Below are 144179 nucleotides of genomic sequence, written 5' to 3'. Positions count from 1 at the left end.
AGTATTTTGTATAGACAGTAAACTTTTGTAAATGGTTTTGTAATCGGGATCCCGAGTATTTTGTATAAATATTTTACAAGTTTAATTAAAAAGCAAAAATTTTAATTAATCACGTTTTCCATAAACCTCGTTGATTAGCAACGAGCTGCACAATATGTTTAAAAATCACGTAATACGCCTATGCTAGTTAGGGTGTTACATCAATTTAGTGAAGTAGGAAGAGACAGAGTTATCACCCTGTTGAAGATGAGTCAATTGAGTCTATAATTGGAAGACCCGAGGACCATTACCTTCATTAAAGCGTTCAGCTAAGTCGTTCCACATATCAGTAGCCAAGTCAAAGTATAATATACTTTGAGCAATCTCAGAAGACACAGAGTTAACTAACCAAGACATGACCATATTGTTACATCTTAACCAAGAATTGAGATAGATGTTACTAGGTTCCGGGCGAGGAAGGGAGCCATTGATGAATGCAATTTTGTTCTTGGCATTGAGCGCCATGGTGATGCCTCGCTTCCATGGCTGGTAATTGGTGCCGTTGAGGACGGTGGAGACAAGCACAAGACTGGGATGATCACCGGTGCTGAGGAAGAAGGGGCTGGAATGATCGTCAGCCACGGATCGAGAGGTGAGTGCCTGGTTCGAGTTGTCATCAACAATGGCGAGAGGATCTTGAGAAAGGGGATCTGTGTTCTGAGTTGAAACCCTAATTTGTGGATTACGGGGAGGAATCGCTGAAGGATTGGAAGCTGGAGTGGGATCGGAATTGATCTCTGCAGCTGGATTGTCGATCGATGATGGAGGATCACCATTCTGCGATCGAGTTGAAGGGTGCGCCATTGAAGCTGTGGGCGGAATTACTTCTGATACCATATGAGAAAGGAGAGAACAGAGCAAAAGCAGAGGAAAAACTTTTATTATTGCTCGATTAAACTTTGCAAAGAGATGGATTGAGCTTCATATAGCTCGGTTACAACAAGTCATAGACAGTTGGGAAATAACCGACTGTAACAAAAATGAGCTACTTGAATCAAGACTCTAACAACCAAAAATATATCCTAACTAACTAATTCAACTTATTCTAAAAGTAACCATTATAAATTTCAATCAGTTTTGATCTTTACTTCTTTTTCATTTATTTTTGTTACTATATGTTTCTCTTCATTTCATTTTATGTTACTATATACCTATTCTAGTTATACTTTGGAAGTATTTAGTGACTCCTACGTTCAAAATTTTAGTAAATAATCCATCAATTAGCAATTTTAAAGTATATTGTAATTTATTGTTATAATTTATTGGTATAATTTAGTAGCACAACCGAATTACTGGTAACTCATAATTACAAAAATATTGGTTACCAATTTGATAGTGTTGACTAGATTTTTAGTTAACCGACGCAGAGTCGTAATAAATAAGATTTAAACTAAAATCACAGTAATAAATGCAGTTAATAACACTAAAATTTGCAATAAATGTAAATAAAAGACACCAGAGTTTAAAGAGGTTTGGCCCCGAATATCGATAATAGCCTACTCCCCTTGAGTTTTATTGATCTGAGTTGCAAAAGTCAAGAACAGACTCTTGATTGCAAACAATGATAAAGTGTTTATTTTTTTAAGTGCTCAAAATTGCGGATGCCTTTCCCAGGTCATGGATGACCCTTTATATAAGGGAGAGAGTCGGTGCTTCTCGCTTCAGGAGACGCCACCAACACGAAGCTACTTCAACCGTCTCCTTGATTTTTGGAGGTAGTTGAAGTCTGATTTTTATGACAATATCCCACTATTTTCATGGATTGACAACTGTCTTTGAGCCTTTCATGGGATTTGAACATTTGAAAGAATTACTGACGACGAGGGTCTCTTATAGGTGTGACATGGTTGTCGACCACTTTCAGGGATGAAGCCCATACTTGGGGGCAACACCCTCGAGACCCAACTTGAGGAGGGCGACAATCGTCATCGTGGGGTGACCTCTCGAGATCCAACTTGAGGAGGGCGACAATTGTCATCGTGGGGTGACCCCCCGAGACCCAACTTGAGGGGGGTGACAATCATCATCTCGGGGTGACCCCCCGAGACTCCTTGTCCGTTGTCAGTAGTGATAGTGTAATGTGGATGTCCCCATATACCTTTCAGAATGTCATTGTGTCTATGGTAAAATGCATGACTTGTACCATGAAGGTGTAGGGGTATACCATAAGTGGTGTACCCCTAGACTAACCCCCTTGGGGTTAAGAGGGGTGTACCCCTAGACTAAACCCTATATAGATCATTGCAGTTTAGGTAGGGGTAGTAATATATACCCCCTAGACTGGTTTGACTCCCATAGGTGTGTGGTGATTGTTCATTCCGCTTACGAAGGCGTTAGTCCATCGTTTTGCCTTCTTAGAGATGCCCACCTTACTCAAGCTAGGGGTAAGGGCGACTGTCTGACTTCTATCCTAACGGTCATGACACACTTCATGGTTGACGACCATCCCAACGGTTATGATTTTACAGATTCTTCATTAATTTAATCCCAGTATTTTTGTGTCACGTGTTGCTATTCTTGATACGTCATCGTTGTTAAAATTTAGATAAATAGATAGCTAAACCAAACCAAACCATTAGTAATTAACTCATAGTCACAACATTGTTGGTGACTAATGAGGTACGTAACTTATAGTTACGCAAATTTGTTATTCTCATTGCTCTAAAAAAATTTATTTAAGCTATTTTTGTGATCTTGAGTGTAAAACTAAGAATAAATACAATTAAAAAGAGAATAAAGTATTACCGTTAAAATCTGAGCTAAACCTCTATAAAATTTAGTATCGTCATTGTTATTTTTGTCTTTGTTGTTATTTATTTTTTATTTTATCGTCGCTTTTGTGATTCCGTGCCAATTGACCATTTTTCGGGTCAACATTACGAAAAAAAAGACATTTATATAGATTTGTAAGGTTTTATTATTATAAAAAATAAAATATGTAAATACTACTTTACTCCTTCATATTTTTGTAATTCTTTTTTTTTTTTAAATTTCAAATTTTTAATATTTTTAATCTTCAAAAATTTGAGTATTTTTTATAATTTCCCTTTATTTTATTTATCTAATGGGCCAAAGGGGTCAAAAAGGTTTAGTATTTTCTTGAAAAACAACATTTTATAGATAGAAAAAGTTAGATCTTATGGTCATTACAAATGATAGTAGTCGGTATTGAAGAAAGATCTACCATACTGGAAATTAAGTTAGCATAAGCTCACCTAACCATATTATGAGTCAAAAAATAATAAATTCTGAAAATAAACGAAAAATTACAACTTAATAACGTTTACAATGACTTGTATAGTAATATGTTATAATCAAAATATTAATAGACTTATTCTAGAATAATAATGATAATTAACTAACCTATAATGATCCTTAGCCTAGTGAATCAATGATCATGCCTTATTTATGGATTATGAATATAATTTGAATATTAGAATATAGTTAGATCTTATATATTCAACGAAAATACAGTGATACAATACTATACCATAGACAGGGGTGGCCCAAGCAGTTTGGGGGGCGGCCACAAATTAAAATTAAGTATTTTATTAAAAAAATTATCAATTAATATTTTATAAATCCAATTTTTTTAAAAAAAAAATTAAGCAAAGTTATTTAGAATTATATTTATTGAGACCATAAAATTTTATCATTTTGTTTATAAGTGCTAAGGATATATTTACTCTTATAAATATTTGTTATATATACTATACATACATTATGCAAAAAAAAAAAAAAAATACTTATTATATTTTATATAGAAAAAGATAATAAAAAAAAGTCTTTTAAGGAATAAATTGAAGAATAACTCATGAAAAAACCTTGTATTATATTTCATTAAAATATAGTCACTTTGTGAGTAGGTTGTTCAATATAGTTTCACTCTCCACTTAACTCTAACACATAATTTACATTAACCTAAGTAGTATAATGATAACATTATCTATAAAAATGAGTATATCTTAAAGAATATGAAAATAAAAATAAAAATAAAAATAAAAATTAAAACAAGTAAAATAAAATAAATATACATTGTAATTTTCTCATCTTTTAATATAAGAAGTCTTGTACAATAACCCAAACTACCATATGTTAAGGTTGGACCATAGACTATATTGGACTAATTAACTAGATAATCAAAATATTGGACTAAATATAGTAAAAGCCTCTATAAATAGTAGAAGCTAGCCTATATATATTTATATATATTATAGGAGGTTGGATATATTTTTTTTCCTTTGTACAATTTTTATATCTCATTTTACCTGAATAAATGTAGGTTAGAAAGAAATTAATATTTTGCAATTGTATCTTGTAATTTATTTCTTTAGTAATGTTCTAAAAATTTATTTCAATAAAGTGTCTATTTGTATTTACAATATTTAGATGTATCGTTTTGTCAATTATATTCATTGATTTTGAAAATATAAAGATATTACCACATGTAATAGAATTGGAGAAAGAAAAGTTTTACGTTTGTAAATAATGTGGTACAATTGATGAATTGAATTTGAAATATTGTAAAAAAGTGTCAATCATTTTATGTCTTGCTGTCGTAGGATTTGGTGCCTCAGATCCTATCACAGGCTATGTCGTTGTAGGGGAAGGGACTCTCATGCTCGCAACCTCCTCTTTGGGGTGTTCACGGTCTTTTCCGCCTATCTTAAGCATGTCCTAAACACCTATTTATAACCTCCAAAGTTTCCTCAAAACACCCATGTTTGCACTTCCCAAAGCGCTCATGTTTTCACCCCTCTAGACACCTTCTCGCAAGTCTTGCAAAGCTTGCTGTAGGTCCTCTGGAACACTAATCTTATGTTCGCAAATAATTATTTAGGCTAATTAGGATTTTTGTCCCCTGAACTTTCACATGTACCAAATTATGCCTCCTGAACTTTTAAGGTCGTTAAAAATGCCCCTGAACTATTGAGATTGTTGGATTTAAGGACTTTTGTCTAATTTCATTCAATTTTACTATTTCAGTGTGAAAAACCGTGTTTTTGCAAATGTCAGTTATATATAAAAAAAAAAATATAAAACTGTATGCGTCTGCAGAAGCAGAAAGTAATTCTGCTACAACAAAAGAAAACAGGCAGAATATAAAATATTTGCAGAAAAATAAATAACTTGACACAAGAGATTTATACGTGGTATCAGTGTTCTCACGAACACTCCTAGTCAACGGGGCCACGCCCAGAGAATGAAATCAATTAATAAAGTATCAAAATTACAAAGACAATTGACTTAAACAAGTTTAGACTCCCTCTAAAGTATTGCCGCAATCCTTTGTAATCCACTTTATGAATCTGACTTCTTGAAACACCTTCAAGCCCGAACTCCCTTCGTCTTTGAAGTGTGAGTGCTTAGAGACACTCTTCTCTCAAAAAGATAAATGCAAAAAATGAATAATGGAAGAGCTGATTCGAATGGCTGCTCTCTAGGCTCTATTTATAGAACATAGAAACCTTAGAGACAGTCACAAGATCAAATCTACAGCTGTACAAAAACTTTCCTAATAAAACACGATCTGCAGCATCAGATTCGGATGCTGACGCAACAGATCAGACCAGAAACGGGAAACTTACTAAAAACAGGTCCGATCCTCTATCAATGCTTGATTCCTGCCAAAAACAGATTAGATCTTCTGATTGTATCAAGATACAATCGAAATTAATAAGGAAAAGGCAATAATCAAAGTTTCCCTAAAAAAGACAACTTTCCAAAAGAGAATTGCTTCTCTTTTAAGAAGTTTCCAAACAAAGGAAAGTTCAGCTGAAAAGTGTAACTTTCCTAACAACGAAAAGAGCAACTACAAACTGAATAAACAAGGTAAGAAATCGGTTATGAATGCACAAGAATCTTACCAAAAAAGTAAAAATTATTTTGTCAACTAACTTGCCAAAAAAGGACTTTACAATATCCCCCTTTGACACTTTAGATGAACAAAATAATTTTTACACAAAGTACCTGCAATTATAATATGAGCTTCTAAAGAAGTCCTTCTAAAGACTTTTGCCCAATCTCTTCTAAATTATAATATGAGCGTTTTCCTCTTACCATTGGACACTTGTAAAGATTTGGAACATCTCATGGCAAGGTTTTGGTGGCAATCTGCTTCTTCTCAACATAAAGGTGTACATTGGATGACTTGGTCGCACTTGAGTCGTCACTAACATGCTGGAGGGTTGGGCATTTGTAATCTACATGATTTTGATTTGGCTCTTTTAGGTAAACAAGGCTGGCGTTCATTGACTCAAGGTAATTCTCTAGCTGGTAATGTTTTTAAGGCTAGATATTATCCACATGGCTTGTTCCTTTCAGCTACACTTGGTGATAATCTGAGTCTCATTTGGAGGAGCATCTTTGAGTCACAACAACTTCTTCGAGCTGGTATTCGTAGATCCATTAGTAGGGGTCATGAAACTCTCATTTTGAATGAGCCTTGGTTACCAGATAATGAGCACCCATATGTGATTTCCAATCACCCAAGCTTGATAAACAAGGTTGTCTCAAGTTTATTTTAGATTAATGAGCGAGTTTGGGATACTGATATACTTCATGATTTGTTTGATGTCCGAGATTGTGAGCTGAGCTCTACTGTTGTACATGATGAGTGGTATTGGAAGAAGGAAATTTCAGGTATCTATTCAGTTAGGAGTGCCTACCATTTTATTTAGGAGTTAAAAGGGTCGTGGTCTTTAAAGAATAATTTAGGCTTTTGAAGCAAAATTTGGAATTTGAAAATTCTCCCAAAAGCTCGAAACTTTCTTTAGCATGCCATTTCTAATTGCCTTGAGCTCAACTGAGAATTAAGCATGTGGAGCTTGTTAATTTGTGTCCAATGTGTAATGCCTATGCTAAATCTATTTTTCATGTTCTTGTTGGACGCACTTTTGCAAGATCTTGCTGGCTTCGATCTTCAGTTTCTCTGGGTATTGTTACTTCAAGTTTTGGAGATTGGTGGGCCAATTTGATGTCTCATTCAAGTATTGGTGTGGTTGAAGAAGCTCTTGTGGTTGCTTTAGGAATTTGGAGTGCCCGCAATGAGAAGGTCTAGAATGACAAATCATCTAATGTAGCAACATTGGTGTTTTCTGCTAGAATTTCACTTGAACAATGGATGCTTGCTCAATCAGAAAGGCATGATGCCTTGCTTGTTGCACCTGCAACTATAAGAGATGAGCGTTGGAAAAACCAGCAACAAACCAGGTGAAAATCAATGTGGATGGGGCTCTCTTTGCTGCAGAGGGTCATTTTGGAGTGGGGTTGGTGGCTCGGGACAACAGTGGGAAGGTCGTAGAGGTGTTTTCTTGTGGCAAGGCTGGTAGAGACGATCCCTTAATTGCTGAAATCTTTGGAGTCAAGGAAGCATTAAGTTGGGTTGATAGGAATAAGTGGTCAAATGCTATTATTGAAATAAATAGTCTTGTGTGTGTTCAAGCTCTTTATTGTGATGTTTCTATGCCTTCTGAGTTTGGCCTTTTGGCTCAAGATAGTAGAGCTTTATTGCTCAATTGTCAAAACGTTGTCGTTTCTTTTGTTCAGCGATCTACAAACAAAGTTGTTAGGGGGTCTTGTTTCTCGCCAGGTCGAGTTATCCGGGAGTTAGATTTCACTCCTGAGTTTATTTCCATTGTATGGAGGATTGTGTTTGTTAATGAAAGTTTACCTTTTATTCAAAAAAAAAGGGCTTAAAAATAATTTTTTACTATAACCCACTAAATTTTAAGATCGACTCTTAATCCACCCCAGCCGTGCCCTGGCCTTTATTGAAGGCACCATCCACTAAAATATGAGTTGAGTCCTTTGATGCCTTGGATCTACATAGATAGGCCTGTCTTAAACTAAATGGGAGTCTTGGGCCAAAAAAATTAATTAGCTTTTTTATATGAAAAAAATAATATTTTTTTTAGATAATTACACAAAACAATAAGTTTTGTAAATTTTTTACATTTTTACATTCAAATTATTATTATTATTATTATTATTATTATTATTATTATTATTATTATTATTATTATTATTTTATATTTTTACGGTATTTTATAAAAACACAAGAAAATAACAATAAAACAACATAAAAAAAATAATATACAAATATAAAAAAATCAACAACAAAATAACAAGAATGCAACATAAAAATACATCAAAAGACCGTATTGTATGTAAATAAAATCTAACTATAAAATATAAGATCTTATTTCTTAATAAAATATCAAAATTATGTAGTATCTTAAAAATTAAATTAGGTATTTATTTTTAGAAATTAGTTATATTTTTTAATAAATAATAATAAAAATATAAAATATAGTATTTTAAAAAATAAATTTAAAATATTTTTCTTACGAATATTTTTGGCTTGAGTGGGGTCAAGGGTGTGGGCCCTTACTGCCCCACCCTTGAGTCAGTCTTAAATATTATAGTATATTATGTGCTAAATTGGGCACAAATTTTATTATGTGCCTAATTTCACATAATTTTTGGCACACCATTAGAGATTTTTCATAAAATAATTTATATTTCAGCAATGCCTTACTCATTCACATGTCAAACTAAGTAGTAAATACATTAACTATAGATATAAATAACTAGAGTCAATTTTATAACCTTATCTACATATGTTAATTTTTCTCAACAATATGTACTAAATACAGTATATATTTAAGAAAAAAATACAATATACATTTAATTGTGTAAAAAATATATGTATATATATGCTATAACTTGTTATCAAATATCATCATCATCATCATCAATATAATCATGAGTACTTACTCCATTTTTCTCTTTGCATTTTCTCTTTTTTTGTCATTTTATTCCCATTTCAACATTTGTGTTGCTTACACATCAGAAGAAGGTATATATATAAATATATATATAATATTTATATATAGTAAATAAATATTTAAATTTATCTATATTACAATTCATATTGTTATTTAAACCATATGAAAATACACTACTAATTCATAGAATTAATTCATATTGTCAAGACATATACATTCAATTTATATGCATATATACTAATTTATACTGTTATTACATACTTTCTTAATACTTAATTTATTGATGCAATAATAAATAATAATAATAATACTTAATTGAAAATACATTTTTTACGATGCATTTAACGAAATTCAATATGTAAAAATACGAATGTCCACCACACATATAAAGCTATAACTTTTTGTTTTTTTAAGTAATTTGTGGAGTAAATATTTACATTTAATTTTTTATAATAAATATATTTAAATTTTATTTGTCTCAAGTTAATATCTACGTGTCATTTTTTTTATTGATATTAAATAAATTTTTACATAAAAAATAAAAAAGTGTTGACCTGGCTAATCAAGGAGTGCCATGTGACCTTACTAATTAGGTACCTACTGAAGTTTTGGTAATATAACTTATATATTATTACTATTAAAAATTAAATTTATAAGTATTTTTTTTAATCGAAAGTTTAATTTAAATATTTATACCGTAAATTATTTTTTTTTAAAAAAAAATTAATAAAATTTCTCTTTAACACATCAACAATTTCCGAAATTATTCGATAATGCATTTAGTGACAAAAAAAAAAAAAACACACACACACAATCGATTCAAAATAAAATGAAATAATAAGTTTGGAGTTATGAAATAATATGATCATCAACTGCATTTAAATGAATTAATTCTATACATAAAATAGTTATATATATATATTATGATTTTGAAGGTATAATAATTAATTTGAGCAGATAATTATGATAGCATATATGCTTATGATGAAAGTAGTGGAAGAGGACCCTCTCAATGGGGTAATCTTAATGAGAGTTGGTACCTTTGTGGTAATGGAACAAGTCAATCTCCAATTAACATTTCAAGACTCCAATTTACCCCAAATTTAGGGGCTTTACAAACCCAATACAAACCTGCTCAAGCTACTTTGATCAATAGGGGTCATGACATTTCGGTAATAAATATATATTAATTTTTATATTTATTATTACGGTAAATACTATTTTGCATCATCTATTTTGTAAAAGTTATTAATTAGACCATCTATTTTGTTAAATGACAAAATAAACTCTGTATTTTTCAAAATTGTACAAATAGGACTATGAACTAATTTTTTGTCAAAATAAAACTTAATAATAACTTGATCCAGAGATGTTATGACAAAACTAGTTATATTTTTTGTATCTGTTCTTGTTAAAAATTATCTTAAAGTTGATTATATTAAAAAAAAATAAAATTATTGAAAATTAAGCTCATGGTCGTATTTTTATTATTTTGAAAAATATAGGGTTTATTTTGTCATTTAACAAAATATAGGGTCCAATTAATTTTGCAAAACACATGGTTCAAAATAGTATTTACCCTTAATTATTATATATGTTTTTTTTTTACATTTATTAGTAATTCACATGAGACTTTTACTTTTTTGAGTTAACAAAAAATGAAATTGTGTGTGACTAAAATTTTATATATATTCTTAGTTTCTTCTAGTTTGAGAAGGCCAAAGTGGTTTCACATTTTTTTTTAAATATGTGGAATTTAAAGTATTTAAAATAAAATTATTTTTTGATGAAAGAAATTTGTATTTTTTGTTAAAATGTGTGTGTATAGAAATTTTGAAAATAAACATATAGGAAAGATTTAATTTATTTTTATTTATTTGTAAGGTAGGAAAGATTTATTAGAAAGTGGTGTTGTGAGAAAAAACATAATAATTAAAATGATAATTAATTAGTACTTAAATAATTATTAGGTGAAATGGAATGGAGATGCAGGAGGGCTCAACATTAATGGAACTAACTATACATTGATGGATTGTCATTGGCATACACCATCTGAACACACAATCAATGGACGAAGGTACTTTATAATTATATATTTCTATTTTAGGGTTTTTTTTCTTACATTTTAAAGTATTTTTTTTATTACGAAATATATATTATAATTTACGAAACAACTTAAATCACAACTTAATTTATATTGCATGAAGCAACTTAGATTGCAACCAATAGAGTAACCCAAATCGTAAAAATTAAAACGAAAAGTTAAAAAATAGTATATGGGATAATTTGTCTTTTATTTATATATAAATTAATTAATTGTATATAATTATAATATATTTTAATATATATATATATATAAATAGAATACTTTTGATCGTGTGAATAACCTAATGATGGTTACTAAAAAATATTAGTATAAATATAAATTTTAGAAATATTTAACTATTAGATTTTGATCTCATCGATAATAAAAAGAAAATTTGAATTTCTATATTTAATTAAGAAAAAAAGCTTTAATTTTACATTATATCAAAATTATGTTTATGTAAAAAATATCGAACTCAAATTCAACTTTTATTTTTTATATATTTCTCACTCATTGTAGCAACCCCAACTCATATTATAATATAAAAATGATAGAATTTTTTATAATAATTAGATCGCAAAATTGAGTACGAAAACTAAAAAATTTCTTAATAATACTCATGACCTATTTAAGATATGGTCATAGCATCTTCAACACATATTTATGATTTGTTATAGCTTTAAATTAACTTTAAATACATCATTAACAAGTTAGTTTCGTGTTAATAATATCAATCCGAACATGATTCAAACTCATTTAAGAAAAACTGAATCCGTTAATTTCGTGCAATTTTCAAGTCGTTTTATCGTGTTTAATCTATTTTGTTGCTCGTAAAATTTTACCAAAAAATAAAAACAAAATAATAAGAACCACGAACTCGAACTATTATGGCAAAAATGAATCAGTTTTATCAACTTTGAATCAACACATGTACAACTTAAATTGAACCTTGTAAACTATACAATTATGGTGATTAACACTATTACATAATTCCAAAACACTCAAAAAACACTCAAGAACACTTAAAACTTGAGAGAGATGAACCCAAGAAACCCCTAATTTCTTCAAGGTACTAATTAATTTGAATGAGAGCGAAACTAACTTATTATTTATAGGCTTCCCAAGTTAGTTGGCCCGATCGAGTAAGAAGAAGTCTTAACCAATTTAACTACTTTCGTTGCCAAGTAGGATTAGTAGTGATGAATTGGACAATATAAAGTGGACTAAATCTTCAACACAAATAAACTACTATTTTATAAATATTGTATTACTATATAAAGGATTAAATTGAGATTTGTATGTATATATATATATATAAATATATATATATGGGTAGGTTCGATTTGGAGCTTCACATTGTTCATGAGAATTCTTTGAATGAGACTACTGTGGTTGGAATTCTCTACCGATATGGCTTGCCAAATCCCTTTCTTTCAACGGTACAAATATATATAAATATTGAAATATATATATAGACAAAGTAAGGATACACATGAAATAATATTTATTCAAACTTTATTCAAACTAATAATATATAGATATAAGATAATCTTAATTATATTAGGCTATGTAATTTGTGGTGTCCCTCTCAAATATGTATATATTTTAAATTGGAGAAAAGGATAAAAATATTGTGATGATGAACATATTTTTTTTTACTTTTAATAGTAAAATGGCTTAATTTAAATGTTTATAGTTTCAATTTATTTTTATGATCAATGTTATTTTATTTTTACTTTTAATTTAAAATGTGTATAATATACTAATTTTGTATATATATTTATATCTCTTCTAAAACAATGAAAAAAAGGTTTGGTCAAATCATATAAGTGCATGATTAATTTTGGTATAATTTATAAATTCGAAAGGGTAATTTGTATCCTTATAAATTAATTAAAAATATTTAGCTAAAACATAGAACATAAAATCTATTATATATATATATATATATTTTTTTTTTATTGAAATACATATTTTATTTATTTTATTAATTTGTATTCAAATTAATATTTTTATTATTGATCTATCTCGTATATCACTATAATAATAATAATATAAAAATATCCCTCAATAATTACTAATTAGACACGAAAAAAACTACTACCTGATTTTTTTTTCAAATAACTTTGTAGAAGAAGTCATCAAAAGTCAATTGCGTAATAAATATTGAAATAGGGCTTTGCACGTCTCTCCTTATAAGACATGGAAAGTTAGTCAGTACTTTCTTTGTGAGCAATATCTCCGAAAGAATTACACAAAAATATTGGTATTGAATTTAATATTTTATTATTTATTTACTCACACAGCTGTATGATCAAATAAGATCTCTCGACAATAATACAAATCGAGAAATACCTTTAGGAATTATCAATCCATACAGTATCGGGTTTGCAAACAATACCGGATATTACAGATATAATGGCTCTCTTACAACTCCTCCATGTTATGAGAATGTACTTTGGACTTTGCTCACACAGGTTTTCATTTTTCTTTATCATTTTAGAAACTTATTGAACTATTATATGAAAATATATATATGTATATATTATAATTAATTTCTCTATTTTTATGTTGTTTGATTTAACTTGTTAACATTAATATTAGTAAAAAAAAATATAAAAAAATTAAATTGTTTACACAATTAATGTGTCTTCATATTTTTACACAGATTCAAACTGTTTCTCTTAGGCAAGTTCAAGCATTAAAAGAAGCTGTAAATGATGTAAGTCTTCCATCTTTGTGATGAAATTCACATATATTTTCTAAGTAAATTTTGTTTGGCAAAAAAAAAAGGAAAGAAATATAATTATGTAGGAACAATTAAAAATACTCTATACAAGAATAACTTCTAATTTATTATAAAAAATTATATCTTAATTTGTACTGATTATAAATGAGAATAACTCTTTAAATTGTATAATTTGTTATATATTTTCTAAGTCCATCATTAAAGAAGTATATCTCTATATATAAGAATAATAATTACATCTTAATAGAAATTATATAAAGTTTATAAATTTATTTATATATGTAGAATTCATTATATGTTTTATTACATGTATAAATATTATATTTATTTAGAAATAATTTTATTATAATATAGTATTAAAGATTTTTTATTGTTATTATTTGCATTTTATACTTTTTTTTAGTGTACTTTTATTTAGTTATAATTTTCCAATTTAAATATAATTTGTTCGGTTCCAAATATATTCTTAAATAGAAATTTAACAGTATTATTAAAAATAATAAAATAATTTGTTATGAATTTTTAGGGTTATGAAGAAAACGCAAGGCCAATTCAACCAATAAATGGAAGAACAGTGTACTTGTATCCTCGAAGCCTTTTTTAATGAAGGTTAATCATGGTGTATATAACTATATATACACATATACATATACATATAAATATTATATATATTTATACGTATAATACTAGTAGTTTTTGGCCAAGGTCAATTACTCCTTTTGTGTTTTAATAAATAAATAGAAGTTCTTACAAAATATATAAATAAATAAATAAATGGAAGAACAGTGTATTCTCAAAGCCCTATGGCTTATAATAAAAAATAACTATCGTTTCTCAATAATTGTGTGAGACATATATTTGTGGTAATAATTATATTCAAATTTGTTTAATTATTGTGCTTTAATATTCAACTTTTCTTTTCTAACAAAAAAAAAAAAGTATTCAACTTTTTTTTAACTTAATAATGCACAATGTTAATATTTTGTTCAAATTAAGTACAAACAGTCAATTCTTTGTTGTTAAAATAATAGCATGGCTACATATATTTATTACTTTCTTAATTAAATTTATATTTCAAATATTTTGTTTGTATTGCATAAATGTTGCCACATTATTATTTAACAACAACAAATTAACGGGTTCTACTTAATTGCAATAAAAAATTAAATTTTGTCTTATTATTGCCCAAAAAAAAAAAAAAGATTTGGACATTAATAAAGTAGTGCAACAATTAATTGATAAGATTTGAGTATTATCACTGTAATTAAATAACTCTAATTGTATTATTATTCCCAAAAAAAAAAAAAAAGATTTGGACATTAATAAAGTAGTGCAACAATTAATTGATAAGATTTGAGTATTATCACTGTAATATTATGAAAATATGATATTATTTGTTTAAATAATAATATAATGAAGAAAAAGGGTTATATTGTAGATGAAGAAAAAAAAGAAAAAGTATAACTATGCTTAAAAACTATGATGAAAATAATATATACACAGAATTACTATTATTGTAAAGTATTTAATAATGCATGTAATATAAGTGAGAAAAATATTATAAAAACTAAAAAGATAATTATCTCGTAAGGTTATGAAAGAGATAGTAATACAAAATAAGTATTATTGTAAACTATTCTATAATAACACTCTCAATAAGTGTACATAAGTGTTAGGATTAAACTTACTTAAAGACTCAGTCCATCTATTTATTCGAGAGATGAACTTGAAAAAAACTGTTGTTAGTTATAACAGTTGGCTTTAATACCAACTTAAAGGAGACCTACCAACAATTATATATTTATAATTCAGAAAACTCTAATCTCTTTATTTCCCGATACCTCTCTTTCTCTGTCTGGATTCCCTCGTGCAGCGTTGGAACCAGACTAGAGTCACCATCTCTAGCACCCCTCTCACCTCAAGAGGACCTCGAGTCCCTTTTCCCGAAACCCTGAAAATCCCCAACCTCGAAGCCCAGCCTCCCTCTTACTCCCTTTCTCCTCTAAACCCTTTCATTATCACGAAGTTGCCACCACCATCAGCTCAGGCGAAGCCAAACCTGAGAACCCAAGGAAAACCCGAAGATCTTGCAAATCCTCTCTCTCCCTATTTTTCTCTCTATTTCCTAGCTTCTCTCTCATCGGAGCTAATGTTTTCCAGCCCCAATTGCGTCATCTCCAGTCCAGTTGAGTCAAACGAGCTATGGAAATGTGTTCACCTTGTCAAGGGCTTCGAGAATCTATGGCCCGATCCTCCATGCACCTCCTTTGAGCAAGAACTGCCACCACACACGATGGAGCTCCGGGGAGGGTCTAATGGTTTGAGATCTGATGGAGCCTAAAACCATCAAAAATTGTAATTTTTTTAAGTGATGTTTCATTTTTTTTTTTTTTTTTGGTGAAATTTTGTTGGTGGCAGTCATAATGGTAGTACGGTGATGATAATGGTGGTGGTAATGGTAGTGTAGTGGTGATAATGGGGGTGGTTGTGGTGTGATGGTGGTGGTGGTTGGTGGTTGGCAGTGGTAGTTTTGGTGGGGGTTGTTGTTTTTTTTTTTTTTTTTTGAAATAACAAGAGGCTGACGAGCAACAAATAGAGAAAAGCACAACACAGCCGAAAGGGGTTAAGAGAACCGCCTAGTCTTCATCTCTCAACCTGAGAGCTAGCTTTGCAAGGGAATGAGCCTTGTCATTGTGTTGACGTGGGACATGCAGCAAAGTTGCTTCAGGGAAACTGGAGAGGAAGGTTCTGATCCGTTGAACAAGAGAGGATAAAGAAGAATTATCATGCCAATTACCATTCACCTTAGAAATGAGGTTAAGACAATCTGAGAAGACAAACCGGGGCTGTAAATTAGAAGCAACACACCAATTCAGGCCTTCAAAAAGAGCTTGAGCTTCAGCAAAGAGTGGGGAAGAAGCTCCGGGTTTGAAAGTCCTTGCAGAATGCTGAGCATGAGAAAGTCCCTGCATAAAAACCATTCCAATGCCAGTAGTAGGGGCATTAGTGTTAAGTGCAGCATCAACAAAAAGTGCCGTAGTAGAGGGGGTCAAAATATGATCCAAAGCAACAGGGCAATGATTAGTAGTCTGATGAGAGCCTGGGGAATGAGCTTGGGCATCCTGGTAGTCTTGCAAAAAACTTGCCACTGAATCTTGAACATTAATCGGAGGGGAATGTTTTTGAAAGAGATGGGCGTTTCTAATGTTCCAAGTTTGCCAGATGAGACCAAGAAATAAGGGGAGGTGTTTAGGAATTAAAGAAAGGCTAAGCAGATAGAAATCTTTAATGTCCAGCCTATAATGGTCAACAAAAAACTGCTTAAAGATGGTATGATGCCAAATTGGTTTAACTCTGGTACAGTGAAGGAGAGCATGAGAAACCGATTCTGCATCACCCCCACAATAAGAGCAAGTGGGAGAAGGGATGGCATGCTTAAGAAACAGGTTTAGAGAACACGGGAGAAGATGGTTGAATGCCTTCCAAGTGAAATGCTTAATTTTGGGAGGGATTTTCAAGGTCCATAGAGTTTTCCACCAATCCTTATAAGGGTTAGGATTGGAAGTGGAAGGGGAGGGATTGAGGGCCTTGGACTGGGCTAAATGGTAGGCTGAGTTAACAGTAAAAAGGCCAGAGTGATGTAATCCCCAGATGAGAGAATCAGATGGTCCAATATCCAAAGGAATATTAAGGATAGCATCAGCTTGATAAGAAGGAAAATAATGGTAGAGCTTATCAATATTCCAGGTGCGATCAGGGTTAATAAAATAGGAGACAGTGGACAAGGAGGGATCAATGGGATGTAGGATAGTTGGGTGAGTGATGTTGGTGATCCAGTTTGGGGCAGAGATAGGTATATCATTTCCAGAGCAAACTTTCCAAACCAGGCCCTAATTGAAAAGTTGAGAACCCCAAAGAATGCTTTTCCAGGTGAAAGAAGGGTTATGACCTTTAGGGGCATGGAGAAGATCAGAATGCTTAAAATATCGAGCTTTAAGAAGAGAATGGAGCAGGGAGTCAGGGTTAGACCAAATCCGCCAAGCCTGCTTGGCCAGAAGAGCCTGATTGTGGGAAATAAGAGAACGAAATCCCAAACCACCAAAAAATTTGGAAGCAGAGAGAGCAGACCAATTTGGTGGGGGTTGTTGGATTTGTTAAAGAAATGGATTGAGGTGGTGGTGGTGGTTTTTCAAAGGTTTCAAAAAAAAAAAAGAGAAATGGGTTATAATTTTATTATTTATTTATTTTTTATATTATATGAAGTAATTTAATATTATTCAAATAATTAATATTATGTGAACCATTAAAAATTTATTGCCATGTGTATACTGTGTACACTTAGGATGTCCGCCTAAGCACTTAACATCATTTTAACATAAGCATAAAAATTAATACTGAAGTGCAATTCAAGTAATTTTTTCACAAAAAAAAATTAATTTATGTAATTCAGTGTCACAAATCATATAATTTAAATAGTTTTGCCACCAATATTCTTATATAAATAACATAAATTATTATTATACACTGTCGGTTTTTTTTAATTTTTCTCCCTTTTCGATTCTCTAGATCAACTTAATCAAATTCTCTTTTCAGCTTAGCAAGCATGCCATTTTCTCATTCAAATATTGCATTATATAGAGGGAAAATATCATTTTGAATCCCGTGTTCTGCAAAAATTATCAATTAGTTTGGAGCCTCTATTTTGTTAAATGACAAATTAAATCTTGAATTTTCCAAATAGGTACAAAAATAATATCATAAGCTCAATTTTTATTAAAATAAAACTTAATAACTTGCCCTGAAGGTGTCTATGACCATACTGATAATATTTTTTTTTGCATTTGGTCATGTTAAGAACTAACTTTAAGTTGATTATATAAAAAAAATGCAAATTGAGCTTAGGGTATCACTTTATACCATTTTGAAAAATACAATACAAAATCCAATTTATAATCTAACAAAACACATTGTTAACTTTTACAAAACAAAAAGTTCAAATTAATATTTATCCTTATATAAATAATGTTGATAATTGATCAATGGGGTCATTTCATAACTCTTCAATCTCATTCTTTAAATCATTTATCCTATTCAAAATGAGCATTTATGACATGGAAAAAAAGTCTTTCGTCATGCTTGAACCATCCGTCAAGAGCCACGTGGCTGGACGAAACTAGGTGAGCGCCTGTAAAGACGGTTGCTATCAAAAGATTCTTTTTCTTGAAAATTCACACTTTTTCAAACCTAGAACAATGATAGAATTCTAGCATTCAAAATTAAACTAAATACTTTCATGCATAATTCTTCTAATTATGCAACCACCTGACTCGTGATGGTCTGTTCAAGCGAAACAAAGAACATGGTGCCTAACACCCTCTTATGAGATGTAATATAACTATTAATACAATTTAATGTCAAATCTCACTTATTTTACTTTAATAAAAATTATAGAGAATCGTTAACTAATTATAAGACAACACCTAATTGTAATGTTAGGCACCTTAGTACCAGACTTCATTGCCCACTTTTGTTTCCATCAAAAGGTCTTTTTTTTTTCAGAATCAAATATTCATTCACTTTAACTTATAGTTTTTAGAAAGAATGGCCTTGTACAATTTTAGCCCTCTAATTGTTCCAATACATTCATCATTAATCAATTATTATTGCACAATTAACTTCTATGAAATATTTAATTGAAGGATTAGAAGGTAAAATACTAACAACTTAGGATACTGTATTATTTCATGTTCATTCAGTAACTTAATAACCTTAGTTACATACACCCACCAATAAATCAGTAATGGTACCCTGAGAAAGGGACTAACCAGAAGAAACAAGACATTAATTTTAATGGATGAAGACCAGGGAAAACTCTAGGGGTCAAGATCCTAAACACCTTCCTATAAGGTAACTTGAATCGAAACAGATGCAAAATTTGAGAGGACTAGCTTATTCTTGTACAAAATCAGGAACATGGAATGGAACCAAAATGTAGTGTTCTTATTCTTAGTGATATCTATAGCAAACACGAGACCGAGGCAACTGAAAATCCAGACCTAGTCTGCAGCACCCATACCAAATGCATATGACAGCCAAGATGAGATGCCTGTTACAAAAGGAGGCATTGCATTATCAGGAATTCTAGAATCAAAACTAGTTGGAATAACATGGTATGAAAAATTGTGTGCCAAAGATACATAAAACTCGAGGAAAATGATGCACATAACACTTGGCATGACGAATTATTAAGATCCATAGTAAAACTAGTTCGGAAAATTTGACAAGAGTCTAAATGGTTGACGATATAGGAAGTAAGCATGAGGATTGCCTTACTTGAGGCTTGATCAGGCTTTTGAGAATAAGACTTGGGGATGGATTGGGTAGTAAAAGCTTAATGCTAAGGCTTTATCAAGTGAGACATATGCTTAAAGACATAAGTACAATAATTGAGACCCTAAGCATTGCAGATTATCAAGATGTCAAACCGAGCCTTGAGGTTCGACCATGGCAAGATGGCATAAGCCTTGAGAATGAGGTTTGATGAGGCGAACTTGCTTGTCATTAGTACTAAAGACAAGCACAAAATGTATAAAAGTTCTAGATTTAACAAGCCTGTACAAACTAGCAATAGGAAGTATCCCGGGACACATCAACTGAAGATGAATAAAAGAGTAAATTAGAGTCTTTTTTTAATTAAAGAGTTTCATTTTATTAGTTAGTATTAACCTTTATTTGTAAACAGACCAACTTTTAACCCCTGAGGTTTTCACTTATCATAGCAATATAGCATGCTTGTCTGGTAAATAATGTAAAATTTTCACTAACAATAGTACCTTCTCTTCCACTCATTGATGATCTTTAATTACCTCAGACTAAAAGATATGGCTCGGTACAATAAAAACTCAATTCTAACCTCGTGATGTCCTTTCTATTACAATGCAGCACTAGGAGTTGCCGACGACTTTAACTTCTTCGGTGGTGGATTTCCTCCAGAGAGTAGCACATATGAATAGAAGCACAGCATTGCAGCACTGCAATGATCACAAAGAAATCAGTTAATTCGATCAATGACTTGATCATACAAAGATGAATAGCTAAAAAGTTCTCAAAAACAAAGGGTAGTAGCGATTTGATGTACCTAATAAAAGCATAAACACCTGTTGGAAAAACTTTCTTGGTCTGCATCAAGGGAAACATATATTAAGTTAGAAACACAAGAATCAGTTCATTATTTCAATCTTTTAATTCATTATCTTACTTACCAAAGAGAATGTTTGGAAGTTTTTCCAGAGAAGAGCTGCTGCTAGTGCTGTAAAACCACCAACATAAAACAGAACAAAAATGTTTAATTCAGACAATGATCTATAAAGGGTCCTAAAAGAAAACATTGAACAGAGAATGAAATTTAACCTCCTTGGCCTAGAATGTAAGGCAAACTTGATTTTCCTTCCCTCCATATCATCAAGCTAAAAGTGCTGAGAGCTAACAAAGCTCCTCCATAAAGCAAACCAGTGGTTAAAGTCGCAAGATTTCTTGAAAAGATAAAACCAAGAACACCTCCACTAAGAACAATTCCACCTGCCACCAATTAGACAATACAATTAGGGACCATTTGGTATACCGAATTACATCGTATTGTATTGTATAATATTAAATTTTTATATGTGCACATAAATATACAATAGTATAAATCAAAATTTAACATACTATCAAAATATGATATACAATACAATTTGATATAAACTAATTAGGATATTTGCCAACAAAACTTTTAACAAATACTAAATCGTGCCTTCTAAACTTTTCAGGCCGTTATAAATTCCCCTAAACTATTAAGATCGTTAGATACAAGAATTTCCGTCTAATTTTATTAAAAAACGCCTAATGAATGAAAGTTCAAGGAGCCCGATTTGCTACAAGTTAAAGTTAGAGGGCACAATTTGAAACGTAGACAATTGACGCATCAGTAAAAGTGAACGAAATCGGACCAAATTTCTTAAATCTAACAATCTCAATAGTTCTAGAGAAACTTTTAATAAACTGAAAATTTCGGGAGCACAATTTGATACAAGTAAAAAAAACAAAACACCATAGAAGAAGTCATATCAATCAATTTGGAGATCCAATTCTCAAATCCCTGAAAGAAAACACTCACCAAATGGAATTCCAAAACAAAAATCATGGATCTTTGCTGCTTTGGTCGGCTCAGTCGTCTTCAAATTCTCAACTTCTTGATCTTCCTCCACATCAGTATACGAAGACTTCTCTGCTCTTTCAACATGGGGCTTCCTCTCATTAGACACATAACTCAAACTGTTCTTGCTTATACTCCCACAACTTCGCTCAACGCTCGTCAAAATCCACGACTTTTTAACACAGTAAGCTCAAAATTCAGAAATTGCAATTGCCCACTTGATCATTCGAAATAAAAAAGTCAACTTTAGAGAAAAGGGGTACCTGGGGACGAAGAAAGGAGCGGGAATGGGAGTAAAGCTGGCGGTTGATGGCGGAGAAGCACGAGAGTTGGGAAGTAGTAGCAGTAGCAGCAGCCATTGGAGGATTTTTCAGAGATGTGGAGTGTGAAAGATCCAGCTTTCTTGGCCCTTTTTGAGAGAAAATCTTAGTTGTGAAATTGATGGTTTGACTTGGTCCCTATACAGATTGAGATTGAAGAAAAGGTACGTGTTCGCCACAATGGTGATGATTGAAATTGAATTGAATTTGGGGATTTTGTCGGAGAAGATGTACGGACGGACTAGGAAAGCCCAATATACAATTTTGTTACTTTTTGTTTTGCAAAATTATCACTTTTATAAAAGTTTTTTCAAAAATACCCAATTTTGTTGTATGAACATGAATATAAATTTAGGTTTGTTAGGAGAATTGAAAATATAGGAATAAGAATGAGAATAGGAATAGGAATGGAATGAAATAAAATTTAAAATGTATAAAAAAATTGAAAAAAAATTATTAAATTTTTTCTCATCATGTTTTGGAATAGTCTTTCTTTACATTTTAAAATGAAATAGTCATTCTAGCAAAATAGTGAAAAAGTCATTCTATTAGAATGACATTTCCATACTTTAATATGCAATCAAACAAAGGAATAGAATGAAAATTATTTTCTTTCTATTCTATTCCATTTCATTACTTCTAACCAAACACTAACTAAAGTAATAGAATGGAAAGGAATAAGTTTCATTGGTTCAATTTTAAAATAATGGAATGATCCTTACATAATATATAAATATATATTGGAATGAATTTTGGACCACCTTGAATAGTAGTTAGTAAATTTTACACCTGATTTTAATAACAATACTATGAAATTTCGAAGTAATATGAGAAAAAAAATTTAATAATAACCACTAAAATGAAAATATAAATTTTGATTTTGATTTATTTTTTTCAAAAGAAAAAAACATTTGTTTGGTAACTTTTTTTTTTATGTTTTTTATTTATTTAAGTGAGGAGAGAAAAAATAAAGTAAGAGATAGTAGTTAGAGAAGCTAAAGTAAATATTGATGAAAAATACAAAATAGATTATGATTAAAAATATCAGTTTAAATAAATTTTGAAAATAACTTATTTTTATTTTAATTTTTTTAATAATTTTGTTTCTTATTTTAAAAATAAAAATAATTTTACTAAACATATTTTTTGGGAATATTTTTTTATTTTTATAATTAAAAAGATGATTTTTTTTTAAAATAAGAAAAGCTATTTAAATTGTTACAGAACAATAATTTTAAAAATAAATTCAAGTATTTTGAAAAGATTGAGCATCAATTTTTACAGAGTTATATTTTATTTTAATTTTTTACCAAATTTAGTAGCCTATTTATAACGTATAGAAAAATATAATTTTTAAAAGTTGAAGATCTAATCTACCATAAAATTAAAAACATAAAATAATTTTTGAGATTATTTCACAAAAACATAAAAATAACAAAAAAAATTACAAAAATACTGTTTCACAGAATTTTAAATATTTTTACCATTTTTTTTATTTTATTTACAGAAAATACGGTCTTTTTATGTTGTAATCTTATTAATTTTTTGTTATTTGTATGTTATTTTTCGTTGTTATTTTCATGTTACTTTTATGTAATTTTTTTATTGATTTTATGTTGTTTTCGTGTTATTTTTTTGAAAACCGTAAAAATGTAAAAAAAAAATATTCTTTCAAACGTAAAAATATAAATATTTTACAAAATATTGTGCTTTATGTAATTATTCCATAATTTTTTTTCCTTACTCTTACAAATATATGGTATATTACTAAAAGAGCCAATTCCTTGTATTATCATAGATTTTTAACTCATAATTGTTTATTACATACACACCAACTTCTTTCATTATTACAACATATAATTATTGGATCATATAAAGAGCCAAATCTTTGAGTTGGCCATGCAATAATACACCTTAATTCAAAATAATATTGTATTTCAGCTGTTTGTTAGGTAAGAAAAGTCCCCAATTTTTCTCATATTCAGGGCTCTTCAGATTCTCATTGAACATAGCAAACACATAAGTCTCAATAGCCTTCCCTGGTCTCTTAGGAGTCCCTCCCTTCACATGTTGAATCAAATTAGCAATATAAGTCCCGGCGTTCGCAAACGACGTCCCTAATCCCCCATCCGAAGGCCAACCCGACTCCGAAACAACAATTTCCAAAGAACTTCCCCCAGCTTTCTCAAGAGCAGAATAAACAGCATCCAAAATAGCATCAAAAAGATTTTTGTATCCATTTTGACCATCTCTCACCACAACTGATTGGGATTTAAATAAAGCATAGTCAAGAGAAATGGTGTTGGAGTTTTCCTTGTAACTAAAGTATGGGTACACATTTACTAACAATGGAGATCTGTTGTTCACCAAGAATCGAATTACAGGATTGATTATAGGCCCATAATTTGACGTAAAAGAACCACTAGAAGGTGGGTACGACACACCGAGGATTCCAGTATCGACAGATGTTGAGACCTTGATCCGATTCGCAAGGCCGGCGGAGTTGATTGAGTTTTGAATCCTTTCCATGGCTGGAACAAGAAACTGTGCAGCTCTGTCATTGGTTTTAATTTCGTTTCCTACAGCAATGTACTTGAAATTTACATTGTTGTAGTTTCTAACATTGTTTTGGATCCACGTGTCAGCTGTAGATTGGCTGTTAGCGATACCTTCGAGAGCATCGTTTGGGATACCAAGCATAATCTCAATGTTGCTTCCACTTAGAGCTCGGGAAACGGCGTCGTTTGGACTGTATAATCTCATTCTTCGTATGTTGTATTGTTTGTAAAGATTGATAACTTCTTGTGGAGATGGCAAGTTGTTGCCCAATAGTCCATAGCAAACTCCAATTTGGGCAACTGCATGTGTATATTAAATGTTTTGATAAAGTTAGTAAAAAAAATAAAGTTAATTAATTTAATGTATACTACATTTCATAAATAATGAAAAATATTTAGGGATTGAAATTTAAAATTAAAAGATAAAATAATGTCAAATATTTATATTAAACAAGATTTGGTAAATAAGAGATGACGCAGCCTATCCACAATGTGCGTTCGTCCCTGAATACAATGGTAATCATGAACATAACAATTACTTAAAGAAAGAGAAGATAAAATGACCTGTTTTGTCTAAAGTTGACATTAGCAACCCTAGTAGGAGCATTGTGGAAATGGCCATGGGTAAATTATTATTATTATTGGCAGCTGCATGGGAGTATATTTTGGCCATGGTTTGAGAGATAGAGCAAGCTATAGCTATTGGTGTGTATTTTGAAAATTAAACTTATGAGAAGCTCCTTTTATAGAGAAAAATTTATAGAGAAGTGGTGGCTAAGCAAGTGTGAATGCACATGCATTAATTGTTTAGATCATTCCTAGACTTTTCATAATAATGCTTCCAAATATATATGTACCACTCCTTATAGTCTATATAAATTGACTCATTTGTAACCATAAAATATATATTGATCATTAGATTACACCCCCTACTACTACTACTATCTATTTATGGTTAAAGTGTTCAATTAATAATGTAGTTAAATTGTATAAAAAAAAATAAAAAATGTAGAATATATTACTAATATTGATTTTTTTTAAGAATAATTATATAAAGTAATATTTTTTGTAAAATTTTTATATTTTTATGTTTAAAAATTTCTTTTTATATTTTTACTGTGTTTCATAAAAATAACACGAAAATAACAAGAAAATTACATCAAAGTAATAGAAAAATAGCATTCAAACAACATCAAAACAATAATAAAAAATAACATACAAATAATAAAATTTAACAACAAATTAATAAGATCACAACATAAAAATACATCGAAAGACTGTATTTTATGTAAATAAAATCATAAAAAAATATTTAAAATTTCGGACATCCATATTTTGTAATTTTTTTTATTGTTTTTGTGAAATAATCTTTTTTATTATTATTATTTCTTACATTAATATCATTCTTTTGATATAATCAGTGTGTATGGAATTTTTAACAAGGCTGTTAAAGATGTACAAAAAATTATTTTGGAAAAGAATATTGAACTAATTAATTAACTATATTGAGCAAAGTATGGTCATTGGTCACCCTTGAATATTTTGATGATATATATTTTTTAGAAATTATATATGTCCACCACTTTAATTTTAATTTAATATCTTACCCTTTTATTCTCTACACAGTAGTACTAATTTGGCATATATATATATATATTGTTAAAATAGAAAATTCTTTAATTATAGGTTTGAAATTTATTGGTTCATAATTATTTGTTTTTATTAAAATAAGATAATATTATTTTCTTTATTATTATTGTATCACAAGATAAACTTAAATGTCCCCCAATTGATTGGCAACAAGCCAAAAACAAAGCTATAATATACTATATGAAGCCAAATAATAAGAGTGTCATTTTGTGGTTGCATAGCTTCTTTCCAATTTTAATTAGCAAATACTCCCATGCACCCCAAAAACATCATCACCATCAACACTTTAACATTTTGTTGGCTTGGGAGGAGACTCTCCAAATTTCAATAGCTAGTTAGGGTTGGAAAAGTCTTGAAATTGATATTTCTTCTTCTTCTCTTTTTGTCTTGAACTCTCACATCAACTTACATGACTTTTCCGAGCAATTACATTAGATGAGTTATAATGCTATTTTCTTCAAAATAGAGAAGAGAAATGTGAAAAAATAACAAAAAATCAGCTCCATCAGATGAGCTACGTAAATTTTAAAGAATGTTATGTACGGCTTCTCTTACTATAAAAAATCTTACTTTTAGTCACAATAAAACTTATAAATAAAAATAAAAAAAATGATGAGTAATTATAAATAATCATTCCTATAGATAGTCACTAAAAGATCCATGACTAAATGTAGTTTTAGTCACAACAAGTGACTAAAACTAAATTAGTCATAACTTGTATCCAAATATTATATTTTAGTCACAAGTAGCTTTTAGACACAAAAAAAAATATATTATAATTATAAGGTTGTTACTAAAAGTAACTTTTTTTTTTGTTGTGTCTGTTAGAATTGTTATTGTGGACTAATATAATCATGAACTTAATACCATAAACACAATCATTAACTATGTGCCCAATATTTGTTTTCTACCATAATGGGATGGTTAATAATTATATGTTAAGTTAGAGGCACATGAGAGCACCCTTAAAACTATAATTGGCCCATTAAATTATAGTATACCATTATTGAACTACTTAAGCCCAATTAGTGATCAATAACCCTTTAGGGTTATAAGGGTTTGAGATATATATATATATATATATATATATATATATATATGTCTTATGTGTGAAGAAGTGGTTTAGAGAGGTTAATGGTAATAGGTAGAGAAGAGGGAATAGCTCCACATTGTGCTCCTCTCTAGTCTTGAGATTGGATTGATTCTTGTTGGAGATTTTTGGACTTAGATGGCTCACATGGATGCATTAATGGGAGGTATGTATGCTTATTATCAGGTCCGGCCTTGGGCATAGGCAGGCTAGGTCTGTGCCTAGGACCCACCTAGCATAGGGGCCCAATTTTTTTTTTCCTTTTTAAAATTACATATTTTTTTTACTAATTTTCAAAAAATACTACAGTTTTTTTTTACATAAGGGCCCAATTTTTTTTTTCCTGTGGCCCACTTTGTTTCAGGGCCGGCCCTGCTTATTATATATTTTGGATGCTCTAAATAAATATTTAGATCTTGGTTTGATGATTATGAGTGATGATGATTAGTGTACAATCTTTTGTGTTTCAATGCTCATAATCTGTGTTTAATATCAACAGTGTCTACATGTAGAGAGGCACTATTTATTCTTCAAATAATATTTTATTCATACTTTATTATTATGCGTTATATGTACATTAAAAAAATATTTAAATGAATGTAATAAAATAAAAAAGTTAATGCATAATATAACGTAAAAGTTCGAGATAAATTTTAAAAAATAAAATTTTGGTAAGATAATTTAAATAATAAATCGACAATAGATAGCTTCATCTTTAGTTTGGAGCTAAGGCCCCTCGATTCAAGAGGCCTCACATTCTTTTCTTTTAATATTTTTTTTTAACATCAGTCTATTAAGATCTTTAATCTTTTATTTTCTTAGTAGAAAAAATGTTTAAAAAATTACTTAATTTTTTTTTATTTTTAAAATAAATGCTCTATTTTTTTAAAATTTTACCATGGTTTCAATAAAAACTGGTCAACAACTTACAAAAGCTATCGAATTGATAGTTTTTGCATGTTGTCCACTAGTTAGAAAGAGCCAAGTGAGTGTGAGGTAAAGGACAATTTTTTCTTGTACTTCAATATTTAATTTGCAATAAATATATAAATTTCAATTAACTTCCTCTCTTTTTTCTTTTTCTTTTTAAGGGCATCTCCAATTGGCCTTTAAAACTATATTTATTCCAATACAATATTAAAATTATACTCATAAATGATTTTAATTTACAGTGTCTCACTAAATTAAATAGGACACTGTAGACTACATTAATTTTTTTTTTTAAAATAAATTTAATAATTAAATAATACTTTTAAAGAAAAAAACTAATTTATTATATATATTTAGTATTAAAATATTTGTATTATATCAATAAAATAATAGAATAATAAATAATATAAAATTTGGTGTAATTTTTAGTATTGTGATTGAAATTGAAAAAAAATCAATGTTAAAATAATAATTTTTTAGTATCACTTTAACATCAAATTTAAATTTTACCATTAAAAATGATCTAATTAAGTGATAGGATAACACATTAAGTATTTAATGATAGCAAATTTGATCATTGGATTTGAAAATCAAGACATATATTCTAATTGTTTTAATATTTTGTTGGTTTGGATTAAGAGGAGATTCTCCAAAGGGAAATTTGAATTTATATGCTTAAAATACCATATTATTTTTCCCCTAAATCCAAACTTAATAAAATTGGTAATATATGACCAATTTACCAAATTTCCAAATTTAACCCTCTCATTTGAAATTCAACCTCTCTCTCTTCCTCACTCTTCTCTCAAACGGTATCCCCTAAAAAACCCAAAACCCCAACTCAGCCCGTCGAACCACCGAGCAACCGAGCAACCGAGCAACCGAACTCAGCCACAGCCGTCGAACCACCGGCGTGGAACCTGAACCCGACCAACCGAGCAACTCGCAACCCGACCCCCACTCCGAAAATGTCAAAGGTAAGTGGTTTTTTTTTTTTGTTTTTTTTCTTAGAAATGGTTTATAGATTTATTTAGTTTGAGTTGTGAAATATTATTGGTAAGATTTAAGAAATTTATTGTGAAAATGGGATTCGGATCCGTAAAAATTGGATTTTGACTGTAAAAAATGGTGAATATGCGTTCGGATTTGGGGGGAAGAAGGTGGCCCGATGGGGAAGAAGGTGGCCCGATGGTCTTTTTGGTATGGGCCCGATGGTCCAATAAAGTGGGCCCGATGGTCTATCTGGTAGGGCACGATGGTCCAATAAAGTGGGCCCGATGGTCCGATAGGGTACCAATCGGACCCATCGGTCCAATCAATTTTTTTTTTTTTTTCGTTTTTTTAAATATTAATGGGGATGCTTAGTAATTATTTTGTATGGGTCCGATGGCTACCAATCGGACCTCACAGTGGGTCCGATTTGTAGCCATCGGACCCTTGGGTTGATTTTTTTTTTTTTTGGTTTTATTAATTAGTAATTATTATTTATTGAATATTGTTTTTTTTATTAATTATTGTTTTAGTATTAATAATTGTTTTATTATTAATTATTGATTATTGTTTTTCTATTAATAATAATTTTATATTATTTACTAGGTATTGTTTTATATTAATAGTTGTTTTATATTAATTATTAATTATTTTTTATTATTAATTATTAATAATTGTTTTACATTAATTATGAATAATTGTTATATTAATAAATTGTTTATTAATAATTGTTTTATATTAATGATTGATAATTATTTTATTAATAATTTTTTTATTATTAATGATTAATTATTGTTTTGTTATTAATTATGAATTAGTGTTTTTTCTATTAATAATCCTTCTATTAATAATTTTTTTTATTATTAATGATTAATTATTTTTTGTTAATTATTAATTAATGTTTATTATTAATTATTAACTATTGTATTAATTTGTATTGTTTTATTAATTATTATTTTTTTACTAATTATTAATTATTAATTTGTATTATTTATTAATTATTTTTTTATTATTAATTATTAATTTTTGTATTAATTTTTATTGTCTCATTAATTTTTTATTATTTATTGATTATTGTTTTATTATTAATGATTAATTATTGTATTATTTTTTATTGTTTTATTATTTATTAATTTTTTACTAATTATTAGTTATTAATTATTAATTTTTGTTAATTATTAATTAAGGTTTATTATTAATTATTATTTTTTTACTAATTATTAATTATTAATTTGTATTATTTATTAATTATTGTTTATTATTAATTATTATTTTTTGTATTAATTTTTATTGTCTTATTAATTTTTTATTATTTATTGATTATTGTTTTATTATTAATGATTAATTGTTGTTTATTTATAGGTTTAGGGTGTAATATAATTTTTTTTTTTTCAGTCTTCCAAAGTTCCACGACTTTTACTGCCAGTGTCTGAACATTACACTGGTCGTGTTACTTGGCGGGGCGGTAGTTACTATTACCCCAAAGTAAAAGCCAAGTTTGTACAAATGCAGTTGTTGGAAAGGGTGAAGGAGGAATCCCCTTTCAACAATTTTTTTGAGAGAGAGCCATTAGCGTTTTCAGGTGCTCTTATCCATCAGCTCTTCATGCATAAGATAAAATCAGATAAAGATGATGAGGTGCATTTTTATATTGCAAAGAAGAGATGCCGATTCGAACCGAGTTTGCCTTGGTGATCGGGCTTAATTTGTTACGTGGGCCGAGGCGAGGCTGAGGTTTCGGAGAGGGCGACGTCAGACCGTTTGATAGTAGAATATTTTAATGGGGATCCATCTATCAGCATTGGTCGTACGCGCGGCGTCTTTGAGAGTTGCACTTGAGAAGGATGATTGTTACAAGTTGGGTTTGGTCTTGTTCGTGATGGGTGTTCTGACTGGGAAAGAAGAGAAGAACCTGGTTCCCCCATTTATCATTAGAATGGTTGAGGACCTCCCTTTTTTCTACAATTACCCGTGGGGCAAAATTTCTTTCAACTTGTTGAAAGATACTTGGAGTAAGGACTTCGTACAAAAGAAAAAGCATATGGATGAGAAGATTGTGAAGGGAACGACTCAGAAGGAGTCAAAGTATTCGGCTTTATGGATATCTTGTAGCATTGCAGATGTGGGCTTATGAGTCCATCCTCGAGCTTGCTGAGAAATTTGCAATCAGAAGATCGCATCGCTTTCCCGAATGGTGAGCGGGAGAGTAAGGATGCCCCACTCGGGAAAGAGGAAGTCATCAGATTATTTGCAAAAAAAGTGAGTTTGTTAATTCATTGCATTTGCTTACGTTTATTTATTTATTTTATTTTAATTTAAGTCTAATAATCAATTTGTTATAATTTGCAGTTGACAGTGTACTCCGTTTTATGTCCGCGGAGTAATGAGGCCGAGTTTTTGAGCCACGTCACTGGAGGTGAGGCGCCTCTATTTGTGGATATGGAAGAATTGGTTATTGGCGATGATGGTCAGCCTACTCAGGATAGTTTGCGCAGCCAAGCTTCAAAGCTTGCACTCACGCTAGAACGACGAGCGGAGGAAGCCGGAATCTTCGAGAGATGATACACCACCACATTCTCCACCATCAGGGGCCCGTTCTGTTCCACCGTACGCCTCGATGCCCGATTCTGCATCGATGCCGCAGTCAGCATCTATTCCCAGCACCTCACAGCCTCAGGTGCCAATATCTTCTGCCAGATTGGCAAGATTGGAGCGTGTTGAAAAGGAACGGCTTGCTTTGAAGCAAGACGGATCGATATTTTGAAAGGGCGAATGAGATAATGGGTTACTTGAAGACCCTATTGGCTCTTATGGGAGATCGAGAGAAGGCCCGGCGCGAGGCGAGCCACGGCGGACGCCGTGTCTCCGGGAGATGAGTTCATTCTTCGAATGATTACGGACCTAATGATGAGGAAGATGTACTCCGGACACCTCAGAACATGTCGGTCACGTCCATTGGAGATACCCAAGATTCAGAGGTTCAGGTTTTAGAGACCGTTCCAACACCGGTAGAGAAGAGAACGAAGAAAAGGCCAAGGTGGTTTGACGAGTACACCGAAATGAAGAAGAAGATGAAGCCATCAACAACCAATGTGAATGTTGACCCACTTCGGCCCGTTGATGAGAAGCTACTACATAGTTTTCGAAATTGGTTAGTGGGAACCATCGGAAACAAGTATCCGAGGGACGTCTTCACCGGTCTCTGTGGCGTGGCTTGGTTCTCGACCCTAAATACAGACAAACTATGGCTTTCTGATGACGTAAGTTTATTAACTAAGTATTATATGTTGTTATTTACTGCTTTTTACCGTTGTTATTTGTTTTTTTTTTAATGTTGTTATTCTTTGTGACTTATTTATATGTGCTGTGCAGCATTTGGATGTTGCTTTCCATATGATGAGGAGGAGGCAACACTTCTTCCCGGAGTTGTACCCACGTAAGTGTACTGTGATGCCATCTTGGTTTACCTCATCGTTGAGGGGTCGGTGGGATGCTTGGAAGAGCAATACTGACCATGATGGTTTTGTTTGGGATGAGTCCATCTTGGAACTCCTTCGTGGGGATCCAAACCAATTTTTGCCTTCTTGGAAGGGTATGGAGTGCATATACATGTCCATGTTCTTGAACAGACCGAAACATTGGATCGCTATGGAGGTCAATCTTGAGTTGTGGAAGATATTCCTCTTCGATTCGAGTCTTGGATCTCTAACGAAAGACGAACTGAATTCGCTTATGGATGTGTGGTGCCCTTTACTAGCCAAATTGGTGGACCAGTGTGGTGTATGTGACACTCATTACATGGTGATGGTCCCTCAAATGACAGCCTCCGAAAGTCAGGTCAGACCCTTCGACTGGGAAATGATGGACAATAAAGTTGTACCTCAGACAAAATCGAGGTAATTTAAATGCATTTTTTTATAGTATGTTTATTAATTAAGAAAATTTTTTTATAATATTCTCTATGGTTTATTAAATTTGGCGTTTACCTACTATTGCAGCGGCGATTGTGGAATGTACGTCATAGAGCATATTGAGCATAAGTTATTGGATCTACCATTCGATGGAGTACATGATCAGCATATGTCGCTCTTTCGGCAGAGATGGGCAGTAGATTTATTCTACCAGAACTTGGCATGAACTTTAGATGTTTAATTTTTTATATTTGTTGAACAATGTTTACTTTTACACTTTTCAATTTGAACAAACTACTTTCACTAAAATTATTTTATTTTATCAGTAGAACTTGTTTTTGGCTCAGATTTTTAACAAAGTTTAGAAATAATGCAATACGAAATACGTAACAGTACAACACATGTTCATGCCACAAATTAAAAATATTTTACACCATAAATATAAATAACATAATAGTCCAGCGCATCACAATACTAATAAACTAAAAATTTATGTTAAACCTCGGTAGGTGCAAGTGCTTCTGTTGTGTCCCGTGGCACCGCACTTGCTACATTTTCGTGATTTTATAATCCTTTCACCATTACAAGCAGTTCGGTTGTTCTTAATTCTTCCAACCTTTTGCTTCTTGGGTCGCCCTACTGGTTGCTTCTCAACAGGCACTCCAACTGTCATGTTCTTTATGTCATCAGGTAATTCCCAATCATCCTCGTCACCAACTGGCATTGTTCCTTCGTATGTTCTCCTCCAATATTCGGTTGTGTAATATGGCGAGCATAGTGTGTACACGCTAATACTTCGCTCCTGAGATGCAGCACATGCATGAGGACAAGGAAACTTCATGCCCGGAACAAGCGCAAGTGCAACTCTTTTCCCGCAAGTCCACTACGCCACCTATGAGAATCGTTCTTCCGGGGTGAACTGCAACGTGTAAGGCCCGCATGAGTCAACGTTCAAAAAGCCGACCTTTTTCAAAATGCAATGCCAAGTCCTCCTCCATTTCTGGTGCTAGGGGTTTCGTCCACTTGTCAGCTTTTTCTTTTCGTGAAGCAAACCACTTCTGGACTTTGGACCTCAGGAATGCTACAGCAGCAGTGATCGGGAAGCCTCTTGCATCCTTAGTTGTGTTGTTGAAGCTCTCAGCCCAGTTGCTCGTCATTACATTGTAACGTACCCCTGGAAAGTACGACCGAACCCATTTTTCAAATCCGATTTCCTCAAGATATTTTGCAACCGCTGGATTCATGGCCCGAATGTTCTCAAATTCTCTGTGAAACTCTGATCTTGAATACGTGTACGCACACGTGTAAATGTGATTCGTGAAGACGTCAGTCTTGAACTTGTGGTTCACGTTCATAATAATGTGGTGGTAGCATGCACCGTGGTGTGCATCAGGGAACACGATATCCAAAGCACGAACAATACTTTGATGCCTATCCGAAACAAAAGCTAAGTTCTCAACATCACCAATCGTTTCTTTCAATTTTCTCATAAAATAGGTCCAGGAATTGTGGTTTTCATCGTCAACTATAGCAAAAGCTATCGGAAAGATATGACTCCACTGCATCCAAAGCCACCGCACACAACATTTGCCCACCATACCTAGTCTTCAAGAAAGACCCATCAACGCATATAACGAGTCGACAAAACTTAAACCCCGAATAGAAGGACCCGAGAGAGAAGAAACAATACTTGAAGCGACCATCTTCTACCACAAAATCCGTGATGGTACACGGATTCCGCAACCGTAGCATGTGCAAGTAACTAGGTAATAAAGAGTACGAATCTTCAGGTGTACCCCGAGTCAGGTGTATTGCCTTCTCTCTCGCACCTCCATGCCTTTTCGTAACTCATTTGGATCCCGTAATCCTTGTGCATACTTTTTCTTATATCAGAGGGCAACTGATCCGAGCCGTCAGTTGTGAACTTATCCTTAATTAGATGGGCAACTATTACAGGTGATGCTTGACGGTTATCTTTTCCTCGAAGATCAAGGGAACATGTATGTACATTATGAAATGTACTCACCTCAAACATGTTAGAAAGTACGTTCTTCTTCGCTCTTAATCTCCACCCACAATCTGTATCCTTACATGTGACGTACCAAATATCAGTACCGGACTTCCTAACGTAGTAGTCAAACCCTTTCTTCATTGCATACAGGCCAACAACCATCTTTAAATGCTCTTTGTCTCTAAAAAACTTTCCCACATGTAACTCCCCAGTGTGCCACCCGTAGATATATAATGACTATGATCCTCGATGTCTTCTCTTGTATACATTTTCTCCTTGAATTTACCGTAACTTGTCGAAGAAGAAAATGGATCGCTCCATCCGATCACATTGGTACCTCGAGCATCAGTAGGACCACTAACATCATTGGTCTCTCTACCAGTATTAGGACTGTCTTGTCGGTAGTTCCTCTAGCATGACTGGTTTCGCCTGGACGACTACTACTAGTACCAGGTGTTTGGCAATTTTCTCTACGGGGCATTCTTTTATGTGTCGGTGGCCTCGGTGGCCTCGGTGGTATTTGGTACGATAGTGGAGTCAAGTTCAAAGGTACAGCAACAGGGGCCTCTGTACCTTCGTCGTCTCTTACGCCATCATTGCCCTCGACATACTATTCGGGGTGCGGACCATCACAAAAACCATCAATGAAGGGCATTTGTGCTACAATATCAGCACTCGGCTTCATAGTGTTTAATTCAGGTAATACATCCGCAACCAACACCTCTGGATTTGTTTCTGGAACAAAACTCCCAACCTCGCTACGATTATCCTTAACAGAACTTGGTGTGGGACTAGGATCAACCCAAACATTCTTCTTTAACAAAGTCACAAACAAAGGAATAAATTCATCAGGCTTCTTCGCAAGTGTAGATAAAAAGTACCTTGCACGCTTATCATTTCGAATAACTTCAGCAGGATACTCATAGCCTTTCCTGTACTTGTAATTTACTTCCAATTTCAAGTCATACTCCGCTTTGTCAACATCCAGTTCTTCGTACAAAACATCAACCAAACCTGAGTAGCTTCGGTTCGGATCAATGTCAATTGTCAAAGCGGCACTCCCTTTATAAATCCAATCTCTACCATCGAAGCTCCCAAACACCATTATACATAACACACGCATTAACGAGTTGAATGCGTCACAAACATTTAAAAAAACACAGTTATAATTTACAACAAAAATCTCACCGAAAAAAATCTTAATTAATCATTAATAACAAAACAATAATAATTAATTGATAATAAAATAATAATTAATAATTAATAAATAATAATAAAATAATTATTAATAAAAAAATGCAAAATAAAACTATAATTACTAATTCATAATAAAACAATAATTAATAATAAAAAATTAAAAAAAAAAATAATAATAAAATATAATTAATAATTATTACTAAAACCATAAAAAATATAACAATAATTAATAAAACAATAACTAATAATAATTCATAATATAAAACAATTATTATTTAAAATAATAATTAATAATAAAAAATAATTATTAATTGATAATAAAATAATAATTATTAATAAAAGAAAAATTAATAACACAAATATTAATAAATCACTACAAAATAAATTAAGCATACAATAATAAACAATAAATAATCATAATTAATTAAATAAATAAAAAAAAAAACTTGCAGTAGGGTCCGATTGGTCCGACCATCGGACCCACATGGTCCGACCATCGGACCCATCGGACCCACATAGCAAGCATCGGACTCAGGTCCAAAAAATAAAAAAAAATAAAAAAAACCCAAAAGGGTCGGACCATCGGACCCACATGGTCCGACCATCGGACCCATCGGGCCTACAAAAAGAGCATCGGACCCAGGTAAAAAAATAAAAAAAAATAAAAAAATACCAAAAGGGTCGGACCATCGGACCCACATGGTCCGACCATCGGACCCATCGGGCCCACATAAAGAGCATCGGACCCAGGTCCAAAAAAATAAAAAAAAATTAAAAAAAATACAGAACGGGTCAGACCATCGGACCCACATGGTCCGACCATCGGACCCATCGGGCCGTCTTCCCTGCCATCAAATTTTTCAGCTTATCGGACCCCGTCGGACGGCCATCGGGCCCGACGAAAAAAATGCAGAAAACCAGAACAAATCCAGATTTCACAGGCAGCAAACTTTATCAGAAAAAACAGCCAAATAACAGCAACAATCTACAGATCAAGCATCAAAATAACATTCTAAACTAAATATAACAACAACAAACAAGATTGTTCAAACAAAAAAAAAATTACCCATAAGTTAGTGAATGATGCTCGTCCAAAAAAGAGAGAAATTATGTGGTGAGCTTGTGGTGAGCCTTCTGCAGTGTGGTGCTAGTGTAGTGAGGATGAGAATAGAAGAGCAAAAATTGACTCCCTTTGTGTAGCTTCGGGCAGGTTAGAGAAAAGAAGAGAGAGGAAAAGAGAGAAGAAGTGATAGGGGTGAAGGAAAAAACAGAGGGTATTTTGGGCATAATAGAAAAAATGGTCATATATTTTAAATATGGGGTATTATGAGTTTTATGGACAAATTTTAATTAAATGCAAGCATACAAATTCAAATTTCCCTTCTCCAAATTCCAATAGCTATATGTAGGGTTGGAAAAGTCTCCAAATTGATCTTTCTTCTTCTTCTCTTTTTGTCTTGAACTCTCACATCAAACCAAGAATGTGACTTTTATTATATATTGTGACTAAAAAGTCTATGACTAAAGAAATATTAGTCATAAAAAATACAATTTATTGTAAATAAATGTATTTTTAGTCACAATATTTGTTGTGACTAAAAATAAATTAGTGTCACAAAAAAAATTATATTATCACTAAAAATAACTTTTTTTATATAGTGCTAAGAGCACTCACATAAGATGAGTTATAATACTCTTTTCTTCAAAATGAAGAGAAAGGTGAAAAAAAATGATAAAAAAAAAATCAGAGATAGCTATTTTATCTCAAATTTTAAAGAATAATAAAGTGTTTTTCTACATATAAAGGAATACTATTCATTATCGAAACAATACTCACTACAAAAAATTGTTACTTTTAGTCACAATACAATTTTTTTGTGACTAAACGTGAATTTTTGTCACAACAAAATGTTACTTGTGACTAAAATATAATTTTTAGATACAAGTTGTCACGAATTTAGTTTTAGTCACAACAAGTATTGTGACTAAAAATACATTTAGTTACAACAAATTGTAATTTTTGTGACTAATACTTTTTGTTACGGACCTTTTAGTCACAACATAGGAATAATAATTTATAATTAGTCATAACTTTTTTACTTTTAGTCACAAGTTTTGTTGTGACTAAAAGTAAGATTTTTTCTAGTGATTTTAATAATATTCTATTCATATTTTATTATTGTGTATTTATATGTATTAAAAAAAATAATATTTTAATAAATTTAAGAAAAAAAAAATAAAGAAAATTGATATATAATCTTATGTAAAAATTGACTTCATTTGTTTACATTTAATGAGACAACAAATCTGATTAGTTCAGATGTAGACCCATTAAGATTGTTTGTTTTTTACTTAATTTTAACATCTTATTTTTACTTAATCCATCAAACCACCTACATGTGGAATTGTCTCTTAAAATAGTTTTTTTTTTGTTAAGATATAATATTTTTTAGTCTTTGCATTATTCATTTTATGTTCCAATGCTTTATAATGTTTTTATTTTATATATAATATTGTATATATTTACATAGATAAGATAATATTAATACATTATAAATAAATCTTGCCAGAAAAAAAAAAAAGATTTGATGATTAATATGACGTGGTAGACCACCAATAAAAATATTATATTATGTCATTTAAACATAAGAACAAAAAGATTAAAAAGATATCATTTTATACATTGATAATTTAATTATTTCTTTTTAATAAATTTCTTTTAAAATTTGATACTTGAAATATTTTAAAATTAATCATGCTTTGTATTTAGATATTTTTTTAAAATAAATTTAATTTTATAATTTGTTAATATGATAAAATTAAAAATACTAAATAAAACACATTCATGTGAGAAAAATAAATAGTCTAAATATTTTAATATTTATATTCACAGATGATATTTTATTATTCTAATGCATTAAGATTCAAATTCAAATGTCTAAATCTTTTAAAAAATAAATACACTCTAAAGAATAAGGTAGAAAAATTGATATGATTGCTTGTAATTAGGACTGAACATACTGATCGAGTTTGACCCGGATCTGGCCAACCCGACCTGGTCAACTCGTAAAATTTAAAAAAACTCGTTCTGTTCGAGTGGGTCGGGTCCAACCCGATACACTTTCGAACGAGTTCATGAGTTAGTTTTTTATGGTCATCGGGTTTCGGGTTGAACCAGAATTCGCCCGCCAACCCAGTTATTTTTTATTATTTTTATTTTTATTACATACATAATATATTAAAAATAAAAAAAAAATACCTTAAAATCTAATCATTTTATTTTTATTACATAGATAATATATTAAAAATAATAATATATAATATATTATATAAAGTTTGAAACTTAACTTTTGTATTTTAGATTTGAAATTAATGTCTTTTTTTTTTTATTCTAATCTAACGAATATAGATTATGGTATTATAAGTTTATAACTTATCTGCTTAATTTAATATATAGAAAAAATCACATAAAATTTGATTTTTTTTTAAAAAAAAATTAACGAGTTGATCGGGTCACCCCGTTGACCCACCCAACCCGGTCAACCCAAACCCCCATACCCGCAAACCTGAAACCTGCAAACTCGAATCATTTCATGGGTCGGGTCCAGCGTCCAAGTACAATTTTTTTAACTCAAAATCTACAAACCCAAAACTCGATCAACTCGCCCGATGTTCATCCCTACTCGTAATAATTGATAATAGGGCTTCATCTTTATTTTGAGGCAGCTGAAGCAGTTGCCTAAGACCCCTCAGTTCAAGAGGCCTCTCATTCTTCTCTTTTTCTTTTAAGAATCTTTTTCAACATCAATCCATTTAGACCTTAATTTTTTTTACTAGAAAAAATGTTTAAAAATTTACTTGAATTTTATTTTATTTTTCAAATTAAGGGCTGATTTTTTATAATTTACCCCAAGTTTCATAAAAACAAAAGCTATCGAATGTATAGTTTTTGCATGTTGTCCACTAGTTAGAAAGAGCTAAGTGAGTGTGGGGTAATATATCGACATTTTTTTGTACTTTAATATTTAATGTGCAATAATATATCTAAATTTAAATTTGTTTTACTTCTTTTTTTCTTTTATCCTTTTTAACAGATTTTTTTTTTATTTAAGCGTTTGTATATTACACAATGTATAACTTGAGATTCGAACTCAGGACCCCACAACACATGCACTCTCCTATAGCCTACTAGCCTCAAGTGGTTCTTTTTCAACAGTTCACATATTTGTGACAAGAAAATTAAATGAGAAACTTATTTTATGGGTCACAATTATGGCCACACAAATTGGAGGCCAAGAAACCAAGAGGCTGTTTGGCTGTGTTTTCAGTTTTTAGTTTTCAAAAACAGTTTTTAAAAGTGAAAACAGAAAACAGTTTTTTGTCATTTTAAAAATTAAATGGTGTTTGGCTAATATTTTTTAAAAACAGTTTTTAAACAACAAAAACTGAAAACATGTTTGGATAGTAAAAACAACAAGTTTTTAAAAATTGCTTTTTTTTAAAAAAATATTTTTAAATTAAAAAAATTACTGTTATTATTATTTTTTTGGTGTTGTGTTGTTTTTTTTTAAAAAAAATAAATATTACAAATTTTAATTTAATTCAATAACATATTAATATCTAATTTATTTAAAAAAATAATTTTAAATAATAAGTAAATATAATATTATAATACTTAAAAATATAATTATGAAATTCTTAAAGAATTTTTTAATCTAAAATCGATGTAAAATAACCATTAGTCTACAATATATCCTTATAAAAATAAATTTAATCCTGAATGTATCATCAAACATTAAAATATAATTGACTAATTTCTATTATTATAAGCCGTCCACATAGTTTGAGCAATACGATCTCGAACACGTGCCATTGCCGCAGCAGATTCATCAGACAAATTAACTTCATATCTTGACACACTGGTTTCCCATCCTTCTATGTTGTCTTCACTCTCAAGTTCTTTTTCTTCCCATTGATATCATCAACAAGACGAGAGCCTATACAACTAGCACTATCATTATCATCAATATGTTGTATGTCTACATGATCTAAATCATTTTCCATCTCCCTTTCATCATCAGTATTGGGTGGACCTGAAGCAGCAGAACGATGGTGTAAACCAGTCGCAGTTGATTTACTAAAAATTAGTTCCAACAATCTAAAATGATCACATCCTTTCTTTTGATATTGTGCTGCCCTTGGATGTGCCTAAACAAAGAAAAGGAACTAACTTATCACTTTATTTGATTAAAGACTAACTCTTTTAAATAATAAACTTAATAAGTTCTTACCCTTATATAATTCTGCCATACTTCTTCAGGAGCAGTCACAGTATCTTTTTCACGACTCCAACCAAATCCAGTTTGTTTCGACAATTCAGAAAACTCACGATACCTGGTGCGTAACCTATGAAACTTTTGCTTAACTTGTTTCATTACATACTTTCGCTTACTTTTACTTTGCAAATCCTCAAGAATTCTTGCCCATGTCTTTGAGCTAAACTGACCACTTGTCATATTTCCCTTATTCACTTCATCAACCATGATATCAATAAAAATTTTCTCTATAGTTGGTCCCCACAAGCATGTATCATCATCTATATTCTCAGTTGTCATACTCATTTCAAATCTAGCAATATGCCATAGCAAAAATTATCTTCCTGTGTATGTAACTCTAAAATTCTAAGTTATAACAACAATTATACATAACTCCTATCAAATAATAATAATAATATTCATATTATTAACAGTAGTACTACAACTACTGGAGATGAAGAAGTTATTCAAGGAAATAATAATAATCATCAACAAAAAATATATATACCAATTAGTAGTACTAATAGCAACGATTCTTCTTCTCATCAACAACAACAATCAGTACTTTTGCCTAAGAAGAAAAGAAATTTTCCAGGAACTTACAATATAAAGTAATAAAAACAAGATATGGATAGTGTGACTGCTTTGGAGAAAGGGCTGAGAACATGGGCCAAATGGGTTGATGCCAACTTTGAGAGAATTAGAACCAAAGTCTTCTTTTTATCAATTTCTCATTCTTAATAATAAAAATAATAAAATAATAACTACCTCATGTTATAACAATACAAAATGATTAGGTAATATAAGATAAATATATCATGAAATATTACTAAAGGAATGATGATTAAAAAAATGTTTTCTAAAGACTAATAATGGCACAGTACTATTCACTATTGGACATTTGTTTATATGTAATTCAGAAAGGGAAGTAGGAAGGTCTTCTTCTGGCATGCACTGAAGCCTTTTACAACTTATAAAACTACTACACACCACCACTACTCACTTTAACCTCTCCTCTATATCCACCGTTCAGTACTCACTCTCTTCAGTCATCTTGTACTCACTTTCTCTCTCTCTCCTCTTCTACCTTTTTTTTCTCTCTCTAAAAAAGAAAAAAAAAACCCAGAAGATATAGCTTGATTAATAAAGCTTTCTTAGCCTTTTAACCATGGCTGACTACCCTTACTCAAATTTCTTCAAAAACAACAACAACAACAACAATAATAATCTCTACAAATTAAACCCTTTTCTCACACACCACAACAATATTCCACCAAATTATCATTACCCTTTTCACAATCACAATTACCATCAACAAGAAACTCAGAATTTCTATTTTCTAGGAAGCCAAACAGTATCTACAAGTAGTACAAGTGCCCCATCTTCTCCACCCATAAGAGAAGCTCTTCCACTCCTAAGTTTAACCCCAACAAACTACGAAGATTATCAAAACGACGTCGTTGTAGATGATGATAATAATAATATCATTATTGATCAAGATGATAATAAATTCAAGCCCCATACTTAGCTGTATTATGTTCACTACTAACCAAGATGTTGGATCTTATTACATGACCGCTCATCCCTATATAACCGTTGCTGGTGCACCCTTTGATTACACAACAAGAAGACACGAAGAGACATGATACACAGTGTTCTGAAGATAAACTTCAAATACACAAACACATATCCCCACAAACCCAACACCCCAAATATTTCAAAGATCCCTAAATCTGATGAGAATGAGGGCCTAGCCAAGCCAAACCACTAAGATAGAACCCACAATATAATGAAAAATAGCTTAAAATTTATTAAGAAAAACATACATTATTGCTGAAACCAAACATCACATAAGAACCCACATCACGATATTCATATTAACAACCTCAAATCACAATATTCATCCTCAAGCAACAAAATATAATCAGCTTAATCAAAAATTTTCTTATACAAATTGAATAAACAGAATATAGGCAACTAATTTAAGAAAATCTCAATTATCTCACACAACACAATTGAAACCCAAAAAATCCATAAGAAAATGAATCAAAAAGTATTGCTCAAACTGAACTAACCTTATTTGTCAACTTGTCTTCTCTTTAGAACTCAAATCTGGAGTAAGCCCATTGCAATTCAAAACCTAATTAAAGTAAATCAGAAAAATAAATTAGAAAAATCAAAAGGCCATTTCTAGGGCACAGAAGAAGAAGAAAATGAAGATAAAGAAGAAGAAGATGATGATAATGAAGAAGATGAGAAGAGTTGTAAATACTTTCTAGGAAGAAGAGATATAACGCTGGAAGATACCTGATTACACTATAGGATAGAGAGAACACATTCAGAGAACTCGTTCTCTCTTTTTCGTTTGAGAATTTTTGTTGAGTTTTTAAAAATTCAGAGAACATCATTTTGATGTTTTCAGCTTTTTGTTTTTTTTTTAATCCAGTTTTTAAAAATGATTTTTAAAAATTTTAGCCAAACACTATCAATTAGTTTTAAAAAACTATTTTTAGTTTTTAAAAAGTGAAAACAGTTTTTAAACTTGAAAGCCAAACAAGCTCCAAGACTTTTTACTTATTTTGGACCATCTTATACTCCAATTCCTCACATAAGTGTTATACTAATTAAACTATGTGTTTGAAAGTAAGAGTATAATTTAAGGTTGTACTTAAATTTTTGTAAACCCCGCCTAACTCGAACAACATGTTTAAATTAAATCGAGATAATTTGACGAAAAAATGCAAACTGAAAAATCCAACAAAAATATAATCTGTCTAATTTTTATATTGGGCGAGTTAAAAATAATATCAACCCGCCTAATCAACCAAAACTAACTCGACAATGAGTTTTTTTTTATATATATAATCTATATATTATATAATTTATATATATATTTAAAAAAAATAAAAAAAAATAAACTATTATATTTCTTTTATAGCAGATGATTTGAACTTTGAATTCAATTTATATATTTGTCTCATTATCACAATTAACTAAAATATAACAATTAAATGTGAAAAAAAATAAACATTAGTGCTCAGTTTGGACGGGTTAACCCGACCACTACAAGAAATGTTACTTTTACCAGCACAGTTCACTACTATGCTCGTAAAAGTAACTTTTACCAGCGCATTTCGCAAACTGCGCTGGCAAAGAGGTCAAAATTTTAACAGAGTACATTTGTATGGCTAAAATTTAACTTTTAGAAAAGTCATTTTTGCCAGCGCTTTTTATTTTATGCTGACAAAAATTCTAATACCAACATTGATTTGTCAATTCCCTTTTGCCAACACATCACAAGTAAATTCTATTTTACCAACGTAATACCAACTTTTGCCAGCACAAAAATATGTTGGCAAAAATGACATTTCTTGTAGTGGACCAAACCGACCAATTTATTGAGCGGGTTAAATTTTTTTTTTAATTGGGCAAATTGTATTTAAATTTTTGTAATCCAATCCTTAAATTGGACTGAATAAAATGTAGCGTAAGCTGAACAAATCAATTAACGCACACCCCTAATGTAATTATTAAATAATATAAGACTTATTTGTACCGCAGGTTCCTAAACTATACATGTTTTGGCAAGTTGGTCAAATTTTATTTTTTGACAAATTAGTCTCCAAACTATATAAGTTTTAGCAAGTTGGTCCCCAAATACTTTATATTTTGGTATATTGATCCCCAAACTTTTATTTCTTTAGCAACATTCCATTATTAGATATTGACATTTTTATTATTTATTTTACTTACTTATTTATATTTTTATGTTAAATTCAAATAATTTTACTTTTTTAATTTTAATATTTTGAGAAAAATAATTATATTAATATTTTAATACTTTAATTTATTATATTCATATACATTAATAATAATAAGAAAAGAAAAAATAAATACTAGCGGATACATATACTAGCTAGAGAGAATTTTAGCTCCTCATTTTTTTTTATATATATTTTAGCATTTATAGTACATTTTATTGTTGATTTATGAATGTGTGGTATTATAATTTTAATAATTTTTTAATTATATAAATATATATTGATTATTTAAATTTTGCATCAACGATGGTAAATTTTCATAGGTTCGCCGCGAAGCATAAGTTCAGGTACCCTCTATTTGTAAAATTAGTAAAAAGAAAAAGTACCTTACACACGATTTTGGTCAATAATATTTTCATATGGCCAAATTTACTCTCTATTTTCAATTAGTTAAACTATGTTGTTTGTTTACCATATTTTGAAAAAGAATTAATATTATTTAAAGTAAAAAAAAAAAAAACCGCATTAAAATAGATGTAAAATAGTAAAAGAAAAATATGTGTGTCTTTTCGTCTCTCACAAGGTATAGACCCAAGGGGAGTGAGTGCTTCTAACAGAGAGGACAAAAACAATTAGAAAAAGCCATCTGAGTTCGTGGAGGACATCATCGGACACTACACCCACACCTCATTGTATTGTAGCATTAGTCGTCTTCTATGGTGTGTTTTTTTTTTCTTTCATTCTTTGTATCATACTATTTTTTTGATGTTTTCTTATCAGTTACATTATAATGGGGCAAAAAAAAATGTATTATTTTCTTACAATAAGTAACTAACTGTATATCATATTAAAATTACTGGAATATATATAATTGAATATCCAAATCATTATATATAATATATTTATGTGTGTGCATATTTGTATTTAAAGTCTGTATAGCTTAGGTTGTCATGTCTCTTGAAAAGATGCCTTTAATAATTCATGGAGAGAAAAAAAAATTATGTTTGATCAATTTTCTAGTCATAATATATATATATATATATATATATATATATATATAAAGTATATGATATCTACTTACTAGCTATGATCAACATTATGATTAAAATAATGAATCAAAATTCTATATGTGTTTTTGAGTATTAATACTTTTTTATTGGACATATATAGGTATTAGTAAATGTTAAAAAATTAAATTTTCAATTCATTTTAGATAGAATGTATATCATAAACTCATATTAATTATCTCTCTTTGTTCAATGATAGCTTGATTTTAATTGCTTCTGTTTATTATTATTTTTTATTTAACTTTAATAGTGCGTTTAGATTTTCTCGAACTGGTTTTGTTTGAATTTCTAAATTATAACTTCAATTTTTATTTTTAAATAGAGGATATGTTTAGAACTAAACTATAATGAAAATGATAAATGTTATATTTATCTTATTTATTTAATACAAAATATAATATATATTTATATACAATTTCTTTTAAAATATGAATAATATACAAAAATACTTATTAGTTAAAATGCAGGGCAGTTTTGGTATAATGAAAAAAATATTGACCAAAATTATATGCAAGGTACCTTTTTTTAACTATTTTTACAAATAAAGGGTACCTAATAAGTATTTTTGATATTAGAAGGTACCAAAACTTTATTTTAATAAAATACAGGGTACCGACCAAATAAGTATATTCCCTTTATAAAAAAATAATATTACTATTTAAGTATTTTCAATTGTTTTTTTTCTTATTAAAATTATAACACATATTCATAAATCAATAATAAAATATAATATAAATAATAAAATATAAAAATGTGAGGGGCTAAAATTCTCTCTAGCTATTATATGTGTTCGCTAGTATTTATCTTTTTTTTCTTATTATTAATGTATATGAATATAATAAATTAAAGTATTAAAATATAAATATTATTATTAATAAAAAATATTAATATAATTATTTTTCTCAAAGTATTAAAATTAAAAAAAAAAATTATTTGAATTTAACACAAAAACATAAATTAAAGTAGGTAAAATAAATAATCAAAATATCAATATCTAATAGTGAGAACTTAATGTTGATAAAGAAATAAAAGTTTGGGGATTAATTTACTAAAATATGAAGTTTGGTGCAACTTGTCAAAACTTATATAGTTTAAAGATTAATTTGCCAAAAAATTAATTTGAGGACCAACTTGCTAAAACATGTATAGTTTAAAAATATGCGATATAAATAAACCATAATATAATTAGTAATTACACAATCTAATAATTATCCTATATTTTCAAAAGAGCATTGTTATCAGACACCAGTGGTGCCTAGCACCTTCTTGACTTGTTACGATTGGTTAGCAATACTCTCTAAAAGTTATTATATTAAAATATATGAGACTTGATACTTAATTGGACCAATAACGATATTGACATATAGGAGAGTGCTAGACACCACTAGTGCTCTTTAGCATTTCTCTTTTCAAAATACAATATCTCATTAGATATGAGATAATAATTACAAACAAGCCGGTAGAAGTATTAAAATTGATACCAATTATTAGCTATGGAAGACTCTTGACTTGGCTGTCATAATCTAGTGAATTTTGTCTCTATATAAGAAATATGACTCATCCTAAGTAAATACCAATTATTTCGTATACTTTTCAATATAATGATTTTCTTCTCTTCTTTTTTTCAAAAATAATAAATTAAGAAGTTATATGCTGTTTAGGGGGTATTTGAAGGAAGAAATTTAAAATCGGGTAAATATTATTATGAATTCTGTATTTTATAAAAGTTATTAATTGGACTTTTTATTTTATTAAATGATAAAATAGACCTGCATTTTCCAAAGTTATACAAATAGGACCATGAATTAAGTTTTTGTCAAAATAAAACTTAATAATAATATGATCTAGAGATATTATGACAAAACTAGTTATATTTTTTGTATCCATTCGTATTAAAAATTGTCTTAAAGTTGGTTATATTAAAAAATAAAATTATTAAAAATTGAGCTCATGGTCCTATTTTTATCATTTTGGAAAACATAGGGTCCATTTTGTCATTTAACAAAATAGAAGATCTAATTAGTAATTTTTACAAAACACAGGATCCAAAATAGTATTTACCGTTTAAAATAATATGATAAATTAAAATATTGAAGTACAAAATGTGATAGTTATAAATAAATATTGTTAATTGAATTATATTGGTTAGCTAAAGATAATAATTTGATAAATTGTTATTAATAGGGTTTTTTCATAAATATAAGAAAATGTGGTAGAATTTATTTTTATATGGCATAAATAAATAATACAAAAAAAATATGAGATTAAAAAATAATTAAAAGTTAAAATATGAGAAAAAATAATAAATAAATTTAATAAAACTTGTAATAATAAGTTTCGCCGAAAAAATTACCGATGCCGAAAAGATCACCGGTGCCAAAAAACTCATTGAAAAAATTATTGTCACCAAAAAAGCCATCGTCGCCGAAAAAGTCACTGTTGCTGGAAAAGTCACCAAAAGTAGATGTCTCAAATATAAAAAAAAAAAATAGAATCAGTTCTATAACATAATGAATAAAAACAAATTAATAACTCAAACCAATTATAATTGAAATATAACAGGTTCTGTAACATAATGAATAAAAACAAATAACACAAAATAACTTAAACCAATTATAATTAAAATAGAATCAGTTCTATAACAGTGTTATAATGAATAAAAATAAATAACACGAAATAACTCAAACCGGTTATAACTAAAATAGAGCCGCTATTATAACATAATTAATACAAACAAGTAACACGCAATAACTCAAACCGATTACAGTTAAAAAATAAAGAGGAAATCAGTTCCTAAAACACTGAAAAATAAATTAAAAACAAAACTAGTTCCACAATAAAATACCTCATAAAATCGGCTATAATTTTTTTTTTAAAAAAATGGGGATCAATTCCAAAAAATATTAAGACATATATATGAAAAGAATTGGTTCTATAATAAAATAAATAAATACAAATAATAACATAAATTAACTCAAATATAATATAAAGAAACCAGTTATATTTATCAACTAGTTAAAAATTTGAGACAAAAAAATAGTTTCGTAAAACAACTAAGGTAAAAACTCCACACAAAACTAGTTAAATAAAATAACTCAAACAAAAATATTTATTCAACATGCTCCAGCCTACCAAATAATTACAACCATACCATATCTACCCCAAAAAATACCCATTCACTATGTTCTATAACAAGTTCTAGTAGTTATAACCGGTTTGAGTTATTTTGTATTATTTATTGTTTTTATTCATTGTAACACTGTTGTAGACCCAGTTATATTTTAACTATAACTGGTTTGAGTTATTTTATGTTATTTATTTTTATTCATTATGTTACAAAACCGGTTATATTTCAATTATAACCGGTTTGAGTTATTTTGTGTTATTTATTTTTATTAATTATATTATAGAACCGGTTCTATTTTTATTTATATCTGAGACATCTACTTCTGGTGACTTTTCCAGTGACGATGACTTTTCCAGCACTTTTTTGACAATTTTTCTAGCGACAATAACTTTTCCAGTGACTTTTCTAGCACTGGTGACTTTTCTGACGAAAATTATTATTGTTTTACAAATATGAGATTTTTATTTTTTTTTACAAAAATATGGCATTAAAGCCTATATATGTGAAAAAAATATATAAAAAAAATTAATAACCCCATAATATTATTTATTTATGCCATAAAAAAGTACACTCTTACAATTTTTCTATATATTATGTAATTTTTAATTATTAATATGTTAAAGGCCCGTTGTATTAATTAAGATTGAGAAGAATGTTAGAGCTTTCTTGTTTAAAAAAAAAAGAAAAATTTGCAGTATAAATACCAATTTTATTCATTTTGTTGCTAATAAGTACCAAATTTTTAAAAATTGCGGCATTAATACTCAAAATTCATTTTTTACACTATGTTGTTGGTACCCACTAAAAGTTAGTTTGATTATTTTTTTTTTCACCTAATTTATTAAACATTACATAAAACTAATTAATAAATTTAAAGCATAAAATAAAACAAAAGAAAATAATAATTCTTTAATACATAAAATTAAAAAAAAATAGAAGATATTTCTAATCTCACCAGACGGGAATCTAAGAGTCTCACTTCGCACCACCATGATGAGAAACTAGATCCCCACTATCGCACCACGACGATGAGAAACTGGAGATCGAGCAACCCAATTGCACAACCACAAACTATAACCTAATCGCATCATCTCTCTCTCTAACCGAATCGATAACCTGTGAAGGACTGTTGGTATATGAAGCACATGAAGGATTGGAAAAGAAGAGGGTGTTGATGGACATGTAACCTATGCATGGTCATGTTAAGAAATTAAGAGCTCAAAAACCAAAAAAAGACTATTGAAAATGTGACTGAAATGAGTAGCAATTGAGAACTCAAAAACCTTTAAAAATACAGTTGAAAACCAATAATTTATCAATAATGAACTACTGTTTTAACATGCTATTTGAACTACTTTGCTATAAGAATTTCATTGCTCAAAAACCAGTTAAAGATCTAAGATTTTACTGCTCCATGCCAGTACAAAAGGGTCCGTTTTCTAATTTAACCTGTTAAAGAATAACATTTCAATACTTAATTTTTTAGATCAATAATAAACAAATTTTTTAACTTAAACAAATTCATATATTTATTCATCATTTCTAAACATCCACCACAACATCATGTACAAAAAATGAAACCACATACCCAGCTTAACATTGTACTTCACCAAAATAACATTGTACTTCAAAAAAGAAAAGTCCAATACAAAGGCCCTTTAGCCAACGCAACCATACCCAACTTAACATTGTACTTCACCAAAATAAAACGTAACAATCATAACAACCATAAAACATATGTATTAACATGATCACTACAAGACATTAGGTGGTTGTTGGGATGAACTAGCTTCTCTTGCCATTTGTTTCATTCTCCGCTTGTTTCTCTTCACAGTTTCAGAGTCTGGAATCTTCTTGGGGGATGACCCTTCCTTTTCTTTTCAGTAAGAGGATCCTAAGACAAGTAATTTAAACAGATTTAGTTTGTGGCGTTTTCCTCTATTTAGTTGCACATGCTGGAGGTTTATTCACTTCTATGTTCCTTAATTTTTTGGGCCTCCCGGGTAATACAATTTCAAGTGGAGGAAGGATTGGATTTTCGCCTTTGTTCTCCCATTCATCAGGACTAGGCATTGGTGCAATACCCTTTGCATAGGTAGCTTCAAAGGCTTCCTTCTTGTAACAAGGATCCACAAATTTATAGGCATTAAGATTAGAAAACCACAAACAAGCTAAAGCATGACCACATTGTTTAGATCAAATGATCTACATGTACATATTCTTGTCTCCAAATTAATAGATAATACTTGAACCGTTATGTAGGTAACTTGAAATGATCCACCAATTGACTTAGTACAAATGCATTGTTGTGCTACCTTTTTGCTCTTCTCAATGATGTCAAAGATCCTCTTTCCAACTGAATAATTCTATTTAGATACACTTTCTCTTTGCTTGCACATCCTTCCCATTAACCAAAAGTGTATTGATTCTAAAAGAGTGATGATCATTTTGTCCTAGCCATCTAAGATTGCTGAATTGAAGCTCTCACATAAATTGTTAAGAAGCATATCAGACTTTACTAAAGTCCTAAAATGTGATTCCAACCATTCTGTGGGTGTCTTTTTCATCAACCAATTATATGCTGGTTCAGAAATCTCCTTTAAGTCATTCATTTTTCTTTTGAACTCTTCAAAGGTAGTCGATCTAGCACATGCCCATAGCGCTTGCTTCAACAACAACCTAGGAAAATCCTTCCTAAAGTTTTCATAAAGATGTCTCACACAAAATCTTATATCAGAATCTTCAAAAACTGTACCCAAAGCTTTTTTTAGGCCTTTTCGTCTATCAAATATGAAAGTGAAGCTTCTTGTGTCTGCCATATTTAAGTTGTAACGTTCCCGCTTCAAGCCTCCATTGGGTCCTTACACCCACGGAATGAATGGCTCTTATACACGCGTACGTCACTCTAGCTGCTTCATGGACTGATGACTGACCCTACAGACCAACACATGTGTTTCCAGCGTGCTTTGTCCTCACTCGCACGCTTCCTGAGAGAACTTCCCAGAAGGTCACCCATCCTAAAATTGCTCCAGGTCAAGCACGCTTAACTGTGGAGTTCTTTCGTGATGGGCTACCGAAAAACAAGATGCACCTTGTTGATATAGGTAGTACCAATCAATCCATTTAAGCTCTCTTTAACTATGTAGTCCCATACCTACACAGTCTCAGAATCATCCCACTTGACCTTCCCCAAGCAGTGTGGGATTGCACAGCTTACCCGGTGTTTCCCCTTACGGATCCCGGGACTACTGACTGTCACAATCACCCCCCCTTACGGGGTCCGACGTCCTCGTCGACCACACTTCCGGCTGGGTCAAGGCTCTGATACCATATTGTAACGCCCCGATTTCTCGAGACGTCACACTAGCTAGTCCGTTTAAAACCATTTAAGATAAAGACAATAAAAGACTTCTTTAATGAAAAATAACTAAGCGTGAGATCTCATTATTTTTAAAACAAAACATTTATTTATTCATAACCTTAAAATATAAAGCTTTACAAAAACTATTTGAATCATAATCTTTAATGAAATATTTTTAAACCAAAACATCGTGACAATACCCTAACATGTAATCCACGCCTCGAGCCCGCCATCCTCACTGTTTAGTTTTGTCTTTACCTGCACACAGAGTACCCGTGAGCTAACGCCCTGTAAGAAGAGCTATGTAGGACATAACCCCCCAAACTAGATAACATAGTCATAAGTATAACAATATCACAACATCAAATCAATTCATACCATACTTGCATACATATAACAACATGTCATATCACATATTATTCTCACATATAATACAACATCATATCACAGTGTAATCTTAATGCATGCTATACTCACACACATAACACATAGTATCTTATCGCACATTGTCCTCACATACGATAATCTACTCCCACTCATGTTGATCAGACATGAAGTGTAACTTGCCCTGCCTTGTGCTGTTCTCACACTCGGCATCCAATAGGGCAATCCCTTATCACAAGTTGTACTCACCCATGATAGGATAACCTGCAAGTAAACCCATACAAGCAGCCAAAAACATATCCTGCAGTGCTATGCTCACACCATCATCATAAAACATATCCTATAAGTGTTATTCTCACACAAACAGTCAAAAATCTTGTCATTATCACACACTAATAACTTTAGCATAACACAATCCACCATTGAATAAAAAATATGTAAATACAATCCCATAATACAGTTGTATGTTTTAACATACACCCTGTGCACAGATGTCCACTCTTCTTACCTCAGTTGTTAAGAACACCTTCTTGCTACTCCAAGCACCTCAATGAATTTTCTTGTTGAGGACAAGATCCTTAAATCCCGATGCTTAAGACTTGTTATCTCGTCACTACTACCTATAACAACACATGGTTCAAGGCCCTAACATTAAAATTCGTACTCTTACAATACAGAAGAAAGATCACTATTTTTGACCAACAACTATATTAATTCAGTGAAGGTTGTCTTCATAAAAATGATAGGAAATTTCATTATCTTTCCAATGATATAAAGATCATTAAAAATGGATTAAAACTGAGGGAGTTATGATTGTTTTACTGAAACTATTTCTGAGAAGGAATATGGAGTAACGAATTACACAACTTAGCAAAAATACAAACTTTTGACATTGAATGGTTCAGAACTAAAGATAACATCTTCATCAAAGTTTTATGAAATTAAATTCCCTTTCCAATGATACCAAAATATTTAAAATTGGAATTATATTCAAAGAGATATTACAATTTTACCAAAACAGTTTTGCAAGAACAAGATTGAAGAAACGAATCACATGATATTGAAGAAAACTAACTTTTTGACATATTATGACTTCGAATTAACAAAACGTTTCTTCATAAAACTTATGAGAAATCGAATAAGCTTTAAAACCATATATAGATTATTAAAAATGGATGAGAATTGAGAGAGTTATTATATTTTAAGTGAAAGTACTTTTTCTAGAAATATAAAGAAAACGAATTACAACAATAGCATAAAGATGATAATTTTCGACATAGAAGAACACCGAATTGGTGAATAGTTTCTTGATAAAAATTTTAGATCATCGAATAAGCTTTCCAACGATACAAAAATCACTAAAAACAGATTAATATCAAGAGAGATATCATCACTTTACTGAAACTTATTTTTTTCTGAAAACGAAAAATATAATAGGTCCGAACCCTAGATAACATTTAGCATTATTGAGCAAGAAAATATTTCATACCCCTTCACAACTTTTTATTTGATGTCTCAAGCCCGCAAGCCTTGATTATAAATCCAAAACTTTAAGAATGAAGGTAGAAAAATAAGAAGAAGTGTGGAAGGTTTGAGAGGAGCAACCATGAAGAAGAATGAAGCTTTGACTAATTGGTTTGGAAAGGAAAACTAAAACTATGATAGTTTAGGGTTTGACAAAAAATATGTACATGAGATTCTGTATTCAAATAGGTTTAGGTTAACTAAAAATAATAATATATAATAAAATGATAAAATAATATTAAATCAATAAATATCTAATTTTTTAAAATTTTAAAAATAAGCCATCTATCTCGCAACTTTAGGCTCAGTTTTCACCTAGAAAACTTCCGAATTATGATATAACTATTTCTACAAAATTTATAGATCTTTGAATTATCTTTCCAACGCCACTGGAATCATCTCAATCGGAGCTCTAAAACTCTAGATATGATCATTTTACTAAAACAGTTTTTAATCCTGCGAATTTATCCAAACCTACGAATTTTTTTAACATTAATTACATTATAATGTTATTTAATGCACTCATACAATAAATTAAACCCACTAAATAATCTATAAAACTCTAGTAGACTTTCATATTGGGCTTTAATTGAGTAATTATCCTAATTCGTAAAAACACCATAATTTTACCTTGACACTTACTATAATTTCAACTATGTTTAGAAATCTATCAATACTATTCTAAGCAATTATCTCTATTCACTATTAGTAGAAATAAATAAAATACTTATTCTCACACAAATTGTATAACAAATAAATTTAAAATATATGTATATTTTTACCGGGTATTACATAAGTCCTCTTTAACCAGCCCTAAAAACCAAGTCCAATTGTCAGTATTTTCTTTCTCAACAACAACATATGCAAGAGGAAACGTGTGTAACCTATGGTGACAGTCAGAGCCCCTTAATCTGAAGGGGAAAGACTGGGAACTGTACAATCTCACATTGCTTGGGGAAGGTCATGTGTGATGATTCTGAGACTGTGTAGGTATGGGACTACATAGTTGAAGAGGGCTTAAATGGATTGATTGGTACTACCTATATCAATAAGGTGCGCATCTTGTTTTTCGGTAGCCCATCACGAAAGAACTCCACAGTTAAGCGTGCTTGACTTGGAATAATTTCAGATTGGGTGATCTCGTGAAAAGTTTTCCCAAGAAGCATGCGAGTGAGGACATGCAAAGTACACTGGAAACACTCGTGTTGGTTTGTAGGGTCATTCGTCACTCCACGAAGCAGCCAAAGTGACGTACCTGTGTATAAGAGCCATCATTCTATGGGTGTAAAGACCCAATAAAAACTTGAAGCGGGAACGTTACAAAGTCCTCCCAAAATATCACTTAGAATATATTTCCAGTTATTATTTGTTTCTGCTTTCACAAAGAAAATTAAGAGATAAACACCAATAAGAAAGTAGAAATAATATTCAATCATTTATAAAGAAAGATATTTAAAGAAGTTAAAGTAAAGATAAATTTAAATATAAAATTACATTTAATAAAGATTCTTTGATTTTTAATGCTGCATAGCATAGCATGATTCACTGTGTTTCAACTTCTGTCACCTCCTTTACCAAATTATTAAAGCAAAGATGAATAAATTACACTATTGGCTTGTTAAGCTAATGGAATAGAAAAACTCAAATGACAATTCATCATGATTCTAAACATAACTCAATTACAAAGCATACGATGATAGCTCAAAGTTCAAACTCTAAAATGTGAATTAAATATAAAACTAATAAATTGTAATTTTTGTGACTAATACTTTTAGTTACGAACATTTTAATCACAACGTAGGAAATGTTGGACTAAGTCTAATACACTCTCTTCATATTTGAAAGAATCTCACAAGACCAAATATCAAGAAATCTGTAGATTTTAAAACAGGTCAAATAAGACCCCAAGACTAGAAACTGACACACATTGGTCGAAAGGTCTCTGATACCATGTTATAATTTAAGATAAGGTTGTTGAGATTAACAACAACCTCAGCAAGCATAACAAACAATAATAAAAAAAACCAAAAATCAAACAACTATAATTTGCAGAAATAAAAAATGATAGAAAATTAAGAACACAAAAAGATTATAGAGGTTCGAACTTTCTTCACTAAAGTGAAGAGCCTAGTCCCTTTTAAACTCCCTTAAGATTAGTCTTTATTATGACAAAAATGGCAAGATTACAATCTATTTAGTTGTACAAATCTTAGAACACAATGATGATGAAGTACTCCCCTTGTTTTATCCTTAACTTGAAGCTTGTACCTTGGAAACACCCTGAAGCTTGATCCTTGCTTCCCTTGATTTCTCACCCTTTAGTTCTTCATAGCTCCATTAATTTCCCCTTTAAAACAAGTCTTCTTTCCTCACCATACATGGCTCTCTCTCCTTCTCTCTATCTATCTATGTTTGTAATGTTACTAAAATGAAAAGAGAAACAAGAGTTTAAATAGGCAAAAATCACACTCAGTTATGCCTTTATTAGTTATAATAGAAAATTAATAAAACTAACACTCTTTATGAATCTTGTTGATTTGTCAAGTTCCCACTTGCCATGTCATTGTCTTTAGTTATTAGTTTTATCAAAGACTGAATAATCAACAAATTCTACCTCAATACTAATAAAACCAAGCCAAGAAAAACTAATCCTAAGATCATGGTTCAGTCCTCCAACTGACTTAACCTTCTTTCTATGCTTAGCAATTCCAAACAGTGTTGGAATTTGCTAAGTGGAACTAGTTTTTTACCCATGTCAGTTGGATTTTCTTTACTTGGTACCTTTTCAATGTTAATATGTTCTTAAGTGACTTTCTTCCTTATAAAATGGTACCTTACCTCGATATGTTTGTTCTATCATGAAATACAGGATTCCTACACAAATATAGTACACTTTGGCTATCTATATAGATAGTTACTTTTCCTTTGAACAAATTCATTTTTTCTAGCAGGTCGTGTATCCATATCCCTTCTTATATTGCCTCAGTTATAGTTATATACTCAGATTCAGTGAAAGATAAAGCTACTACATGTTGTATTTGAGATTTCCAACTTACACAGTTGCCTGAAATGAGAAATGTGTAAGTTGTGGTAGATTTCCTTGAGTCTTTATCCCCTACAAAGTCTGCATCTACAACACCTTTTACCTGAATCATGTCTTGATTCTTCTTGAAACATAATCCAACCTTAGTAGTGATGTTAATGTACTTGAGCAGCCATTTCATTGTAGCCCAATGAAGTTTCCCTAGATTTCTCATGTATTTACTCAGTACACTTGCTGCATAGCTAGGTTTGGTCTTGTACAGACCATAGCACACATCACAGACCCATAGCATTTGAATATGGTACTTCCTTCATTTCTTACTTTTTTTATCAGTGTTAGGACATTGCTTGTTAGACAGCTAAAACTAGCTTGATAGAGGCATAGTTTCTTTTTTAGAACCATTCATTTAGAATTTGTCAATTAATTTTTCCAAATAATCTTTCTGATTAAGAAATAGCTGGTTTTTGCTTCTATCTCTCTTAATGTTGATTCTAAAAATTTTACTTGCAACCCTAGATCTTTCATGTCAAACTCAGATTTTAGAATTTCCTTCATTCCTTCAACCTTTGACTTTTCTTTGCTAATTAGTAGCATATCATCTACATAGAGTAGAAGATATTCAGCTTGTAACATCTCAGTGCCTTTGTAGTATAAGCATGTATCATGCATACTCCTTGTGAATCCATGTTGTGTAATGAAGTTATTGAACTTTTTATTCCACTGTCTTGGAGCCTGTTTCAACCCATACAAAGATTTCTTTAAGAGACAAACTTGATTCTGGTCACCTTTTTCCTTGTAACCTTCAGGTTGTTCCATGTAAATAGTTTCTTCTAAGTCTTCATGTAAGAATGCAATGGTTACATCCATTTGCTCCAATTCCAAATCAAATTGAGCAACCAAGGCCAACATTATCCTTATTGTCTTTTATTTCACAACAGGTGCAAAGATTTCATTAAAATCAATTCCTTCTTGCTAGCTAAAACCTTTTACCACAAGTCTAGCCTTAAACCTTGGCATTTCCCCAACTGTGAAACCTGATTTGTGCTTGTAGATCCATTTGCAACTGATCACCATTTTCCCTTTTGGTCTTGGAACTACTATATAAGTCTTATTCTTTTCAGTGACCCCATCTCATCATCCATAGCCCTGTTCCAATACTTTGTTTCCTTACTCAAAATTGCTTTTGAATAAGTCCTTGGTTCAATTTTGACAAGTTCTGTTACAGTGATAAAAGCATATGCCAACATATCTGTAAAAGCAAAGAATCCATATCTCTGTGTAGGTTTTGAAACCCTATTGTCTCTATCTCTGACTAATTGATAGTCTTGTGCATATGTTATATCCTCCTGGTCAGGTTCCACCTGATCTATATCTCCAATTTATTCCTCAATGCCTGCAAGTTCCACCTGATCTGTACCTTGATTAGTTTTAGTTCCTTCCACTTTTTTTTACATTAATTTGTATCTAGTTTTCAATACTCCCTGTAGGGTTAAACTTATTTCTTATATTGTCATTGTTAGTAGTTTTCAAGTAAGAAAATACACTTTCTTTAAAAATAATACATCCCTACTATTTATGGTTTTGAAACCCCTTTCATTGTTAAGCAAAATTCTATATCCTTTAGCACCTTGAGGATATCTTAGAAATACTGTTTATTGATTTAGGTTCTAGCTTACCCTTATTTTGGTGTACATAAGCTATGCAGCCAAACACTCTCAAATTAGACAAATTAGGAGGTTTAGGGCTCGTTTGGTACGCCGTATTGTATTGTATTGTGTTGGATTGTATTGTATTGTATTAGTATTATTTAATACACTACAATGTTTGGTATTGACTTGTATTAATTGATTGTGTAAAGTTATAATATATTTTCAATACACTCGATCCCAACACCAACTACGGGATCTGGGTCCCGGGTCCGAGTCCGAGTTTGGGTCCGGGTTCCAGGTCTGGGTCCGGGTCCTGGGTTCGGGTCTGGGTCTGGGTCCGGGTCCCGAGTCTGGGTCTGGGTCCCTTGTTCGGGTTCGGGTTCGGGTTCGGGTCTCAAGTCCTGGGTACGGGTTCGGGTTCGGGTCTCGGGTTTGGGTCTGGGTCCGGGTCCGGGTCCGAGTCCCAAGTTCAGGTCTGGGTCTGGGTTCGGATCCCGGGTTTGGGTCTAGGTCTGGGTCCGGGTCAGAGATTGATGTTGACCCCAAATCCTTTGTAAATATTATAATACAAGCTAATACGAACCATTTAATATGTATTAAATAATACAACATACATTGTATTAAAAAATTTGGTCGTAATAATTAATACAATACATTGTTTTATCCAAACATAATGTTATTTATTATTTAATACAATACAACCCTTATACGGCGTACCAAACGAGCCCTTACATGTCTATTTATGCTCGGATGTCATGAGATTTATAGGTGTTGATGGACACTTATTTGTCAAATAGGCTGCTATTATCAAAGCTTTTCCCCAAAATAATTTTTAAGACCTGAGCTAAACATCATGTATCTCACTTTATTATTGTTATACATATGTGTTATTATACAATCAACAATAACACACTTTTTATATTATTTTAATAACAAAAAAATATAAGTGTTTTATTATCTTATTATAGTTAATTATATGATATTTTATTTCATCATCTTAAAAATATAATAATATATGGTATTTAAAAAAAGTTATCTTTATTCATCATATAGTTTTAACACATTATTGTTAATTTATTCCATATACCAACTTCTCACATCTTCTTTTATCATTACATATATTGGATCATATAAAAGCCAAATCTTTGAGTTGGCCTTAATATAGTAATCCTTACAATACACCTTAATTCAAATTAATATTGTATTTTGGTTGTTTGTTAGGGAAGAAAAGTCCCCAATTCTTCTCATATTCAGGGCTCTTTTGATTCTCATTGAACATAGCGAACACATAAGTCTCAATAGGCCTCCCTGGTCTCTTCGGAGTCCCTCCCTTAACATGTTGAATCAAATTTGCATTATAAGTCCTAGCATTCTCAAACGACGTCGCTGTTCCCCCGGCCGAAGGCCAACCCGACTCCGAAACAACAATCTCCAACGAACTTCCCCCAGCCTTCTCAAGAGCAGAGTAAACAGCATCCAAAATAGCATCAAAAAGATTTTTGTACCCATTTTGGCCATCTCTCACCACAACTGATTGGGATCTAAATAAAGCGTAGTCAAGAGAAATGTCTCTTGTGTTACCAATGTAACTAAAGTATGGGTACAAATTTAGTAACAAGGGAGATCTGTTGTTCACCAAGAATCGAATTACAGGGTTGATTATAGGTCCATAATTTGACCTAAACGAACCACTAGAAGGTGGGTACGACACACCAAGGATTCCAGTATCGACAGATGTTGAGACCTTGATCCGATTTGCAAGGCCGGCGGAGTTGATTGCGTTTTGAATCCTTTCCATGGCGGGAACAAGAAACTGTGCAGCTCTGTCATTGGTTTGAATTTCGTTTCCTACAGCAATGTACTTGAACTTTACGTTGTTGTAGTTTCTAACGTTGTTTTGGATCCACGTGTCAGCTGTAGATTGGCTGTTAGCGATACCTTCGAGAGCATCGTTTGGGATACCAAGCATAAGCTCAATGTTGCTTCCACTTAGAGCTCGGGAAACGGCGTCGTTTGGACTGTATAATCTCATTCTTCGTATGTTGTATTGTTTGTAAAGATTCACAACTTCTTGTGGAGGTGGCAAGTTGTTGCCCAATAGTCCATAGCAAACTCCAATTTGGGCAGCTGCATGTACAAATATTTTGATAAAATTATTCAAAAAAATGTAATTAATTTAATGTATACTATATGGGAAATTTACAAAAATATTAGAATTTGAATTAATTTTTACAAAAATACTATCACACGGAAATTTTTTCAAAAATACTGTGTTTTTATAAAACACCAGTAAAAAAACAAAGCAGAACAACTCAAAATAACAGTAAAACACTAGTAAAACACCAGTAGAATACCAGTGAAAATTTAACACAGTATACTGCAGTATGAAACTTATAGAAAAACACAGTAAAAAAGTAAAAAATACTGTCTGACAGTATTTTTGTAAAAAATTGACAAAAGTTAGTATACCATGTAAATTTTCCTACTATATTCCATAAATGATGAAAAATATTTAGGGATTTAAATTTAAAATTAAAAAAAATAATGTCAAATATTGATATTAATTTCACTTCACATGGTTGGTTAGGCACCTGCAAAGACGTCCCCAACCAACTTTGTGCAGCCATGCAGTTCAAAGATAGTGAGTTTAATTAGTACCAAAGATTTTATTTTCAAGTAATCTTCCTGATTACAAAAAATTAGAATTAGATTGGCTAACGTGAGCTAGGCCTGCGCCTAGAGTCCACCTAGCCTAGGACCCAAAAATAATATACTCTTTCTTAAAATATACATATTTTTTATAATAATTTTAAAAAATACTATATGTATATTTGTTAATAAATGACTCAATAACTTTTTTTTTTCTAAGACTCACCCAATTTTAAGATTGTCCTTACAAGCAATTAAATACACCATGTTAGAGGTAACGTAAAATGACACGACTAGAAACTAAAAGAGAATTCGTAGATAAGGGGTTGCACGACCTATATGTGGCACAATGTGCGTTCGTCCCTGAATACAATGGTAATCTTGAACATAACAATTAAGTATTAAAGAAGGAGAAGAGAAAATGACCTGTTTTGTCTAAAGTTGACATTAGCAACCCTAGTAAGAGCATTGTGGAAATGGTCATGGATAAATTATTATTATTGGCAGCTGCATGGGAGCATATTTTGGCCATGGTTTGAGAGATAGAGCAAGCTATAGCTATTGGTGTGTATTTTGAAAATTAAACTTATGAGAAGCTCCTTTTATAGAGGAAAATTAATAGAGAAAGTGGTGGCTAAGCAAGTGTGAATGCACATGCATTAATTGTTTAGATCACTCCTATAGACTTTTCATAATAATGCTTCCAAATATTATGTACCACTCCTATATAGTCTATACAATTAAATTGACTCATTTGATTGTAACCATAAAATATTGATCATTAGATTACACCCCCTACTACTACTACTACTACTACTACTACTACTACTACTACTATCTATTTATGGTTAAAAAGTTTAATTAATAATGTAGTTAAATTAATTGTATATGAAAAAAAATAATAATGTAGAATAAATTACTATTAGTTTTGTTACAATAATATCATTCTTTTGAAATTATTGACTTAGTAATTTTTAACAAGGCATGTTGAAGATGTCTAAAAAATTATTTTGGAAAAAATTATTGAACTAATTAACTATATTGAGCATAGTATGATCACCCTTGAAGATTTGATGATATTTGATTTATAATTTGGACTATTTCTAATGTGTTAAGAATTTCAGAACAATAATTATTAGAGTTCTTTTTATTAAAATGAAAAGAGTAATGGGATCTCATGTTAGAAATTTAGTGAAACAGGAAATGATATATATCCACTGCATTAATTTTAATTTAATTTCTTAAAAGGTTAATAAACCCCTTCAATTCTCTACAATAGTACTAATTTGACATGTATATATATTGTTAAAATAGAAAAGTCTCTAATTATAGGTTTGAAATTTGGTTCATAATTATTGTTTTTATTAAAATTAAATAATATTATTTTCTTTATTATTATTATTATATCACAAGATAAAAAAAATGCTCCGCAATTAATTGGGAACAAGCCAAATAATAAGAGTGTTGTTTTGTGGTTGCATAGGCGGCTTTCCAATTTTAATTAGTACATACTCCCATATTCTCATGCACCCCAAAAACAAAGAATGACTAAAAGGCACTATTAATATTTAATATTTTTCTTGAAGTCATACTGCCATTAGTGTAATTAAATATCGAGTTTTATATAACTTAAGAAAATAATTTTTAGAAAATATCGCTAACCAATATTCGTGTAGTACTGCTACCTATGAAAAGTGTTGAGCACCACTAATACTCAATAACAATGCTCGATCACATCAGATCAAGTACATGACTTTTATTACACTACAAGAGAAGACTCTCCAAATTCCAATAGCTAGCTAGGGTTGGAATTTTTTTTTTTCTTCTTCTCTTTTTGTCTTGAACTCTCATATTAACCTACAGATCAAGTACGTGACTTTTACGAGAACTCACATTAGATGAGCTGTAATACTCTTTTTTTTTTCAAAATAGAGAAGATAAATGTGAAAAAATGACAAAAAATTAGCCCCATCAACTGAGCTACTTTATATCTCAAATTTTAAAGAATGTTACATTCTCTACATGTAGTGTTTCTCTAACTACAAAAAAATTTACTTTTAGTTACAACAAAATTTATGACTAAAAGTGAAAAAGTTGTAACTAATTATAAATTATCATTCCTATGTTATTACTAAAAGATCTATGGCTAAATATATTAGTCACAAAAATCGTAATTCGTTGTGACTAAATGTATTTTTAGTCACAATACTTGTTGTGACTAAAACTAAATTAGTCACAGCTTATCTAAATACTATGTTTTAATTATAAGTAACATTTAATCACAAAAAATTTATGTTTTGACTAAAAGGTTGTTACTAAAAGTAGTTTTTTTTTTTTTTTGGTAGTGTCTACATGTAGAGAAACACTATGCATTCTACAAGCAATAATTTAATAATATTTAATTAATATTTTATTCATACTTTTTATTGTATGTCATATATATATTAAAAAAAAATATTTAAATAAATGTAAAGAAAAAGTAAAAAAAAAGTATGTATGGTGTAACGTAAAAGTTTGAGGTAAAATTAAAAAAAAATAAAGACTTGGTGAGATAATTTAAATAATAGGTCGACACTAAGGCTTCATCTTTAGTGTAGGGCGGTTGAGGCTATTGCTTAAGGCCCCCAGTCTATTAAGATATTTAATCTTTTTTCTTTGCTAGAAAAATTATTTAAAATTTTACTTAAATTTTAATTTATTTTTCAAATAACAAGCTAATTTTTTAAAATTTACCCCGAGTTCCATAAATATTGGTGGACCAATACAAAAGTTATCTTGATAGTTTTTGCATGTTATCCTTAGAAAGAGCTTGTAGGTAACCCACATTTTTTTTTTTTTTGTGCTTTAATAATTAATTTGCAATAATATATCCAAATTTCGATTTGATTCACTTCTTTTTTTCTTTTTCTAAGTAAGTGATAGGATAGCACAATTAAGTATTAACCAAAACAAATTTGATCATTGGATTTGAAAATGAAGACACTTATATCCAAATTTCGATTTGCTTCACCTCTTTTTTTTTTTTTTATTGATTAGCTAGCCAACATTGATATTTTTTCCATGTTATAAACTTCTTATATATGCCATTCTTTTATTATTATATCAATATAAATGAACCAACTGATAAACTTGGCCCTTATTATACTTTTTAACACAAATCATAAGATTTCCAAATTAATTCAAATTAATATTGTATTTTAATTATGTATTTTGCAGTCTATTATTAGTAAAATTTAAATATTTTCATATTATTTTAGATAACATTGTTAATTTTAAATTACTAACATATATAACATTTTAAATTTTATACAATTTACTTTTTTTATTTATAATTTTATTTTTTAAAAAATAAATGGGTCTCTTGTGGGTATTATCTGTCCCAGCGGTGATTTCTCACCCGTCTTTGATGGGAAATATATGGGATTGGATATTAAAATAGTTAACGGGGATGGGACAGGGGAGCCTTCCCCGCCTATTATACCCGCTTAATTTTCATCCCTACTAAAAATTAGTATTTTGATACAAGAGTTTACTAGCTAATTTAATTTTATTCACAATAAATATATATTTTGTGAATCAAAATATATTTAGTCTTAGTCACCTATTTTCTTTTAATGATAACACAAGTTTAATATGCTAGTTTTTTTAGTCTTAACTTTTTTACAAGATATATATTTTGTAGTGAATGGGATAGCTTATGTTATCACTTCGATCTATCATAATTTATTTTATTTAAATACAATGTACGCAATATTTTGAAAGTACAATCAAATTTATATTAGAATATTTCTAATTAAGGAAATAAAATAATATTATTGATTCTGATAAATGAATATTTTATATTCATTGAATCTGGATAGAATCAATTACGTAATATTCTATATATGGTCAGATTTCTATATTCATTACCTGATTTGATTTCCTGAATTAATTGTCAAAATATTCTGACAATTAATGTGGCACGAATGCGATGGAGTATCTCACCTATAAATATAGGGTCTCGGTCCCCGAGCTCCTCACTCATTCTGTTCATAACAGCAAAATCCATCTAAAGAGAGTTGAGAGAGCGAGGAAGCCCGATTACCCACATCAACCAGTTTCCCTTGCAGATCAAAGCTTATGTGGGTTTGAAGCTCAAGAATCAATGGCTGGAGGTATTTCGATCCTTAAGTTATATAGTGTATATATTTGTTTAATTCCGCATTTTATATACACATACATATATTTCAGTTTATACATATAAATTGTCTAACAGTTGGTATCAGAGCAGTTTTTATCTCTGCCTTGATTTTAGTTTGAGTTTCATATATATATATACTCGTATATACAGTGTTTATATATATATATATTTAATTCAGTGTTGATATATATATTTATTTTCGTTTGTGTATATATTTATATATTCATATTCATTCAATCCCAATTATATATATACATATATATTTTCATACATATATACTTGTTTATTCATTCAGTTCATATATATATATATATTCATATACATATATATATATATTTTTTCTTCATTTCATTACGTATATATGTTGTATATATATATTATTTATATATCTAAATGCTATATACAAATATATACATATATACATTTCATGTTTATATATATACATACAGTATTTTTATTTTTCTGTATATATATGTATATATATTTATATATATATTGTATATGTATTAATACATTCATATATTAATATAGATTGTTCTAAGCATGAAAATCCACTTTGAAAAAACAAAGAAATCTCAAAATTATTTTTCAGAAAATTTTGGTGATTTTTAAAGTCTTTGTTTTATGTATTTTCGATGCATAAAATCTATATGAATGTCTTAATTTTTGCATTTAGATTCATTTGGAATTGATTTCATGATTTTTGGAAGTTTAAGGAAATTTTATCATGTCGTTTATGGCAGTGTATTTTTCAAAAAAAAAAAAAAAAAGGGAAAAAATTTCGATTTTTTTTTATATATATTTTTTATTTATTTGGAAATATAAATTATTCTCCTATTGTTAATTTAGTCAATAAATTACATTCATTAATTTCCATTTTTAATTTAATACATATATTTAGAATTAATATGTTATTTAGTATAAACTGAAAATGGAAATTTGTTTTAATATGGTAATTAATTACATGATTTATTTAGGCATGTAATAATTGTGCAATTTGTATAATTGTGCATTTAATTATTTATTACCAAATTTATGTAATTTATTGTTTAAATTAATAAAATTTGAAAAATCTTGCCATTAAGTATAGTCTTTAATTTTGCATTTAATTCATTCCATATAATTAATTGTACTAATTTGTATAATTACCTTATTTATACAAATTAATTATTAGTATAAATATTTAAGATATTATATGGTCATAAATGCATAATTAATTATATATTATGGAATTAAGCATTTAATTTATTATCATACAATAATTGTATTAATTTGTATTTATTTGGCAAATTTATGTTTAATGCAATTAATTTAGATTTGTATGATTTAAATGCTATACATAAATTCCTTTTATAGTGCTAGATATATTTAGAAATATTCAAACATTAAGATAGGTTGAATATTTTATATAGCACATTAAGTTTCATAAAACTTCATAAAATACTCATAAAACTTCCTAAAATGAATAAAATATGAATAAAATGTAAGTAATTTTGTGGTTTGACATAAGAAAACATGAATTTGGGACAAATGCTCATATCTAGAACGGTTTTTAATGATCTTCGGACGACCACACTAGGAGCATTAATCTCAGTGATTGTCTACTATGTTAATAACGAAATTACTTTTAGGTAGAGCCCAATACCTAATGTCAAAGTGAAAATATAATTTTATATAATTAGGGAGTAGCCACAGCATCCTTATTTGTATAAAATTATATATTAATTAAAATTCACCTTAATGGACATAACTTGTAATTAATTATATAGGTATAATAATTTTACCCCACAGGGATTTTATTATATTTGTATAATTAATTAGGATAATATGTTAAATTAAATTCTCTTAATTTACCCCACAGGGAGTTATGGGGATTTAATTTAATAGTGTTATCACAAATTTAATTAAAGATAGATAATAAACCTTCATTTTCCAAAACTAATTGTTTAATTAAATCTATCATAAAGTTCATCTAATTTTATTAAATTTAAAATTTAGCCCACAGGCAATTTTGGATTTAGTAAAATTTTAATCTTCAGTTTATACTTTGATGTCTAGTGAACCACATAATTTTAAATAATTAGGGAGTAGCCACAGCATCCTTAATTATATAAAATTATATACATTAAGTGGATTAAGATCACATAATGGACATGAATTATGTGAACATAATAATCTTACCCTACAGGGATTTTATTATATTCACATGATTAATATGTTAAATTAAATTCTCTTAATTTATCCCACAGGAAATTATGTAGATTTAATTTAATAATTTTATCATAAAGTATAAAATTTTGAAACATTTATAAATAATTAAGTGTTTCATACCTTTCATTAAGATAGAAATATTAAACTTTAAGTTTTTCATAAATTGTGTAAATCTATCATAATCTACATCTAAATCTAATCTTATTAAATTAAAAATTTAGCCCACAGGCAATTTTTGTTTAATAAGATTTCATATTTAAGCATGTTTATTCATTGGTAAAAACATGATTCATTTAAACCTCAAAACTATATATGTAATTTTATTACATCACTATTTATAAATTTCTTCCATACCAGTAGAAATTTCCAAAAATTTATTCTGATAACTTAATCCAAAATGTACAGTTTTTACTGTATAATTAAGAAAAATAAATCACACTTTATTATCACCAATAAATTTTAATTTATTGTGTATGAATACATTCTAATATAGTTAATGTGATTATTAACACACAGTGGATTATTTTAGATTGTTATTCCACATTCATAATTTCTTGTAAGGTTTACAAATAAACCTAAGAAAGTCAGTAACTGTGAGCAAATCTTATCCACAGACAAGATAAGTTGTCACATTTAGAAGTTTAAGGAACAAGCAATATAGTAGTGGCTTTGTTTTAAAATTGACAAAGAGCTTTATGTTCCAAGATTCTTTTGAAACTTGATTTAGACACATTTAAAGGTCTTTACTACAAAATGATGTCACTCATAAAGATATGCAAGTTCAATGTGACAATAAAAATTGTGTTGTTAATAAGAATTCTTCTATATTATAGCACCAAAAATTATGGAACATATCTCCATAAATAGAATAAATGTTAGTAAATGGTGGGGATATTCATTACACTTGATTTTACTAACTTTATTTAGAACTTGTGTGAAATTCATTAAGAATATGTATTCCAACAAGTTAAAATCGGTGCATATTAGAATTCTATCATATTAGAAATCATACAAGTCAATTAATTTTGAAGACATGGACTCAAATTTTGCATCTCATTTTTAACGATTACTCACATAAATTATTTTTCTACAAAAGTATAGATTTATATGTTTCAAAGACATTTAAATCTTAAGTAGAGAAATAGTGCATTTTGCATATTAAGATAGTGAGATCAATTATAAAATGGAGAATACTACATTAAAATTCGTGAGTATGGATAAACTCCCAGTCTATTTGTAAAGTTTCTTTAAAAGCATGGGTTCATTGCCCAATACATATGCCTGGTACACCTAAATCATAGTGTGTGACAAATTTAAGAAACTAAGCATTTTTGGACATGGGGTGGAGCCTACATAGCAAACTCCAATCTTTCCTAAATCTTTGTCTATTGATACTCAACAATGGGGTGTACATATCGAATCGTGTTCTAACCAAAGTTGTTTCTCAAACATATTTTGAGTTGTGATAAGGTTGAAAACCGACTTGATGACATGTACACATTTTATAAATACCCATATATAGTTAGAGTACAATTGTCAAAGAAAAGATCTGGGCCCTAAACCATAAATGAGCATATTTCATTTGAAAAGCTATAAGGTTTAAGGGTTACATATTTTATTATCCATCTCACAACACTAGAATTGTGGAATTAAGAATTGACTTGATCAGTGGGAGTGATCAATCTAGGAACCTAGTTTCTGAGAAAGATCATTCATATTTTCTCAAACTTCCACCTCAAGTGTTAGATTAATTATGATTCACAACAACCCTTAAGATTACTGGTTATTGAGAATTCATAACTAATCATTAATAATCTACGAGTCATTGATAAAATTCTAATAAGTTATGTTATTTAGTAATTGCTTATAATTTCTAAAATAACATGCATATTGAACCATTTGCTCTTTTAAGAGTTTGTTGGTCCATCCTTAAGATGACTTATTAGAACAATAAGATCAATGTTTTCTAGTGATTACATTTTGTACAATAAGAGTTCAACTACAATATTAATTTGAGACACAAATTAAATTATAGAATGATAAAGAATTGAAGTTGTAGTACAACATGCCATGAATGAAGAAATGAATATCTTAAAGAGCAATAAAGTTTATCTTTAGTAAAGTTGCCTAATGGGGTGGAGAACATTAATTAAGCATAAATTTTTTTTAATTCATTAGGCAACATTGAGAAACATAAAGATATAAAAGAATATTCATTGCTAAGAAGTTCATTTTGAAATAAGAATCAGTAATAAATGAGATTTACATTCTCATTTGTTTTTATAAAAGATTCTATTATAGACCCTGGCATTTGTTGCTTGTTTTAATTCATTAATCAATTCCAAACAGTGAACTAGAGGAGAAGGTATATAGACTGCCATAAAGATTTTCCTCTAATAAGTGGTGAGCATATGCAAGCTTAAAGTGTCTACTTATAGATTAAAACAAACATCTCACAAATTGGTATTATATCATCTTTTCCTTTATGTTTGAAAAGAGAATTATGGAAATAATTATATACCAGAAGGTTAGTGGGAGTAATATTTGTTTTATACGTAGACAATATGTTACTTGCAAATGATGATAAAAGTTTTCTATATAAGTTGAAATAATTCATATCTCAAATTATTATTTTGAGATAAGAAATATAAATAATATATATAATTTTAATTAATTAGAGAGTAGCTACAACATCTCTGATTAAATAAAATTATGTATTATTCATCTGATATAACTTTTATCTTTAAGTGTGATAAATTCACCTCGAACCAGCATCTGAAAAATGGTCTGGAATGAGAATAAATTAAGAACATTCATTTGCTTCTATTTTAGAAGCCTAATGTATGCCTAAGAGTCTGAATAAGACTTTGCATTACATTTGTTTCAGGATCGTTAAGTAGTATCAGAATAACTAAAGTTAAGACCACTGTATTCTTCATACAAAGTGATGAGGTATCTTTAAGATACTAAAAATTATATTCATACATATTTTAAGATGAATTGACCATCTGGAAATATAGTTAACCAATTAGATTCTAACATACTTCACTGGTTGTATTTATTAACGTAAATCAATATTTTATTACGTCCTTAAGATTACCAGTAAGTTATATTGTAGAGAATCTTGATTGTTATTTCCACTATAGAAGTCAGATTCATTTATTGTTTTGAGGATACATCTCGTATGATGTATTATAGAGTTTCATAGTAGGCCTAGAGTTTAGAATTACAGTTTCATTAGGCCATTAAGAAAATTTTGCGATAAATTCAGCTACAATATTTATGGCTAATAACTCTAAGAGTACTGGTCGAAGCTAGCATATCGACATTAAGTATTTAGCCATAAAAAGGCGTGATAAGTGGTCATTAATCACGCAAACTGAATTGGGTGATCGCATAGATCCTTGACTAAAGGCATGCCGCAATACAAATTCAAGGATCATAAAGTAAATATGGGATTCAGTTAACCCATATGCAGTTTTTTTATTTGTACAACCAAAAATTATTTAATGAAACTCTAATTTCGATATTTTCTCATATTTATGTGCACCTTAATTTCATCTGAGAAAATTATCGTAAGAGGACCTGAATAAACATAAGGGTTAGGGTTTATTCGCTTAAGTACATTGCCACATAAAGTACATTGTTATATAATAAATATATCGTAATACATGGAAGATAATACTCGACTTATAATGAGGACATGTCGCTATGATTCGTATGTTTATTATATAATGAGGAACGTTTGGGTTTGAATGTTTTAGTTTAAATGCTGACCAAGTGGGAGAATATTAGAATATTTCTAATTAAGGAAATAAAATAATATTATTGATTCTGATAAATGAATATTTTATATTCATTGAATCTGGATAGAATCAATTACGTAATATTCTATATATGGTCAGATTTCTATATTCATTACCTGATTTGATTTCCTGAATTAATTGTCAAAATATTCTGACAATTAATGTGGCACAGATACTGATGGAGTATCTCACCTATAAATATAGGGTCTCGGTCCCCGAGCTCCTCACTCATTCTGTTCATAACAGCAAAATCCATCTAAAGAGAGTTGAGAGAGCGAGGAAGCCCGATTACCCACATCAACCAGTTTCCCTTGCAGATCAAAGCTTATGTGGGTTTGAAGCTCAAGAATCAATGGCTGGAGGTATTTCGATCCTTAAGTTATATAGTGTATATATTTGTTTAATTCCGCATTTTATATACACATACATATATTTCAGTTTATACATATAAATTGTCTAACAATTTAATCTAAAAATCAATTAATAATGAGTGAAGTACATATACATGATCTTATATAATTGATATTGATATTATATTCTTACACACTATTAATATATAAGAATCTAATATTTTGTATCAAGATGGTGATAATTTTTGTTTACCAATCTTGAACGGTTCGATCACAAGTAATTTTTTTGGCCTTACTTTTTAGATTTGGATCAGATTTACTCGCGAGAGTTCTCTTTAGCTCTTGATATCATGCATGTTACAATGCATGGTTTAGAAAGTAAGGTATTGATGTGTATTTTAAGAAGTATGAGGTTTAATCTCAAAACTAAATTAAATATATCACCCTACATTCTAAACCGTACAATCTAAATGCTTTTTAAAAATAAAAATCTCAAAACTAAATTGGTAATCAATAGCTCATAATCTTATAAACGGGATTATTTTAGACATACTATATATCAATAAAAAACTCTTGAACAATTTTAAATCGTTGTCTATAACTCTAAAGCAAATTTAACAAATAGTAGGCACCATATGTGGTACAAGTTTGTATGTAGGTAAATGTAAAGAGCATTGCTATTGGGTACCAGTGGTGCCTAGCATTCTTAAGACGTGTCGCCTTACGATTGACTAGCGATACTCCCTAAAAGTTATTATATTAAACTATATGAGACCCGATACTTAATTAGACCAATAGCCATTAGCACCACTGGTATCTTTTAACATTTTTCAAATGTAAATGAGAGATTAGTTAGTGATTATTTAATAAGTACTTAGATCATTTAAGCTAGGTAGATCAATCTATGGAACTAAATTAAAACTTAGCAATTAAGAGACTTGACAATATATACCACAAATGATATATAATTAGCCCTAGATCTTAACTCCACTATCAAAGCCAATAGAAGAGTTTGAGCTTCTATATACTTGGTTGAAAGATAATTTTCGTGACAAGCCGCCATGACTTTCAATTTATTTATTTATTATTATTGCATTAATTACATTTAGTTTTAAAGTAACTTTATTAAAATATTAACATTCTGAATACAATAGAGCTTGTAAATTAGCTCAAATATTATACTCAAAAATGCGAAAATAAAAATCAAGAATATCTAGCAACAACATGTGCTACTCAATTTGTTAATCATCTAACATTTAGTTTCAAGTTATGTTAAGGAGGAATTATATATTCTTCTTCTAGTCCAGGTGTCCCACAAAATTCTTGAAGTACAAAAATTATCATAGAGCTTATTAATAAAATTAGTGTAAATAATATAGAAAAATCATAACCTCTAACTAACTATTAATAAAGGTGCAATTTTTTTCAGGTTATTACTATAAATACGAGAAAACAACATGAAAATAATGTTTTTTTAAAAAAAAAAAAAAAATACAAACAAACAAAATAAAATTCGTAAAAATATATAAAAAAAAATTCCAATTTTATGTACATTTTTTTTAATAATAATAATACTCTAGTACTATATATATATATGTAGGATTAAATTTGCTTATAAAATTAAGATAGAGATGACCTGTTTTGTCTAAACTTGTGATTATTAGCAGCCCAAATAGGAATATTGCTCCATATGAATACATTTTGGCCATGGTAAGAGAATGAGTGAGATTTCTCTATATGAATATGAAATATATTATATATTTTGTTACTAACTCTAACTTCACCAACTCTTTTTATAGAACAAAATTAGCCAAGTAGTACATTGTAGTTTGCTTGTATTTGTAGACTTATTGCACTCCATTAAAATTAATAAACAATAAAAAAATCATTATCTTCAATTTCATCAATCGAATTTAGAAAAATGGTAACTCCACTAAAATTGTGAAAATAAATAAAAGATTGAAATAGAGTAAACTAATTTCTATTCCATTTTTTTTAAAAAAAAAAAATATAGTCTTAGAAAACACAAGAGCAACGAACTCAAAAGGACTGAGAGCTAAGAAAATTTATTAAAGGGAATTAGTACATATATTATTTTTAATTTTTTTAAAAAAATTTACGATTTGGATTGCTCTGGTGGTTTCTATGTGGGTTGTTACATGAATTTTAACTGTAATTTAAGTTGCTCCGTTAATTATTATGTAGATATTATGTAGATTTCAATAAAAATATTTTTTTAAAAAAATAATTTAGACTATATAATTATCACTCTAATAATTACACTATTAATAGTCTCAAAATTAAAATGGTCAACAAAAGAGGAAGACTACCAAAACCAAAATTTCCATAAGTCTATGGAAAATGTCTGCCTATTCTTTTAGTGGGTATTTTATTATAATTTCCATTTCCAATAACTCTACCTAGTCACTTAAATTATTTATTAATATAAAGACAATCCTTCAGTTAAAATTGTGATTTGTGATTAAAAAAGTAAGATATATATATATTTAGGGATATGATTTTGTCCCGTTATTGTACTTTCACGGATTGTAATCCGTGATGTACGGCAGACGTCAAATAAGGGAGTTATTTGATCTGACGGCTGAGATTGATCTAGGGGTAATTAGGGTTAAAAAGTAGAAACGTACCCTGACACTCATTTAATGTACCCTGAGACCCATATAATATACCACGGAATACATTCCGTAAAAGTACATCATGGGACAAAATCATATCCCTATATATTTATTTTGGTAATAATTGCTACATTTTTTAGCTTACTATTATGATATGATCTTCTTCTTTCCATTATCAAATCATAATCTAACCTTAAAGTAAATTTAACTAACTAGTATGCCACCATATTGACTTCCTTGAAGGTGAGGTGCTATACATTTATACTATCAAAAAATGTACAAGAAACTAATCTCTTGAGGGGATTTAGATGTGCAACTATCATTTAGCACAAGTCCTTTTGAACAAAGAGTGTCGGTATTAAATATTTTAAGGTGTCTAATACTATATTGTTGTGGTGCGTTGTAAATGGAAAAGAAACTATTTTTATTCTATTTCTTTATTTAGTTGTATTTTAAAGTATTGTAATGTCACTCCAAAAAAACAATTTTTCCATCATTTTAGTAGATGATTATTTTATTTTGAAATGAAAAGAATGGTCATTCCAATGCAAGATGATAAAAAATTTAATAATTTTTTTATCAATTTTTATTATGAACTTTAAATTTGACTCTATTCTATTTCTATTTTCATTTTTATATTTTAATACCTCCCAATTAAACGTCACATGTATCAACTTGAAATCACAAGATCTAAACTAGGATATAAAAATATCCAAAATAATATAAACCACTGAAATTTTAGTAAATGATTATTTTATTTTGAAATGGAAAGAATGGTCATTCCAATGCAAGATGATAAAAAATTTAATAATTTTTTTATCAATTTTTATTATGAACTTTAAATTTGACTCTATTCTATTTCTATTTTCATTCTTATATTTTAATACCTCCCAATTAAACGTCACATGTATCAACTTGAAATCACAAGATCTAAACTAGGATATAAAAATATCCAAAATAATATAAACCACTGAAGAAGAAAAAAAAAAGAGTAGAGAAACAGCCATAATATTAATAACTTTAAAGGGCTATTTGTGGCGAAAACTCTTAAACATTTAAAATTGTTACACATGACCCTAATAAAAAAAATAACAGCAAAAATATATTATCTTACAATTTTGTTACAATCGTACCCTTTTTTGGCCATTAAGTGTCAACTCAAAAGCACATATCGACTTATTATTGGACTATGTATTAAATAAGGTAAAAAAATATATTGTTACATATTTTTGAACTGACACTTACAACCAAAAAAAAGATACAACTGCAATAAAATCATAAGATAAGATCGTTTTACCGTCACTTTCTTTATTAAAGTCATATATGTAACAATTGTAAATGTTAAAAGTGTTTCGCCACAAATATCCTTAAATTTAAATAATAATGATAATAATAGTGGGCAATGAATTGTGCATAATAGAATATTTCATAGTAAAGAAAATCATGCATGGCAAAGGGAAGAGCTCTTTTAGCTTGCTTACCTTCACAATTACAAATTTCTATTGCCTCTTCTACAAGTAGAACTAATGGCCAGCTGATCTGATCCGTTGTTGAATTCTATGACATGAAGGGTCTTGAACAACGGAGCAACTTCGATGTTCACACCAATCAGACAGCTTCGTCAGTCACACAATCAGCTCTATCGATTTCTCGATTGATAGATTTGGACATTATAAAACTGAATGCAGCTTGTGTCCTTCCGTGCTGAAATGAATTCAAAATCGAGCTTGAAGCTCGGTCATCCAAGGCTCACCGACGCTCTCTTCTGGTCTCGAACAGCAATTTTCTTAAAATACTCACTAAATTGTCATAAATCATTTCATTTTCAGCAAGATGTTTCTCAGCTGCATGTTTGTTACTAAAAACTTCCCCTTCTATTAGGTAACTATTTCCTTCTTTCACAATGACTCCATGATTACAAGCCAATTCCAACACCTCAGATTCGCACCGAAAGCCTCTTCCGAACTGCAATCCCAATTCAGCTTTTTTCATTGCCGGTGCCAGTTTGTTTTTCACCACTTGAACACTGATCCCCAGACCAGTAACCTCCTTTAAACGTATATTTATAAACACAAAACAATTAGTGAACAACGAAGCGGTAAAATAAGAAGATCAACGAAAGTTTTGTATAAGCACATTCACTGAAAATATATCTTCACTAACAACAGTTCCCATGCAAAAATCGAACTCGTGTAAAGAGCTTTAACAGTTCTCCAAGTTACAGCAAAGTAACATTTTCATCAAAAATCACAATCAAACAAGAAGGGCTTGAAAGAAACATTAAATGCTCAGGTCGTTGCGGTCTCGGTCTAAATTATGATTATATTAACAGTAAAAACACATACTAAAAAGAATATGCATGCTTACCTTATTTTCATTCTCAAGAAGTCCAGTCTTTTTTAGTCTCAACCGAATAGCCGCATAGAATTTCAAGGCATTCCCACCACAAGTGTATTCGTCTATAGAGTCAGAACCTTCGCTTGATTTTGAACCAAATCGAACCTGGACAGTGAAGAAACCATAAGATAGTAAATTTCATTGAGACACAACATACTCAAGAAGAAACAAAGTTCTTTGTAGCTTAATTTCAACCTGATTAACAAGAACAATAAGAGTTTGAGAATTGCATAATGAATAATGTATTTTTCGAAGGGCCTGGGTCATTATTCGTGATTGTTCATCTTTCCTCACACCACCAAGTGAAACATCGATTTCACATTGGGGTACAAGGGCTGCTACCTGAAAAATATGAGCAAGCAACTTGAATCAATTAACATCTCCTCAACTGGAAAATCACTATTGATTGAGCTAGTGAAAGAAAGAGTCTAGAGCTTTGATTCTAAGCACTCAAACTAAAAACAGGAAAATTTATCAGAGATTTTAATTGATCACATATCGGTACATGCACAAGTTCTTCGCTAAAATGTATATTTCATCAGCTGTAAACTTTTTCAGGTACCGAAAAGCAAGTTAAAATATCGATAAGAACAAATCACTCACACTATCGACCACAATGACATCTACGGCTCCACTTTTCGTAAGAGTGTCAACTGCACTAAGTAAATTTTCAGCAGAATTGGGATGTGAAATAAGAAGACTTTGTGTGTCTACACCCATTGACTCTACAAGAAAAGGGTCTATTGCATTCTCTACATCGAAATAAGCACAAACACCTGCAAACAAATTTGAGTGAGTCTAACAATAATTGATGTAAGGAGACAGATAGAATTCAAATTTAGAGAAACTAATCAAACAAGTAAGTACACACCTCCAGCCTTTTGAGCTTCCTTAATAATGTGAAGTGCGAGTGTGGTCTTCCCAGATGCTTCCAAACCATAAATTTCAACAAATCTTCCCTTTAAAAGAATGGAAACACCAATAATTGTTACAATCATAAGTAAAAGTTGACGATAATTAGCATATTGAACGTAAGTGAACAACTCACTTTCGGTAGTCCTCCAACCCCAAGAGCTAGATCAAGCTTCAATGATCCCGTTGATACGACAGGCACACGTCGAATGCCAAAGAACCGTCGTAAACACAATGGTGATTCTTTATCAAAATCACCAGAAAGTCGTGAAAGTGCTAAATATAGTGCCGCGTCTTTCTCTGTTGATTTAGCATCATCATGGAATCCATCATGTTCAAACTCTGAAACTTCCACTGAGAAATGTAAAGTTTACGAAAAAAAATAAATTAAAAAAAGGGAGATAATTTGAATACCATAAAACAACTAACCTATTTCAAATGCATGTAGATTGTTTTAAAGAAAAATTCTACAGAAAAGTATAAAGTAGTTAACATGGTTGAGATCAAGCACTACCTACATAAACTAACCAGCATTTCATTTGTGGACATAAACACTAATTGAGTTGGCAAAAAATTAAATAAAATCAAATTTTCTCTTGAAATTTTCTATTTGACAGTCTACATCTGTAACATTCTACTTCTCCTACAGATGTTGGACAATGTGTTTTGGCTTATTTAAGATATTAAGATATATATATGTTTATACATATAAGTAATCTATGTCTACAAGGGAAAGAACTCTTATAGTGTAAGCAAAGTTGTCAATCAAATACAAGTGTGTTCATACAGATGACAAAATAAACACAAAGAAATATTTACCTGTAGAAGAGAAGGAACAATTTCTCTTGCCGAAAGAGTGGATGACATCTCTTCCTCCTTTCTGGGAAAATTAAAATAAACAAAAGACTTACATTTATTACAACCACTCATCCGAACCTCGGTAATGTAAATTAGAAGAGAACACTGTTGCTAGTACAGCCACAGGAGCCATACATTTGAATGACCAGACATATTTTTGAACCTAGATTTTATGATTCAACGACAGTCTAGAATTCATATCAAGAAATACATTTCTTGAGGGTCACTAATTGAATTGTCATGCACAAAGCTGTCCAGCGCCTTTTTCAAAAGCTAAGTAACAAGCAATATCCATCATCTACATTCTACAATTATTTGCAAAAGATTGCAGAGATAATAGAAAAAGAAAGGCACCGGCACAAAATTTGATTCCCAATTTGGGAAATGTTAAAACATTTTCCTTAAGAAAATTCTCAAAAAAAATTCAAGTATCACTCCATCAACTTTTCAAACTCACCCTCTTTTGAAAATGGATATTTCTATATGCTGAACTAATAAAAAATTCAGAGAGATAAAACCCAACAGTAATTTTCCAGTTTTTATTTTTTGAAAAGAAACAAACTTGTATTAATGAAGAATCAATATAAAGGGAGTATGATAAAACAAATTAAGTAATTGCAGATGTAAGTGAACTCTTTCAACCAAAATATCTAATATTCTTCCATAAAACTACCAGTGATTTTACACACATAAGTTTAGACCTTTCCTATGAACCCATGTAAACCCATTTCTCAAAAGAACCAGCTCCTTCAGTAGCAGAAAGTACAAGTATGCAATTTTCAAGTTAACAACTAAAAACTGAATATTACAGATTTAATACTTCATGGGCCATGAATTTTTCCTTAATTTTTAAATAAAATTCAAATCTTTGAGCTATTTACAGTATGTAAACAAAAAAAAAATAATATAATTAAATTAAGGAAAGAAAAAACCAAACCTTGAGTACAGAGCTGAGTGAGGAAAGTGAAGCTCCTTGAAAGCCTCTGAGAGGAAGACGATTAGCAAAACCAGACAAGAATATCATTTTTCTTGGAACAAATTAGGGTTTGAAATCAACACAAATCATTTTAGCCATAAATTATGTTATGAATTTCTCATAGAGTTTACCATTTTTTAGGGTTTTTGAGTTTTGAAGAATTGGGGATAAAAAGGCGCCAATTTAACCAGACCTAATTAGTTTCATGTTTGTCCGTACAATGTGATTTGCAATAATGTACCTTTAATCTTTATTATTTCGTTTAAGGACCTCTACTTTTTCATGTTTTCCAGTTTTGACCTTTTTATTAACTTATTTTTTTAATTTATTTATAGTGTAATATGTAAGTCGGTTTGGTCAGTGGCTAATTAGGAATTTTAATCCCTGAATTTTGATATTTATACTAAATTATGCCCTGAACATTTCAGGTTGTGAAAAATTCCTTTCGAACTATTGAGATTATTGGATTCAAGGACCTTTGTCCAATTCCGTTCAATTGTACTAATGTAGTGATTGTTCATGTGCTGAATTGTGCTCCACAAACTTTAATATATATCAAATCGTATTTACTAAATTTTGACATGTATCAAATGTGCATCCTGAACTTTCATCCATGTCTGATGTTCGTTAGTAAAATTAGATAGAAGTCCAAGAATCCAACCATCTCAATAATTTGACGGGTATTTTTAACGGCCTGAAAAGCTTAAGAGCATGATTTAGTACATGTCAAAGTTCTGGGAACAAAAATTCTAATTAACCACATTTTATTTAGCCTAATGTAAAGAGCGGGTTACAAAAAATCTAAAAGCAACCTATTCGATTAAGAAAAAAACAAGAATACATGTCCAATGGGTTGGTCAATTTAGTCGGGTTCGCATGCCTAAACTGACAACTAATGTTCTTATTTTCAAATTCAAATTTCAATTTTAATTTATTGTGATGATAAGATAAATATAATTTAAATTTAAAGTTCAAATCAACTACCATCAGATAAACATAGTTAGAATTTTATATTTTCTTAAAATATGTATATAAATTAAATAATAGATAATTATGTATATAATAAAAATATATATAAATATATATAAAAAAAAAATTCTTAATCAGATTAGTTCATGTTTATTGGATAAATTGGCTTTATTTTCAAGCCACCTCAGATTGGGCACTTATATTTTTGTCTAGTTTTTCGGTTTGCATTTATTATTGAGTTTTTAATTTGGTTTGGACAAATTATTCAGATTGAGTAGTTTAAAAAAAATTACGTACAATCCTAATATTTTGTGTCTCCTTATATATATATTTTTTAATTTTTTAATTTTTAAATTTATTTTGATTTTCTTTAAATAAATAAAACCCATTCTGAGCTAAAGATTTATACCTAAAGTCTCATTGTTCATCTTCATAGGCAGAGAGGGAGACTTCATTATAATCGAGAGAAAAGCAAAAAATAATAAAGAAAGTTAGTGAAAATCACAAAAAAAAAAAAATCAAAATCAAAGCAATTTAGATTATCAGCCAAGAGATTTGTGGCTTGAAATCTAAAAAAATATGATGTGATACATGTTTGCTGATAGTGAAACTCAAACACTATCTCTGAGGCGAGCTCAACAAGAACGTAGCCTTAATTTGGGGTGAACTTTGAGAAAATCTCTGTGTTCTTTGAATCTCTATTTGATTTTCTTAAACCACTATTACAATATAGACTTTTACTGTCGGTCAACACAACAGTCAAAGCACGGAATTAACAGAAATGTTAACGGGGAATTTATCGACAGTTATGCACCAATGCATACTAGCGTCAGTTGATAACTGACGCAAAGGTCTTTTTTGTCGGTTATAAATCAATGCTTTGGTGCATAATCGACACTAAATCATCTAATTTGAAAAAATAATAATAATAAAAAAGACGAACAAATGGGCCAAAACTCATTTATACCCTTAACATTTTAACCCTAACAATACAACCACCCGCCCCTTATTCCCCATCTCATTCTCTCTCTTATATCATCTTTTCTCTCTCATCATTTAATTTTTAAAAAATAATAACTAAAAGAAAAAGACGGAGGACAAATGGGCCAAAGCCCATTTACACCTTTTAACATTTTAACTCTAATACAACCAACTGTTCCTTATTTCATCTCTCTCTCTCTCTCTCTCTCTCTCTCTCTCTCTCTCTCTCTCTCTCTCTCTCTCTCTCTCTCTCTCTCTCTCTCTCTCTCTCTCTCTCTCTCTCTCTCTCTCTCTCTCTCTCTCTCTCTTTGTGTGTGTGTGTGAAGCCTCACCATCCCCATGACTAGCCATTATGACCCATTTTTGCCCGCCCCGTCAAAGGCCTGAATCTCTCTCCTGTATCACCATCAAAGCAAGTTTCAAAGTCATGCCCCCTCTACTTCTCCCTCTTTCTAAACTCACGGCGGCCACTAGACGAAGAGAGCCCACTCGTCAAACCAAGGAAAGCCACGACCGGTAAGCCTCTTATCTATTTCTCTCTCTATCGTGCGCACATCTCTCACTCTCAATCGATCTCACTTTTTTTCAGGTTTGTTGTCGTCAGCTCTGATGGTGGTAGGGTGGTTTTCAAGATTTGTTTTGGATCGAGGAAAGCCACAACTGGTAGGATAGAGCCACGGCTGAGGAAAGACTCGGTCTTAAATCTGTAGTTTATTTATTTATTTATTTTGCTTTTGCGTCGGTGCATAATTGAGGGGAAATGTTTTGTTTCCATCAATTCACAATCAACAACTAAAAACCCCAAATTATGGCACCCACACCCATTAGTTTTGTGAATTGATGGGAAAAGTATTTTTGTAGTAGAGAACCCTAATCTCTTTAATTTCATATTTGTTAACACCAAGAGTAGCCATGATGACGTGGACATCAATGTTTGACACATGGCAAGAAAGATGATAGCTCAGAGTTGATTAGTCCCGAGTCATAGCAATTTGGCTAGGGATGGGTTTGTAGCCCTGTACCCATGTTGACTTTGGGAACTCCGTGATAGAAGTTTGGACTTCAATAAATCATTTCCAACTCACTATCTTTCAATATATATTGTACCATGAAGACATGGAGCAATCATATTCAGGCCCCGACAGCTAAAATTACACAAACCTGCACCCCAGAAGCTAACCTGGGCTCCTAGGGTTTCACCCGGTGCCCAAGTTGACATTCCCAACTAGGGTTTCAATTTTTGGGACATGAACTAGACATACCACTCACAAATTTGTGGCATTAGAATCAAATTCGAAGCAAGTGCATTTTTGAGCACCAAGTGCCCAGGCACCCAACGCCCAGGTTGACCATTTGTCAATCGGTCTTCCAAGTATTAGATCGATGATTTGACTTTTTCATCTTCTTTGTCTTCATCAAAAACAGGGAAATAAGTACTTTCGGGGACGAAACAACACTTTTTGGATGCCAGAAGCAAGGCCCAGCTCTCAGGTTGACACCTTGGGCTGGCCCTATGTCAACCTGGGCCAACTTCAATGGTATGTTTCGAGAACTCTTCCCAGCATCTTCTCCGGTTTTAGAAAAGATTAAGATTCAACTATATCTGAGGACCAAATAGAACTTAGAAGGGTAAGAAAATGGAACCAGCGCCTAGGTTGATGTTGATTTTTATGGTCCATATCAGAGTTATAAAAGCAGAAACAAAATTTTATAAAACAATTTTTATCTAATATAAACCATAAGTTCAAGCATCTCAACATAATATATATAGATTAAATCTAAACTACTGAAAGAAAGATTATAACTCTTGAAGCCTATCATGATATCCTTGTTTATTTTTTATAATTATCGAACATCTAATCTAAGAACTTTATTGAAGAATTCACACCTTAATTTTCCAAGCCAACCTCAACACTCAGGAATAGAGTGGGCTATTAGATCTTATTGGATGAACAAATTTAGGTATTACAGTGTGTACTCAACTCATGAGATATTGTAATAGAGTTATGATTTTGATCTCACAGACACTTGAATAGGTGTGTACATGTGTGAGATGAAGAGAGAAAGAGGGTGGGAGCGTGAGGGAGAGAGTAGGGAGTGAAAAATCAATCATATTTTTCCTTGCTTTTAGTTGCTAGGCTTGATTTAACTTGTTGATTTATGATACTATATATCTTATATATAGTGTTATAAACAAAGCATTTTAATTATTTATTTAAAATTAAATTAAATATCTAATTTGATTTGAATTAGAATTCAAATTTAAATATATAATAAATGAATATGAAATATCAGTAGATCTTTTAATTTAATAATTATCCTTTTAATTAAACAATTATCGAATAATTTATTTAATTAATAATTAAAAGATAATTAATTTAAATTATTTTAACTAATAAAATAATTAAACTAAATAAATCATGTACTTTTATACGCCACCCTATACGTGTAGAATGGGTCTACACGCACTACAAAAAACTGCTACCTTTAGTGACACTTTTTTAGTCACAACATAAATTTTTTGTGACTAAATGTGACTTTTAGTCACAACAAAAAATTATTTGTGACTAAAACATACCATTTAGACACAAGTTGTTATTAATTTAATTTTAATCACAACAAGTATTGTGACTAAAAACATATTTAGTCACAATAAATTATAATTTTTGTGACTAATACTTTTAGCTACAGTCTTTTTAGTCATAATATGAGAATAATAATTTATAATTAGTCACCAATTTTTTACTTTTAGTCACAAATTTTATTGTGACTAAAAGTAAGATTTTTAGTAGTGACGTGTGGGTCTTTTAAGGTTAAAAGTTTATTTTTCAATTTTGTCATAAATAAGATTTATTTTTTATTCTACCAATAAATAATAATTGATTAATTCTCATTAATCTCTTATTTCAAATTAAAATAAATATTATTATTTTTAAATAATATATTTTTCTCTTTAATATTTAACTAATTAATATAGTTTTATCTAATAACAACAATAATTATATACTATTAATTATACATTTCATAATTGCTATATTGAATCAAAATAATAATTTCACAAATTACTATTTTGTCCTTAAGAATTTATTTCCCATAAAAATTAATTTTCACTCATGTTGCCCTTAATTTCGCCCAAAATACGTGGACCAATATGACAACGACACGTGGGTCTGAGAAGCACGACTATTAGATAAATCGACTAAGTCTTTTGGCATCAGGAGTGTCAACGAGAATATGCCCCCCGGAGGAGAGTTGAAGGCTCCACATACTCTTGGAGAGCAGGGAAACGCTAAGGTATCTCCGGGAGGAACAGGACCTTATTTGAACAGTCACCTCTCATTTAATGTCGCATGAGAGAAAACGTATTGGAACTGCCATAAGCAATAAGTCTAACGACGTAACCCCTATTTTGCAGCTATTACGCTATGATTAATAAGGCTAGTGACGACTACTTTATGAGGGATCACATCAATCAAGAAGGGATAAAGGATTATATCCACCTATCCCCTAAGATACCTACAGTATAAGCCATGTATTTCCTATTTTGCATCGACTAGGAATATGTACCCCTATCAAACCTGCACAGAAAGACAAGTGATTCAGTTCTAGGGATCACCTCAGAAAAATACTATAAATATCCCCCAAATGCACTGAGATGGGAGTCAAGAATTCTAAGTTCGTAAGAATTAAAGAGAGCAACTAAGAGGAATATCTACCAAGAACATTCTCTGTAATAAATACTCTCATAAATAAAAAAAGACTCGTGGACTAAGGCTCATTAATGCCCCAATCACATAAAAATCTCATGCAGTAAATTTCATATAGCTTTCTCATATACATTATTAATTTGGTTGCCGAAAACCTCGGTCAATAACTAACTCAAAATTCATTTATCAAATAAAATATTCCTCTGTACAGTGTTGTATAGAGGTGACTCGGAGACCATGGACCTATATTTCAAAGCTCTAATAAACCTAAGATTACTATCAATCTCATAATAGAATAATCCAGTTTATTAATTCTATTAATACTCCACTATAAATATAGAATTATACTATTTGACAATATAAAATTATATTTATAGAATTCTTACCTGTACTCCATTGATATCATCAATATAAGTATATCACCTTCTAATTATTAGTTCATAATTAGAGTTGGTCAAAATATCGTGTTACCCTTCTAATTATCTCTTGATTCCTTATGTACCATTATTTCAATGTGAACAGTTAATCTATAACTTATTATAAATTTGGATCTAACTGTTAGCACTCTCACAATTAATACTATAAGAGAACTAATATTCAATATGTGAGGAAAGCTTAGATTATTTTATTGTATAACATGTTCACAGCCACTCATGTTATTAAACTCTTAAAACAGAAGTTGTAAGAATCATCTTCTTTGAGAAGCTTTAACGAGTGAATCAAAGAACTCAATGAACACAAATAGGAGTTCATGTATACTTAGGATTTAGATTGATCTACTAATAATCATCATTGTGATATGAATAACTCTTGTCATGGTAAATATCAATTTAATAAAATATGTTTGTTACATATTGGTCCAGTTATGCATATTTAAATTATACACAATGCATTTACTATATGTCTATCTACATATGTGATTCGAATCAAAATCACACACACACACACTAGAAGTATAGTATATAGTAAACTATACTTAGCAGTTCCATATTAAATATTTTCAAAACTTTAATACACTGCCGACTTATTTTATTCATATCGTATAATCTTAATTCTCTTGTACACATCCTTGCAAGATTATACATTCTTCATATGAATAAGGAATTTTCAGGTATTTAGTAATTATACTCTTATAATTAATATATATTCTCTAATATATTATCCATTAATTACTTACTTTTAAGGCATAAAATCTAATAGTTGACACCTAACATTGGGTCCAGCGCCAAGGTTGACATATTGTGATAAACCTGGGTTGTTTCCAATCAAGTTTTCAAAAAAGTGTTCCAAGCATTTTTTCCGTCATCAGAAATAATGAATATTCAAGGAAACTTGTGGAGAAAACTTCAAACTCGAGCCCCTCAAAACAGGGCCCAGTGCCCAAGTTGACAATCAACCTAGTGCGCTGGTTTCGATCACTCAAATGTCAAATCTGATTCGACCAATGAATTTGGAATAGTTAAAAATGGGGTAGGATACCTCGTCCTCAAGTTTAAGAACATTGGAAGTATCAAAATGAGATCTCGGGAGCTCGAGAATGAGAATCTAATGCCCAGGTTGACAAATGGCCTGGTGCGCAGGATTCTGATTCTATTTCGACCATCCGTCTAGTTTTTTACTATAACTAATACCCATGAAATTAGAGAGGTCAAATTTACAACTTCGCATTTCTCATTTCGAACATGGTAAACTCACTCAGAAATGAAAAGTTTCGAGTCTCTCATTTTCGTAGAACATCAACCTCTTCGAGAACTGGTGACCAGCTTCGCCAGAGCACATAAACAGACTAAGTGATGTTAAAATATCACTTAGGCATCTTAAAGTACATCACTTGGACATCTTTTCACTTACCCAACATCCAGATTGATATATGTCAACCTGGACGTTGGGATGTCAACCTAGACGTTGGGTCATGAACTGCTCTCTATAAGATAGTCATAACTCATTCTATATTGATCTGATTGATGCGACTCAACTTACATTTCAAAGCTAATTCAATGCTCTATAAATTCATATCTTACACGATATTCTAAGTCAATTATAATGGCAGAGAGAGATTGCATGCATTGGACTGCTATGGCAAAATTGGGGTTCTTTGCATTTGAGACTCAATTTTTTTTTTTATTTTTTGAAAATTGCATTTGAGACTCAATTAATTAAGGTAGCATATGTAAAGATATATTGGGTAATAATTTTATAAAAATAGGTAAATTTGAATTAATTTTAATATGTAGCTATTTTTAGTTAATTGATAACTTATCCCCTTGATTAATAGAATGGACCCTTGACAAATTTATAATTTAAAACAAATTTTTTACAACAATTTATCAAATTATTGTATTCAATTAACAATACTAATTTAACTATATATATATCATATTTTGTACTTTAATATTTTAATTAATCATATTATTATAAACTTCTCTCTTCAAATACTCCCTAAATGGTATATCACTTCTTAATTTATTATTTTGGATAAAAATAGAAGAAGAAGAAGAAGAAAATCATTATATTGAAAAGTGTACGAAATATTGGTATTTACTTAGGATGAGTCATATTTCTTATAGAGACAAAATTCATTAGATTTTTGAAAAATATCCATGACAGACAGACAGCTAAGTCAATAGTCTTCGGTAGCTATAATCATGGAGCAACTTCCTACATTAATGGCCATATATCCATCATCAATTTTAATACTTCTAACTACAAACAAAAAATAATTCTGTGAATTAATATTAATATATGTTTAATTACATTATAGTTTAAATATTAATTACTAATAAATATTATCAAATAAAATATTAAGAATTTATGTGCAATCAAGGTCGGCTTTGAGATTGAGTGGAAAAATTAGAGGCTTTTTCAATTTTACACTATAAAATAGACTTTTTTTTTTTTGCATTTTTTACAGAATTCCACATAGAAATTCCGATAACAACTAACAGAGCAACTTGAATCGTAATCAAAATCTGTATAGCAACTCACATAAAACCCACTAGAAAAATCACCAGAGCAACCCAAACTGCAAATTTAAAAAAATTAAAAAATAGTATATGGGGTAATTTTTTAAAAAATTATTGGCCTTTCATTTAAAAAATAGGGATAACTTGAAGAATACCTGTTTTTGTGTTAGTCAATCAAAACTACCAACAAACTATATTCATTTAAATTATACCCACTTTTATAAGGAGATTGCCTAATATACCCCCACATTAACATTAAAGATTGAAAATTAAGTCTTTCTATTTTTGGTTGAAGAAAGGGTATTATAGGAACATGAACTATAAAAGTGAGTAGAAAAAATGAAATATTAAAAAAAGGGTAAAAATTAAAATAGTTAACTTAAAGTGGGTACCCCACGCAATTTCCTCTAAAAAATATGTATTATTTTCAAAAACTACTAAAAAAATATGTATAATTTTAAATGAAAATATTTTTTTGGGCCCTTAAAGCTGGGTGGGCCCTAGGTGCCTAACCTGCCTAAATCTAAGTCCGATCCTATATGTAATTATTATCTCATATCCAAATATATATTGTATTTTAAAAATATAATATAATTATTAAATTATCTAATTACTATCATAATAATTACACTATCTAATAATAATTAGGTGTGTTACTTCTAAACACACACAACTTATTTAGTATAACACTTGTGTGAGGAATAGGAGTATAAGATGGTCCAAAATAAGTAAAAGTCTTGGTCTCTTGCCCTATTGGCCTCCATTTTGTGTGGCCATAATTGTGACCCATAAAATAAGTTTCTCATTTAATTTTCTTATCACAAATGTGTGAACTATTGAAAATGAGTACGTGATCATATAACTATATATAATAAATTATTCAATTTTTTTTTTTAATTTAATATAATTTAAATAATAATTACAACATACACTATTATAAATTTTCTCAATATTTTATTAGAGGAATTAATATATTTTATCCAACATTGTAACATGCAATTGAAAGAGAAAATAAACTCTATGATTATATATATATAATGAGTGGGTATTATATTTATTAAAAATGTTAATTTTTGTTCTTTGTGTACATTTAACCTAATCATCCATTTGTTATCTTGAATTGATCATATCAATATATTTAATATACGACAAGGTCTGTATTTAGAAGATTAGTTAGGTAATTATGTTAGGTAAAGAAATACTTTGTTGATAGTTAATTAATTGAAATAATATACTATTACCATGGCCTCTCAGTTTTGAATTGGTAATAATATAATTTTTTTGCTTTTTTTTTTTTTAAGTTTTGAGATGGGTAGATTTAAAAATTTTTGTCTAAATTTATTAATTTTTACTAGTGCAGTGATTGTTTCTGTACTAACTCTAGCCTCTTAAATTTTAATGTCTACCAAATTATACCACCGAACTTTAACATGTACAAAATCATGCCACTGAATTTTTATCCACGTCAAACTTCCATTAATAAAACTAAACAAAAATTCTTAACTCCAATAATTTCAATATATAGTTCGGAAAATTTTGAAGAGTCTAAAAAATTCAGAGACTAAATTTTATCCAGGTCAAACTTCTAGTAAAACTGAACAAAAATTTTTAAATAAAATAATCTCAATAAATAATTCAAGAAATTTTTTTATCAATTCATAAGATACATGTTAATTTATTATTAGTGTATAGAAAAGGTAGGTATATATGCAATTGGCTTATATGTATATACATGGTGGGGCTACTTTCATTAATTACTATGTACATTTATAGCTGAATATTTCTATATGGAGTGTTTGACCTGTCAAAAAAAATCTACTGGGTTTGAAAATTCAATGATAGATCACAGAAGATTTCTAATTTATTTCCCTATATAAGGGTAGCTGAGAGACAGTGTTTGATATATAATTTATGCATAATACATATATAGTACTTTTGTGAAGTAATTAATCCATTATATTATATATAGTTTTTCATTATAATTATATATTGATCGAATGATTACCATGGCTCAGACCAACATACTCTCAACATTTCTGCTCATTGGGTTGCTTGTTATGGCAACCATTGAAAAAACAGGTATACTTCTCTTCTTCCCAAGAGGTTTCTATGTTCAATATACACAGATAAATTGCAACTCAATATATGTATATATATATATATATATATATATTATATTGGCACGATGGTAATGTAGTTACGTTCGGGATATCTCCAAGAAAGTTTTGATATTTTATTACGATTTTGAAATTAGGATTCAAACAGTTTATTGCATGTATATAAAAAGACTTTTGAATCTCTTACTTTGATATTTTAAATTATTCTAAATTTTATGAAACTTTATACATGAAATGTGATATATAAAAGTAGTTTTTAAAAACAAATATGTTTACTACTATAGGATATAGTTATTTGTTCTAAGCAAATGATTATAGAAATATATATAATAGTTTGCTAATTAATGAGAATCTTTCCAAACAATTACTCTAAGTAAATGATTAATGAAAATGAATAGTTTGCTTTATAATATATTCATATGTATATTTATAGATTATATATATAAATAGGATGAGTAATTAATCAAGCAATGTATGTATATGTAGGGTACAATTATTATTACTTTCTTATTTTTGTAACATTTAATATATTAATTAAGAATAATTGAAATTATATTTACTTGGTTAATTTATTATAGATATCTAACATTAATTAATTGAATTAATTATATTGTGTTACAATTTCAGGAGCCCAAATCGGTGTTTGCTATGGAATGTTAGGCAATGACTTGCCTTCCAAGCAAGAAGTGATAGACCTCTTTAAACAAAACAACATCCAAAGAATGAGAATCTATGATCCAAACCAAGAGGCCCTCCAAGCCCTAAGAGGCACCAACATTGAGCTTATACTCGACCTTCCAAACCCTGACCTTCAAAAGATGGCTTCAAGCCAATCAGAAGCTGACACGTGGGTACAAAACAACATCCAAAACTACAACGATGTCAATATCAAATACATCGCTGTAGGAAATGAAGTCGATCCTAATGGACAAAACGCCCAATACCTTTCCCCAGCCATGCAAAACATCCAAAACTCAATCAACAAGGCTGGTTTCACAGACAGGGTCAAAGTCTCCACATCTGTCAAGTACGATTTCATCGGGGACGATTCATTTCCGCCGTCTAAAGGGTCAATCAGGTCGACCTACAAGCCACTTTTTGACCGTATTATCGAGTTTTTGAACAATAATAGAGCTCCATTGCTCGTGAATTTGTATCCTTACTTTAGTTATAGTGGTCAACCCAGTACTATCCATTTGGACTATGCTCTTTTCACAGCTTCATCTGAGGTGGTCCATGATGATGGTTCTGGACTTGGGTATCAAAATCTTTTTGATGCGATGTTAGACACAGCCTATTTCGCTTTGGAAAAGGCTGGTGGAGGATCATTGGACATTGTGGTATCAGAGAGCGGTTGGCCGACAAGTGGTGGGACAGAGACGACAGTGGATAATGCAAAGACTTATAACAATAATTTGGTTCAACATGTTAAGAATGGGACTCCAAAGAAGCAAGGAAAGGCTATTGAGACTTATATATTTGCAATGTTTGATGAGGGTAATAAGAATGGAGATGAAGTTGAAAGGCATTGGGGTCTTTTCTCTCCCAACAAGGTCCCAAAGTATGGCATGAATTTTAATTAATGAAAATTAAAAAGTTATTAATAAATTATACATAATTATTTCTTGTAATAATTTGTGAGGATACATCATATCCTTCAATATAAAAATATTTATAATTTTAGTTTTATGATGATAAAAGTGAACCAAATAGAGATTCTTATTTGGTCACATATAGGCTTCTTTATTCTTACTATAATCGAATTTATAAGAGTTATTTTAATAATAAGAAGAAGAGAATTACTATTGACATTATGAGATTTTTTATGAGTAATTTTTATGAAAGAAGTTTTTCTAATTAAATATATAATATTTAAATCTTAATTAAATAAATATCTAATGTTTTATAATATTTAATGTTTAATATTGCAATATGAGGAAATGATGTAGAATATGATTTTTTTTTTCTTTTGATAAATATGGATAATTCAAGATTTTACTTATGACCTTTTTCTAGTATAAACTTAAAAAAAAATATGTACTAGTAGATCTTTTTAAAGGGTTGTTCTGATAGATTTTTTATTGGTTTCGGTATTTAGAAAAAAAAAACAATCTAATTTTTTTTATAATTGCGTACGCTATAACTATTTAGGACTACTTGTAAATTTTTAAAAAAATTTGAATAGTTAAAATGTTGAACAATAAAGTTTGAATAGTTACTTATCATGCGTATAAGAAAGAATAATCGTACGTACAACAAAATATGTAAATCTTGTTTTGATATTATAAACTACTCGGAATTTTCTGAAAATTTGCAAGTAGTACTACTACTACAAATATCAGAATTTGCGACAATCCTAAAAATGATTTTTTTCGAGGACTATCGCTAAAAAAATTAAGCTAAAAAAATTAAGTAACTGTTTAAAACCGTCGGGAAAAATTTAGTATTCTCGACAATTTAAAATCGTAGTAAACAAAATAGGCGACGTTTTTTAATAAAATTTAATTTTTTTAATGGACCCTTATACCGTCGGGTATAAGGGTCCATTAAAAAATTGTCACCTACTTCTCGCCACATTTCCCACGTGTCCACCTGCTTTTTTTTTTTTTTTTTTTCCACATGCCCACTTATTTCTTATTACCTATTTCTTCTTCATTTCCCACACCCTAAAACGAAAATCTTAATAACTCTCCAAAACCCCACCCATATGCCTCCGCACCATCACCCTCCTCTCTCGCCGTTTTCCTCCATCTCTCGATGTCCCTTCTCGTCTCTCTCGTCCATCGATCTCCACCCACCTCTCCTCCCGTCGGTCTCCCTCTCCTCTCCGTCGCATACATTGAACCACCACCACCTCTCGTCGTGTCCCTCTCATCTCCATCTCATACGTTGGACCACCACCACCTCCCGTCCGTCTCTCTCTCTCTTTCTTTCTCTCCGAGCTCGGTATAAGTACATTTATTTATTTATATACTTTTATTTATTAGATATATATATATATGGGTGCACTCTTAATGGGTAAAATTAGAAGAAAAAAAAAATTGAGTTTTTATGCTTAATTTTTCTATCTAATTGGAAAAATCTCTCACTTTTACATCATATGGGCTGAGATTGTTCCATTGGTTGAAAAAAAAAATAAAAAAAAGTTTTTAACAAAAAAAAAAAAAAGATAAGTAAAAGTTGAGTTTCACTTAAATATTTTTATATGAACATATTTTTGATATAGTATAAAAAGAGATATTTTTTTGATTTTTTTTAATTAAGTAGTTTAACTAAGCATGGAATTTCAAATTTTTCTTTTATTATTCGTTATTAGATCAAAATTTGATGATTTAATATTTTTAAAATTAATATTTATAGTTAAATTTATTTAGTAACCATTCATAGGTAATACCCATTAAGAAATGATCATATATATATTTATTTTGTTATTGTATAAATTTAATTTATTTTAAAGTTAGTTGTTATTGTAACAAAATTAATTAGTTGTTTTATTTTAATTTAGGTAAAATTATAAAACTAATGTAGGAAAAAAATGGGGAAAGAAAAATCTGTATTTTTTTCTTTTTTTTTATATTCCGAATAAATATATTTTGAAATGATTAGTTGCCCATCAGAGCTCTAACCTAGTCTGAATAAATGTATTTTAAAATGAAGAGTCTAGGAATGGTAAAAAAATCTATTTATTCAGATTAGGTTAGAGCTCTGATGGCCAACTGATCTATGAAACATTTAGATACTTATCAAATTTCGGATTAGATCCGTCCCACCTCGCTTAATTTTTTTTTTTTCAGATCGAATCTAACCCGATCCAATTTCAATATATATATATTTAAAAAAAAAAAATTGAATCTGAATCAGTCAAAAAGTGAAATCCCTAATCTGAGTCTCTATCTCGAAGAGTCGAAGGTTCCATCTCAAACTTCCCATTGTGAGACGAATCCATAATCTGAGTCTCGATCTCGACAACTCTCTCTAACTAATGGTATGATAATGAATCACTTTTGGGTTTCAATCTAAATTATGTTATATATTCGTGGAAGACCACAAAGAGTAGGGGTGTTCATAAAATAGCCGATCCAATCCAATCCGCACGATCCAATCCAATCCAATCCGCAAAGTGCGGATATCTGCACTGTGCGGATTGGATTGGATTGGAAAATTCAAAATCCGCACTTTGACATATAAAAGTAACCGATCCAATCCAATCCACACATATTTATAACAAAATTAAAAAATTATATATACAAATAACATTTTAATATAAAGAAAATAGTAATTTAAAAGTCTAATACATATAATACAATTATATTGCAAAATTTAATATATAAAATGTATATTTTATTCTTATATATTTTTCTCTACATACAATTTAAAATAAAATTAAATATTTTATATATATACAATTTTTTTTCTTCCTTTGAATTTGTTATTTGTTATTTTATTTATTTAATGTGTTGTTGGAGACATAAAATAATTATAATTTGTTTTATTTTGTTGATAGTTTGTAAAAAAAAAAAAATTCATAAATATTAAATAATTTAATATTAAAAAGTAACCAATCCAAAGTAATCGATCCAATCCGCACTTTTGCGGATTGGATTGGATTGGATTTGAGTTATTGTGCGGATTGGATTAGATCCAAAAAACAAAATCCGCACTTAGTGCGGATTGGATGTTGTTTGACCAAAAAAGTGTGGATTCACTACTACAATATGGGCCTTTAGCTTCCCTTTTTTTAACCCATTTTATAAAAAGGGAAGCTAAAGGGTGTGAGAACACCCACCAGATTCGAAATTGACATTTAGAGGCGGTTTTTTGGTAAAAACCGTAGGTATATATATTAGTAAACCCTATCCCGTCGGTTGGAAATTGGGATTTTTTAAGGGTTGTGGGAGACCCTATCTTAGTCGGTTCCTAGCAAAGAACCGACGGCATAGGTGCACACTTTATTGACACGTGTGCACCTATGCCGTCGGTTCTTTGCTAGGAACCGACGGCATAGGGTCTTGCAGAGTATAACCTCTGCATCGTCTTCTTCTTCCTCACTTCTTCTTCTCCAGCATATACCCAGCCACTTCTACAGCAGAGAAAACCCACGAAAACCCTCGCCAACCACCTCTAAAAACCCACATATCTCACTCATTTCTTCACCATTTCACCTCATTTTTGTCTTAAAAGTTTCTATTTTCAATATCTAATCCCATACACTAAAAAAGTTTTGTTTTTTCACCCATTTACACTGTACCCGAACCTATTTTAAAAAAAAGTGGTGGTTTAACTCCGACCACCGCTTTTAGCGGAGAAATCGTTCAATCTCAACGTTCATTAAGGTATAAATATGATTTCTGTTCATTTTATTAATGTACATTGGTATTATTTCATTTTTGTAAATTTTTTTTAGGATTTTTTCATTTTATTGATATTATATTGTGTGTGCTATAGGTGGCCGGATTTTTGGTCGCAATTTGTCGCCGGATTGCGTTTATAAGGTAAATATTTATTTACTTGATATATAATATATATGTGTATATTTTGTATTTTATTATTGAATATGTGTTTATATATATGTTGTGTGTATATATATTGTGTATATACTATTTGTGTATTTTGTGTATTTGTATTGTATATATATTTGTTGTGAATGAGAATGAGAGGTAGTAGGAATTTAATTAGTTTAGAGTTAAAGTTTTTAAAATAATGGTAGTGTGATATTTAGTTGATTATACATGTATATATATGTATATGTTATTTTTAAAAAAAATTATGGAAATTAGTAACTAGTAACTTGCTACTTTGTTTAATAACTAGTAAGTAATTTAATAATTAAAATTTTAATTTGGTTGTATATTGCATTATGTTATAGGTTGTGTGCTAATATTTGAGAGTCGATCGACATATTTCGGTGTTGAGAGTCAATGTATGCTTAGTTGAGTTTGAATATCTTAAATATTCATCCGTAGTGAAGTAGGTTCTGCGAATACATGTACTGCGGTCGGATTGGTGGATAAATTTTGTATTGTTTATGTTAGTTTCTTTGTTCTGTATTGTTATATTTGTTACGTTTGTTACTTTAGGCACTTTTAAAAATTTTGGGAACGTCCAATTACGGTAGTTATGCTTTGCCAAAATTTCGGTAGAATTTGGATCAAATTTCGGTAGAATTTAGTGTTATTAGTAGCATGATATTCAATTTTGTTTGTTAATGGTGTAGATATGGCCAACTCGAGTTCGGGATCTGATTCAGACCCAGAGGCAGAGTGTCCAACCACAATACCTACACGAGGGCCGACGCAAATGAATGAAATATCCAAACTAATGGATCAGGGCAAAAGAGTGGCCCTCGAAGTTAATGATAAAGGTCAATACTGTGGAAAAAGCTACGCGAAGCTCGTATCCACTACGGGAGTCGGATGTCGGCGGACAATAGGGTTGGCTTATAAAAATTGGAAAGAAGTCAACCAGACTCTGAAAAATCAAGTTTGGAAAGACATTCAGGTAAGCTATTATTTGTTAGAATTTTGATTTGTTTTTCTATTACTCCAAATGTTGACTCTAACCGTGTTTGTTTTCCTTCAAAATAGACGGGGTTCATTGTGCCGGACACCTTCAAACATGATTGTCTCATCCTAGCTGGGAAGTTAATGAAAGACTTCAAGAATAGGATGACAAAAGACATCATAATGCCAGCGTTGAAAGAGAATGATGCGGGACGACCGGCACAAGTCCCCGAAAAGCACCGGAGATCGACGCCGCCGATTGGTGCAAATTTGTTGAAAGTAGACTAACTCCTGAATTTCCGGTACGCTAATTATATTAACACTAAGATAAACTCTTAAATACAAGTACATGTATCTAATGTATTTTTTTGGCATTGTAGGAATTGAGTAAGGTGCAACGTGAACGTTCCTCAAAAATTCAATCCAGACATCGAAGTGGTCGGAGTGGGATGGTGAACGTACGGGAAGCTGTGGTAAGTAATACTAAAAATTTAATGTGCTATAATGTGCTATACAATTTAATTGGTACTCATTTCATTGTTATAACGTTATGTAGAAAAAGGACCTCGAAGTTGCGAGATCCTCCCCGCCACCGTGTTTGGATTAAATCTCGCACCAAGAGTAGAAAACTTGTCACTGATTACGACAAGGAAATTGCCGAGAAGATAGTAAGTATATATTAATTCATATACTAATTGCTTGAATATATAATTCAATTAGAGTTAGTGTATATAATTCATATACTAATTGCTTGAATATATGCGTGCATTAGGCTCAATTAGAGGAGAAGCTTAGTCAGGGACAAATTCAGGTCCAGGGCCAAAACGATATCCTCACGCAGGCGCTCGGGACACCGAGCATCCCGGACGTGTCGTGGCCGGGTATGCTATTACTTCAAATGTTATTTATTTAGTTACACAAATGAAATCGTTGCTAATTTGCATTTTATGATTTGTAGGTTCCTGACCAGGGCATCTCCACTGTTCGGCGGAAGAAAAGGGAAGTGTACCGATGTTGTGGCTCGGCAAGCGAAGGAGATTGAACAATTAAAAGCCGAAGTCCAATCCCTTAAGCGACGGAGAGGAACGCTGCCGAACAAGAGGAAGAAGGAGAGGTGGCTGGTGAGGCGTATGTTCCACAACCATACGCTCCTCAGGATGAGGTACAACCACAAATTTATGCTGAGGAGTTCATTTCCCTCAACGACCAAGGTATCCTATACAATTTTGATGACCAAGCGGCCCTTACTCAGCAAGTACATCTCTGCTCTGACAACATCGACAATATTGTGGCCCGAGGGTATTTGTACGAGCATGTGGGTGTGATCAAAGTTCACTGCCAGGATTACGATGATTCACATGCTCGGATCATGGTTACGGAAATCCTGCAAGAGGACGCTGAAATCCCAGTCCCACTTGAAGAGTTCAGATATGTTAGGGACGTGTACCAGATGTTCCTTCCTTGGCCTAAACACTTAATTTTAACAACCGAGGTAACTTCTCAACTGAAATTAATTATTAATGATTAGTGGAGTTTGAATATCTTAAATATTCATCCGTAGTGAAGTAGGTTCTGCGAATATATGTCTTTGCGGTGGGATGGATGAACAAACTATCCGTTGTATATGTGTTATTTGTCGTTATACGACCATGTTCTAAATTTTTGGGATCATTCAATTACAACCGTTATGCTGCCGAAATTTCGGTAGAAATTAGATAAAATTTGATATATATATATTATGTTCTGTTTTGTTTAGGGTCCACTCGCTCAACCGCCCTCAAGACGTGATGCGTCAAAGGGGAAAGCTCCGATGCTTTCTCCAGAAAGCCGTGGTGCACGGGAAGATGAGTTGTTCACGGAAGAGAAGATGGCGTTGATCCCTAATTCGCTGAAATGGATGATTCATGAATTCCTAAGGCTCAAAGATAAACGTGATATAATCACAATTTCTGTCCCCCGAGGATTCATTGCACCGCGTACCCGGATCATTTTATGCGGAGAGGATTTGCGACGGGTTGCTACGTGTAACTACATCGGCAACCAGGGAATGCTGTTTGGAATGATGTATACTCTTCTTTAATCTAATTAACCTTATATCAAATTATAGTTAAATTATTATAAGGCACTAACACTTTTTTTTGGCGAGGCACATATGGGAGAGCATCAACGGTTCGAGAAAAATTTTCAAGTTTTACGACCCGAGCTTCTCACGGTGCATGGGATCGGCGATGAAGAACGAGTCGATCTTTTGACGATGCGGCAAGACGATTGGCTAATTGGTTATCATTAATGAACGGCAACCACCAAATGTTCTTTATTCCTTGGAATATCGGGTAAACTTTATTAAATTCTTTAGTGCTAATTGTTCATTTCTATATTATGTCTTCAAATTATTTTTATACTATCTTACTTATATTCCAATATAATTTTCTAGGATGCATTGGACGCTAGTGGTGGTTGCGCCAAAGAAAATTATCCATTTAAACCCTCTAAAAGGCCGCCCAATTCCGAAGAAATAGAACAAATGATCGGAAGGTAATTATTTAATGACTTCTTATGTAACGAATTTAAATTAACTAACGAATTGAAATGCTAATATAATTTTTCCAAACAGGGCATTCATGTATATAGGGGACGCACATCAGTATCTTGGCCCGTGGCAAGGAATTGCACAAGCAACCGTCCAAGACAACCTAAAAGCCAAGAATGCGGTTTTTATGTTTTGAAATATATGACTGACATCGTCGCACGTGCCAACCCCAACCGTTACATAGAAGATCAAAAAGCTGTAAGTTTTAATTATTGATCATAGTATATAAATTTTATAATAACAAATATATAATATACATATACATAAACTAATATAAATTTTTAATTTTTTTAACGAGTTTGGGGGTAAGAAGCAATACGATCCAAAAACAGAAATTTTACCACTACAGCGAAAGTGGATCGAACAATTGATGGCGGTGATTCACGGTGACGATTGAGGTTCAAAGGTCGAAGAATTTTTCTTCATTATGTAATTTTTATAGATTAACTTGTAATTAGATTTATTAACTTATTAATATTTTTAACTAATTTTACATGTTTGTGTAATATTTAATTATTTTTATGAAATCAAATTATGTTTTTACCCAAATTTAATTACTATTATAATTAAATTAAATAAATATGTAATTTAAAATTTAAATAAATATGTAATTTAAATTAAATAAATATGTATATAAATTAATAAATATAAAATTAAAATAATATAATTAAATTAAAAAAAAAATCGAAAAACTGAAATTCGCGAGACCCTTTACCGTCGGTTGCTACGCCCCCTATGGCGTCGGTTTTTTGATAGGAACCGACGCCATAGGGACCCCTATGGCGTCGGTTCCTAGCTAAGAACCGACGCCATAGGGGTATATATGGCGTCGGTTCAAATAAACCCTTTAGCGTCGCCCTGATAGGCGTCGGTAGCGAATTTCGCGAAAACCGACGCCTAAAGGGCTTAAAAACCGCCTCTAAAGGGTGTTTTTGTAGTAGTGATTAGATCGGATGAACAACCCTAACAAAGAGATTCAATTGGATTGTTTGAGCATGTTGGGTTATTTTATTTTTCTAAAAACAGAATGTTGAGCATATGTTGGGTTATAGTTTTTGATCCCATCATCATTATTTCTGTGTTAATTTAGTGTTTTTTGGGTTTGGGATTTTGACGAAATTGTAGTTTTAAATCAAATGAGTGATGAACTTTGTGTGTTTAGATCAAAGAATATATTTTCATTACTTTATCACACTCCCAATAAATAAATTAAAATAGTTCAATCTTTAAATTATAGAAAAAAATTATAAATTTGAGCTTCCAACAAGTGAGATAAACTTTAACTATTTTACATATTTTTTTAGCTCAATAAATAATGTTAAGCTAAATATAGCGATAACTATTCATTGAGCTAACATATTTTAATATTATTTTTTAACTTTTCTATATATGTAATATTTTATGAATTATTTATATAAAGTGAATAAAATATATTAAAAATATAATATTTAAATGATATAGAAAAAATATAGAGAAACTAATGTATAGTATAATGTAAAAATTTGAGATAAAATTAATATTTTAAAAAATAAAGTAGAGAAACCGATGAGATGAGAGTGTTCTAAGATTTTCTTTTGAAAGAGAGAGACCTAATAAGGAGTCAAGAGAGAAAAATAGTAAAGCCGCCTACTAAGCTACAAGATTAGTTGTATTGATCATTTTCAATTTAGTTTTGGTCATTTTCTAAAACCTAACATTAAATAGTTTAGTTTCAATTAAATTGTTTTTTGATAGATACTATTTTGGATTATGTATTATGTAGAAATTATTGATTAGATTTTTTATTTTGTTAAATGATAATTTAAACTTATATTATTCAAAATTATAAAATAATACCTAAGTTGATTTTTTGTTAAAATAAAACTTAATAAATAACTTGACTTATGTGTTATGACTAAACGAATTACATATTTTACATGTATACATAATATAAACTAGCTTCAAGTTGGTTATATCAAAAATAAATATTAATAAAAAATGAGCTTGAAATATTATTTTGTATCATTTTAGTAATTATATGGTCTAATTTATAATTTAACAAAATAGAGGGTCGATCAAATATATTGCTTTTGCAAATCACATGATCAAAAATAATGTTTACCCAATTATTCTCCTATCTTCCAATGCTATCAACACGCATAAAATATGTGCATATATATAAATTATAAGGAAATTTACATAAAATATTGTTCTTGGTAAAAAAATTTACTTTTATATTTAAATATATATTTTTTATATTTTTACAATGTTCTATAAAAATAATAAGAAAATAACATCTAAATAATATCAAAATAATATATATATAAAATTAACAATAAAATAATAAGAATACAACATAAAAATAACATGAAAACTATAAAAAAAAAATATATATTTAAAATTTCGTATATATTTTTTTATAATTTTTTTTATTATTTTTGTGTATTTATAAAATAATCCCTAAATTATGCACACAAGCTTACGTATAATTTATGTATCAAATTAATGGTATGTTTACTAATAAGTAATGGGAATCAATGGTAAGGTAATCATTCCCTTTCATTTGTTTACTTACATTATTAAAATTAGAAAATGAATGCTATTAAGGGTAATAAATTTTAATTATTTTTATATTTCTTAATATTAAATATATAACGACAATTTTATCCTTTAAAATATATCTTACAAAATAATTACCATATAATATAGTTTAACTCAAAAGGGTAATTTAATCAATTTAAGCATTCCGTTTACGTGTCCTAATAAAATAAACAAGATAAATCACAACTATTATATTTCCAAAAAAAATTTGTAAACAACATATTACAAATATTGATTCTGATTATTTTTTATTTATTCCGTCACATTTCTCCATTAATTTATTCTGATTCTGAATACTGTATAGTAAACGTGTTATAAATGCCTAGTATGATTTGTGTGTATAAGTACACACAATATGTGGGTTTATAGTTTATGTATGTATTTCATCACTTTTTGTTTTTCAATTCTCAATTAGTAAAAACAAATCAAATGTTTTGGCTATCTTGACCTGATCATATCATATTAATTTGAAAAATTGTGGTAAAAATTCTCTAAAAGTTCACTTTAATACAAATAAGTCATTAATTTTAAAAAATAACGATTATAGTCTTCAAGCTCAACATTCTTGTAAGTTTATTGGTCCTTATTTTAACAGATTCGTTAGTTACTCTAAAAATGCTATGTGTTAATATTAAATTGCAGTGAACGTCTCCAAAAAGTTTACTTTGATACAGATAAGTCCTCAATCTTTAAAAATTATAATTATCTTGAGCTTGGGGCTATTACCACAATTTTTTGAGATTGAAGATCTATCTGCATCAAAGTGAACTTTTTAAAGACTTATCCCTAATTTAGTATCAACATGTGATACTTTTTGAGCAACTAATATGTCTGTTAAATGAGGACTAACAGACTTACAAGAATGTCGAGTTTGGAGACTATTATTGCTATTTTTTGAGGTTGGGGATTTATTTACATCAAAGTGATATTTTTGGAACTTTCACCTCAATTTTCTTATCAATATATATATAAGGTATAATGGTTTGTATGTGTGTGATTATTTCAAGATAAATGATATTGGGTAAGTCTACAGTACAACTTAAAAAAAAAGTGTTTCGGTAGATTTTTTATCTGTTTTGGCATATAGAGGAACTTTTAGTCAATTTTTTTCATGATCGCATACGTTATAGTTATTTAAGACCACTTGAAAATTTTTAAAAAATTTCGAGTAGTTTATAATGCTGAAAATAAGATTTACATATTTTGTTACACATACGAATATTTTTTTCTTATACGTGTGGCAAGTAATTTATTAAACCTAATTTTCAGCATTGTAAACTATTTTGAATTTTATAAAAATTTACAAGTGATTCTAAATAGCTACAACGTACGTAATCATAAAAAAAATTAGGTTAATTTTTTTTTTTTTTGATAACAAAATAGATAGATAGCCTATCAGAATAACCCTTTTATTAGGTAATGAAGAAATATACTATTCGGTGATAGTAAATTAGATGAATACTATATTATTAATTGCCATGGTTTTGAGTTTGAATTGGGTAATTAATAATTTTTAGTTTTTCCTTTATATCATTAATTAATTTTTAAGAAAGTTAGGTATATTGCTTATATATGCATATATAATATATATATATATAGTTTTGAATAGAAATATTTATTCCATTATATATAGTTTTTTCTCAATATAATATACATATTTTGATTGATCATCACCATGGCTCAGCTGACCAGTATTGCTTCCATACTATCAACCTCTCTATTCATTGGGCTTCTTGTTGTGGCAACCATTGACAAAATAGGTATTTTGGTTCTATTGCCATAACAATTTTTATTTTTATTTTTAACAAGGCCATGACAAATTTTCAGAAACAAAATAACTTTAGATTGATTTTTTATTTTTTTTTTAGTTTTTTTTTTTAAATATTGATTTTTCGATCATTTGAAACTACTGTTTCGGTACCTAGAGTTTTCTTTTTCTTCATTTCGGCCACCCAAATCTTCCCTAGCTCCGACTCACTCTCTTCATTCTACCACACTATCCATCATGCATAATACGAAATCTTGTTTTCTCCATCAAAAAGTTGTTAGTGATTGTTTCGATTCGTTATTTGTAGATACTTTTAGTATATTTGGTATACAGATAATAAGTTATAATTTAATTTTTAGGTAATTATAATTTTTTTTTTTAAAAAAAAATTTATATATTTTTATATTCACAGATTTTGTTTTACATCTTACGGTGTTCTATAAAAACAACAAGAAAACTATATAAAGATAACAGAAAAATAATATTTAATCAACAATTAAATATAGCATACAAATAATAAAAATAAAAAATAAATTATAACAAGAATATAACATAAAAATATATTAAAAGACTATATTTTTATAAATAAAATTATAAAAATTGTAAAAATGTTTAAAATTCCGTACAACCGTAATTTTATAATTTTTTTTTGTTGTTTTTTATGTATTTGTGAAGTAATCCATTAATTTTTTTTTTGTTTACATGACAGTTGTACAGAGTTGACTTTGAGAGTTTTTGGTTCTTAGAAAAAAAATTAGTTGACCCTTGTTATATGTTATTTTTTGAAAATTACCAAACGATTTTGTGTATTTTTTTAAAAGGAATTCTTTTGGATCGACAGAGATTAATCAAATTTTTTTAAGCAAATTTTAATAATTTATGATTTTAAAATTATAATTCAAATAATTTATTGCACGCATATTTATTTCAATATTATTATTTGTGTGCATAAAATATTGTTTGAATTCTTATTTCGACATTATTTATTATCTCGAATTTTATAAAAAAGAAAAATGTGAAAGGTCTTCTGTAATCTATGTAGCTAAGTAATATCACTACTATAGTTATTTATCCTTAGAAAAATCTCTCTCTACAGTCAAACAGGCTGCATTCATGCCATTGTTGTCCTAAAAAAATCACATGAATGATTTTAGAATTTTTCTGTTATTATTACACCTTTGTTTTACCAATAAAAAAATAATTTTGTATATAGGTTTCTCATTAGGGTTTGTTTAAAAATTATTGTGTAATTACTAAATTTTGTATATAGGTTTACAGTATATGTTAAAACATAATGTGTGTTTAGATATGGATTGGCAATTAGGGCTGCACATGAAAGCCAAAAACCTGACCCACCCAGTGCACCTGTCCATCTCGAACTTGGTGCACCTGAAAGCCCGAAAAAAATTATTTGAAAAAAACCGGGTTCAAATGTTACCCATATGAAGTTCGGAGAGGTATTACTAAGCAATTTTTTTTATTCTGAGTTTCGAGTATCACCCAGACCCTGTACAATATACTTATTTTTTAAGGCTAATTAGGATTCTTACCCCCTAAATTTTAACATGTTCCAAATCATGCCCCCTCAACTTTTTTGGACGTTAAAAATTCTCCCTGAACTATTGAGATTGTTAGATTCAAGGACTTTTATTTAATTTCATTCAATTTTACTATTTTAGTTATTATATATGTACTAAACCATGCTCCTCAAACTTTGATATCTACTAAATCATGTCTCTCGAACTTTGACATATATTAAATCATGCTCCCTAAATTTTTATCCTTGTTAGACTTTTTTTTTTACTAAAATTAGATAAAAGTTTTTAAATCCAACAGTTTCAATAGTTCAGAGGGCATTTTTAACGACCTTAAAAGTTCAAGGGGCATGATTTGGTACATGTCAAAGTTCGGGGGATAAAAATTCTAATCAACTTTTTTTTTTAATATTATATATAATAGACTAAAATTTAGCTTAAAGCCTAACCTAAACTACACAACCGCAATAACCCCTTTATCTTCTTCTTCTTTCTTCGTGCCCACCCAAGCCCCATCGCGCTCACTACGTACCCATCTTTCGCTTCTCTTATTGTTCTTTGCACATAATATATATATTTTTGACTTAGAAATTTAGACAAAATTTCTTTGCCACACATGCTCGCTAGATTAACGAGAATGAATTGTAAGTTAAGTATAAATAGAGAGACACAATAATTTATAGTAGTCTACTCCTTATATCGCGACAGTAATGGAGCTACGTCTACTTTTTATTCTTATGAGATGGATTACAAAAAAATAGCTAAGTCTGGATGCTCTAATTTCTAGAGAAAGATGTTCTGACCTTATGGCTACTATTCTGGATATAAAAAAATGAACTAGAGGAGCTCTCCTTTTATAGGTGATGGATGTCCTATTAAATGTAAATAAAATAATCCAAAAATTATGAAAAATACATTTATGCTATTTTTTTACCGTAGATGATGATCTAACAATAAAAATTAACTTCAGAAGGTACAATTATTATCACTTCTTATTTTTGTAACATTTAATATATCAATTAAGAATAACTACTATTATTTACTTGGTTAATTTATTATAGAATATAATATTAATTAATTGAATTACATTATATTGTATTACAATTTCAGGAGCCCAAATTGGTGTTTGCTATGGAATGTTAGGCAATGACTTACCTTCTAAGCAAGAAGTGATAGATCTTTATAAACAAAACAACATCCAAAGAATGAGAATCTATGATCCAAACCAAGAGGCCCTCCAAGCCCTAAGAGGCACAGACATTGAGCTCATACTTGACCTTCCAAAGTCCGACCTTCAAAAGATGGCCTCAGGCCAATCAGAAGCTGACACGTGGGTACAAAACAACGTCCAAAGCTACAACGATGTCAATATCAAATACATCGCTGTTGGAAATGAAGTCAAACCTGATGAACAAGAAGCCCAATACCTCGTCCCAGCCATGCAAAACATCCAAAACTCAATCAACCAAGCAGGTCTCGCAGATAGAATCAAAGTCTCCACATCTGTCGAGACTGGCTTTTTAGACGACGAATCATATCCGCCATCTAAAGGGTCGATCAGGTCAACCTACAAATCTCTTTTCGACTCAATTATTGAGTTTTTGAACAACAATAGAGCTCCATTGCTCGTGAATTTGTATCCTTATTTTAGTTATAGCAGCCAACCCGATAATATTCGTTTGGACTATGCTCTATTCACAGCTTCGTCTGAGGTGGTTCATGATGATGGTTCTGGACTCGGGTATCAGAATCTTTTCGATGCAATATTGGACACAGTCTATTCAGCTTTGGAGAAGGCTAGTGGAGGATCTTTGGAGGTTGTGGTATCAGAGAGCGGTTGGCCGACAAGTGGTGGGACAGAGACGACAGTGGATAATGCAAAGACTTATAACAATAATTTGGTTCAACATGTTAAGAATGGGACACCAAAGAAGCAAGGAAAGGCTATTGAGACTTATATATTTGCTATGTTTGATGAGGGTAATAAGGAAGGAGCAGAAGTTGAAAGGCATTGGGGTATTTTTTCTCCAAATAAGGTCCCAAAGTATGAAATGAATTTCAATTAGAGTTAAAAAAAATTACTTGAATATATATACATTATATATGTGTGAGGATAAATAATAAATATCCCTTCAAATAAAAACATTTCATAATTTCAGTTTTATTATGACAGTGAACCAAATAGATTATTATTTGGTCACATTAAATTATGTACGTAATTAAATTTACAAGATTGTTATTATAATCAATAAGAGATTTACTCATTATATTATATGAATATTTTTTTTTTATTAATTCTCATTAAATCAACAAACACAAATACTAAAAACAAGCTGAGGAATAAAAAAAAATAGAAGACTATTCACCACATCAATTATATACTTTTATCTTGTGATAAAATTCCAATACAACAAAATCTAGCCTTAATATAATATTTTAAAAATCTGAAATAAATGTTTAATATTTTATAAATTCTTTATTTGTTTATTATTTTTTTTTTAAATTAATCAATACAATATCAATTGCTCATAGGTTTGATAGCTGGTATCATTAATTTCACTAAATAACAAGTAATACCTTGTATTTGCAGTCCTCCTCTTTGTAGGTGGAGGTGTCAAATTGATTTCATTTCTTTCATAACATGTTAGTCTATGCTTTATGTGACAGTTAATATGGTTAGTCTTTAGTTAGTTAAGTTAGTTATAAGTTTCATAACTAAACCATGTACTTATCTTATAGAACCGGTTCTATACATCTATAAATAGACTCGAGTTCTCTCAAAATTTGAAACTAAGCCTTATAAATACAATTGATAAATATTCAATAGCAATAATTAAGAGTAAATTCATAGACTTGTCATAAGTGTTCTTGTTTGTGTTGAAAGCTTGTGTTGACCGAGGTTTTCGGCAACTAATAAAATATGAATATAATAATGAGCTGTAAGAAAGCGAGATGAAGACTTTTTACGTGGTTGGGGCGTTAATGAGCCTTAGTCCACGAGCCACTGATATTTATGGATGTTTTTAATACAGATTCTACACTTGGGAGAATGTTTCTCTCTTTAATACCAAGAATGTTCTTGGTGAGTTTTTTCTCTGTTTGCTCTTAAGCAGCCAAGATTCTCCGACCCCATTAAATGAGCTTTGAGGGGGTATTTATAGTGTTTTAGTGGGGCAATCCCTAGAATTGTTCTTACACATGTATCTGTAAGTCTCCATAAAGTTGGGCATTTCCGATGAATATACCATGGGTGATGCATGGTCAAATCCCTAGATGCTGTAGGGTTTTTATGGAGAATGTCCTTTTTGTCTTATGATTGACGTGACTCTTCGCAGAGTAGCCGTCGCTAGACTTAAATGATCATTACTGTAGCGCTGCTGTTTGGGGGTTGTGCCGTCAGACTTTATTGCGTGTTACAGTCCCAACACGCTTCCTCCCATGCGGCATTAAATGCGACTCGACTTCTCGAGAGAGACCTGACACGTCCCGGAGTGCCTTTAAGCTATGCTCGCTTCCGGGAGTACCTTGTACTCCGGGTGCATCTTCCGGGACCCATGCGAATAACGCTTCCTGGTGTCATACAAAGACTTAGCAGTTCTTCTCAAGTAATTTGATCCACGTGTCCCTTCCTGACTGGTCCACGTATATTGGGCGATTTTAGGAGCAACATTTACCCCCCAAGCCTTGTTTACTTAGTAAAAATAAACCAAGGCTTGCTCGAGTGTCTCCAGTTGACCCCTTGTTTCCCCAGCTCGAGTCTCGAGCGCGTGGGGGCACATTAAATGATGTTATTTAATGCGACAATACGCTTGTTCGTAGGAATATTTCCAGCCGCCTCCTCGGTCTTATGATACGACTTGGGGCGCGTGAAGGTGTGTCTAATAATGGCATTAAATGCAGTGATTCACTTTTGCAGAGGTCGATTCGTTTCACGCCCCATGATTGATGCGGCGCATTGATGGTGTCAGGCGGATACTCAAACGTTTGCACCGCCTTAATGGTAGATTGATCTAGCCCGTTGATCTTTTGGGAATTCGAATCGTGCGTTTCCCCTGCCGTACGATTGGTAGGTGAAGACGCCTGTTCCTCATGCATTTTTGCCTATAAAAGCCACCACCTTTCCTTCATTTCGGTTACTTTCCATTCCTTACCATCTTTGCTCGAATTTCTCAGAGAGAAAAATTCCTCAAAGTAGCACAAACCGTCTTAACACTTAAACACTTTCTGTAATCTTCCCGTGTTCGATTTCGCCAGTGCTTCTCAACTCTCGCTCAACCATACCCAGTACCCCCAGTTCAACAATCAACTGTAAGTTTTCGCACCTTTAGATACTAAAATGCTTACATTTATGTCGTTTGTTTTCTGGGTTCGTACTTAGAGATTCCTGAAGTGTGAGTGTCTGAGTTCTTTGAGTTCTGCTTTTACGTTTTACTGTATTAGTTGTAGGCGTACAGTTTTGTTTAAAGAAGGCCGTGTATCCTTCGTTTAGCAATTGCTTAGGTCATAGGAAGACTTTTCTTTTCCTTTTTGCAAAACCACTTTTACTGCGACTTTACTGCACCCGACACTTGTTCAGGGATTCTCTTTCGAGTTTCCCAGGTGACACGTGTCCGGAGGGGGCCTCTTTCCAGCGGTTAGGGGACCCCCACTCCCTTTTTCTCGGTTTAGGGTTTGATATGGGGCCTAACTGCTGGGTTTTTTCTTTTCGTTTTTCTCAGAGCATAACATGTCTGCTTCTGGCTCGAAGTCTTCGAAGAAGAAGGGGAAGAATATTGCCACCCTGGAGGAGGTTTCTCTGGGACCTGTTGCCCAGGAAGGGTACAAGTCCCGTGCCACTGGCCGGGGAGGCGGCCGAGCTTCGATCGACCCTGACCTGCCCTCACCAGCTGGAGAACATCATTAACGTAGCTGGAATCAAACCCTCTACTTCAGGGACCTTCCACCGGCCTCCCCGTGACTCGGAGACGCCCAACTTCAACTATGATGGCTTCGGGGCCTGGAGTCAGACCCATCTGATGGCCGGTGCAATGCTCCCGCTCCAGGATTATTTTGTTAATTTTCTTGTATTTGTCGGCCTTGCGCCATACCAACTTATTCCTCAAGCTTACCGCCTGCTCTCAGGCTTATTTATTTTTTACGCCGCACGCGGCTGGGGGTCTCCCAGCCCGGCGGAGATTTTATATTTTTACGAACTTGTATCCGTCCCCAAGAAAGGGGACAAATTTAAGGACGGTTTTTATGGGTTCGGATCCACCCCCGCTAACGAAGGGAAGGTTCCGTATAACCGTACTCACGTTAAGGAGTACCGCCACCGATTTTTCTTCTCCTCCGGTTTTAGGGCCGTGGACCATCCGGAGCTTCTCACGGAGTGGGTGCGGATCCCACCTTACCAGCGGACGCTTACCACTCAGGCTTTCCTTCGAAGGGCCCAAGCCTTCGCCTCCTATGACAATGCCGATCTTGACGTCGGGGGCCTGGTCACCACGGAGAATTGTAGAAAGGCCAAACTTATCCTTTCTCACCAATCCGTGGATGACTCCAACCTTTCCAAGGTTATCTGCCCTAACGTGAGGGCGCCAGTCGCGGAGAAGGCCTTCCGGGATGAGCTTATTGCTACGGCAGAGAAGAAGTACCAAGATTATCTCTACCGGAAGGCCCAGGAGAAGGCGTATTCTAGTGCCCAGGCTGCCTCTGGGAGAGGGCTTCGCGTGGGGAGCCCGGTGGTGCGGAGGAGCCAAGCCATTGGCGGGAAGTCCGAAGCAAAATTTTTTGACAAGATACTTCAAGAAGAGATTGGAGGTCCTTCCGCCGGGGGACCCCTTCGTCTTGAAGGTTCTTCTGAGAACCAGACTTCCCGGCCTCAGCCTTCAGTCCCCGAACCAGATTCGGGCGCTCCCGGTGCTAGCACTTCTGGTGCTGGTGGTAAGTCTCCTTTGATAATTCAATATGTCCCTTCCGTTGATGAATATACAAGTCGTAGGCCCATAGGGTTCGACGAGCGTCTCCGTAGGTTTAAGATGCCGTCGACCCGGTGGGGGGATCATTTGAAGGAATTTTATTTTACAAACTTAGGAGATTACCTAGGTCGGTCCCGGATGGGCCCCGGCCCTCCGGAACCTATTCCCTTAGGTCCGTCGGCTTACATAGCGTCCGGTGGTTTCGGCCCTCGGACAGTTATCTTGGAGATGATGCTGCCAGCATTAAAGTTCGGGACTTTGCTAGGGCCGAACTAGGGAGTCCGGGTAGGAGTAGTTTATTTGCTGCACCTTTTTGTAAGTAGTTTCTCACGGACTTTTAACACTTGTTTGTTTTATTGGAACAGGTACCTCCATGGATGCCATCCTGGAACAGCTGGCTGGGGTCCATACTCCGGTGGCTCCTCCGGCTTTCACCCCTCTCCCCCGGCCCCTTCCTTGAAGGTTTCCTCCGGCGCTCCTCCCGAAACCATCGACTTGGTGGATGACGAGGAGGTGCTTCCGGGAGAAGGCCAGGAGAAAGGGTGGGACTTCTCGGAGGAAGCCGCCGAAGGTGCTGGAGAACCTCAAGCTCTTCCAGTGGTAGCAGAGGAGGACGAGGAGGAGTCTGAAGTGGCTCTGATTCGCAAGCGTAAGGGCAAGATGATCGCCCAGGACGAGCCGAAGAGGCCTCGGAGGGCCGACACTCCCGCTCATGGCCTAGACGGCGGGGTTTCTCCGATGGAGGAAAATCCTGCTCCTCCTCGCATTGAGCTTACCCCGATTCCGGGGGATGAGGCAAGGCAGGAGCTTCGCATAGCCAAACACAACTATGCTATGGACGAGTACTCCCGGGGATATGCCGATGTGGAGGCCCTTAGGAGGATTTTGCGAGCGGAGGTTGAGGCGAGTATTAACCATCCGGACTATCATGATCCGTGGAACCTCAACCTGGATCCTTTGGCGCACCGGTTCCGTCCCCTCCTAGGGCCCACTCTGGCTCCCTTCGCCGCGGAAATGACCGGTGAGTTCGCTTCTCAGCTTACACGCTGTGCGCCCAAGCGGTTTGCCACTTGCGCTTCCCTGAACTCCATCTTCCAAGTCCAGGACCTCAGCCATTCCCTCACAGTGGTAAGTACTTTGCAACTTCTTGCGTTTCCTTTTTGGCGTTTGTATTTTGTTTTCTTCCTTTGAGAAATTTTTCCTTACATCCCGTTATGGTTCAGCTTGCAGCTGAGGCTGGTCGCCTCTCCAAGAACATCATAAGCCATGGCTTCGCTCTGTCCGATTTTGGGGACATGAACGACGTCAAGGTCCTCCAAGACCTTACAGCGGAGAGGCAGATCTACCAGGAGGCTGCCGAGCGCCAGGAAGCAGCGGCCAAGGCTAAGGAAGAGAGGGCCAAGGCCAGGGAGGAGGAGGCCATCCGGAGGGAGGCTCAGGCGGAGGGCATGATCCAGGCCGAGGCCCAGCGGAGAGGCAGGATGGAGGCCCACCATCAGGAGGAGCTAAGGGCTCAGACTGAGGCTGCCGAGAAGGCTAGGCGAGACCTTCGGGAGGCCAGGGAGGCTTTGGACGAAATGGCCGCCAAGGTGAGGTCTCTAGAGGAGACTCACCAGTCGGATATCGAATCCAAGGCCGCTCTGGCTGCGGAGTTGAAGGAGCTTCGGGACTACAAAGATCGCCCTATCGGGAAGGCCAAGAGGGCCGAGCTCCTTTCTCCCGTCTCTGTGCCGGTGCCCGAAGCGCTTTGATGATGGTGTCTACATGGCTTGGGCCACCAACGATCGTAGTATCAAGCTTTCTTTCTATCCCAAACCCGAGGACATGATTGCCAAATTTCGGGAGAAGAAGAAGAGACTTGATGCCGAGCTTCGAGGCACCTGATTGGACCTCGTCTCCGCCGCGGCCGACTGAGCTGCCATATTACTGACCCAGATTGTACCCGTTCTTTTCATAACTCTTTTTTTTTTTTTCTTTGTACATACTTGCTGCTGCCTTAGAACAATTTACTTACAGGCGGCAGCTTTTATTTGAAGGGGAGACAATTTAAGGCCTGTCCCCGGGCCATTTATATGTGTATGACCTAACCTTCGGGCTAGGATATTTTATTATTTTTTTTTTATTTATGTATATGTGCGATCTTTTTTCCACACTTTATATATTTCAACCTGTCCTTTGGCTCAGGATTTCATACTTACGCTTTTTATTTTTGCGCATGTTTTTGACCTGCCCTTTGGGTCAGGATATTTTACTTAGCTTGACCTGCCCTTTGGGTCAGGATATTTTACTTAGCTTGACCTGCCCTTTGGGTCAGGATGTTTTACTTAGCTTGTTTTTGTTTGTCCGTGCGGTATACCCTAGTACCCCCCTGAGTGGCATAGAAACTTTGTTTTTAAGGCACTCAGCTTTATTTAATATAGACGAGGCATACATTTGGACGGTACAAACCCTTTGAACAAAAGCTAAGTTTAATTCGCTACTGGTAGTATTTTCTGAGGTGATCAGCATTCCAGGCTCTTGGGACAGTAGTTCCGTCCATTCTTTTCAATTTATAAGTGCCAGAGCCGATTTCGTCCTCGATTTCATATGGTCCTTCCCAATTTGGTCCAAGTACCCCTACTCCGGGTTCTTGGGTGGCTGGGAAGACCCTTCTTAGGACCATGTCACCGATAGCGAATTTTCTGTTTTTAACCTTAGAGTTAAAATACTTGGTCACCTTCTTTTGATAAGCGGCCATCCGTATTTGGGACTCATCCCGGAGTTCTTCGACTTGATCCAGAGCTTCTTGGAGCAGGGCCTGGGTGGTGGCCGGATCGTAGGTCGTTCTCCTGTGGGATGGGAATAATGTTTCCACCGGGACCATTGCTTCACAACCGTATGCCATTGAGAACGGCGAGTGACCGGTTGTGGTTCTGGGGGTCGTCCGGTAGGCCCACAATACCCTTGGCAATTCTTCAGGCCAGTTATTTTTACAAGCCAGCAGCTTCTTTTTCAAGGTGACCTTTAGGATTTTATTGACTGCCTCCGCCTGGCCGTTTGTTTGAGGCCGGCTACCGCGGAGAAGCTTTTCACTACTCCGTGTCGGTTGCAGAAGTCAGTAAATTCCTCGCAATCAAATTGCTTTCCATTGTCTGAGACTATTTTGTGAGGTAAGCCGTATCGACACACTATGTTTTTGACAACAAAGTCCAACGCCTTCTTAGCGGTTATTGTCTTCATAGGCTCGGCCGTCCATTTGGTGAAGTAGTCTATCCGCTACTATTGCATACTTTACTCCTCCTTTTCCCGTAGGTAGAGACCCAATGAGATCTATGCCCCAGACCGCGAAGGGCCAGGGGCTTGTCATCAGCGTGATCTCATTTGGAGGAGCTCTCGGTATGTTCGCGTACCTTTGGCACGAGTCACACTTTTGGACATAGTCTATACAATCTTTTTTCATTGTTGGCCAGAAGTATCCCTGCCTCAATATTTTCTTTGAGAGGCCGGGTCCTCCCGTATGATCTCCACAGAACCCTTCGTGGACCTCCCGCATGATTTGTCTAGCTTCGTGGTCCGATACACACCTTAAATAAGGCATGCTGAGTCCTCTCCGGTAGAGAATTTGATCCATCATTACATAACGATGAGCCTGATACTGAATCTTTCGAGACAGTGCCCTCTCTTGGGGCAACTCACCTGTGGTTATGTATTTTATGATGGGGACCATCCAGCTGGGTTCTTGCCCAACCGTTTGTGTGGTCTCTTTTATTTTGATGCTTGGCTCTGCCAAGCGTTCCACGGGTACTACCCCCAGCTCTTCGATCTCACTATCCGAGGCTAACTTAGCCGGACGGTCCGCATGAGCGTTCTTTTCTCGGGGGATTCTTTCTATTTTATAGTCCGTGAACTCGTGGAGCAGTTCTCGGACTATTGTTACGTATGCGGCCATTCTTTCGCCGCGGGTTTGGTATTCTCCGGATACTTGGTTTACGACCAGCTGGGAATCACTGTAGATTTCCACCCTCTTGGCTCCTACAGCTTTAGCCAATTTTAGTCCTGCTATCAGGGCCTCATACTCGGCTTCATTATTCGAAGCTGTGAAGTTGAATCGGAGTGCTGCCTGGAGCCGCAACCCAGTGGGTGATATCATAGCCACTCCGGCTCCCGAACCGTTTTCGTTTGAAGCTCCATCCACGAATACTCTCCAAGTGGGGATGGGTGGCTCCGGAGTATTGGCTGTTGCCTCGGCTTCATTACATTCGGTGATGAAATCTGCCAAGGCTTGGCCTTTTACTGTAAATCGGGGCACGTAATGCAAGTCAAACCGACTCGGTTCCATTGCCCATTCGAGGAGTCTTCGGAGGCTTCGGGTTTACGGAGGACTTGCCGGAGTGGATGATTGGTCAAAACTCGATTGGATGGGCTTGGAAGTATGGTCTCAACTTCCGCGATGCCATCGGGAGGCGTAATACTAGCTTTTCAATGACCGGGTACCTTGTCTCGGCCCTATCATGCGTTTACTAACATAGTACACGGGATGCCGGATCTTTTCTTCCTCCCGACCGGTGCGGCACCGACCGCATGTTCGGAGACCGCCAAGTAAAGGAACGGGTCTTCTCCAAGGACGGGCTTTGATAGGATAGGAGGTTTGGCCATATGGTCTTTTAACCTTTTGAATGCCTCCTCGCATTCGTCCGTCCATTCGAACTTTTGGCATTTCTTCGCATGTTGAAGAAGGGTATGCACTTGTCCGTGGATCGTGCGATAAAACGGCTCAACGCGGCCACCTTTCGGTCAAACTTGGCACGTCCTTATGTTTCTTGGGGGACGGCATGTCCAAGAGAGCTTGGATTTTCTCCGGGTTCGCCTCGATCCCCCTTTGACTGACTATGAAGCCCAGGAATTTTCCCGACTTGACTCCGAAGGTACACTTCTTCGGATTGAGCTTCATGCCGTATCTTCGGACGACTTCGAAACATTCTTCTAAGTCGTTTGCATGGCTATTGCATGCTTTGGATTTGACGAGCATGTCGTCTACATATACTTCCATGTTTCGTCCCAGGAGGCTTTTAAACATCCGGTTAACCATTCTTTGATAGGTTGCTCGGCGTTTTCGATCCGAAAGGCATGACTAGGTAACGGTATACCCCTTATCGGTCACCGAAGCTAGTGCACTCTGGTCCGCCGTATGCATCTTTATTTGATTGTACCCGGCATAGGCATCCATGAAAGATAGCAGTTTGAATCCGGAGGTGGCGTCCACCATCCGGTCAATCTGGGCGGCGGAAAGCGATCCTTTGGGCGTGCTTTGTTTAGATACGTGAAATCTATGCAAACCCTCCAAGTCCCGTTTGGCTTGGGCACCGGGACCGGATTGGCTAGCCATTCGGATAGTATACGTCGCGGATCATGCTATTGGACAAAAGTTTATCCACCTCTTTCTCTAAGGCCTCGGCTTTCGCCGAGTCGAGCGGCGTCTCTTTTGTTGTATAGGAGGCATGTCCGGGTTGACGTTGAGGACATGGGTGATGACATGAGGGCCGATGCGGTCATGTCCTCTTGGCGCCATGCAAAAACATCAATGGCGCCCTTCGTTGTTTTTATTATTTTATCCTTTTCCTCCGGATCTAGGCCTCGCCCTATCCGGAGTACTTTGGTGGAGTCGTCGTCGCACACTGGTATCTCTTCGACGTCCTCCATTGGTTCTACGACCCTTTCGGATCCTATACGAGGATCCAACTCGTCTTCTTCAGCCTTCTCTACTTCGGGGGCCCGGACCATGAGCACCGGCAAGTGGGTGGCAACGTTGTAACATTGCCTCGGCTTCTCCTTGGTTTCCCCTCACCGTTCCGACTCCGCTTCACGGGTAGGAAATTTTAGGCATAGGTGTCGGATAGAAGTTATTGCACCAAAGTCGACGAGGGCGGTCGGCCTAAGATTGCGTTGTAGGCCGTTGGACGGTCTACCACCACGAAGGTGCAATACTTAAACGTGCTCGTGGAGTGTCCGGCACAGGTAACCGGGAGCCCGACTTTTCCCATCGGGATTAGAGTTGTCCCGTTAAACCCCGTGAGCCGCGATCCGCTAGGAGAGAGGTCCGGTCGGTCAACCCTATCGCAGTGAAGGCCTCTTTGAAGAGCAAGTTCACGGAACTTCCATTATCAATCAGGACCCTGGCCACCACTTTATTTGCAATGGGGGTCTCTATGACCAGCGGGTCGTGATGAGGAAAACGCACCGTCTTGGCGTCTTCTTCCGTGAACGTTATGGATTGGTCCATTAGCCGAGGCCTTTGAGCCGGGAGTTGAGTGACCTCCCACACCTCACTGTGCCTTGCGGCCTCGGCATATCTCTTCCGCTCCTTTCGAGTGTTTCCTCCGATATGGGGACCTCCGGAGATCATGGCTACCCGTCCATTAGGCCGAGGCGGTAGTCCGGGTATATGCTGGGTGTCACTGCGGGAGCGGTGGAGGCAATACTCCCGCCGTACCCCCGGTGTTCCCGAAGGCATGCCCCCGCCACCGCCCCGGGTTAAGGTGGGGTAACCTATTCTTGATCCACTCATAGAGGTGGCCCAACCGGATCGATTCTCAATCTCATCTTTGAGATTTTTACACTCGTTGGTCGTGGCCGATGTCGTTGTGATATTCGCACCTTTTGCTCGGATCTCTCCGGAGCCGTCCCCGTACAATGGCCGGGGTCTCCGTAATGCGTATTACGCCTTGTGGCAAAATAGACACGTTCCCGAGAGTCCGTGAGCTCTGTGTCTTGGGTATATTGGGGTGTGTACCCCTTCTTTGGCGCTTCTCTCCCGTTCGGGTCTTTGCCACTTGGAAGACCTCTCGCTTCTAGACCCTTGAGTAGGGCCCGTTAAGCTAGCGGTTGGGGCAGCCTGTGAAGGAGCCCGTCCATTCACCCCGGACGGATTGCCGTAATGGGAAGATGCCGGGGCGTAGCTTGGCCTTGGTTGTACCCGGGAGTGGCGTAAAACCGTATGCCACTAACCGGAGGGGTCGCGGCCGGGACAAGCACCCGAGGGCGATACTCCTGGCATGTACCCTGCTATCCCGGTGGGATAATAGCCTCCGTAAGCCACGATCTGGGCTTCTTCGAGGTTAATATATTTTTGGACTCGCTTCTGGAAGTCCTGAAGGCTAGCGCCGCCTTCTTCCGTAATTCGTTCCGAAGGGAGTCCCAAGACGGATTCCTCGCTTGGAGAAGCGCAAGCTGTTGTCCGTCGTCAACCTTCTTGGTCTTCGAGGCCTCCTCTCGGAACCTCTTGATGTAATTCTTCAAGGTCTCGGTGGGTAGTTGCTTGATGTTAGTCAAGGCACTAACCTCCAAATTGACCTTCCTGGCGGCGACGAATTGTCTCCGGAAGTTGGTTTGGAGTTTGTTCCAACATCCCACCGATCCTGGTTCTAGTTTCTTGAACCACTCCTCCGCCGAACCGCTCAGAGTGAGGGGGAAGCATAGGCATTTGGCGTCATTGCTGACCCGCATGACTGTCATGACTCGGTTGAATCGTGACAGGTGATCACTGGGGTCGGAGTTCCCGCATATGCCGCCATTTCGGGCATTTTGAAGTTTTTAGGGAGCTCCGCCTCCGGGATATGCTTGGCACAGGGCTCCGGTCCTCACTATCCGAGTCGGAGTCATCTCCCTTCTGCCTCCGGGAGACTCGGGCAATATCTTTTCGAAGGATGGCAAGCTCTGCCATAATCCCTTCGTTTACAGTACCCGAGGAGACTTCGGGTCTGTATCTTTTTTGATCAAGGTGATCCCGGAGGTCTCCTTGATTCCCATTGATTTGATTTCTCAAATCAACGGGTGGACATCTCTGTCCTCCTCTGCCTCTACCCCCCGGTTCCTGGTGCACGGAAACGCTTTTTCGGTCCCCTCGATCCTGAGGGCCAAGACTCCCTCTTTGGGGCTTGCCCCTCTGCGGACCTTTCCCTTTAGGGAAATCTGAGCGGACCTTACGCGGATCCTGCGCCTTTTTCTTTCGACCAGGGGCAGAAGTAGGGTTTTTTGTTTGGTTTTCCTCAGCAGGGTGCCTTATAGGGCTAGGTTCCCTAGGCCTTTGCTGCTGGGAATTGGGCGAAGACGTAGCTGGCTCCCCATCGAGTCCAGCGGCCATTGCCTTGGGATGCACGTGAATGCCAGCTGCCTCCATGGCTTTTTGCATGGCTAGCATCACCTCATGCATCTTTTGATTTTGCACTTTCTGAGCTTCGATCTCAGCTTCGTGATCGATGGCTTTTTGTCTGAGGAGCACCAGCTCTTGGTAGCTTCCATCATCGTAAGCGTATTCGTCGAGGTGTTCCTCATGGTTTTCATCTGGAACTTCTTCCTCGGACTCCTCTGCTGCCCTTGAGGCTACATCCTCTTCATTGGGATCTTGAGCGTCTTCTAGAGGGCGAGGGTGACGTGTAGCTCTTGTCTCCACCATTGTTGTGAAGTTAAATGCTTGTTGTGAAGCAGCTTTCCTCAGCTCTCAATGAAAGCACCAAAATGTTGACCGAGGTTTTCGGCAACTAATAAAATATGAATATAATAATGAGCTGTAAGAAAGCGAGATGAAGACTTTTTACGTGGTTGGGGCGTTAATGAGCCTTAGTCCACGAGCCACTGATATTTATGGATGTTTTTAATACAGATTCTACACTTGGGAGGATGTTTCTCTCTTTAATACCAAGAATGTTCTTGGTGAGTTTTTTCTCTGTTTGCTCTTAAGCAGCCAAGATTCTCCGACCCCATTAAATGAGCTTTGAGGGGGTATTTATAGTGTTTTAGTGGGGCAATCCCTAGAATTGTTCTTACACATGTATCTGTAAGTCTCCATAAAGTTGGGCATTTCCGATGAATATACCATGGGTGATGCATGGTCAAATCCCTAGATGCTGTAGGGTTTTTATGGAGAATGTCCTTTTTGTCTTATGATTGACGTGACTCTTCGCAGAGTAGCCGTCGCTAGACTTAAATGATCATTACTGTAGCGCTGCTGTTTGGGGGTTGTGCCGTCAGACTTTATTGCGTGTTACAGTCCCAACACGCTTCCTCCCATGCGGCATTAAATGCGACTCGACTTCTCGAGAGAGACCTGACACGTCCCGGAGTGCCTTTAAGCTATGCTCGCTTCCGGGAGTACCTTGTACTCCGGGTGCATCTTCCGGGACCCATGCGAATAACGCTTCCTGGTGTCATACAAAGACTTAGCAGTTCTTCTCAAGTAATTTGATCCACGTGTCCCTTCCTGACTGGTCCACGTATATTGGGCGATTTTAGGAGCAACAGCTTGGAAATGTTATGATCATTAAACTCTGAATTGTTCGTTTAGATCGATTGTAAACTCTACATAACATATGCAAGCCGTCATATTTTCAAAATTAGTCTTAAAAAAATCATTCTTTTTCCTTTTTATCTAGTATTCGGTCAACCCCTTCCATTGATTGTATCTTAAAAATTTGAATTCGAATATTTAAAAACTTTCTTTTCATTATATATATATTAAAACATCACATCTAGATTTTCGGTCATAAAAAGAAAAAAATTCAGGTTAATATTTGATACGATATGAGCTATTTATATTTATATTTTTATTGTTCGAATATTTTTTATTATGTTGTCGGTATAATTTGCGTACTATAATAACACTAATTAAAAATAATAATAAAAAAGAAGTAATCTTGAAGTGAAGTAGTGATAGTTAACAAGCTTGTATTTGTGTTAAGCTTGAAAACCTTAAGCTATTGCTATAAGCCAGGACTTTGTCCACTAATTATCATGGATGATGCATAATATCATCCTTTGTTTTTGTTGTATCTAATTTATTGAGATAATTTCATAAATATACAACAACAACAACAACAACAACAACAACAACAAAAAAGAAAAAAGAAACTTAAATATTATCTTAGAATTTTAAATATATTTATAGTTTTTAATATTTTATTTATTAAAAATACGGTCTTTTGATGTATTTTTATGTTTTATTCTTATTATTTTTTATTTATTTATTATTTTTATATTGTTTTAATTTTTTTTATTATTTTTAATGATTTTATTGTATTTTTATAAAATAAAAATATATAAAAAAAATTGAACATAAAAGTGTCAAAATTTTATAATTTTTTCTAATTTATTTTGTTACTTGTTACTAGGGGTGTTCATCTAATCTAATTCCTAAGTATTGAGATAGGTGAGGCCCAATGCAAAATGTTATTATTATTGTAAAATAATATAATGATTTTCATACCATTTATGCAAAATATTGAACAAAATTTATGGGAATTATTTTAAAAAATATGAGAAAAATAATAGTGTAATTTTTTTTTTGATTAATGGAACCCCTGGAAGCGCTAGTGGACGCAAAACAACAAACAAGGCACAACGGCCTAAAGAAAAACAACCGAAAAAGGCTAACCTAACTAAACCAGCTTAACAGACTAAAATAAACAACATAAGAGGAAATAAAACTACCAAGTTCGGCTAACAACTAAAACCAAAAGAGAGGATTCTAGTCATCCTAAGTCTGAAAGAACAGAGCGTAAGGGACTATCCTCAAGAGACAAATCAACCCACCCAAAAGAGTTGTTATGATTTGCCCATTTAGCCACTGAATGGGCCACACCATTGAAATTTCTGGGGATCCAAGAGGCTTCCCAAAGAGTGAAACTGCTCGATAAGCTAATAAACTTCTGCACCAACTCCTGAATATTGTAGTTAAGCAATCCGATGTCCTTGAAGTTAGTTTTTAGAGCAGAAATTGAGTTGGAAGAGTCACTTTGGAAGATTACTTTCTTATATCCTTGCTTGATTGCTTCCTCCGCTCCCTTGCATAGCATCATGGTCTCTCCTAAGAGTGGCCCACAGACAGCCAAACAGAAGGTGAAGTAGTTGATGAAAGTTCTAGCTTCGTTTCTGAACACTGCAGCCCCCGCTGCTTGCGACTTACCAATTGAGACATTTGTATTGCACATCACCCAACCAGGAGGTGGTGGGAGCCAAGCCTTCAACTCAGCTCCTTGGGGATTTATGTCCTCCGAGATAAATGGTTACCCTCTAATTGACCTAAGGATAATTGGTTTTCTCTTAACTTTTTCACATAAAATATTTTTTTTTTGAAAAAGTCATATTTTTGTTAATTGGCAAAAAAGAAAAGAAAAATTGTATATAAAATGGTATTTTAAAAAGTTAGAAACCTTTTGTTATATGTTAGAAAATAACATTTTAAAAATTTGGATCTCGTGGTGCCCTAAGAACAAGTTTAGCCTGTTAGGACCGACCCTGGCACCATAAGGAGTGGATCTATATTGTTCCCAAGAGCAACTCCAACTAACCGACTGGCACCATAAGAAGGAGTGGATCTATATTGTTCCTAAGAGCAACTCCAGCATATAAAATATATGAATTGCTATGTCAGGTGACAACTACTTTAAAAAAATCTCTCCAATACAATAATTACTCTTTAAAGTAGCTGTCACCTGACATAACAACGATAATATCCATTGTGTGGGTAACAAAGTTATTAATAGCAACAATAATATCCATACGACATCAGTTTTTAGCTCAATGAATCATGACTTACTCTTAACATAACCTTTTACTACAAAAAAAAAAAAAAAATAGGTTGAATTAGCCGGATTGAATAGTTTGACTCATATTTTGTTCACCCATTAAGAGATAAGTTTTAAAGTATAGTTGGAATGAATTTAATGTGAAATTGGAGATGACCTAACAATCTAGTATTTTATGGGTGTTTTAAAGAAATAGAATGATGTAACGTACAAACATTGAGTTACATTACATACATCACAATTTGAGTAAAGTTCAAACCAAACCAAACCTAATAAAATGAGTTGTTTTATTATTATATGTAAAAGAGGCCAAAGCCAAATTTGAAGTTTGAACCTATCAATAGAAAAAGATTGCGTTGCACAAAATAAACTTTAACACTTTAGCATAGTCTTTCTGTCTTTGTCCAGCCGATATTATTATTATTATTATTATGATTATTATTATTATTATCCTTAGTGGTCCCCTATTCTATTTTCCTCACTTGCTTGACCAAAATAATAACATGGGCATTTCTTGAAAGAATATATCATATAGATATTAGATAGATTTGTTGTTACATAATGAGAATGTATCTATATTATATGATCTATGGTAGTGGATTTTTTTTCTCTTATCGACTAAATCCTTGTGAGAATCTAATGGTGTTTCATATCAATTTTGTTTTGTTCCAATTCTAAATACAAGTTTTATAGGTAAAACTAATTTAGTATCAGATCGAATTTATTTTAATTTAATAACTATTATAAAAAAAGAATTCTGGTGTTTATCCCGAGTATTCTAACCACCCCGATTCACCAACCCGTGAATCGGGTGGTCGGGATCCTCGGGATGAACGGCTTTATTGTTATAAAAACACAGGTAAGAAATTACCATAGTAAGGGGAAATCATATAAGAAAATGACTAAAATATATATAAATATACCTCTAATATAATAAAACAAGGATAGTCAGCACCTATAAAAAATAATTGGTATCATTATTACAAATATCATGAAAGCAATAATACCTAAGACTCCAAGTTTATCCAGACAGACAAAGTTGACATAATAATAATAAATAAAATAAATAATAATAATAGTAAGATAAGCCAGAATAAACCAGTGCAAAGCAAATTTCCTGAAAGGACCTATTGAATCAAAATGAATACCAAAAGGAAAGATTGATAGGAAAGGGTACCTAAAAACATATATTCAAATGGGATTTTGGAGTAATAACATGACTTGATAAAGCATGAGAAATCTGTGTAAGAAGAATATGATGTGATGTGATTCTAAATGAAGAACAACAAGAACAGAAATTGCATGCCCACCTACAATAATCTTGAAGAAAAGAAGCTCTTTCTTTAACTCATATTGTAATATGAACACCACATAAATAAGATTGTACCTTTTTTTTTGTTTAGTTTTGTTTCAGCTTTTACAGTATAAAACTCAGACCAATTTCATTTCCTATAACAATAAACAACAATATGACAAACTCAGAAAGAGCTTAAGACGACCAGAGTTTTCTTATTATCTATCACAAATACATATAACAATCCAGTTTTACCATCAACAAACAATGCAGACACAAACGAAAAATATAGTAGTAAAAAGAAAGCCAAACCCTTTTTTTTTCTTCTTGTCCCTTCAAAATTGCTTCTTTCTTATGTTCTTCTGATATATTATAATGGCTATGAACTTCTCATCTGCTGCTGCTGCTGCTGCTTCATGTTGTCAGCCGAAATCTGCCCGGAAACTTCCTGCATCACTACCGCGCCAGTCGCTGTCATGGTCTGATATTGAGAAGCCATTGTGGGTTGAAGAGCCTGAGTATAGTACATCTGGGCATGGGAAGGGTCTGCATATTCGTATCCGTAACTCGCAGCAGCTGCGGAAGTAGGAGTGACCGACTGAGACGGATGATGAACCTGTGAGTAGCCAGCATATTGCTGCTGCTGATGTTGAGCAGAAGGAACCTGAACCAGAGATGGTTGAGCAACTGTGGTTGCCGTTCTGTACATGCCCGCGGCAATTTCGGGCTTGCCCAATGGGGCATTCCTTACAGGATTGTAAGCTGCTGCTGCTGCAGCAGCTGTTGGAGTAGCAACCATGGCGGGATTGGGATGTGTTTGAGGGATAACAGTAGAAGCTTCACTTATATTGGATTGTTGAACAGACAAGTTGTTGTAAGCTTGAGCCTGTCTTGCAGGGACATAGTAAACAGGGTACTGCTGTTGCTGATCAACCTGTGGATGATGTTGCTGCTGGGAAGGATAAACCGGGTAGTAAGCCGAGATGGGCACAGTCCCAGAAGGATGAGGGTGGTAGTAATGTCCTCCAGCTTGAACAAATTGCTGCTGCTGCTGTTGTTGTTGAAGTTGATGTTGTTGCTGAAGTTGCTGATGTTGTTGTTGCTGCTGTTGCTGATGATGTTGTTGTTGAAGTTGCTGATGTTGTTGCTGTTGAAGTTGCTGGTGTTGAAGTTGTTGTTGCTGATGTTGTTGTTGTTGCAACTCATATTGAGCTTGCAACACATACCCAGAATCCTGAACCTGTTGTTGAATTTGTACCCGAGTGTTCTGATCAGAAATATTAACTTTAGGATCAACAGGGTTTGCTGGAACAACCCTTGTGGTTCCTGAAAACTGAACTTGGTCTTGATAGATTACAGGTTTAGGTCGAGACAATGCATTTCCAATACTATTATCACTGCATCATAATTCAATAAAAACATTCAATAAACACAAAATCAAAATCTAACAACTAAAGATCTAAGCTTTTAGCATAATTAAATACCTTGAAACTGAATCAGGAGAAGGCAAATCATGAACACCAGTAGACTTTTGTTGTTGTGATTGAGGAGGCTGAGATTGTTGAGGCGCAGGCTGCTTCTGGTACCCAATAGGCACTCCATGATCTGATCTTTCGTCATCAGAGACAACCCGATTTCCTGAAGAGTAATCAACACCAACAGCCGAGGAACTCACTGGCAATTGAACAGTACCGGATAAAGGTGGCGGCGGTGGTGAAGATATCATAGCAAAGCCACCCTCTTCTTGTTTAAGACCAGCTTGAGCCATACTCATTTGAGCAAATTGCTCCTCGATCCCAACCTTATGATCCTGAACCATCCTAACCCCACCACCCTCCTCCAAATGAACCCGAATAGGAGGCAAATTCGCAAGCGAAGGAGACGAAGAAGTAGACCCAAAAGAAGAGGTAGTTTCAAGCATAGGCGAATCTGGAACAGAATGAACATCTTGATTCCCTCCAACAACTACCTTCCCACCTTTCCCATTCCCAAATCCACCCGGCTGAGCAGCCGCCGCCGCCGCAGCAGCAGCCGAATCGAGATTACCAACCACACCACCACCACCGGCCATGACGTCATCATCAAGACCAAGCAAACAATTAACAGAAGCAGAATCCGAAAACCCTCTATTAAGCAATCCACCAGCTGCACCATTAAGCGCATTAAGAAACCAATCCTCAGATTTCGCCGGATTATCAAGAATCGGACCAATCGACTGAGACGATTCAGGCTTAGAAGCAAACAGAAACAAACGAAGCCTCGAGGGTTTCGCAGATGCCGAAACCGTACGATCATACTCATCGATCATATTATCAAGGTCTTCATCCGTAGTAACAGATATAAGCGAATCGAGATCTTCACTAGGAAGCTGATACTTAAGAGTAAAAGATCTCCCGTTAAGAAGAGTCTTCGAAAGCCGATTAGATAGTTCAGAAAGAGAAGTATTTCTATCAACAACAACGATCCGAGTATCACCGCCGACGTAACAGAGAGACTTATCGTGTGGTCTAGGTACGATGTGTCCGCCATAGCTACACATCAAGCGAAGTCGAGTTGAGGTTTGAGGAAGCTGTTCGTCCCATGAATCTGTGTTTCGTGACCTAGGTGATGAGTCGACTGAGTCTGGGTAACTGAGATGGTGAGAGAAGGAAGTTGATGAAGGAGGCGGCGCCGGCGGTAGGGTCGACGCCGGAGCTGCTTGTGGTGGCGGCTGCGGCGGATCCATGGTGGGAAAGGGAAAGAGGAGTTGTTTGGTTGGTTGGTTTGTTGAGTTGTTTGGTTGTGTTTGTTTTGAGTTTATATAGGAAAGGTGTTGTTTGGTTACACGTTTAAGCCAGTTCCAGTGCCAGATAAGATAAGAAACCAAACAAAACCTACAATTAACACCCAATTGAATTTAGTATATTTTCCACCAATTACTTAAGAGTATTATTATTGGGCACCAGTAATAGTAGTTGTGTCTAGCGGTATTGGCTAGCGATACTTTTTAAAAATTATTATATTAAATTATGCGAGACTTGATACTTAGTTGAACTAAAAGTAATATTGATATATAAAAGACCCTACATATGTTAAGAGTGAATCTAGTATTTTTTTTTTATTAGGTTACAAAATAACAATGTAAACGAAAATGAACATTCAATATTACATAAAAGTTTATTTAGAATTTTTGCCTCGAATTATGTTATATGTTTATTGTGCCTCTTGAATTTTTTAACTCGTTAAAATTATTTATAGTTTTATAAATTGATCATTCTGTCAAGTTTTGTCACTAGTGACAAATAGAATGATGATATAATTATTTAGACAATTATCATGTCAGCGTTGTAATTTATTGAAAAAAATAATTTAAAATTTTTTAATTTAATTTACTTAATTTTTTTAATCATTAATTGATTTTTAGATTAAATATGATCTTTTATAAAATACATATTTACAATTTTTTTATTTTAAGGACACAATAATACATAAATTATAATTTAAGGAACAAATATCCTAAATAGCCAATTTATCTAACATTATATAAAAATTTGTTAAACTAACAAATAAAAGTTAAAAAAATATTATATGAAAATTTGTTAAACTAAGATCATCTTATGTAAAGCTTAGCCTAAAAGATAACTCAATATTATATTTGGCTCAAATTTTATAATAATACTCAACTTTATTTTTGATAAAATAGTGTTATGAAGTCAACAAAAATATTCAATTTTCAATGTATAAAATTTTATTAAATATATAAATAAAATGTCATAAATAATAGTAATGAAGGACAAAAAATTAAATAAAGATATATTTATTGTAGTGTAAAATTTAATTCTATATTTTATAACAAATTTGATACAACTTTTATCATATTCCAAATTTAAACTATATTATACACTATCATTAAAATTCAATTTTATAGTAGTATTTTATTGAGATACTCTAACATTATTAAAATATAAAATTAGCAAAATAATTATATTGAAGTTGGGCTTTTAAAAGCTATTTTTAAACCTTCAAAAATACTTCTATTGCTAGTTAAGTAACTAATGAATTTCAATTCTAACTTTTTTACCTAAGCCAATTTTAACACCCACAAACAGAAGGAGTAAGTTGAAAAATGCCTCTTTTATTAATCAATTAACCAAATTTACCTTTAATTTTATATTTATTTGAAACATACCTCTTTTTATATGTATTGTACCTAAAATACCCTGACATAAGAGAGTCACATGGAAAGTATCTTAAAGTAATATGGGCAAAATTGATACAATGTTTAAAAAAAAAGTAAAAATGACAGACTTTAAAAAAGAAGGTAAAAATAAAAGAGTACAATATAAAAATAGTATAAAGTTTAATTTCTTCCAAACAGAAACTCAACAAAATAAGGCTCAAATTTAATTATGGTCTTTTTACAGTAGCAAAATGCAATTTTTAATTATTTGAGCGATCAAAGGTAATTATTTTGCTAATAAACTTTTTTTAAACGGTTATTTTTACTAAAAGCTCAAAGGGTTTTTTTACCTTTTTGGAGATTAACCGTGGCATTTTTACTGGGTTCAAATTATATTACTGATGATTCAATTAAGAAAGAAAATATGAAAAGATCAGTACTATGATAGTATGATCCTCTTCACTTTATTAAAAATGGTTTTCAATTTATAATTCTGCCATTTAATTACCTTTAAATAATTAATTATTATGTCTAATAATAGTGTAGATCTCCTTCAAAAAAAAAACATTAAAAAAAATCAAAAATCAAAGAATAATAATACCTTCAGAGAAGAAGAAGAAGAAGAAGATTCTCAGTTGATAAGCTTGTTGTTCGTTGTTTCGCCTGAAAAATACATAAAAAAAAAAAAAGTGAAGAAATCTAAATAAGTGATGGAAGGGTGAAAAGAATTTTGGGGGTTTTGTTTGGGTTGATTTGAATTTAGTTTTGAAAATGAATGAAGAAGAAGAAGAGAAGAATAATGGAGAAAGTTGAAATGAGAAAACTGTGGACTGTTTGTTTGTGGTTTCTCTTTCTCTTTCTTTCTTTCTCTCTCTTGAAATGGGTTTAACAGCTAAGATTACTGATTGGGTCCAGTTGGGATTGTTTCTTTGTGGGGTGGAGTGATCTGGTACAGCGTGGATTATACTACTACCATGTACAGAATTGTTAAAGAGAATTGCTAAAAAGGTATTAGTAGTGTCTAGTACATTTATATGTGTTAATATGATTTTTAGTTTAATTAAGTATCAGGTCCTATATAGTTTAATGTAATAATTTTTAAAAAGTATCGCTAATTAATCGCAAGACGATATATTTAGAGTTGCTAGGTATCATTGGTGCCTAATAGCAATGCTTATTGTTAAAATGTATTATTGATACCTAACACTTTCTTTGGTGTCATACTGCTATTAGTGTAATTAAATAACGAGTAGTTTTTAGAAAATATTACTAATCAATTGTGGGATGCCACTTATAAAAAGTGATGGATACCATAAATGACACTAGGACAGGCCTTCAAATTTAATGGGTTATAAGAAAAGAATTTATTTTTGGGTTCTTATTGAAAAATGTGATATTTTTAAAACTTAGTAAAAATATATATGTAATTTTAAAAGAAAAAATATTTTTCGATACCCTTAAGGTTAAGCTAGGTGAGTCCTAAACACGGGCCTAACCTGTTTATATTTAAATTCGAGTTGGGTTTGAATGCTTTCGTTAATGCCTACTAACAATACTCTCCCATGTATGTCTTTACACACTACACACACTTTTCTCTATATCATATTCAATTCATCATTGCTTTCTTACACTTTTTTCTTTCCCACTCACATATAGAGAGAGAAGAGAAGAGAAGAGAAGAGAAGAGAAGAGAAGAGAACTCAAGTAACACTCTTTCATTAATATTTTACTAAATTTTCTTTTTCAATAGTTGTACAAATAAAGTATAATATAAAAAAAAAATTAATAATTTAGAATATAAATATTTAAGTTTAATTTTTAATTGTAAATAAATATTTAAGTTTAATTTTTTTTTTTTTTTGAAATTAAAAGTCATTTTATTAAACGAAAATCTCTGTTACCAAACTAAGCAACAACTCAACTGAAACAGTGTCCAAGTTGAACAGACGATCAGGGTGAGATATAGAGACCCTCGCAAAGGAATGAGCCGCTATATTTAAGATATATTTCTGAAACTTCTCTAGGTATCATGTATATAGGGACTGTCAAGTGGCCATTGCTTAATATTTAACGGTATGGTACCTAAAGAAGTTCCGAAAATATAACTTTAGTTATTATTATCGCTGAAAATTAAACCTATGTATTTATCTACAATTGAGAGTTAAACTTAGGTATTTACGTAGCAAATTACTCTAAATAAATTAAAATTAGTTAAAGATTTAGGACAGATCCCTAATCTGTTACGGTAAAAAAAAACCCATATTTTTATAATTGCGTAGATTGTACTTATTTAGGATTACATATAATTTTTTTTATATAATTCTAAATAATTTATAGTGCTAAAAATAAAATTAAAATAATTACTTACCGCACGTATAAAAAAATAATTGTGTGTGCATTAAAATATTTTAACATTTTTAGCACTGTAAATTATTCAATTTTTTAAAAAATATAGAAGTAATCTTATATAATTATAACCTACACCGTCAGTGGAAATAAATAAAAGTGTACAAAAAAATACCCTTTTAGACAACTTACTACATATCATTCCTATAATTTAATATTTAAGTCAAATATATTTGCTTATTAATTTTTATAAGAAATGAATAATTAATTGTTAATATCACTTCATAATGATATTGATATTAGGTACAAGTAATACCTATACCTAATAAATATGCTCAAATAATACCTATATTTAATTATTTTGTCATACATAAAAGTTTTTTAATCAATTTTTTTTTTCGATCGTGTGTATGTTATAGTTATAGGATCATTTGTAAATTTTTAAAAAATTTCAAGTAGTTTATAATGTAAAAAATAACATTTACATACTTTATTCCACACACGACTATTTTTTCTTATACGTGTGGTAAGTAACTATTAGATCTAATTTTTAGAATCGTAAACTATTCATTTTTTTTTTAAATTTACAAATAATTTTAAATAGCTACAATGTACGTGATCATGAAAAATATTAAACTAATATATTTTTTTTCAAAATATCAAAACAGATAAAGAATCTTCCAAAACGACCTTTTAAGGGGTTATCTACTACAAAAATTTCCAATAAAATTTTACTAAGTAATATATTGGAAATCTTTTACCAATGTTTACTAGGGGTGGCAAAATGTGTCATCGTATCGTATTCGTGTTATATTTTATGTGACCCGCTTTTATATTTCATATCAAGCGTGTCGACCCTTTTTTGACTCGTGTCTAATTATCTCAACCCTAACCCAACCCGTAAAAAATCGTGTCGTGTTCGTGTCGACCTACTGTGACCCGTTTTGCTATTATTGAAGCTGGAATTGTAGAGAAAAATAATAGATTTAAGTTCCATTAGAAAACTTATATACATTTATATAATAAAAATTAAAATATTTTTAATTTCATATTAAAGAAAATTAAATTTAATTTTTTTTAACTTAACATTGAATCACTAAATATATATTTTTATATATTTATATGATTATTATTAATTTTTTATTTTATTATATTTAAAAAAATTGTGTCAAACGTGTCACATTTGTGTCGTGTCGTGTTTGACCCGTTTTCGACCCGCGTCTAATTTTCTCGACCCTAACCTGTAAAATTCATATCGTGTTCGTGTTAGTGTGTCGTGTCGAAACCTGCTTTGCTACCCCTAATGTTTACCCTATCTTTTTTTTTCATTCTTTTTTCTTTTAACCAATTTTTACCCTATTCTCTTTTTGTTTTTTTTTTCTTTCTCATATTTGTTTGTATATTGTTAACACATTCCTACTTTCCTTAATCCATAAAATTCGGCTTGACTTTAATTATATTTCAAAAAGTTACCAATTTGATTAAAAATCACAATTGGTCGAATACTACTGTTAAAATATCTTCTAGGTAAACAATGCATTTTCCCCCTAATGATGGTGTAAATTTAGTACAAAATATTTGTTATCATATTTTAAATTTTAATCATAGATTTGACCTATTCATTTGGTAAAAAAGAGTTTTCACCACTTAATATAGGAGACATTATAACTTATTCGAACCCTTATCGGTTATAAACCTCACTCGAATACTTTTGCTCATCTCAAATTATCGAACATACAAATACCCATTAAACTGTGTTCAAAACACAACTAATATTTCAATTCCAAAACTCAAACATTAAGCAAAATCCAAAAATGTGTTAATGCATCACACAAAATCACTACAATCACAAAAACTTCAAACGAACATAAAATGTTCTGCATCTCCTTACGAAAGACGCCCAATTTCTACATTTTTTTTTCTTTTGTTTTTAATGTATTTTAGGCGTTTTTCATAGAGAGAGGCAGTACATACTGGGAGAGACGCCTAAACTCCAATAAGATGATAGAGGAAATTACACTCTATATCTTATTTATATTGTCCTCTTTTATTATGTACATTCGAAAATGAATTGTTCTATTTCTATATGGAATGTTTGAGTAAGAGTATAAATGGGAGCCCACCCAAACATTAGACAGCTTAGATTATTGAACAAAATTCTCACTTTCTAAGGCTTAATTTTTTTATTTTTTTTTTAAAAAGAAATACCTATTTTTTTTTTTTTTTTTCTATTATACATACATAAATAAAACATTTATAAAAATTTAAGAACATATCTTATAACAAAAAAGTTAATAATGAAATTGTGGTTATAATATTTTTTTTTTTCTTTTATAAAAGATCAAATTTTAAATTTTTGCAGAAAGTCCTAATCCAATGAATTGGCACACAAATTTCACAAATCTTATTTTCTCAAACACACTAAAGTTCTTAATCTTTCATTATCACCACCACATCACATAAAATCTCATAATCTCCTTAAAAATATATTATGTACGATGTCATTGTGCCAATTACCCCCAAATCAAACTTTTAGCTAGGAAAATGAAATGTAGAACATGCAAACAAAAAAAACTAATTACAATAGTCAAACATCAAAATAAATTCTCGATGAAAAGCTAAAAGTTTGTATATATGGGGTCCACATTTTTTTTTTTCTTGTTGACAATAATAATGAAATGGAAAATTATAAAAACAAAAAAATTTGAAAAAAAAAAAAAAAATAGTGGTTGAAGTAATAAGCTAGTATTGCATGGATTAGTACTTAGTAGAAGAACATCACAAGGTATTTACATACCATCAAAATATATCAATAATTCTTTTTATTTATTTATTTATTTATTTAGGCTAATTATAATTTTTTCTCCCTGAACTTTGGTATGTACTAAATCATATCCCCTGAACTTTTAAGGTCATTAAAAATGCCCCCTGAACTATATTGAAATTGTTAAATTTAAGGACTTTTGTCTAATTTCATTCAATTTTACTATTTCAGTGATTGTTTATGTACTAAACTATGCTCCTCATACTTTGATATATACCAAATCATGCCCCTCGAACTTTGACATGTACTAAATCACGTCCATTGAACTTTAATACATGTTAGATTTTTTTACTGAAATTGGACAAAAGTCCTTAAATTCAACAATCTCAATAGTTCAGGGGGCATTTTTAACGATCTTAAAAGTTCAAATGGCATGATTTGGTACATGTCAAAATTTAGGAGACAAAAATCCTAATTTATAATTATTATTATTATTATTATTATTATTATTATTATTATTATTATTATTATTATTATTATTATTATGTCAACGTGTTCTTTTAATAAACTTGTTTTTCTGCGAACATTTTTTTTTTTTAAAAAAAATAATAACTCTAATAAAAAGAAAGCCAAAGGGGATAAAAAAATTTAACAACAAAATTCAAAGGGAGAGCCCAACTACCAAATACGACACTCATATTAGAGTTAGTCTCACATTGTTTATGTCTGGAAATAAATTATCATATATAAGATGAATGAGCTATTTCTCCCATTGTCAATTAGTTTTGAGATAGAATTCCATTCATCTTATCCCAAATTCTAAAATGGTATCAAAGACACTTTTGATTCGTTGAGTCCAAACTGCCACCGATCTAAAAAAGTGAACCATAAAAAGAGCCATTTGTGATCCATTGTGAGCCCAAAGTGTCGCCGGTCTAAAAAGACGAGCCAAACTTCCGCTATCTCTCCTTTAACCTCCATTTGGGACCTTGTGTTGGGGTCTTTAACCTGTTTCAAAATTCACAAATTTCTCGACGTGTACACTCATAAATTTTTCGATAGTTGACCTTGTGGGATTCTTTCAAATGTCACGTTCAGTCTTGTGGTCTCTTAAAGGTCGTTCGTTATACCCACACTTTCTAAGCCCAAACGTAAGGATGGTGTATTAAAGTTAGTCTCACTTTGCTTATGTGTGAAAATAAATTATCATATATAAGATGAATGAACTACTCCTCCTATTACCAATTAGTTTTAAAATGGAACCTCATTATCTTATCCCAAATTCTAATAACTTATCTATTACAAAAGCTTGTTTTGCTAAAGAATAAGTAATAATATTTTTAGACCTCTTACAACCAGACAAAAATATCCCCTCAAAAGACTTCCATAAATAGAAAATACTATTAAGCACAATATCAAACTCATTGTTGCAAGTGCTATCTTTACTATTCACAGCAAAAACCAAACGATCGAAGACAATCAAAGAAAACAATAACTTTCTTATACCCTAGACAAAGGGAAAGGCCATGAACCAAGGCCATAGCCTCCGCAACACGAGGCTCGAAAATACCTATACACGGAATCGCACCAGAAACAAGAACGAGTTCATTAGGATCCGACGCAACAACCCTAATCCCATCTTGATTTCTTCATCACAAATCCCTTCGTCCACATTTTGCTAACATTTAATAGACTTTGTGTTGTTTTCTAAATGTTAATAGACTTTGTCTTGTTTGCTAACATAATAATACTTGTATTTTTTTTTTTGTCATTTTAGAATTTTTTTTCTCAATAATAGACTTTTGTCTTCTTTAGTTTTTTTTTTCTGCCCAAAAAAATAATAGATGGTATTTTTTTTTTTTTTTTTGCTTGTAAAGAAAAAAAAAACAGATGGTATTTGAGGAATCTTTGTTGTAAGTCTCGTGAGGTTTCTGGTATAAAATAATTAATACATAGTACTAGTGTACTATCATCATTTAACTATTTCTCAACTCGTATATATCAAATGATTAAGAATTTAGAAAATTTCCAATAATTTATAATGATAAAAATAAAATTTAAATAATTATTTACTTTAAAATATTGTTACTTTTAGTAATGATTTTTTGGTCACAACATAATTTTTTTTTACTAAATATGACTTTTAATCACAACAAAATATTATTGTGACTAAAACATAGTCTTTAGATACTAGTTGTCACTAGTTTAGTTTTAGTCTCAATAAGTATTGTGACTAATACTTTTTGTCCCGGACTTTTAGTCACAACATAAGAATAATAAGTCATGATTAGTCACAACTTTTTCACTTTTAGTTACAATTTTTATTATGACTAAACGTAATATTTTTTGTAGTAATTTACCAAGTATTTAATAAGAAAAAAGTAGTCATGATGACACAAGTGTAATAAAATATTTTAACTTTATTATCGTCATTGTCACAGTAAAGTATTCAGTAATTCTAAATATAATTACAATGTAAAAAAAAAAAAAAACAAAAAACTAAAGAACTCTTGTAGATAACAAAAGGGAATAGAATGTACCCAAATAATTTTTTTAAAGGGTGTATTATAGAATTACCCACCACTTTAACCAACACACTACTATTTTTGGCATAGGAGTGTTAAAAAAAGTTGCAAAATATTTTGAGTTGAAGATTTGGGTGTGTGTAGCTTATAATTTTGACTTGAAAACTTATGTTGAAAAGATCATTAAGTCAACAACAAATGTTAAGAACTTGGAAAATATGAAAATGGAACAATTACAAAACAAGGAGGAGAATCACATGCATTAAGAATACTTAATAAAAGATAGGCTACCCTAAACTTTAGCTTTCAAAAACAGCCAACAAACTCTAATGGGGTCATGTTTGATGGGAATGAGAATGTAAAACAAACTTACCATTAAATGAGTATGTTTATTTTTGGGGTAATTTTAAATTGAGATTCTGTTAATATCAACTCTTTAGCTAAAATTCATCAATAATCACCGACGTAGAAATTTTATTTTATGGGGGCTTAATTGTTATAAAAAGGAAAAATTTACACTATTTAAAAATGGATTTTTTTTTTTTTATATTTTTACGAACTTTTTTTTTTTTTAATTTATAATTTTACAGTTTTGCGTTGTTTTAATGTTGTTTTCATGTTGTCGCAACATTATACTATATTTTCGCAATATGAAAATAACGTGTAAACAACAGTATTTTTCAGAACAACATACAAATAACGGTCTGTAAGAAAAAAATCCGTAAAAATTTTAAAAAAAACTCAAAATTCTGTAAAAAAAAAAAACATAAATTGTGGATTATTTTTGGGTATTTATGATATAATCCCTGTAAAAGATAGGCTACCCCAAACTTTGACATGAACCAAATTATGCCCTCTGAACTTTTCAGGCAATTTAAAATTTCTCCAAAATTATCGAGATTGATAGACTTAAGTACTTTTGTTCAATTTTACTAACGAAAGTCTGACACATATGAAAGTTCAGAGTTCACGATATGGTACATGTTAAAGTTTGGGGATTAAAATTTGGTATATATTAAAGTTCGGGGGGCATGATTTAATATATGGACAATCGTCACGTTAGTAAAGTTGAACGGATTTGGATAAAAAAAAACTTGAATCTAACAATTTTCATAGTTCATGGAGAACTTTTAACAGCCTAAAAAATTTGAGAGACGTGATTTTGTACATGTCTGTAACGTCCCCGCTTCAAGCCTCCATTGGGTCCTTACACCCACGGAATGAATGGCTCTTATACACGAGTACGCCACTCTGGCTGCTTCCTGGATTGATGACTGGCCCTACAGACCAACACGAGTGTTTCCAGCGTGCTTTGTCCTCACTCGCACGCTTCCTAGGAAAACTTCCCAGGAGGTCACCCATCCTAAAATTACTCCAGGTCAAGCACGCTTAACTGTGGAGTTCTTTCGTGATGGGCTACCGAAAAACAAGATGCACCTTGTTGACATAGGTAGTACCAATCAATCCATTTAAGCTCTCTTCAACTGTGTAGTCCCATACCTACACAGTCTCAGAATCATCCCACTTGACCTTCCCAGGCGGTGTGGGATTGCACAGCTACCGGTGTTTCCCCTTACGGATCACGGGACTGCGGCCTGATCACCCCCCTACGGGGTCCGACGTCTCGTCGACCACACTTCCGGCCGGGTCGAGGCTCGATACCATTTGAACGTCCGGCCAAGCCTCCGTTGGGTCCTTACACCCACGGAATGAATGGCTCTTATACACGAGTACGCCACTCGGCGCTTCTGGATTGATGATCGGCCTACGGACCAACACGAGTGTTTCCGGCGTGCTTTGTCCTCACTCGCACGCTTCTAGGAAAACTTCCCAGAGGTCACCCATCCTAAAATTACTCGGGTCGAGCACGCTTCGCGTGGAGTTCTTTCGTGATGGGCTACCGAAAACAAGATGCACCTTGTTGACATAGGTAGTACCAATCAATCCATTTAAGCTCTCTTCACCGTGTAGTCCCATACCTACACACGGTCTCGGAATCATCCCACTTGACCTTCCCAGGGCGGTGTGGGATTGCACGGCTACCGGTGTTTCCCTTACGGATCACGGACTACCGATCCGCAGTCCCGTGATCCGTAAGGGGAAATACCGGTAGCCGTGCAATCCCACATCGCCTTGGGAAGGTCAAGTGGGATGATTCCGAGACCGTGTGTATGGGACTACACATTGAAGAGGGCTTAAATGGATTGATCGGGTACTACCTATGTCAACAAGGTGCATCTGTTTTTTTCTAGAGCCCATCACGAAAGAACTCCACAGTTAAGCGTGCTTGACTTGGGAGCAATTTCAGGATGGGTGACCTCCTGGGAAGTTTTCCCAGGATGCGTGCGAGTGAGGACAAAGCACGCTGGAAACACTTGTGTCGACCGTAGGTCCGGGCCATCGGGCCCATGAAGCAGAGTGACGTACTCGTGTATAAGAGCCATTCATTCCGTGGGTATAAGGGCCCAACGGAGGCTTGAAGCGGACGTTACAAATGGTATCGAGCCTCGACCCAGGAAGTATGGTCGACGAGACGTCTGGACCCCGTAAGCGGGGGTGATTGTGATGGGCCGCAGTCCCGTGATCCGTAAGTGGAAATACCGGTAGCCGTGCAATCCCACATCGCCCTGGGAAGGTCAAGTGGGATGATTCGAGACCGTGTGTATGGGACTACACTTGAAGAGGGCTTAAATGGATTGATTGGGTACTACCTATGTCAACAAGGTGCATCTTGTTTTTTCTAGCCCATCACGAAAGAACTCCACAAGCTAAGCGTGCTTCGACTGGGAGCAATTTCAGATGGGTGACCTCCCCGGGAAGTTTTCCCAGATGCGTGCGAGTGAGGACAAAGCACGCTGGAAACACTTGTGTTGACCGCAGGGTCACATCGGGCCCATGAAGCAACGCAGTGACGTACTCGTGTATAAGAGCCATTCATTCCGTGGGTATAAGGGCCCAATGGAGGCTTGAAGCGGGGACGTTACAATGTCAAAATTCGAAAGCAAAAATCATAATTAGTCTAAAAAATATTTATGTTATTTTAAACAAAAAATTATAATCAATTTTAATGAATTTATTTAATTTTGTACGAATTTAATTGTTACAAAAAATATTTATAGGACTTTTTATTATTGTGGATTTGTGGTGTATATAATTATCAAATTAAAAGATTTCTTTTTTATTTTTTCAAATAGAATTTTTCTTTGGGGAATTACCTTATATACTGTTTTTTTAGTTTTTTTTTTTTTTAAAATTTACGGTTTGGGTTTTCAAAGTGGTTGCAGCGCTAGTTGCAATAGGGATTTCTATACGATTTTTTGTTGCAATTTAGGTTGCAGTGCTAGTTGCAATAGGAGTTTTTATGTAGAATTCCGTAAAATGCAAAAAAAAACTGTTATGAAGTGTAAAAATGAAAAAAAAAAAAATCCCTTTTTCTTTTTAGTGGGAGCTACAAACCCATAAGCTTGCAAGTGAGTTCGTCCCTACTCACCAAGTGAAATTCTTATAGCAAACACCTCAAAAGAGATGGTTGAAAGGAGCAACAAAGTCTCTCTAACTATATATAGTGGCATAAGTACTTAAAGTTTTAAGTTTGTAAACGACATAAACTCAATATTTAATTTTAGCAGCATAAGTACACAATATTTGTAAAGCTGTAATTTTTCTCCAGTTTTGTCAGTGCAGGCTCCGTTTTAAATTTATTAAACGAACATTTGAAAGTAACTGATACTACATGATTCTGTCTAGGCCCAATGATCTAGAATCTGGATCTTAAATGTGGCCTGTTTAAGAATATAACAGAGTTTGTACTGACGAAATTAGAAAAAAATTACAGTTTTTACAAAAATTGAGTACTTATGCCGCTAAAAATAAATATTGGGTTTATGCCAATTACAAATTTAAAACTTTGGGTACTTATGCTACTATTTACCCTATATAAAATTAATAATATTTTGGACTTGTGTTTTGCGAAAATTATCGATTAGATTTTCTATTTTGTTAATAACAAATTTGATCCTGTATTTTTCAAAATGGTACAAAATAATATCCTGAACTCAATTTTCAATATTTTTTTTAATATAACCAACTTGAAGACACCAACAGATACATAAAATGTATTCAATAACAACTTTAGATCAGATTACTATTAATTTTTATTTTGACAAAAAATCAGTTCAATGTACTATTTATACCATTTTAAAAAATATAAAATTCAATTTGTCATTTAACAAAATAAATGATCCAATCAATAATTTTTACAAAATACAACGTGTAAAATGATATTTATTCCAAAAACAATATCAAATTTGTTTGTATGATAAATAATTTAGAGACAAAGTAGTCATCTTTGTAAAAGAAATTTCCCAAAATCCCACAATCAAGTGAAGAGGATAATATTTTACTATTATACCCACCCTTAAATTTGAGCTACAAAACAATCATGAGATTTGAAACTTTGCTTTGGCTATTGTAATTTATTTCCTAAAGATAATGATATTAATTAAGATTTGGATGGCACAATGCACGATCTAATGCATGATCTTGTGTTTGTGATACTCATTTCAAGATGAAAAAAATGTACTTTTCATTCAAATTGTCAAGAAAATATCCATGAAAATACTCACCAATGTGTCCTTTGAACGTGATTTTTCCTTGGTAAATCAAACTTTGTTTTATTTACTACAAAATGTAAAATTAATAAGAGGGAATTCCCCAAATTAACAACATCAAAATGTAAAATTTACTAAATGACCACATTAAATTTATACTATGCGACTATAATAGTTTATGGTCGCAAAATGATAATTTTATAATTGTACTATGTAATTTTATTCAATTAAGCAACCAAATATGATTATTTGCTAATAATAATTATGTTTAAAACAAGATTCGAACAATTCTTTTCGTTGATGAATGTTTTCTAATAGACAAGGCAGTTGCGATAGTAGTATTGAACTTTAAGGTAGTATTTAGTTGGGATAAATCAAAACATAAGAATAGGAATGGAAATGAGAATAAAAATAGGAATGAAATAGAATTAAATTAAAAATACATAAAAAATTGATAAAATTATTAAATTTCTTCTCATCTTGCGCTGGAATGGTCATTACTTCCATTTCAAAATAAAATAGTTATTCTACTAAAATGATGAAAATAGTTTTATTTTCATTCCATTCCATTTCATTACTTCTAATCAAATAACACTTAAGTTTATACATTGTTCGACTATGGAATGCTTGAAAATAAATTCATTGAATTCAATTTTGTAAGTTAAAGCATTTGAGATATTTTGATTTTTTGGTAACTATTATCTTAAGGCGATTCTAAATTCAATCACTAATTTGGTGTATAATTTGGGACACTGATTGAAAATTGAGAGTATTAGTGATAAGAAAGATGTGGTAATGTAATATGAAAGTGCTAAAATATTAAAGAATAATACAATACCTTCAATCATGTGTTAAAATTTGTGAGAGTGATGAGGCCATTATTGGTCATGAAATGTCAATAGATACCCTCCAACCACATCCAAATCTTAAAGAATTAGTTATATATAACTAATTCTACATGGGGGTGTCATGTTGTCTAGTCTAGTTGGTTCTCATCCCTTATTGCAAATCCAGAGTCAACTTAGATTTTATATAATTGTGAGAAATGTCAGTATCTAGTTTCATTGAATCAATAGGATTTGAATCTTTAGAACTTGGAGTCTTTAAAAGTACATAAAAATGTGGAGGTAAAGATAGATTTTCAAGTGGTTACAAAGTTTCCGATGAGACTTGTATGGCAACTTATCATTCTGTTTTGAGCAATCACACGCTCGGTGAATTCTATTGCTCATAATCTGATTAAAACTAGTTCTTTCTTTTGTTGAAGTGAGAGTGTGGTAGTCGAGTTTACTTGAGTTTATGTAAGTCTTTTGGACTTGTTTTGGCGTTTTTTCTAATAATAATAATAATTTTTCTAATAAAAAAATTGATTCTTTAGAATTTGGAGTCTTTAAGAGTACATATACAATAATGATTTCAGACACTTGAGTTGACAATCCGGTGAATAAGATAACGTTGTAAAAGTAACAGCTACAAATGAATGCCCAGAATCTGTTGTGAGATTTGAAGTACTTGTTCACGAATGCCTTATTAAATTTTTGTAATCCGATCTTTATATTGGGTTGAATAATCCTTACGATCTTCTCTTAAGAACTCGAAATTTTTTGTAGTTTCCTTAAATTTGAAGGATCTAAGAAGAGGTATACTGCATCCAGGGCCGGCCCAATCATTTTGGGAGCCTTGTGCAAAATTTTAAAATTAGGCTCTTTAAAAAAAACCGTGTACATTAAAATTACAATTCTTTTTTTTTTTTTGAAAATAAGGCGTTAAATAGATAGAAAGTTAGACCTTGCGGTCATTACAAAGGATAGACACAGATATGCAGGATGAATCCATAACACCTGTTAAGTTCTGGGCGAAAGCCCATCTAGCCACATTATGGGCAGCAAAGTTACAAACACGGGAAATAAAAGAAAAATTACAAGAAAGAAAATAATGAGAGAGTTGATTACATAAAGATACATAATTAAAACTACAATTCTATTACTAGTTTTTTTTTTAAAAAAGATTTTTTCATAAATTTTCAATTAATTTTTTTTTATTTATGTATATATAATGAAAAAAAATAGGTCTTTTCTTTAAAAAAATAAAAATAAAAATTGGGCCTTAAAAAAAATGAGGGTCTTGTGTAATGGCCCAAGCTGCCCAATGCTTGGGCCGGCCCTGACTGGATCTCTTATCACTTCAACAACTCTTTGATTACAAATTGTTAGGGAATAGTAGACATGTTTAATGGTGAAGATTATGACTTTATATGGCAAGCCTTAATTCAAAGAATTTATTTCATATTAGCTGCTGGTTATTTATAATTGTAACATGTTATTGATGAGGTGCAAAAGAGAATTAGGTGAGTTTTGGGATAAGATTTCTCATATACAACACAACAAAGAAGAAAATGAGGTAGAAATAGCAAAAAAAACATCAAGTTTGGGCTCCTCAATGTAACAAACCATAGGTAGTTTTTATACTATAAAGTCTACTTGTTTCAATCTAGCTAGATTGTGTAATTTCTTGAGAGAATTATAATTTCTATTGA

At 32.1% G+C, this 144179-nt stretch overlaps 11 protein-coding genes and 1 long non-coding RNA gene across 17 annotated transcripts; 5 read left to right on the top strand and 7 right to left on the bottom strand.

Annotated features, from left to right (window-relative positions):
- Nucleotides 1-8760: 8760 nt before the first annotated feature.
- LOC115710121 (alpha carbonic anhydrase 4) lies at nucleotides 8761-14450 on the top strand. Its single transcript, XM_061111517.1, has 7 exons — nucleotides 8761-8899; nucleotides 9786-10000; nucleotides 10799-10905; nucleotides 12251-12353; nucleotides 13221-13391; nucleotides 13583-13636; nucleotides 14190-14450. The coding sequence occupies exons 1-7, from the start codon at nucleotides 8806-8808 to the stop codon at nucleotides 14265-14267; spliced, it is 822 nt and encodes a 273-aa protein (XP_060967500.1). The 5' UTR covers nucleotides 8761-8805; the 3' UTR covers nucleotides 14268-14450.
- A 4105-nt stretch (nucleotides 14451-18555) lies between these two features.
- LOC115710112 (protein FATTY ACID EXPORT 1, chloroplastic) lies at nucleotides 18556-22455 on the bottom strand. Of its 2 annotated transcripts, none has more exons than XM_061111518.1 (7): nucleotides 22121-22455; nucleotides 21819-22029; nucleotides 21074-21241; nucleotides 20926-20972; nucleotides 20802-20842; nucleotides 20577-20694; nucleotides 18556-18848 (listed from the first exon to the last, which is right to left on the bottom strand). In XM_061111518.1, exons 1-6 carry the CDS (start codon nucleotides 22214-22216, stop codon nucleotides 20595-20597), a joined length of 663 nt encoding a protein of 220 aa, XP_060967501.1. In that variant the 5' UTR covers nucleotides 22217-22455; the 3' UTR covers nucleotides 18556-18848; nucleotides 20577-20594. The 2 variants fall into 2 exon arrangements, with proteins under 2 accessions (XP_060967501.1, XP_030494307.2); XM_030638447.2 differs by lacking the exon at nucleotides 18556-18848 and adding an exon at nucleotides 19340-19769.
- A 1414-nt stretch (nucleotides 22456-23869) lies between these two features.
- On the bottom strand, nucleotides 23870-25463 carry LOC115710100 (glucan endo-1,3-beta-glucosidase, basic isoform-like). Its single transcript, XM_030638433.2, has 2 exons — nucleotides 25300-25463; nucleotides 23870-25035 (listed from the first exon to the last, which is right to left on the bottom strand). The coding sequence occupies exons 1-2, from the start codon at nucleotides 25406-25408 to the stop codon at nucleotides 24092-24094; spliced, it is 1053 nt and encodes a 350-aa protein (XP_030494293.2). The 5' UTR covers nucleotides 25409-25463; the 3' UTR covers nucleotides 23870-24091.
- Nucleotides 25464-32782: 7319 nt separating this feature from the next.
- On the top strand, nucleotides 32783-33652 carry LOC133035403 (uncharacterized). The gene is made up of 2 exons (XM_061111277.1): nucleotides 32783-33291; nucleotides 33394-33652. The coding sequence occupies exons 1-2, from the start codon at nucleotides 32789-32791 to the stop codon at nucleotides 33530-33532; spliced, it is 642 nt and encodes a 213-aa protein (XP_060967260.1). The 5' UTR covers nucleotides 32783-32788; the 3' UTR covers nucleotides 33533-33652.
- A 144-nt stretch (nucleotides 33653-33796) lies between these two features.
- LOC133035862 (uncharacterized) lies at nucleotides 33797-34147 on the bottom strand. The gene has a single exon (XM_061112291.1). It carries the CDS (start codon nucleotides 34145-34147, stop codon nucleotides 33797-33799), a length of 351 nt encoding a protein of 116 aa, XP_060968274.1.
- Nucleotides 34148-41258: 7111 nt separating this feature from the next.
- On the bottom strand, nucleotides 41259-44375 carry LOC115719884 (L10-interacting MYB domain-containing protein). Its single transcript, XM_030649063.2, has 4 exons — nucleotides 44137-44375; nucleotides 43905-43969; nucleotides 41806-42142; nucleotides 41259-41722 (listed from the first exon to the last, which is right to left on the bottom strand). Exons 3-4 carry the CDS (start codon nucleotides 42133-42135, stop codon nucleotides 41450-41452), a joined length of 603 nt encoding a protein of 200 aa, XP_030504923.2. The 5' UTR covers nucleotides 42136-42142; nucleotides 43905-43969; nucleotides 44137-44375; the 3' UTR covers nucleotides 41259-41449.
- Nucleotides 44376-60761: 16386 nt separating this feature from the next.
- LOC115710099 (glucan endo-1,3-beta-glucosidase, basic isoform) lies at nucleotides 60762-62981 on the bottom strand. Its single transcript, XM_030638431.2, has 2 exons — nucleotides 62821-62981; nucleotides 60762-61872 (listed from the first exon to the last, which is right to left on the bottom strand). The coding sequence occupies exons 1-2, from the start codon at nucleotides 62924-62926 to the stop codon at nucleotides 60929-60931; spliced, it is 1050 nt and encodes a 349-aa protein (XP_030494291.2). The 5' UTR covers nucleotides 62927-62981; the 3' UTR covers nucleotides 60762-60928.
- Nucleotides 62982-76569: 13588 nt separating this feature from the next.
- Nucleotides 76570-80939, bottom strand: LOC115710096 (DNA repair protein recA homolog 2, mitochondrial). Of its 3 annotated transcripts, none has more exons than XM_030638423.2 (8): nucleotides 80682-80939; nucleotides 79706-79766; nucleotides 79023-79240; nucleotides 78846-78933; nucleotides 78578-78750; nucleotides 78170-78316; nucleotides 77945-78079; nucleotides 76570-77626 (listed from the first exon to the last, which is right to left on the bottom strand). In XM_030638423.2, the coding sequence occupies exons 1-8, from the start codon at nucleotides 80766-80768 to the stop codon at nucleotides 77327-77329; spliced, it is 1209 nt and encodes a 402-aa protein (XP_030494283.2). In that variant the 5' UTR covers nucleotides 80769-80939; the 3' UTR covers nucleotides 76570-77326. The 3 variants fall into 3 exon arrangements, with proteins under 3 accessions (XP_030494283.2, XP_030494284.2, XP_030494286.2); XM_030638424.2 differs by having other exon boundaries at nucleotides 76570-77623; XM_030638426.2 differs by having other exon boundaries at nucleotides 79023-79228; nucleotides 80682-80915.
- Nucleotides 80940-91250: 10311 nt separating this feature from the next.
- LOC115710104 (glucan endo-1,3-beta-glucosidase, basic isoform) lies at nucleotides 91251-108702 on the top strand. Of its 3 annotated transcripts, none has more exons than XM_030638439.2 (2): nucleotides 91251-91419; nucleotides 92085-93276. In XM_030638439.2, the coding sequence occupies exons 1-2, from the start codon at nucleotides 91338-91340 to the stop codon at nucleotides 93038-93040; spliced, it is 1038 nt and encodes a 345-aa protein (XP_030494299.2). In that variant the 5' UTR covers nucleotides 91251-91337; the 3' UTR covers nucleotides 93041-93276. The 3 variants fall into 3 exon arrangements, with proteins under 3 accessions (XP_030494299.2, XP_060967499.1, XP_030494296.2); XM_061111516.1 differs by lacking the exon at nucleotides 92085-93276 and adding an exon at nucleotides 107541-108702 and having other exon boundaries at nucleotides 91264-91419; XM_030638436.2 differs by lacking the exons at nucleotides 91251-91419; nucleotides 92085-93276 and adding exons at nucleotides 104731-104887; nucleotides 107541-108702.
- Nucleotides 96392-97852, top strand: LOC133035402 (uncharacterized). Its single transcript, XR_009686630.1, has 3 exons — nucleotides 96392-96790; nucleotides 96903-96949; nucleotides 97672-97852. It is a non-coding gene; the product is annotated as an uncharacterized LOC133035402 (long non-coding RNA).
- LOC133035508 (uncharacterized) lies at nucleotides 99044-103894 on the top strand. The gene is made up of 3 exons (XM_061111340.1): nucleotides 99044-99449; nucleotides 99714-99981; nucleotides 103770-103894. The coding sequence occupies exons 1-3, from the start codon at nucleotides 99327-99329 to the stop codon at nucleotides 103892-103894; spliced, it is 516 nt and encodes a 171-aa protein (XP_060967323.1). The 5' UTR covers nucleotides 99044-99326.
- Nucleotides 108703-125266: 16564 nt separating the features above from the next.
- On the bottom strand, nucleotides 125267-130293 carry LOC115710072 (protein PAL OF QUIRKY). The gene is made up of 3 exons (XM_061111515.1): nucleotides 130000-130293; nucleotides 126724-128112; nucleotides 125267-126636 (listed from the first exon to the last, which is right to left on the bottom strand). Exons 2-3 carry the CDS (start codon nucleotides 127962-127964, stop codon nucleotides 125619-125621), a joined length of 2259 nt encoding a protein of 752 aa, XP_060967498.1. The 5' UTR covers nucleotides 127965-128112; nucleotides 130000-130293; the 3' UTR covers nucleotides 125267-125618.
- Between the last annotated feature and the right edge of the window lie 13886 nt (nucleotides 130294-144179).

Source organism: Cannabis sativa, chromosome 3 (genome assembly GCF_029168945.1).
Source record: "Cannabis sativa cultivar Pink pepper isolate KNU-18-1 chromosome 3, ASM2916894v1, whole genome shotgun sequence".
NCBI classification, from domain to species: Eukaryota; Viridiplantae; Streptophyta; class Magnoliopsida; order Rosales; family Cannabaceae; genus Cannabis; species Cannabis sativa.
The sequence above is the reverse complement of the archived record's forward strand: the minus strand, read 5'-3'. Positions and strand labels throughout refer to the sequence as shown.

Coding starts and splice junctions, on each gene's coding strand:
- LOC115710121 (XM_061111517.1), top strand. CDS start 8,806: ATGAGTACTTACTCCATTTTTCTCTTTGCATTTTCTCTTTTTTTGTCA. Junction 12,354..13,220: donor CAAATCCCTTTCTTTCAACG/GTACAAATATAT, acceptor TTACTCACACAG/CTGTATGATCAAATAAGATC. Junction 13,392..13,582: donor TTTGGACTTTGCTCACACAG/GTTTTCATTTTT, acceptor ATTTTTACACAG/ATTCAAACTGTTTCTCTTAG.
- LOC115710112 (XM_061111518.1), bottom strand. CDS start 22,216: ATGGCTGCTGCTACTGCTACTACTTCCCAACTCTCGTGCTTCTCCGCC. Junction 20,973..21,073: donor TTACATTCTAGGCCAAGGAG/GTTAAATTTCAT, acceptor GTGGTTTTACAG/CACTAGCAGCAGCTCTTCTC. Junction 20,843..20,925: donor ACTTCCAAACATTCTCTTTG/GTAAGTAAGATA, acceptor CCCTTGATGCAG/ACCAAGAAAGTTTTTCCAAC.
- LOC115710100 (XM_030638433.2), bottom strand. CDS start 25,408: ATGGCCAAAATATACTCCCATGCAGCTGCCAATAATAATAATAATTTA. Junction 25,036..25,299: donor GTCAACTTTAGACAAAACAG/GTCATTTTATCT, acceptor ATACACATGCAG/TTGCCCAAATTGGAGTTTGC.
- LOC133035403 (XM_061111277.1), top strand. CDS start 32,789: ATGATGAGGAGGAGGCAACACTTCTTCCCGGAGTTGTACCCACGTAAG. Junction 33,292..33,393: donor GTACCTCAGACAAAATCGAG/GTAATTTAAATG, acceptor CTACTATTGCAG/CGGCGATTGTGGAATGTACG.
- LOC133035862 (XM_061112291.1), bottom strand. CDS start 34,147: ATGAAGTTTCCTTGTCCTCATGCATGTGCTGCATCTCAGGAGCGAAGT.
- LOC115719884 (XM_030649063.2), bottom strand. CDS start 42,135: ATGAGTATGACAACTGAGAATATAGATGATGATACATGCTTGTGGGGA. Junction 41,723..41,805: donor TATGGCAGAATTATATAAGG/GTAAGAACTTAT, acceptor TTCTTTGTTTAG/GCACATCCAAGGGCAGCACA.
- LOC115710099 (XM_030638431.2), bottom strand. CDS start 62,926: ATGGCCAAAATATGCTCCCATGCAGCTGCCAATAATAATAATTTATCC. Junction 61,873..62,820: donor GTCAACTTTAGACAAAACAG/GTCATTTTCTCT, acceptor TTGTACATGCAG/CTGCCCAAATTGGAGTTTGC.
- LOC115710096 (XM_030638423.2), bottom strand. CDS start 80,768: ATGATATTCTTGTCTGGTTTTGCTAATCGTCTTCCTCTCAGAGGCTTT. Junction 79,241..79,705: donor TTGTTCCTTCTCTTCTACAG/GTAAATATTTCT, acceptor TACATTTCTCAG/TGGAAGTTTCAGAGTTTGAA. Junction 78,317..78,577: donor ATGTCATTGTGGTCGATAGT/GTGAGTGATTTG, acceptor CATATTTTTCAG/GTAGCAGCCCTTGTACCCCA.
- LOC133035508 (XM_061111340.1), top strand. CDS start 99,327: ATGGTTACGGAAATCCTGCAAGAGGACGCTGAAATCCCAGTCCCACTT. Junction 99,450..99,713: donor ACTTAATTTTAACAACCGAG/GTAACTTCTCAA, acceptor TGTTTTGTTTAG/GGTCCACTCGCTCAACCGCC. Junction 99,982..103,769: donor TTTGCGACGGGTTGCTACGT/GTAACTACATCG, acceptor ATTAAATTGCAG/TGAACGTCTCCAAAAAGTTT.
- LOC115710104 (XM_030638436.2), top strand. CDS start 104,803: ATGGCTCAGCTGACCAGTATTGCTTCCATACTATCAACCTCTCTATTC. Junction 104,888..107,540: donor GGCAACCATTGACAAAATAG/GTATTTTGGTTC, acceptor TTACAATTTCAG/GAGCCCAAATTGGTGTTTGC.
- LOC115710072 (XM_061111515.1), bottom strand. CDS start 127,964: ATGGATCCGCCGCAGCCGCCACCACAAGCAGCTCCGGCGTCGACCCTA. Junction 126,637..126,723: donor TCTCCTGATTCAGTTTCAAG/GTATTTAATTAT, acceptor ATTATGATGCAG/TGATAATAGTATTGGAAATG.